We start from the raw sequence: 143,508 nt of genomic DNA, 5'->3' as shown, positions 1-143,508 counted from the left end.
GATAGCTTGACCCCAGGAGGTCAAGGCTGTAGTGAGCTGTGATCACACCAGTACTTCAGCCAAGGTAACAGAGTGAGACCCTGTCTCTATTAAAAAAAATTAATTGGTTAAAATAAATCTGAATATATTAAATACCTATTAATTAGGCAGAGGAGTATAAAAGTTGCAACACAATCTATCCTTCATTTACAAAAAGCTCTTGTCTGGAATGAAATGTGATCCTGCCCACATATGGGCTGACATTCTGTTCTTCTTGTGGTCCCTCTAGTGACGGAGTGTTCTAGCTGCCTCTGCCTTTGAGATGGAACGGGAAGAACCCGTGGGGGGATCCCCTCTTCTTGCAGAAGGCATGGTGACCATATGAGCATCTCTTGCTGCCCCCCCTGACACTCCCATGGCTGTCTGCCTGGCTCTGCACCTCCAGACTCCATGGAAAGCATGCTCGACCTTTGACTTCCCGGTGAGTGACTTGGGGGAGGCCCAGCAGGAGTCCAGGGAGGGGCCCTGTGTCACTCTGGCCGCCCTGTGTCACTCTGGCCGCCCTGTGACTGGGCTGCCTGTTGCCCACAGACCCTCTGCTCCCTCCGTGAGTCCCCTCAGGCCCCTTCCCTCTTTCCTGGGGTGTGAGTGTGGTACCCTTCGTGACACTCTTTCCAATCACCCCGTAGGGCGTGCACCCTGCTTCCTGTAGGAACTCTAACCAGCTCTGTGTAACGATCTTTTACGCAGAGCTTATAAATCTTACCCCTGGCCCTGATGAGTTACAGGAACGTAAGACTTACCGGTGATGAATAACTCCCAGCAGGTGCTGAAATGTCACAAGCTCGCCTCCACCTCCCTCTGAGGCGCTTGACATTCACGTTACTGCTACTGTTGTTTTTCTCCTTTCCTCTGGACTCCTTTCTGTTGCCCGGCACTAACAATCAGAAAACCCGTGTTCTAAAATCATAGAACTGCAAAGGAGAGCAAAGACAAAAAACAAATTGTTTTACGTTAGGGTTGTAACACTACGTAATTTACTACTTCAGAAGGGTGGGATGGGAATTCTGTCAAACGAAATTCGTCTGGTCTATAAATCTGCTATTTCTACTAAGTACTTTGGCTTTCTAAATGTTTAACAAACAGGACTTTGGGGGGCCAGGCGTTCTTCACAATGCTGTTATGGGATATATTAGTTATGGGTTTGGCTACTCAAGAAAGTAGGTCAAAATTTACTTTGTGCAAGAATAATAGACTTTTTTCATGATAAATGAAAAGAAAATTTGGAAGAGACTGTGTTTCCTCACAGACTCTGCCACCTTGGGAATCCTCACGCTACTGAAATATCTAGATGGGGTGATGAATTGTTTTCCATATTTTCATGCATTTTAGAACAATTACTTATTTTTAGTTTTATTCCCACAAATATTACCAATGATATTGAATATTACAGTAAAAAAAAATGAAAAAAGCTACACATCCACAAATTTAATTTTTATTTCTGCGGTTTAGATTCGGTTTCGCATTTTCCCCACTGAAATGGATGCTTGGTAATAAATATTGGTAATAAATAAATATCTGACTTTTCAGGAGCGTAAAACAGCAGCTCTTCTTCCTGGGGATACGGCATGGAAGGCTCTCCTATGAAAGCATCACGTGGGCTTGGCATCTGCAGTTCCAGTGGGGAAACCACGAATGCACGCTGCAGGGAGACCAACTTCAACTTCACAGGAGGAAACATTTCCGATAATTAATTAGCAGAGGTACAAACAGCTTGAAAGGCTGTGCTTTTCCTGCCTCTGAAATTTCTTCAGGAAAGCGTGAGCTGTATACTGCAAATGAAAGGTTTAATTTGGTAACCTCGAGCAGGGACTGAATTAAGTTCCAGTGACATGTCACTGATTTTCATCTATACCAAGGGAACAGAGCAAAGTCCTCAGAAATAACACCACACATCTACAACCATCTGATCTTTGATAAACCTGACAAAAACGAGCAATGGGGAAAGGATTCCCTATTTAATAAATGGTGTTTGAAACACTGGCTAGCCATGTGCAGAAAACAGAAACTGGACCCCTTCCTGACACCTTATACAAAAATCAACTCAAGATGAGTTAGAGACTGAAATGTAAGACCTAAAACCATAAAAACCCTTGAAGAAAACCTAGACAAAACCATTCAGGACATAGGCATTGGCAAAGACTTCATGACGAAGACACCAACAACAATGACAACAAAAGCCAAAATTGACAAATGAGATCTAATTAAAACAAAGAGCTTCTGCACAGAAAAGAAAAAAAAGAGATGAACAGGCAACCTACAGAATGGAAGAAAATTTCTGCAATCTATCCATCTGACAAAGGGCTAATATCCAGAAACTACAAGGAACTTAAATGAACTTATAAGAAAAAAAACAACCCCATCAAAAAGTGGGCAAAGGATATGAACAGACACTTCTCTAAAGAAGACATTAATGTGGCCAACAAACATATGAAAAAAGCTCATCATCACTGGTCATTAGAGAAATGCAAATCAAAACCACAATGAGATACCATCTCATGCCAGTTAGAATGGCAACCATTAAAAAATCAAGAGATAACAGATGCCAGAGAGGATGTGGAGAAATAGTGACACTTTTACACTGTTGGTGGGAGTGTAAATTAGTTCAATCATTATGGAAGACAGTGTGGTGATTCCTCAAGGACCTAGAAATAGAAATTCCACTTGACCCAGCAATCCCATTACTGGGTATACACCCAAAGGATTATAAATCATTCTACTATGAAGACACATGTACATGTATGTTTATTGCAGCACTGTTCACAATGGCAAAGACTTGGAACCAGCCCAAATGCCCGTCAATGGTAGACTGGATAAAGAAAATATGGCACATATACACCATGGAATACTATATAGCTATAAAAAGGGATGAGTTCATGTCCTTTGCAGGGAGATGGATGAAGCTGGAAACCATCATTCTCAGCAAATGAAGACAAGGAACAGGAAACAAACACCACATGTTCTCACTCATAAGTGGTAGTTGAACAATGAGAACACATGGACACAGGGAGGGAAACGTCATACACCATGGCCTGTCAGTGGGTGGAGACCTAGGGGAGGGATAGCATTAAGAGAAATACCTAATATAGATGATAGGTTGATGGATGCAGCAAACCACCATGGCATGTGTATACCTATGTAATAAACCTGTATGTTCTGCACATGTACCCCAGAACTTAAAATATAATAATTTAAAAAAATATATAAAAGTCACAGGATGTTTGTGACAGTATCTGTTACACTGATGTTGACTTCCCATGGTTGACTATGTGGAGACTGCAAGTGAAATTTCTTACTGTTCTTAGTGCCAGGAAAATCTGCACTTCTGGATAAAAACTCAAAGATTTTAGAAAAACATTCAGGTTTTATAGTCTAGAGCTCTAACGCTGGAATCTTTTCCAACTTCAAGGTTTAATGATTTACTTAAATCTAAAAACAGTAGGTTGTGGGTGTATTTAAACAGTGTGCCTAGGTCATATGTTTATATATGAAGATTAAAGTGGTCGTCTAAAGTTTACTAATTAATATAGCCTTCATAGTTTCATGTAGATGTGTCTTCCTGATTCCCAGGATAATTTAAACACTTAAGCAACTGTTAACTTAGTTCTGGATTGGGATTTCTACTTATGCATTTGAAGCTTTAAACATGTATTTCAAATTTGAAATGTGTGCTGGTCATGGCAAGTTGTGACCTAGAGTCTCAGGTCACTGTTTTTTTTTTTTTTTTTTCCATGTGAACATACTGGAATTCAATGAGTGATTAACTGCAAATATCACAATACATCTTCTTAGTGGGCATGATAATCAGATACATTGAGTCCTTGCTGTGACCTAAGAAAGGATTTGTTTATTAAATGTTTACTGTCTCACCCTGTTCACAGCTGGAGTTACTGATTCAGTCTGATGTGAATTCAGCCAAAAGACCCGTCATTATAACCTGCACTTAAGCTCCCTATACAGTATTAGAACTTCCAACTTTTAGGCAAAAGAGATATGCTTCATATTCTTAAAAAACACAATAAATCTCCCTTTCTTTATAATAAATATATAATCAGGTGTTATTTTAAATTGAAAATAGAACTCACTGGGAGTGACTGTGTACACTGGATCACGAATCGCTGAGTGTCTGAAAAGGTCAGTGGACCGTTTTGCTCCCTTCTGTGGCGTGAGCCAACCATGAGGGCCATCAGTGACGCATTGCGTAGGTCACCCAGAGCACGTGGTGCTGAGGCTGGCACAGAGAAGACAGGGCTGCATTTAAACTCAGGCCTCTGCCAAATGTCAGAACTTGGGCAGGGTGCTGAACACTTTAGAGCCAGTTTCCGTTTCTATAATGGGGGTTATAACACACCCTGTAAGGTCCTCCTGTGCGTTGACAAGGCCGGCACATGACACACTAGGGGCAGATTTGGACGGGAACCTTCTTCCTCAGACATTGGAGTCCTCGTGAGCATCAAAAAAATAAGGAGAGCCGGGCGTCTCCAGCTGCAGCAGTGACTCCACAACAGTCTCCTTCTCTTGTTTCATCCAAATCATACATTTAAAACATAGGTGGGGTTATCATGGATGTCATGATAAATATGCCTTTCCTTGTCATGCTATTTTCTCTCCGCAGTTGGTTTGAAGAGCTTTTTTTTGGACTGGATGCTCCTGGAGTGCACATGAGAAACAGCAGCCAATGATTTGTGCATTTCACAGCAGTGTAGTTCTTCACTCACACTCTCACATGTGAAAAAAAAAAGTTTTTTCTAATCAGTTCAGTCTTGACCCTGAGCCATCAGCCCTCCAAAATGGCAGGACATTCCACTCCACCACTGTCGGGGTGCTGCAATTTCACGACTAATCAAAGGCTCCTCGGTTGCTGAAAAGTGGGAGAAATGCCCCTAAAAATCAATCTAGATTGTCACCAGTCACTTCCTAATTTTCCAATTCCACAAATGGTCCCTAAAAGCCCAGAAGGTGTTGTTTCCAGGCGTCTTACAGACCATGGGAACCTGGTAGCATTAGAAACCCTGGGGCCAGCACCCACATCATCTGCACCCTGTCTGTTTCCGTCACCCTCTAGGTGTTGCCACAGAGCAGTGTTGGGACCCACCGCAGTTCTGACTGCTCCTGGCCTGGGATGCTGCCTTGTCTTCCTCCACTGATCTCATGATATTTCTGCTTTCCATCCCACAGAAATCCTTGAAGGAAGCACAAAAGGGGTTGGTAGTTACCTGGTGTGAAGCCAAGTGGAGCCCACAGGAGGAAACAATGTCACAATGAGCTGGTCTGTCAGTGATGTCACTAGTTAGCAAATCGGTTGCCTCTATGGTCAGATGTTTATATTCACTTTATAACTCATTCTGCTCATTGTGTTCAATGCAACATCTATCCTAAAAGATAATCAGGCATTAATCTCTACTTTTCTGTTTACAAATGAGAATTCATAAGCAAATTGAGGTAGCAATTCGATTTTTTTTTAAATTAAAGACAAAACAGAAGACACGTACACATACATCAGTGCAACAGAACAAAGAAGGCAGAAACAGACTGAAATACAGCCAACTGATCTCTGATGAAGGGGCAAAGGCAATTTGAGGGAGAAAGGAGAGTCTTTTTAATAAACGGCACTAAAACAACTGGACATCTACATGCAAAAAATATAAATACATCTATAAACAGACCTTACACCTTTGCAAAAGTCAGTGCAAAGTAGATATTAAACCAATATGTGAAATGCAAAATTTTCAAACTCCTAGAAGGCAACATAAGGAAAAAGTCTACATAACCTTGGATTTGGTGATGTTCAAAGACACGACACCAAAAGCAGAATCCACAGGGAAAAAGCTGGGAAGGAAAACTTCACTGACATGAAAAACTTTTGTTTTGCAAAAGATACTGTTAAGAGAATAAAAAACAAAGCACAGACTGTGAGAAACTATTTGCAAACTATATCTAGGCTATATCCGAAAGGATTCATATCTGAAATATGCAAAGAACTCTTAAAACTCAACAATAAGAAAACAAACAACCCAATTTAAAATGGGCAAAAGCTGAGCAGATATGCAGATGGAAATGAAGCATATGAAAAGATGCTCTGTGTAACATATTCCTAGGAATTGCCAATTAAGACAATAAGATAGACACCATGACACACCTATTAGAATGGCCAAGGTCCACGAGACTGAAGAGGCCAGATGCTGGCGAGGCTGTGGAGCCACAGGAACTCCCGCTCGTTGCCCTGGGAATGCAGAATAGCAGCCACTCTGGAGGACAGTCTGGCAGTTTATTTCAAACCTAAAACAGTCTTATCAAAAGATTTAGCAGTTGTGCTCCTCATTATTTACCCAGTGGAATTGAAGAGTTCTGTCCACACACAAACTTGCACACGAACGTTTATAGAAGCTTCACTCAGGATGACCAGAAACTGGAGGTGACCAATGAGTCCTCCAGTAGGTGAATGGATAAATAAATGCTGGGACCTACAGACAATGGAATACCATTCAGTGAGAAGAGAAATGAGCTCTCTAGTCATGAAAAGGCATACAGGGACCCAGACTGCACATTACTGAGTGAAAGAAGCCAAAAAGGCTACATAACATATAATTCCAATTATGTGACATTTTGGAAAAGGGAAAATTACATAGAAGGTAAAATGATTAGTGGCTGATAGGGGTTAGGAGAGGAAAGGCTGGATGGGCAGAGAGCCCTGGATGTTTAGGGCAGTGAGACCACTGTGTGCGAAGCTGCCACAACAGTGGGTCCATAATAGCGGGCAGATGCCAAGAGCCACTGAATGCAGACCACAAAAAGGTATTCATTACATAAACCATGAACTTTCTTAGTGAAATATATCATGTTTTTTAAAAGTAGACAGTTGTGTTCAATCACTGCCTACTTTCCGAAATGGAGATGGTGGAGTGCCTACCTGGCTGTGAGGACAGAATAGCGTAGAGAGTGGAATAACTGCAATAGGTGTGTGACATTGTTAAACTATTTTACTCTCACTAAGGATCATTGCTTAACTACATTTGGTACTTTTCATGATTGAGCCAGTAGTGCAAACACATCGATATTCCTCTCCTCTATCTCCACTCAGAAGCTGGGACTGAGGCCTCAGCACAGAACCACAATTCCTCTCCTCTGTCTCCACTCAGAAGCTGGGACTGAGGCCTCAGCACAGGACCACGATTCCTCTCCTCTATGTCCACTCAGAAGCTGGGACTGCAGCCTCAGCACAGGACCATGATTCCTCTCCTCTATCTCCACTCAGACGCTGGGACTGTGGCCTCAGCACAGGACCATGATTCCTCTCCTCTATCTCCACTCAGAAGCTGGGACTGGGGGCTCAGCACAGGACCACAATTCCTCTCCTCTATGTCCACTCAGAAGCGGGACTGTGGCCTCAGCACAGGACCACGATTTCTCTCCTCTATCTCCACTCAGAAGCTGGGACTGGGGGCTCAGCACAGGACCACGATTCCTCTCCTCTATCTCCACTCAGAAGCGGGACTGCGGCCTCAGCACAGGACCACGATTCCTCTCCTCTATGTCCACTCAGAAGCTGGGACTGGGGACCTCAGCACAGGACCACGATTCCTCTCCTCTATGTCCACTGACAAGCGGGACTGAGGCCTCAGCACAGAATCACGATTCCTCTCCTCTATGTCCACTCAGAAGCGGGACTGAGGCCTCAGCACAGGACCACGATTCCTCTCCTCTATCTCCACTCAGAAGCTGAGACTGAGGCCTCAGCACAGGACCACGATTCCTCTCCTCTATCTCCACTCAGAAGCTGGGACTGGGGGCTCAGCACAGGACCATGATTCCTCTTCTCTATCTCCACTCAGACGCTGGGACTGGGGACCTCAGCACAGGACCACGATTCCTCTCCTCTATGTCCACTCAGAAGCGGGACTGCGGCCTCAGCACAGGACCACGATTCCTCTCCTCTGTCTCCACTCAGAAGCGGGACTGCGGCCTCAGCACAGGACCACGATTCCTCTCCTCTATCTCCACTCAGAAGCTGGGACTGGGGGCTCAGCACAGGACCACGATTCCTCTCCTCTATGTCCACTCAGACGCTGGGACTGGGGACCTCAGCACAGGACCACGATTCCTTTCCTCTATGTCCACTCAGACTCTGGGACTGGGGACCTCAGCACAGGACCACGATTCCTCTCCTCTATCTCCACTCAGAAGCTGGGACTGGGGGCTCAGCACAGGACCACGATTCCTCTCCTCTATCTCCACTCAGAAGCTGGGACTGGGGGCTCAGCACAGGACCACGATTCCTCTCCTCTATCTCCACTCAGACGCTGGGACTGGGGGCCTCAGCACAGGACCACAGCTCCACTTGTACCTGACTAACCTTTTTCAGCGTCATTAAAATATTTCAGTAGGAGGATTGATTTTAGACTCAACCTTTTTTTCCCCCTGGAAAACAAAAGTTTTATGTAACAAAGAAGGTCTTTACCATCCTCCTCTGAAACGCTGAGGCGTCTGTGATGTCTGCTCTAAGTGCCACCAGGCTCAGCTCCGAAATCTCGCAACGGGAAGATAGAGGCTGTGGATCCTGCTTTTAGGAAGGGGAGAATCGGAGCCCTCGTTCATAAACATGTTCTTCTACAAATTCCACAAGTCTAGTTACTTCGAGTTCATATAAGCCTATTTTAAAGTGCGTTTATTAACTCAGCATGAATTGTCCAAGCGCCTTCTGGATCCTGAGCCGACATCCAGCAATGCTGAGTGTGTGAGTCACCAGCTGTGATGAGCCTCAGGTTATTGCATTTATAAAATGAAGGGGCTTAGGCTTGCTCCAATTTAAAAATAAAACATTTTTAACAGTAAAAAATTTTTCTTGTGACATGAAAATGTACAAGAAAAACTCAAATATTACCAATTATGAATTACCATTTTATAATATAAATTTGTTCATGAGCTCAATTTATATGACTTAGTTATAAAAACAGTAAGAATAGGAGGTGGCCATTATAAAATACGGTTACCATACCTTCCTATTTTATTTTGTTGGTGTGTTATTGATAAATCTTGATGTATACTGAAATGTAATTTCAAAGAATAATAATTTTTAAAAATATCTTGACTTGTAATTTCAGGAGACTTAAAAAAATTCCTGCAATTGCTTTTTAAAGGTTCCAGAGCAGTTTTATATGTCTTGAAGCTAAATAACTACAAAGAGCTAACTCTTCTCACATTCTGTGTTAAATACGTAAGTCAGAAAAGGAACAGACAAAATCATAAAAACACATGCATGAACAAACGGGCCTTGGTTTACATTTAATTGGATCTGCTAATATACATGGGTTATAGTACTATTTTTGGGTATAATTTTAAATGAGTGACTGTTGTCAAAATAAAAATTGTCTACAGTCTCTATTTAGTGGTATATTTGTGCAAATATGTGTGTAGAGATAGTGGGAGAAATTTATTTCATGGCTTACAAGAAATAAATTTCTTTGTTTGATTAATGCTGCATTTTATAATGCACTCGTATGGGCATGGCATTTAATGTATTATTACAACTTTTAAATGCTCAATGGTACAGATGAAATTATTAGTGAAAGTACTAACTTATATTTTCTTAGTGTGTGTTTTGGAGGAGCCAGGAAATAATAAAGCAGCCCTTTTCCTATTTGCCATCTTCTTCCGGAAGGCCAAGCTGTGCTTTTGCAGGTTAGGTCTCTCTGTAATACACACACACACACACACACACACACGCACACGCGCGCACACACACGCACACAAACACGCACACACACGGACACGCACACACACGTGCACGCACACACACACTCGCACACACACATACACACACGCACTCACACACACACAATATAGCATTTAGGGGTTTAAAGGAGGAGAAGAATTTGCCTGAATAACTCTCAGATCTAGTTACCTAAGGGATTAAGCTATACTCGTCAATGGGAAAACAAAATGAAGATACTGGGGACATTTTCCCAGAAGAAGAATATTCCTAATGGGCTAGGCCCTAATCACATGCAATTCCCCAGATGTGGCTGATGTGACCAAGGTTCCAGCATTTGATGGCTGACGGCTGCCTTCTTGGCACTCCTTGTGCTGTGAGGAGCATCCCCTCCCCAGTGCCGGGGCAGTGGTCCTCTTGCCCCTTCTGAGTAAAGGGCCAGCAATTGTCGGTTACAGGAAAAGTAGTGAGACAGGAAGGTGGGCAGCATGAAGTCCCATCCCACCAGCCTCCGGTGTCCAGCACAGAATATGACGAGGAACCTCTGTGAACTGGAATTTTCCGCATCTTGATATATATCTTCTGCTAGATACAATTTGACTTATAAAAATAAAGAAATATGACCTTCTTGCATCTAAATATTTTAGAAGAGTTAATGATTGTAACCTGGGTGTTTTAAATTAGGGGATGCCATTGAATCGATGTTCATCATGAATGTATTGATAATTTTTCAGAAGAACAAGAGGTCTCATCATATTGAATGCAGTGTATCGATTGTAAGATGTATGCTAACTCCAGAAAAAGTAAAGCATTATAAAAGTCTTAGGATGGAAAAATACAGGAGTTAGACTATTTCTAACTAGAATTTGAATGCAACATTTTAGGACTTGAAGCCCTCAACTCATTTTAAAAACTACTGGCTCAGATGACCTCCATGATATGAACCCTCTAAAAGATCATGAATCTAATCAGATGATTTTCTGTGCCTTTGCCTGAGAGTCTATCTGAAAGTGGTGGAGTTTTTACAGAAGAGGAATAACGTGTCTCCAGCTAGGAACCCCTCACAGGCCACCATTCTGGGCGGCGCTTCAGTGTGAAGTTTTGGTCAGCAGAGGGCTCCAGGGGACTGCTGGGGAAGGCCAGGACATGGAGGAGGACCTACAGCCAGGGTTACCAGGGAGAGGGTGGACCCACTTTGCCAAGCACCTGAGGACCAGGCCATATAGGACCCTCTCAAATCACTTCCACACTATGTGGGATAAAGGATAAGAGAAATTAATGTGTGCTCAGCATGTGAGAGCCGATATTCATAGTCAGCCTGAGTGAAGAAATTCATACAGAAGGACGAAGGGCACTTTGTGAGACAATGAACACCGAATTGTCAGATAGAAAACCTCAGTTCTGGAAAATTTCTGAACCCGTCTGCCCGTCCATGAAAGGGTAACAGTGGTACTACCTTCTCTACTTTTCCTTGTAACAGAACTGCCCGTTTCTTTTGTGCCCACAGCTAAGTGTTTAATAGAAATAATGTGACAAATATAAGGTCATTTCTCTTACACAAAAGGTTCAAGAAAACTGAGAAAGATCTAAACATTCCCAAATAGATAATTTTTCAAGGTACAGTATCTTAATTTACATAGAGTGAAATAATCCATTTTGTCTCACACAAAGATTTGGCCAGGCCAGGCGCAGTGGCTCACGCCTGTAATCCCAGCACTTTGGGAGGCTGAGGTGGGTAGATCACAAGGTCAAAAGTTTGAGACCAGCCTGGCCAATATGGCGAAACCCCATCTCTACTAAAAATACAAAAATTAGCTGCGTGTGTCGGCGCACGCCTGTAGTCCCAGCTGCGTGGGAGGCTGAGGCAGGAGAATTGCTTGAACCCGGGAAGCGGAGGTTGCAATGAGCCGAGATTGTGCCACTGCAGTCCAGCCTGGGCAACAGAGAGAGACTCTGTCTAAAAAAAAAAAATTTGGTTACATCCTAAGTGCATTGAAGAGTAGTTGAGCTATTTCTTCAAATAAAAGATTACATCAAAATTAAATCTATACCTTTTGAGAGTTAATTATGAGACACAAACCTGGTGCAATATATTTAAAACAAAGCAGAGATTAATTAATTACTTTCCCGTCACCATTTTCAGAAAACTCAGTAACTTAAGATGCTCAAATTGTCCCAAAAAGTTGAGTTACTATCTTTAAAACGCTCTCTTAAGTTTGGCTATTCTAGCTTTAGTTACAGGGTGGGAAGAGGTCTTCCAAGTTAAAGGTGGTAGACCACATAAGGACCCACTTGTTCCTTTTCGCTCCCAAGAAACCATGATGGTTGTCCATCACGGAGAGAGAGCAGCAGAGACAAAAAGAGATTTGAGGGCCTCCCAGTCTAAGAGAAAGCATCATCTGTGGACCTTCCTGGGGGGGAGGGGCAGGCGTCAGAAAACAGGAGGGTCGATCATTGACAGTCAACCCTCATTATCCTCCCTCACTGCTGCCTGCGCCCCACCCCTCAGGTGACCAGTGCGTAGAACACCAGCAACCAACAAGTGAGCACCTGCCTTCCAGAGACGGGAGGAGTTTTCCTCCAGAGAAAGCAAACGATCCAGACCAAAGACATCACTTACTAGTGTGTGGAAACCCTACTGATTCCCCAAAGCAAAACCTCTAGACGAGCCTTGCTGATGATAACACGCATTCCATTCACCTTCTTCACGTGTTACCATTCGATGTGAACAATGAAGAATCACCGGACATTGAAGGGAAACCAATCCAAATGGGAAAAAGACCAAGAAAAGCCAGCAGGTGGGATGATTGTTGAGAAACTAACATCGTAGCAAAATAAGAAATGAGAGTTTTATGTCATCATTTACTTAGGGTACTGCCTGGGGTTTCCCTGTACAAAGAAGTCACTTTCGTACAGTTTTTTATTGTTGTTTGTTTGTTTTTTTGTGGCGTCTTGCTCTGTTGCCCAGACTGGAGTGCCGTGGTGCAATCTTGGCTCACTGCAAACTCCCGTCTCCTGGGCTCAAGTGATTCTTCTGCCAATTTGTGTATTTTTAGTAGAGGCGGGGTTTCGCCACGTTGGTCACGCTGGTCTTGAACTCCTGACATCAGGTGATCTGCTCACCTTGACCTCCCAAAGTGCTGGGTTTACAGGCATGAGCCACTGTGCCTGGCCCGATACAGTCCAGGTTTCCTATTAGAGGAAACCATAGGAAACTATCATTGAAATAAATCAAATATCAGAGACACATTAAAATATCAGCAATTTCACATGTCCGAGATTATTTTTTAAAAATAAAAAGAGAACAGAATTGATTAAATTTCTAGGCCAGCAACCAAGAAAAAAGCAAGGAATGGAAAATTTTATAATGATACAATAATAGCAAGATCTTACATTTCCATTGAGGTTTAAAGATTACAAAACACATCAATATACATTATCTTGTGTGGTCTTTAAACAACCGTATAATTGTAATTAAGATACCTAAAAATTATAACTCTTGAGAAATCCAGGTCGAAATAAATGAAGCCTAAACACAGTTTTAATTTGGCAAGTAACGGGTAAGAAGAAATCAGAAGCCAGGCTGACTGACCCCACATCCTCTACTTCCATTATTTAAAAGAAGTCAGCTAGGATGAAACCTTGGGAAGGGCCTCAGATAAAGGCAGTGGGAAAAGAGCAGAGTCAAGAATGAGCGATCAACAGAGGTAAGAGAAGGAAGGCCTTGAATATAAACACATACGTCCGCAGAGCGGGGAGTTGTGTGAAGCCGTGTAATTAGAGAACATGATGTTGACAGCAGACTCTTGACCTGGGGGGAAACATGCATGACACTGATTCCAAGTAGGATAAACTTGAAGGGTTCCAGATGTGACGCTGTCAAACCCTCACTTGGAAGCACCATACAGACGTTCTTGGTAAGAACTGAAATCAGTTTATACCCACATAAAAAATCCCTTTAGAGCCGCAGGATGCCTGTGTGACACATGCAGAAACGACTTCTTCATTTTTTCCTGCAGTCCATGGGAAGAGGACAGCTGCAAGAGAGAGAAAGAAAATGTACACAGTGCTGGGTGGAGACGGCACCTGAGGAACAACTGTCATCTTTAGACCCAACAGTTTACAAACATTCGTGTGGTGATTAAAGATAGTCCTAAAAGTGAATCAGCTTCGGTCAGCGAGCATTGCACTGCAACCCCCAGCCAGATGTCCGCGGAGAAGATCAGACATAAAACATCGCTGCTTCTGTTTATGCAGCTCACTGAGGTTTGCAGGGAATCCGGCTCCCTCCTGCATTGAAGCCTTCTATGCAAATGCAGATACTTTCACTAGAGAAGGAGCAATAGACTCATCCAGTCAGAACCTGCCTTGCCTCACTCCCCATGTTGAGGGCTGCAGAGGACTTTCTGTTCTCTGCCCCTACTGCCCCCAGAAGCACTGATTTTACATCGCCACGGCTGATATTGACACCGCATAGAATAAAGGGGAATCACCACCGAGTGTCGTTCTGGTTCAGACTCTGTAGAGCGAGGGTGCTATTCTTCTTGAATATAATGCAGTGGCTCCACATCGCACCAGTGGCTTGGTCAAAAAACACAGCATTTCTAGAGAATTGGTGTTGATTATTTTCAGATATCATAATCTTGGCTCTATTGACACCTCATATTAAACAGATCTCCCTTGCCAAATGCCACAGGATGCAGGCCGACAGACAGGCTCCGAGGCCTCTTGTGAGCCGGAACTGTCATGTAAGCAAAACCGTGAGCCCGAGAACACTGCCCACGTCCAACACAGCGCAGCCACCCTGAAAGCCTCAGCATGTAAACTTTCGTGGCACCACCTTTCTTCTAAAAATGTGTTTAGATTTTACAGACTTTTGCTAGATTTTGTTATGTAAGCTTTATGTACTGAAAGGTCTTAATTAAAGATTTTTAAATGTTGAGTAAAATGTTCACCAGTCTAGTTTGTAATATATATATAACAAACCTGTCATATAATTTATTTTCTTTAAAAACAAGGCCCTTATACAAATTGTCCATGGAACTTTTATTTAGAATTTAAGGTCATCTGGGGCTTAGTGTCATGCAAACAAAATTCTCCCAATTGCTAGGGTCCTCTTGGGGTGCTGCATTCCTGCAAGGCACAATCATGCCAGGCTCTGTCAGCTATTGGAAAAACAGATCCTTCTCCGTCTGGGAGCTCAAATGCCTAGGGTCAGGCCAGATCAAGTTTTCATTACTGAGTCATACATTCCTAAACTCAGTGTATCACAGAAAAACAGACATACCTTTAATGCTAACAATTTAACCTGACAAGGGTCTCAAATATTTCTATTGCAATAAAAGTGGTGAAAAGCCTATCTTGCCAAAGATCTCTGACTCAGAGAAGAAAGTGAAGCTGGGGACGGTGGCTCATATCTGTAATCTCGGCAGGTGGATCACTTGATATCAGGAGTTCGAGAGCAGCCTGAGAAACATGATGAAACCCTGTCTCTACTAAAAATACAAAAAGTAGCTGGGCATGGTGGTGCAGCTATTTGGGAGGCTGAGGCAGAAGAACTGCTTGAATCTGGAAGGTTTAGGTTGCAGTGAGCCAAGATTGAACCACTCACTCCAGCCTGGGCAACAGAGCGAGATTCTGTTTCAAAAAAGAGAAAAGAAAGTGAAGAATCTCAGTGACTGCAGCATTTAGGAACAGAATTTCTTTCAGGGAGGAGCAGGGCTCTCAGTGTCAACAGCGGCAGTAGAAAGAATCACAAAAACATCTTTTTCCGTGCCCTAGGTCTCAGGATATAACTTTTATAAACTTTAATTTCTTTCTAGTAAAATTAAAATAACAATATCTATTTGATGTGCTCCCTTGTATGTTGTATATGAAGAGCCTAGAATGAAAATTGTCCCAAAAAAGGAGTCAGTACTTTCATCCATTCACTCTTGGGTGCTGGATTCCTCAGGGCATAGGCAGGAGGCACAGTTGGAAAGCCACCTGTGGGTGCACAGAGGCTGCTGGAGAGCAGAGTGAGTAAGGAAATAGGACAGGTGTTAAGGAGAACACAGGTGCAGCTGGAGGACAGAGTGCAGGAGGGAACTAGGGCAGGTGCTGAGGGTAACACAGGGCAGTTGGGGGACAGAGTGGAGGAGGGAATAGGACAGAGCTAAAGGGAACACAGGGGCAGCTAGAGATCAGAGCAAAAGAGAGGATAGGACAGGTGCTAAGGAGAACACAGGAGCAGGTGCAGGGCAGAGTCCAAAAGGGAATGGAACAGGTGCTAAGCACAACGCAGGGGCAGCTCGAGAGCAGAGTGTGCAAGGAACCAGGAGATGCTACAGGAGCCCACTGAGATAGGCCCTGAGGGGTCCACTGACCCGTGCTTCACACTAAGAGTTCTTTCTTCTCATGCATTGATTTAAAAGGTCATCGTTAGTGCACGGTTTTCATCCTGCAGTTCAGCCGTTTTAAGTATTCCTAACTAAATCGAGAGCAACTTAAGAACAGATGTCTTCTTGCACATACTTGTTTATAGCAGCAAAATTCACAATTACAAAAATTTGGAACAAGCCTAAGTGCCCATCGACCAATGAGTGGATAAATAAAATGTGATATATATATGCATACACACACTCACACACCGTGAAATACTACTCAGTCACAGAAAGTAAAACAAATGGGATTCGCAGCAACCTGGATGGAGTTGGAGACCATTATTCTAAGTGAAGTAACGCAGAAGTGGAAAAGCAAATACTGTATGTTTTCACTCATAAGTGGGACCTAAGCTCTGAGGGTTCAAAGGCATAAGAAAGATAAAATGGACTTTGGGGCCTTCGTGGGGAAGGTGGGAAGGGAATGAGGGATCAAAGACTCCACACTGGGTATAGTGTGCACTGCTTGTATGATGCACCAAAATCTCAGAAACCATCACTAAAGAACTTATGCATGCAACCAAAAACCACCTGGTCCCCAAAACTGTTGAAATAAAATAAAAATAACAGACACCTTCTTCCTTTGCTAGTCCCCAGGGCCTAGCTCAAGAACTTGCTAAATACTTGTAAAATATAAGAATAAATGGAGCAACTGGGTAAGCACAGCTCCTGCAGAGACTTCCAGCCACTTCAGAAGTGCCGAGGTTCAGAGCAGCGATCCCTGTGCAGGCCCTGGGTACAGCATTTCTGGGGAGGCACTGCCACCTCCAGCCTCCTTGTTTATGATGCACGTTCTAACCGTCACACAGCACAGGCCAGGCTTGTCTTTAAAAACATCAGGGTGAAATAAACCACACATTAATCTAGGTAGAATAAGTGGGAAATTAGAGAACCCACATAATTGAGTTGTATAATGGTAAACTTCTGCTGCATATTTAAAGGAAAATAAACAAGATAATAGATCTTTTTTAAATGTGCAAATTATTCCACTCTTTCTGAACACTCATTGCTTCCCACTGGAGAAGCTGTAACAGAAATTACCAAGTCATCCTGAGAAACAATTTTTCTCCTTTGTTTTTCTATTTTTCCCCCTTTTTTTCTGTGCTGGGCTTTTAATAAAGCTTAACTCGTGATTTACTTATAGAACTCCAGGAAGTGGCCTTAAGAAACTAAGCACAGAATCAAGGCGGCAGACTCTGGTGCCTGGGAAGAATTCTGAGCAGGGGTCTGTACTCCTGATGCAATCAGGCTGATGTCAGGCAGACCACCAGATGGCCGTTGCTCAAGACCACCACTGAGACCACACGCTGACCCACACAGTCAACCTCTGCACACAATTTCTTCATATCCTCTTCCCATAAAATCCCTCTGCCCAGCCTGAGAAACCTGAGATGCTCTTTGCAACACGAGTCCACCATCTTCTCAGATTGTCAGCTTTTGAGTAAACCCACTTTTCTTCCCATCAACCCTAACGCTGCTATTCCTCCCATCTCTTGAGTTTGGTTTTCAAGCAGCAAGCAGCCAAACCTGGGTTCAATTACAATTCATAGCACCAGCATGGCGCCGTGCCCCTCAGGTGGTCTAGCCTGCCTGGTTTCCAGCGGATGGAGAAGTTGGCCTCAGCAGCATGTCAGAGCCTACCCATTCATGCTACTTGGGAGAGCAACAATTTGCTCCAAAGTACCAGCTGGCAATGGCTGTCTGACCCTGTGGCTGGGGCCAGGATTCCAGGAACATCCCAGCAGGTACCAAGAACTCTTTTTCTTGGATATTTTCCCTTCTCACCCCTATGTAGCATCAGCTGCCTGCAACTCTCAGCTGGTACAAGAAAAAGTGGTGTCTGAGAAGGTGATAGGTTTAAGACTGGGTAAGTCAAACTAATGTGCATGCTGGGATTGTCTGTCTCTGACATTTGGGCTTTCCTGCCATTTGGACCTAGTGAAGGTCATTTGTGGTACTAGATTGTGTGAGATAATATTCTGAAAATGACTCTCCTCTCTCACTTTTTGAGAATTAGTTTGGGAGTCCTCCATTTGTTTCAGTTTCCATATATTTTTTAGTTTTTAAAGGTTTAAAAAAAATGGGAAAATTCAAAGGCATAACAGGTTTTTTCTTTTTGCACATGATTTAAAACTAATGGGCAAATTGCAGGGAGAAAAAATTAGAGCTGAAATGATTAACCTGCAACTATAGAGTTAAATAGAGTCTTCTGAAGTTCTCTGTCTCTTCACTTTCTTTTCTGCCTGCTTTGAATATGCTGTTTAGTTATTAAGCTAGTGGTGTTGAGATAAAACTCACTATGGTGCTACGAATTCAAGGTTATTTGGATGTTTAAAATATTTAGCCAGTTCAAACTACAATGCAAACATTTCTATCTGGGCTGGAATGTTTCATTGGCGGTAAGTCTCTTGACTCTAAATTCCTTGGCCAAAGGGGTCATGCTGAGGGTCCCACTGAGGGGCAGGCAGCACATCACCCTCCCCTTAATAACAGAATGAAAGTTTGACTGTCTATACTCCTTCCGCCCCTGCCCCTGCAACTGACTGAATAAAGCCCCTCTTGGCCAAGAGAACTCCAGAAAAACAATCTTAGAAACTTACTTCCCAGCCACAGTGGGGAAAAAGGTCAGACAAGTCTCATTATATCTTCTTCCTTTTATGGTTTCCATACAACTGACCAATATTAATGTTAGAATATCGGTCATAGGACTGACAGAATCAACTCTCTGTGGCAATAAGATACCAAATTGTAAATGGAACTTACAGCCACTACAGGCAAGGATTAAGTCACTGATTTGGTTTGTCTGTGTCCACACTCAACTCTCATCTTAAATTACAGCTCCCATAATCCCCACATGTGGTAGAAAGGACTTGGTGGGAGATCACTGAATCATGGGGGTGGTTTCCCCATGCTGTCCTCATGATAGTGAGTTCTCATGAGATCTGATGGTTTTATAAGCGACCTTGCCTGCTTCGCTCAGCACTTCTGCTTCCAGCTGCCATGTGAAGAAGGACGTGTTTGCTTCCCCTTCTGCCATGATTGTAAGTTTCCTGAGGCATCCCCAGCCCCACGCTGAACTGTGAGTCAATTAAATCTCCTTCCTTTATAAATCCCATTCTCAGGTATGTCTTTATTAGCAGCATGAAAACAGACTGATACAGTCGCCCTAAACTGCCACTATATATTTCTTTTTCTCCAGCAGCTAAACAAGTACCAGTCTTGAGATAAGCATCATTAAAACAATTTGCAGCTCCACCAGATGCTGATTTCCTGATTTCTAGACCCTGTTCCACTAGCCATCACTACAGCTTTGATTGGACAAGAGGCTGATTTCAGTACTTTTCCTGATAAGAACCCACTGCCCATGGACTGGTTCTGATGGGTTTACTGGCATGCCTCTTTGTTCTGAAAACCCCTTTTAGCACATAGAGCCTAATTATAGTACATTCAAATGTGAAATCTCCTCCCCAAAAGTGAGCATGAGTCTATGTTACCTGTATGCTTGTTCAATACATGAGTTACAACCACCTTCATGAATATTCATTGCTCCTCCTAGAACTCATTGGAAACGTATGTTTAGCCAACCTGTCACGGAAATCGCAGGGGCCGCTTACAACTGACAGTGCGTAATGAACTTATTCCTGTTCTTGTTGATATGGGGGCCGTATAGTTTATAGTTAATACATACCCCTGATTTTAAAAAGACTGTGAAGGTTGCTGGAATGTCAGGGAAGCTGTGACTTGCCTCTTCCTGCAACCTTTAAACTGGCATCTCGGAGACTACAGTTGACAGAAAAAAACCAAAAGATAAACCATACTAAAAAAAAAAAAGCACTACCAAAATCTGTCAAGAAGCTAATTTGACCTGAGATACGGTATTGCTGGTTGTCCTGTTTTAGATTAAAATAGATCCCCAAAATAGGAACAAATTGAATCCCTTTAAAATGTTACATGGTAGGCCATTTCCAGGTTTCTGCAGTGTTGAGAAAACGAACTGATACTTCAAGAAATTTACCAGTTGCCAATATGCCAAGACTCTAGTCACCATATTAACTTCTGTTCATGAGTTTGCCTCTAAAAAGACCACTCATCCCATAGATGTGTCCCTACATCCTTTTCAACTGGGAGTTCAGGCCCTCCCAAAGAATAAAACAAAAAAAAAAAAAACTCACAGCCAGGTTAAATGGTTGCATTCCCAAGTTCCCAATCAACAGCCCCACCCCGCAGGAAGTAGCCAGATTGGAATTGATAACCTGTTTTCCATAGAAATGGAATAAAAATTCGGCAGTAGGGAATTTGTAGCAGAAACTGCCACTCTGTCTTGAAGATCTATTCTCTTCTGCTTTTCTTCTTTTTTCACCCATCTTTCCACGCTAGGCTTTTAATAATGTTTAACTCATGTGCTTTGCCTAAAGAACTCCAGGAACTGGCTTTGGAAAACTAAGCTTGGAATCAAGGTTGCCAAACATCCCACCCTGGAAGAATTCTGAGCAGTTAATCTGTATTCCTGTTGCAATCACGTCGATGCCAGCCAGATCACCAGAGAGCCATCACTCAAGACCGTCACTGAGATCAAACATATTGACACACAGTCAATCCCATGTGTAGTTTCCCCATAGTCCCCTCCCATAAAAACCCTGCAGCCAGTCTGAAAAACTCAAGACGGTCTTTGCAACACTGGTCCACAATGTCCTCAGGTTGCCAGCTTTTAAATAAACCTGCTCTTCCTCCCATCAATTCTCATCTCTTGAGTTTGGTTTTTGAGTGGCAAGCAGCCAAACCTGGGCTTAGTCACAAAGAGAAACTGTGATGAGTATGATCTGTATTCCCATTCCTCCATGAACCTGAATGTGCACGACTCTAAGGGAGATTAACATTACAGTTAGATCATTCATTGAGATGTCTCTATCACAAATATTTAAAATTAGAATTAGTTTTTGTTCTGGTTGCTTTTTGTAACAGAAAGGCCACATAATCAAATAATTTGGGAGGATATGCTGTAGCCAAAACCAGCTGTTTGACTTTTTTGGAAGCTTTGCAGAGATGGGGGCAGAGTTGATTTAATCTTTGTTACGGTAGGTATCCATGGAAATTTTTCCCCTGAGAGTGGGCTGAGCTAGTGACTTACTTCTAATAAATACAATGTGACAAAAGTGATTATATTTCTTCCAAGGTGAGGTTACAAGTCTCTGGTTCCATCTTGTGCTCTGTGGTTCTCTCCCTTACCCATTATAATGGAGGCAGCTGTGTGTTGTGAGCTGCCCTCCTGAGTGGCCAGGAGCTGAGAAGGGTCTCTGTGAAGAGCCAGGAGGACGGTCCTCAGGGCCACAGTCTACGTGTGGCTGAATCCTGCCAGCCAGGTGAATGAACCCAAAGGCAGATCCTTCCTCAGTCTTTAGAGGAGGCCACAGTCCTAAAGGACAATATGATTGCAGATTTGCACAAGGCAGAAGGACCCAGCTACATGTCATGCCCAGATTCCTAAAGCACAGAGATGTTTGTTGATTTAATTCAGTAAGTTGAGGATAATTTGTTATGTAGTATTTGATTAAAAAATACATTTCTCCACCCTGAACTTTTAAGAAATGTCCACTGAGGTTCCTAAAGGTAAAGTAACCTGATGTCTCCCACTGACTCACAAATAGAAAAAATAATACGCCATATACAAAAAAACATGGAGATGGACCGAGGAGGCAAACAGCGCAGCATCTGCTGAGCAAAGGCAAGGGGCATGGGGACCTTCGCACTGTTCTCACAACCCTTCAACCTACCTCAACACTTAAAATTACCCATAACACCGATGAAAAAGATCAGTTTAAGAAGGAACAAGTTAAAAATGGCAAAGACGGAGATTAGAAAATATGTATGAACAAACAAAACTAAAAAAAAATGTGAGCTTTTATTTCCTCTTTAGATTTGAGCATGTTACAGAGCATGGAATCATGTGGTCAACTTATCAAAGATACAGGGGTTCAAAACACGGCCATCATCTCATCCAGAGTAACAATGTCTACTGGAAAATAAATCTGGCCAGGCGTGGCGGCTCACGTCTGTAAACCCAACACTTTGGGAGAGGCAGAGGCAGGTGGATTGCTTGAGCCAAGGAGTTTGAGACCAGCCTGGGCAACATGTGAAAGAAAAGAAAGAAAGAAAGGAAACTAATTGACAGAAATAAAGAAAAATCATGCAAGATAAAAGCATTAGGCAGTATTGTTATAAATAAGGTTATCGGTTTTAGTTTGGAAAATCTAAAATAGTCCTTGGGAAATTGTGTATTATCTGGTTCAACTGCTTCTTGTTGGACAGACGATTCTTATGAGCCACAATGTGTTCTCCTTTTTTTTTTTTTTTTGAGATGAAATCTCACTCTGTTGCCCAGGCTGGAGTGCAGTGGCACGATCTCGGCTCACTGCAACCTCCGCCTCCTGGGTTCAAGTGATTCTCCTGCCTCAGCCTCCCAAGTAGCTGGGATACAGGCGTGCCCCACCACACCTGACTAATTTTTGTATTTTTAGTAGAGATAGGGTTTGTTCATGTTAACCAGGCTGGTCTCAAACTCCTGACCTCGTGATCCACCTGCCTCAGCCTCCCAAAATTCTGGGATTACAGGCGTGAGCCACCGCACCCGGTGTGTTCTTCTTTATGCCCATGTCGATAAAATTTCAAAAATAGCATTCCTCTTTGGAATGTTTTGGAAGCATATCACATTGGGAATATTTATTTCTACTGGTGAACAAATTTGTACAACTTGTTAAAGAAATAATTTGCCAATATATACAAAAAGCTTTAAAATATAGCTTTTGATTCAGTATTTTAGAAATTTCTCTGGACACCTTGGGAGCTACAAGAAAACTGAAGCATAAAGATGTTTCTAAGAGTGAAAATTTCACGAGGTCAAGATAGCAAGACCAACATGGTGAAACCCCATCTCTACTAAAAATCCAGAAATGAGCTGGGCATGGTGGTGTGCCCCTGTAGTTCTAGCTACTCTGGAGGCTGAGGCAGGAGGACCACTTGAGGCAGAGGTTGCAGTGAGCCGAGATCGCAGTACTGCACTTCAGCCAGTGATGGAGCAAGACTCTGTCTTAAAAAAAGTGAAAATTTAGAATAATCCATGCAAGAAATGGTTTAGCAAACAGAGGAAAATGCAATATCATACAATAATTAAAATTATGCTTATGGATAATATTTTTAAATAGGAAAAAGCTAAATATTTAAAAATAATATATAAAATGTATTGCACAATATAATCTCAATCACTTTTTAATTTGTAAAAAGACTTGTAGGAAACATCATGTTTTTCTTTATACTATTATATATTTCCAAATCAGCCTAGACGCATGTATATACTAAGAATATACAATAATACATAATACTCCACTGTCTTGTAGGAAAAATGATAATGGCTTATCTGATATTTTCTTTAAGAATTAAGGCAATTAAGAAGAAGCTGTGTTAAAAAGTATTTGGTAAACTGTAGACTATTTGCTAAAGTAAGCACCAGCGAAAAATTGAAAATAGTTTTTGTTGTCATTTTTAAAGAATATGTGTTCGTGCCAAAATTCTAGAGCAATTACATAGTTTGTTTTTTTAAGAGTATTTATAAATGGTCTAGAGAGAGATGTTTTATTTTTATATTCTTAGAGTACAGTACACACGTGAAACAGAATCGAAATAATATCGAGTTAGTTGTTTTGTGGAAAAAATTGTATGTGCATGTGGGCAGGCTTCAAATAACATCTTGATAAGATTTTTACAGCAGAAATGATATTTAAGGTCCTCTAAAATATCAACATCTTCCCTTAGAGCCACTTGTATTCCAGAAGTTTACCAACGAGACTCTTCAGGAGATTTAGCACACAAGATCACCTCCACTCCGCTGTGCGGTGTTGCTTGGGTAGAAAAGGAGAAGGCTGATAGTGCTGGATACGCCAGAATAACAATTCCCAGACTTGGTAACACAACTACTCCTGGCTCCTCGTACGAAACCACAAAGTCAGTGGTTTTCCACCAGGGGCATTTCTGCCTCCCATCTTAGAATGTGCAGCAGTGACCAGAGCTGGGGCATCTGGCAGGTGGAGTGCCATCTGCAATCTCCCAGACACCTCACGGCGCGCAGAAAAGCCCCGCCACAAAGAATCGTTCTGTTCCAAATGCTGGTCGTGCTCAGGTTGAGAAATCCCATATTAAATAAAACTTCAAAGTATCCTTTTTCTTGTTTTCTACTCGTACACACTCCCTAGCTTCAGTCCCCAGATTCTAGGCATCATGTCAATCACATGAGGGGAAAAAGACCAGCTTCTCCATTCCCTTGTTATTTGTGTCATTTCGAAGCACATGTGCTTCAAATCACAAAATAGCAATCTGATTAGAAAATGGGCAAAGGACTTGAACAGACAATTTTCCAAAGAGCTACAAATGGCCAGCAAAGCACATGAAAAGATGCTCAACATCACTGATCATTAGAGGAATGCAGATGAAAACCGCAGTGAGATACAACTTCACACTCAGTATGGCCATTGTCAAAAGAACAGAAAGTGCTCTATGATTCCACTAATATGAGGTATCTCAAGTAGTCAAAATTATAGAAACAGAAAGTAGAGAGGTGATTGCCAAGGGCTTGGGGGTTGGGGGAAGAAAGTGAATTAGTGCTTAATGGGCATAAAGTTTCAGGTCTGCAAAATGAAAATGTTCTGGATATCTGCTGCACAGCAATATAAATATACTGAATAGCGCTGAACTGTTCTCTCCAAAACTTTAAAATGGTAAATTTCATGTTATATGATTGTGACTACCATTAAAAATAAAATAAAAGTTTTTAAAAACACATGTATGCTTGCTGAATTTGGGACATAATTACCCAGACTAGTAGAAGCTTTATGACATCAGATTTAAAAAAAATAGTGAAACTGAGGACCCTCTGGTTTCTGTCCCAGGACTGGCCTCTTCAGTTCCAGGTGGCTACCTACACTGCCGGGTGACAGCGGCTCAGCTAGTCTTTCTGTTCCTCCCCTCCCCTCCCCTCCTTTCCTTCCCCTTTCCTCCCCTTCCCTTCCCTTTACTGTCCTCTCCCTTTCTTTCTCTTCCTTCCTTCCTCCCTCCTTCTCTCTCTCTTTCTTTCTCTTCCTTTCTTTCTTTCTTTCTCCTTCCTTCCTTCCTTCCTTCCTTCCTTCCTTCCTTCCTTCCTTCCTTCCTTTCTTTCTTTCTTTCTTTCTTTCTTTCTTTCTTTCTTTCTTTCTCTCTTTCTCTCTCTTTCTTTCTTTCTTTCTTTCTTTCTTTCTTTCTTTCTTTCTTTCTTTCTTTCTTTCTTTCTTTCTTTCTTTCTTTCTTTCTTTCTTTCTTTCTTTCTTTCGCGATGGAGTCTTACTCTGTCACCAAGGCTGGAGTACAGTGGTGGAATATCAGCTCACTGCAACCTCCACCCCGAATTCAAACCATTCTCCTGCCTCAGCCTCCCAAGTAGCTGGGATTACAGGAGCATGCCACCACACCTGGCTAACTTTTGTATTTTTAGTAGAGATGGGGTTTTATCACGTTGGTCAGGCTGCTCTTGAACTCCTAACCTCGTGATCCACCCGCCTCAGCCTCCCAAAGTGCTGGGATTACAGGTGTGAGCCACTGTGCCCAGCCCACTGCACCTGCTTCTATCGGCCTCCTACCCTCCCAATCCCCATTCCAAACCCGGATCAACCACTGCTACCCTGTCATAAGTAACTGGTAGAGCCAAAGTCACTCCATGAGGGGACAGCTGCGTGCTCTGCCAGGATTCCCAGAGGAAAGTTGGGATGCAGCGTAGCAGCCAGATTCGTAATTGGTGAAGGTATTAGAGAACAAAGCTGGCGAGAATTGGTGGAGTTGTAACTATGATACAGCAAGTTTTCTTGGCCAGAGACTAACACAGAAGAAGAAACACGTATCTAACACCTGCCTTCTGTTTTCACATATGCCTTCCTGCCCTGAGAAGAAACCTGGTGATCTATTATAGAAAGAATGGCCTAAGGCCACCTGGCTGCTGTCAGTGGGTGAGCCAAGTCCTCCCACATCTGAAACCTGCGCTTTCTCTGTGTTTCCACAACAAGGGTCTTTAGCTCTTTGAACACCTTAGCAAACTCCATTTTAACCAAATGGTGCAAGACCAGGGAGGAGGCTTTGATGTTAACACTTTTCCCCACAGAATAAGTCACAGCCCATGTCTGTTCCTTCGTGGTGAAGCTTGGGATTTTCTAGTTCTTGCTCCTGGAAAGTTCTCTGTAAAGATTCTCTTGCTTGTGGAGGCAGCCACAGGTCACGTCAGATTTGCCAGCCAGAGCCAGAGACCGACGTGCCCGTCATCTGGCAGTGCCGTGCAGGGCGCCTCCAGCCTGTTTTCTACCCCGAAATCTGTTAGTCATCCCTGTACTTTCTTCCAGCCCTCTGTGGGCCAGCAGAGGCCTGCAAAGAATGTAAACCCTAACCAGGCATGAGAATGCCGGAGGCTTCCAGAAGCCCCGTCCAGCTGTATCTCACCCGGAGCTTGCGGCAACTATAAATAGGCCACAGAGGCAACGTTCTGCTGATCAAAACTGCAGCTCCTCCCTGGGACACTATTTCCCCTCTGAAAATATCTGGCTCCCAACATTTTCTAGCTTTGGGGGAGGCAGAGAAAGAGACGGTTGTTTTAGAAAATTTTTTTAGCCTTCCAATTTTGCAGGGTCTTGGCCCTTCTGTGGTCTGTATAGGCATTTTCCCATAACCAAAAACATACCATAAACCTGAGGAGAAGGTCGCTTTTTATTTAAAAGGTCACTAAGGCTACAAAAGTATTTCGTTTCTTGCCAGCTCACAACCTGTATTTAACAGATAACAAAACAAATAGAAATTGATTCTTAATCACTGCCCCATGGAAGTTTTGCTTGGCTCTGGGTACACAGGGAAGGGAGAGCTGGGCAAAGACAGAGCCGGTGGTTCCTGGACCCCTAAACTAGGCACGCCGGAGACTACGTCTGCCAAAGTGTCCCGGTCACACCCTGGCAGGAGCACCCTCTTTCCAGGTTAGGGTGCCTGGAAAGGGAGAAACCTGTGCTGTGGACCTGGGCGGATGTGTGACTGCACGTGCTCCGGAGCCTGCACTCTCACTGTTATTCCTGTCTCTGTGACACTGCACATTACAGGCTCCTTCAATAAGTCCAGAGGCTACGTCTAGAACTTTAAAAACCACGCAGAGACAATAACGTAACACCAAACCCAAACCTCAGAATTCCTTTTTAGAAATTTCATGTTCACATCTGTCCACACAGACCATTTGCCTGTATTCCCACACGTGCTGTTTGTGTTCATGTGTGTGACATGTTTTACTGCATTTTGATCGTAGTTTAGAAAAATGTTCTGGCATGGAATTTCAGTTTCTGTTACAAACACGTGAATGTGTTGCTACATGATTGGTATTTTGTGACATGGTGAAAGCCCCATAAAACTGCATACCCCAGCTATACCTTGGCTTTGTCTTGAAACTGCTCTTTGTAACCCTAATGTGACAGGCAGCAGTCCACACCCACACCATCTTGGCCCCTGCGACTTGTAATAAGTAATTAAGGTCTGTGATTTCCACCCTCCCCAGACAATGTGTGAACGAATGCTAATCTTGACTTTTGTGAACCACTTAAGTAATAATCAAAATGTCAAAAAGTCCCCTGGCCCTCGGAGAGTCTGGAGCCCCTCTCCCTCATCTTCGCCCAGAAATCCACTGGAATATCCAGAGCCCTTCACCCTCATCTCCACCCAGGAGGTGATTTACAGAATCCACTAGCCCTCAGAACGTCTGAAGCCCCTCACCCTCACTCCCGAGGTGGTTTTACAGTTATAAAATGTCTTGACACCCTCATTTGGGGGCCACGGGTTGGAGAGACGCGAGTCCTGCTTGGCCGTGGGCAATAAAGACCCTGCAATTAGGCATACTCTTGTCTTGGTGTTGACTTTCTTTGTTCGGGCCAGTACAACATTTTATTTTGAGTGTTGCACAATACCCTAACGTGTGACTGCAAGACTCTCCAATTCACTACGATTGTCGGGTATTTCTATCACTGCAATGAACACATTTTACTACAGTTTTCTCCTCTTCAGATTATTTTCTTGAGATAAATTTTCATATGTCCATATATTTAAGCAAGTAATATTAGAGATAGTTACTGGGTTTTTACTAACTACTGTTTACTCAGAAGGCTTGAAATAATGAGTTGAAATAATGTGAGTTATCCCTCTCAGGAACCATCCTTGTTCCTGAGAGGGATAACTGCCCCTCAGAGGAGCCATCTCTTCACGCATCCTTCCCTCTGACAACTCTGCAGTGGCACCTTTGCCTCGGGTGCAGGGGAAGCCCATCTCTGCTCTCAGGCACCCCCACCCATGCTGGTCTTTCCCACTGTGTCTGCTCCCAAGCTCTTTGCTGCATTCCTTGTGAGGGAAATGGCTCCTGAAGGTGAAGCCAGGATGCTTGGACAATAGTAAATAACCACCTCTGACCTGGATCGAGTAATTTGATGACGCTAAGAATAAATGATGCGGTTTCCGGAGCCTCCTGTTAATCACGGGGAACCTCTCCTGGGCTCAGGCTCAGCCCTCACTGTGGATCCCCAGGAGTCACAGGCCAAGCCAGACACCGGCTCTCCTCCAGCTTCCTGACTCAGCTCTCAGAGGCTGCTCAGAAAGGCATGACCTTCCCCCAAAAGCACCTTCCAAGGTTCCACGACCACCCCTGGTGCTTCCTTCTCTCCGCCACCTCCTGCATCAGAGACGCTTCTCATTCTTTGCTGTGAGAACAGAAGAGTCAGGCGGAAAAGACAAATGCACCAACCTGCTGCCCCTTAAGGGAGAGGCGTCCCTCCCCAGGCAGGCCTGGCCTCACTGACCTTACCGAAGGCCTGTTCCTGGGAAGCCCTGGGCCCCTCAGGGCAGTCCCTCTCCAGCCTCATTCTGGAGGTGGCCAGGGCCCTGCCGCTCCTGACCCCTCTGCAGGCATGGCTGGCATTAGCAAGGATGACGGCCACCCGGAGCCCAGCCAGCTCGCTTCTGTCTTCACTGGTATCCCAGCTGCCGTGGGCCCTGCTGGCTGGGCGCTCTCTCATTTAAAGACTTTTCTTTCTTGGTTCTCATTTCCTCCTGGCTCTCCTTCTTTTGGGTCATCCTATCACCCCATGGCTGCAGACACTCTACCTGCATGTGCCCTCAGCTCTTCTCTGAGCTCCACCTGCATGGATGTCCCGCAGGCACCAGGGACTCAACATCAGAAGAGAACTTCCCTCAAGTCAAATTCTCACTGAGCAGGAAGGCAGCTGCTGCCTCCAATGTCCGGCAGTGCCCACTCCTCTCCTGCCCTCCCCTTCACAGGCAAGCCCCGGGAGCTGTGCTTCCCACCAGCATCTCTCTGGCCCCCAGCCCCACCCTGCCTCTCTTGGTCTGTCCTGGTTCCCCCATCCCTCAGCACTGAAGCAAATCAGATCCCACTTTCCTAGGAGAGTCCCCTAAAGGTCTGGAATGTGGCCCAGGCCTGTCTTTATAGTATTTTGCCCCAAAGAGGAGTGTTTGCTTCTGCCCGGTACTGATCTTTACGTTCTAGAATCAGGTCTTTCTGGGCCACAGAGACAGTGTGACTTGAACCCCGAATCAGAGCACTGAGTTGAGAAAGACTCTGGGGTGATACTTTTGGTCTCAGTTCTCCCTCCACCAGAATTCGAATAGAGGTGAGTGTCCCTCAGGGCCTGCCCCTTTCCAGGCTGTAGTTGTCCCCTTGACAGGACTTACACTGACAAAAGCCATTTCCACCACCCACTGGCTGCTGACCCTATGAAACCCCTCAAGGCTGTTTCCACCCCCACCCACAGGTGACCCTATGAAACCCCACAAGTCTGTTTCCACCCCCAAGAGGTGACCCTATGAAACCCCACAAGGCCATTTCTACCCCCTGCAGGTGAACCCTATGAAACCCCACAAGGCCATTTCTACCCCCTGCAGGTGAACCCTATGAAACCCCACAAGGCTGTTGCCACACCCCGCCCTCAGGTGAACCCTATGAAACCCCGCGCCTCTCGCCACATTTCCTTCTAGGAAAATCACAGCCTCAGCCAGTCAAAACCGCCTGTTCTTATAGATTCAGACCTCCAAGAGTCACCTTAGTTTTCTACTTGTGAAGTCATAAATTTTCAAATGTCCTGTGTGTCTTTATTTTTCTGGCATTTTCTGTGCTGGAAGGGCTTCCCTAGTTCACTGTTGGCCACGTGGCCAGAATGTGGGCCCTCCTCTGGTTCGTTTTCCTTTGTGATTAAGGACTTAAGGCAATTCTCAGACAGTGTAGTGTCCAGTGAAACACAAATCCAGACTCAGGTAAGCGGAGAGTTTACCTGAAGGCATCATTTCGAGAGAGAAGGGGACTTCATGACACAGGGCAAATGCTCTAACCCCAAGACCTTCAAGCATCTCAGGCAGGAAAGCACTTTCGTTTTAGGAGGAGGGAGTAACCAAGCCCAGAACACCTGGGTGAGGCGTGGAGGGGCCCGTGGCACAGTGGACAGTGGGCAGGAGATGGGTCAGCCCACTGGGAAGAGATGGAGGGTGGGGTCCTCGTTTCAGTGCTGGGGGGCAGGGCCTGGCCAGGAAGAGAAGCTGAGTCACAGTTTGGCTAACAAGTATTTTTTTTTTAAAGATAGATTAGCAGGACAAAGCGGTTCAGCTGCACATTTGTGAGACAACGAATGGAAACGCAGAGGGTCTGATTCTGGCCCTGTCGCTGGTGAGTCTTGTCTGTGTCAAGCAGGAAAGGTGGTTCTTTTCAGTGGCCGCTGCAGCACAAAGCTGGAGAAGGGTGGCTCTTTCCCTCTTTTCTCTGGTCACAGGGCGGGGGAATGTCCAGTGTTGGCAGTAGTTACTGAAACAGACTTTTGTCCAGGGTGGATTTCATCTTGTATCCAGAGTTTAATGGTTCTCTATGCTACAATTTTGCTGAGCTCATATTTCAGGGCCCTGCGGCTGAGTACAATGGCATTCATCCAGGATGCGTCTTGGCCCCGACCGTGAGAGTCGCCTGGGCTGGGTTAGGCTGTGCCCACCTTAGAGGTGGGACCAAGGGCCTTTGTCTTCTCTGGTGGAAAGAACCCTTCTCAGGGTCTAAACAGAAACATGGAAGCTTTTGCAAAATCATTATGATCTCCTGGAAACAGAAGCTCAAGGGTTTTAGTCACTTGATTGCTGGTGTTAGGAAGTTTGGGACTGAATACGTACATCATGAACTCAGTCTTCTTGGCTATATATTTTATAGCATTTAAAACTCCTGTATTAAAGAACCCTTCCAATGCTGTTGCAGACGAAAATCCTGGACCAAGTGGACCCCAGCTAAGTACTGCAGCCACTCCTGCAGTAGCCACCCCAACAGAGCCCACCGAAGCAGAGCCCACCAAAGCAGAGCCCACCGAAGCAGAGCCCACCAAAGCAGTGCGTTTAGCCTCCATTTACAGGGCAGTTTAATCATTCTCAACAACAGCTGTGTATACTAATTGGGAAGGTTTTCCAGGTAACTGTGTTTCAGTACTTAAATAGCAGACTGCAAGAGCTGATCTTGCTCCAAGGTCATACATGTCACCTCGTCGGGAGGTGTCTTTTCTGGATCTGCATTATAATTGCGATCTCCTTGGAGGCACCAAGGGAGAAATTCCAGATGGTTCTGCAAAGGTTAGCAAGGATAAAGCAATAGCAAATGAATATCAGGTTATGTTTATTCCTGCTCTTCAAAAAAAATTAATTTCTACTCGAACTCATTTTTAGCTGTATTATTATTACGAACATTGAGAAAATAAAACATGATACCAAGTGTTGGACACAGGAGGTCTCACTGCTCACCCCAGCTGACGTGCTCAGCATTTTAGGTTTGTGATGCTTTCCAGCCTGCTGTACTCAGACTGTACTCAGCTCCTGCCGTACTGCTTATAAGATTGTGTATCCTGAATTTTCTCGAGATCATATATCATAAGCATTTTTCTATGCTGTTATTTCATTATGGTAATCAGCATTTTAATGGCTAAGTGATATTTCAGAGCTTTTCAACATTTCTGAGTAAGATGTCAATATGGCCATAAATATCATGAGATTGAACCAGAACGGAATAAACACAACTCCAGTCTTTATGAAAGAAATGTTACACCTGCATGGCCAATAGCTGCTGGCTTTTCTCTATGTTTCTCATGCTTTGGAATGAATTAGCTCTAGGATAAAGTCAGCATATTATGTGCGTGAGTCCTGAACTTCTGGCCGGTGGGCACAGCTCTCTGCAGCATGCAGGCTTCTTGCTGGCCGAGTAGATCAGCACAGAGATACTGAGCTCACTGTGGCTTTCTCTGTTCTCCAGCCTGGCCCCCTGCATTCCCACAGCTTAAAGTTTATTTTAAACTTTATTCTTTCCCACGTCCTTTGTTTCTTTTAGATAACGTTCATGTAATTATGAAAATAAATTCAGAGCAAAGCTGTCTTTCTGAAGGCCGGAGTGAGCCACAGAGCAGCCGAGGTCTGCAGGGGGTGGTGGTCCTCCTCTGCAAGTGCTTATGCTGTGGGAATAAAGCAACACAATCATTCTAGAATAATTAGGGGAAATCACAAAACACCAAGGGCAAATTAGCCCTGCCAATCTGGTGGTAGTTCCTGAGTTCAGCAAACAAGCACCCAAATGTATCTGCGTCTTGTTACTGCATTGATTTGGTTTTTAACTTCTTTGCAAGAAAACAAGCGACAGGAAGCCGAGATTCCTCAGTAGAGCCTGTGTTCACTGACATGAGCCCTGAGGTAACAGCGAGGACACAAGGCGATAGGCACAACTCCTGCCTTCCAGGCACTCACAGTCCTGAAGAAGACAGAGGAAGAAAAGCCCATTGTCCTGCAAGCTTGTGACGTGGCTGAAGCCGGTCTCCAATGTGTCCAGGGCAGAAAGATACCAGGGAGACTTCAGGAGGGCTGAGACCCAACTGAAGCCCAAATGAGCTTTGGTTTTATTTGTATGATGTCACCTAGTGAGTTTCACCCAATACTTCGTTTGCATAATGCATTTTTGTGCGACTCTTCTAGACCCCAGTTGTGACAAGAGGGCAAGCAACTTCTGGCTAGTGCAACACGGTGACCGCTGCCTCCGTCCGCCTCCTCGACATCGGGCGACTTCTGGCTCGTGCAACACGGTGACTGCTGCCTCCGTCGGCCTCCTCGACATTGGCACAGCACTGCACAAGGCAGGCGGTTTCTCTCTTTAATTCTCTGCGTCGTCGATATCGCCTTGACTGGCACACAGTAGGTATTCAGTAAACATGGTACTCACATTGACTGAATGAATAGATGGTTGTATGGTCATTTAACACAGTAGATTCTTGTACTTGACTTTTAACATACAGTGGTCTTAATACATACACAGTTTCAACATTGAAAACAGGAATTAGAAGGCTTATCTAACTTCCATTTGTCAACCTGCATGTATTCAATAAAAGTGTATTTTAGTGCTTTTGACACAGCCATTGGCAGGCTAAGCTCTGACGACACCTTGACACAGTCTGTCTTTTCAGGGAGTTTGTTGCTGTCTGGTGGGAGATAAACTGGAGGCAGGCACAGAAAATACAGTGCATTAAAGGTAGGGTCAGTTTGAGTGGAGCAGCTTTAAAGCACTAAGCATGTGTCCAGTCTGCAATAAGCATGAAACTAAAGTTAGAACCAGCAAGTATCCAAGAAGTCGCCTGGTGCAGCAACCCCTGAACTCACAGCCCTGTGGGATGCTTGGCAGCTCCTAATCTCATACTCCGTCATGGAACATCTACTGAAGACCCTGCAGGAAAGCGGCCAAGGCCAGAAAGAGCACCATGCCTTGACTTCGGCTGGAATCCCAGCAATCAGCTGCGCTTTTCCATGTCTACTGCACGTGAACCACCGGTGCCAGTTTAAACTGTTATGTGCCAATCACTACACGAATCGCCTTCAGTAATGCTTAGGGAGCACCCACCATGGGCCCAGCACCCCACAAGACCACTTGTATGTGTTACCTTGTTTGATGCCATTTGACAGTTGAGAAACCTGAGATTCAAAGGCAGCAGCCACTCACACAAGGGTGGGAGCTGGCAGCAGCAGAGTGTCAGGGTCCAGCCCCGACACCTGAGCTCCAGCGCTGGCGTTTGACCACCCTGCTAATCCTACTGGATCATGTGACCTAAAATTCATGTGAAAATCTATAAATTACTTCACATACAGGACTCAGCGGATTCTCAAGGGCCCCCGGGGTAAGATGGTTGAGTCATGCCTGGGGACAGCTGACCTCCTCACGTTCTCATGGCTGATCTGAGAGCCCTGGGTTTGGAAGTAGGACACGAACCTGTTTAGAGCTGTGATTCTGTCACTTCCTAGGTGTGTGATGTTGGGAATTAACCAAGTTTCTTCACCAGTAATATCTGCACAGTAACACTGTCCTCATTCCATTGTGAGGGTTAAATGAGAAATGGTTTGCAAAGAACCTGGTAACCAGGAGGCCTGAAGCACACCTGTAATATTTCTATGTGACTTAGAGCATGGAGATTTTTAAATGCTAAAAGTTCATCATTTTAAACTATGTAAAATAATTATATAAAATTTAATTTTTTGTTTTATCATCAGTTTTAACTGAATTCTTGAATCACTTTCTTCTGATTCAAACATGTCACTGTTCCGTGCCCAGTGGGAACGTTTGAGATCAGCCTCTTGGCCACTGCGTTTGTCTGCACTTGAACCTTCGCTGAGAGGAATGCCGGCTTTGCTGTGTGCAGCCACAGGCCGTCGGGGCCTGAGCGAGAAGCACCACCTGGTTGAGGAGCAGGTGCCCTGAGAAAACAGAGACCACTCAGGACTGTTAAGGTTCTGTTTGAAGCCTGCATCAAAGTCTGGGCAGCCTTCCCGGAAACGTCACTCAGTATGTGGGCACAGCCACCTGGGGCCTGTGGGCTCCGCCGGGGACCCGGGCCAACTCCATTGGAAAGGCCCCGCCTCCGGCTACGTCTTCCTCAGTTTCCACCTCTGTCCTTTGCTGACTTAGTCCTTCAAGAACTTGGGTCTGAAGACAGCTTTGTTTTCACTGCTGTGATAGCAAAAACACAGCAGAGCCAAACACAACAGGGGCCGGCCAAGCTCTGTGAGCTCAGTCCTGCGTGCCGGGAAGGCGCCGGGCCCCTCCGGATGCCGGATGCCAAGTGCTGTGGACTCAGGCCTTAAAGGAATATTCAGGCAACACTTCACAAAGGCGCATTTCAAACAGCTGCTTAGACACAAATCTCAGGTGCGATGCTGAACTTCTTGTTGCTTCTACTAACTAGGGTTACAGGACCTGTGTACGTTTTACAGACGTGTTTTGCTTTCGCCTTTTGTTAACCCATCAGTCTCCAGGCCCGTCCTTCTCCTGCCTGCTGTGTGTATGTGACATGCATGGAAAACAGGTCTGTGGGCATGGCTTCTGCTCTCATTTTATTGCTTCTATGATCTTTGATGTGATTGAACCTATGTTTTATTTACATAGTGGCTGACATGGTTTAGTGCTGTGTTCCTGCTCAAATCTCACGTCAAATTGAAATCCCTAGTGTTGGAGGAGGGTCCTGCTGGGGATGACTGAATCGTGGGGGTGGATTCCCCTTGCTGTTCTCGTGACAGACTCACCAGATGTGGTCGTTTGAAAGTACGCAGCGCCTTCCCCCTTGCTCGCGCTCTCTCTCCTGCTTCACCATGTGAAGAAGGTGCCGGCTTCCCCTTGCCTTCTGCCATCTTCTAAGTTCCTGAGGCCTCTCAACCGTGCTTCCTGTACAGCCTATTTCTGCATAAATTACCCAGTTACCCAGTCTCACGTAGTTCTTCACAGCATTGTGAGAATGGGCCAGGACAGTGGCTCTCCAAAGACCAGGGACTGTAGAGGCAAATCGCTCTTCGCAGTTGCATGTCACAGTCACAGCACCTTACATGTGCACGGGGTCCTGGTGTGATGTGGGGGCACGTCCCAGACCCTGCAGGCAGGACCAGACTGCAGCAGACAGCCCTGTCATTCCAGCCAGAACAGAGCCACACACAGCAGACACATTATAGCTCCAGCTGTTGCCAGAAGTGCCTAAAGCACCCACTCTATTTGGTCATTACTGCTATATAAAGAAATTCACTTTTATTGGTATTTTTTTCCTTACTATTCCTTGGATGTTCATGAGTAATTTCACAGTTGAGGCTCTCTGTGAACAGTGTGCAGGACCTTCACATTCCTAGGGAGACAAGAAGGATAAAACTCCAGGCCCAGCGTCAGGCATGCCAGGTGAGCCAGCTTCACACATTTGGGGAATCTGAGTTTCTTCCTGCTCAAATCCGTGCACACGAAAGCCTCTCAAAGCTCCAGCGACATGTGGGAGGTTATCAAGGCTCCGTCTCACTCCCCAGATTTAAATTCTGGGTTTTTGTCTTGCCTGTTGTCAGGCTACCCAACACCTCAGCCTCCGCAGCTGTGACTCCGCCCAACACCTCAGCCTCCGCAGCTGTGACTCCGCCCAGCACCTCAGCCTCCGCCCAGCCTCTCAGCCTCCGCAGCTGTGACTCCGCCCAGCACCTCAGCCTCCGCAGCTCTGACTCCGCCCAGCATCTCAGCCTCCGCAGCTGTGACTCCGCCCAGCACCTCAGCCTCCGCCCAGCCTCTCAGCCTCCGCAGCTGTGACTCCGCCCAGCACCTCAGCCTCCGCAGCTCTGACTCCGCCCAGCACCTCAGCCTCCGCCCAGCCTCTCAGCCTCCGCAGCTGTGACTCCGCCCAGCACCTCAGCCTCCGCAGCTGTGACTCCGCCCAGCCTCTCAGCCTCTGCAGCTGTGACTCCGCCCAGCACCTCAGCCTCCGCAGCTGTGACTCCGCCCAGCACCTCAGCCTCCGCAGCTCTGACTCCGCCCAGCATCTCAGCCTCCGCCCAGCCTCTCAGCCTCCGCAGCTGTGACTCCGCCCAGCACCGCAGCCTCCGCAGCTCTGACTCCGCCCAGCACCTCAGCCTCCGCCCAGCCTCTCAGCCTCCGCAGCTCTGACTCCGCCCAGCACCTCAGCCTCCGCCCAGCCTCTCAGCCTCCGCAGCTGTGACTCCGCCCAGCACCTCAGCCTCCGCAGCTCTGACTCCGCCCAGCACCTCAGCCTCCGCCCAGCCTCTCAGCCTCCGCAGCTGTGACTCCGCCCAGCACCTCAGCCTCCGCAGCTGTGACTCCGCCCAGCCTCTCAGCCTCTGCAGCTGTGACTCCGCCCAGCACCTCAGCCTCCGCAGCTGTGACTCCGCCCAGCACCTCAGCCTCCGCAGCTGTGACTCCGCCCAGCACCTCAGCCTCCGCAGCTCTGACTCCGCCCAGCATCTCAGCCTCCGCCCAGCCTCTCAGCCTCCGCAGCTGTGACTCCGCCCAGCACCGCAGCCTCCGCAGCTCTGACTCCGCCCAGCATCTCAGCCTCCGCAGCTGTGACTCTGCCACACACCAGGTGTGGGCTTTCTTGTGCAGCCTCCTGCCAATGAAGAATCAAGCTCTGCAAAACAGTTGATTTATCCTGAGCTAAAGGTGAGCGGCCAATGGCCCATAACACAGTCCTCAGGAGATCCTGAGAACGTGTGCCCAAGGTGGCTGGGCTGCAGCTTCACTGTATACATTTTGGGGAGATATAAGACGTCAATCCATACATGTAAGACGTACACTGGCGGGACGACCGGAAGCCAAGGCATCCAGGTCATGGGCACATTCAAAGATTTTCTGAAAGATTGACAGTTCATTGAAAGAACTAAGTTATTGTCTAAGGGCCCAGACTCCATAGGAAAGAATGTCTGAGTTAAGATAAGGGTTGTGGGGACCAAGTTCCCATTATGCAGAAGAACCCTCCAGTTAACTGGCTTCAGAGAGAATAGATTATAAATGTTCCTTATCAGAATTTATTCTTTCCTGGATCAGGAAGAGGGCTTGGAAACAGAAGAGGATTCTCTTCAGAATGTAGATTTTCCCCACAAGAGACGGCTTCGAAGGACTATTTCAAGATATGGCAAAGAAACATGTTTGGAGTTGAAACAGTTTGATTTTCTTCTTTATGTGTCATGTGACGTTATGCCAGAGTCAGGTTGAAATGTTATACAGGGTTAAAAAGATGCTCCAATGAGCCTTCATGGTTTGCAGGGTGGACTCCCCAGGCCCCTTAGATAGGAATTTGGGTAACAGAGGAAAAGGTCAGAGTTTAGCCTCACTCTGATGGTGGCAGCTCCCACAACCTGCCTGGGTCTGGGGCGAGGTGGCCATGGGAGTAGTTCTACACGAAAATGCCACAGAACCTTCCGTTTCCACCAAGGGTCAGTAGTTCTTCTTGAATAAATGCTTCCAGCTTGCCATATGCCTTTGGGTCATTTTTACAGTTCTGAAATGGTTGTTTCTGGCAGTTCTGTCAAGCATTTCCATTGCTTTCTGAAGCAGCGATTGGCTGAGCTTCTTACTGTGCCATTTTGGGAATTCCCAGATAGCACAGTGACCCCTCCCCAGCCTAAGACGGATATTTCACTGAAGATTTGCCCTGAGTTAGGAGCATGGAAATCCTCGAATCCCTGCATTTTGCTATTTTAAACTATTCCTTTCTCACTTGTATGTATTCAATCTGGGCAGTGGGTTGTGGAGAGAGGAAATGCTAACTTGTGTCTATTCTGATTGAATTATATTAGATCTGTGCCTTTGTTCTAATGTATGGCATTTTACATACCTGTAATCCCTGACAAATTTGCCTAATCTAAAAATATGATAATCAGGACTTTACTATTGAAACCCAACATGCTAATGAAAATCTAGAGCAGGAGTAGTCCCTGAAGGTCCAAGTATTATTCTAACTTTTATGGTATTTGATATGTTGGGTCTGTGTCCCCACCCAAATCTCACGTCCAGTTGTTATCCCCAGTGTTGGAGGAGGGGCTGGTGGGAGGTGACTGGCTGAGGAGCATGGCTTTCCCTTGCTGTTCTCGTGATAGTGAGTGAGCTCTCATGAGATCTGGTTGTTTAAAAGTGTGTAGCGCCTTCCCTTGTATCTCCTCCTGCTGCTCTGGCCATGTGAGGACATGCATGCTTCCCTTTGCCTTCCACCATGATGGTAAGTTTCCTGAGGCCTCCCCAGCTATGCCTCCTGTACAGCCTGTGGAACTGTGAGCCAGTTAACCCTCTTTTCTTTATAAATTTCCCAGTCTCAGATGTTTCTTTATAGCAGTGCAAGAATGAACTAATACACATTAGAATGGAATCAGTAGCAATACATTTCTCAGATCATGCTCATATTGTAAGCTCCACAAATTTAATATGTAGAATTCAATCAATATCATGTAATTGATTTCATACATAGCATCATTTATTTTATGGCTTATAAAAGCTCAAACCACAGAACTTGACTTTCAAACTGTTCTATGTCAATTTTTACAGAATTTTCTAAAACAGTTCTACTGCCTATAATAGCATTTCTCTTCCATAATGCTAGCTTTAAGGATCTCATGAATCAGACATTTTCATATTTTCTTAAAAGCAGGTGCCTAGCTCTCTTATAGTACTGCTTTTCAAACATCAGTCATTCATGTATAATTTCACATTTTTTCCATACGAGAGAATCACATTCTCTCAATTCATCATTTTCAATAGGAAATCTTGTATCGGTATCTTAAATGAAAAATTGATATGATTAGACATAAATAAAAACTAAAATCTTTATATGTACCTGGGGGCTTACATGTCTCATTCAAAAGGAATAAATACACATGTAAACAAACAAAAAAATTAAATTCTAAGCTCCTCAACCATCTGAAGGAACCCTTTCTTTCAGTAAAATGCATTCCAAAGTTAACCTGGAAAATTAATTCAGGCCATGAGGGGAAGGTGGGGGTCACACATGCTTCATTATGCTCTCCTCCCTTTCAGGATTCAGGAAAGCTGACCAACATTAACATCAACACAGATCTTAAGTCTGATTTAAAAAAAAAAAAAAAAAGAAAAAAGAAAAACCTTTACAATCTATTCTCTCTGAAGCCTGCTGCCCGAAGGCTTCCTCTACATGATAAAACCTTGGTCTCCACAACCCCTTATCTTAACCCAGACATTCCTTTGTACTGATTCTAAGTCTTTAGATAATACCTTCATTCTTTCAATGAATTGCCCCTCAGAAAATCTTTTAATCTACCTGTACTCTGGAAGCCCCTGCTTCCAGTTGTCTCACCCTTCTGGACCAAACCAATGCACATCTCGCACGTATGGATGGATGTCTCATGCCTCCGTAAGATGCATAAGAGCGAGCTGTAGCCTGAGCACCATGGCTGCATGTTCTCAGGATCTCCTGAGGCTGTGTTACAGGCCATTGGTCACTTCTTTGGCTCAGAATAAATCTCTTGAAATATTTTAGAGTTTGACCCTTTTCTTTGATAGAAGAATTGAACATATCTTAATATACCTCTTGGAGTTTACAAAATGAAACTTTAAAGATAGTTTCTGAATGAGAAAAAAATGGAGATTGATAATGAGTTAGTAACAGATGGATATTTGAGTAGATGTCAGTTAGGGTAGGATGAAGATAAATTTGTTTCCATTTCAGAAGAAAATTTAGTGTTTTGGTTTTTATGCTAAGCTCTTCCCCAAATACCATCTCTTATATTTGAAAAATCACAATTACTTCACTATTTTCTCATGTTAATTTCTTAACAAAATTAAGAAAGTAATTATTTTTTCAAGGTACTTTTGTTTCCAAAAGCCTTCAAGAATAATATATTGTTTTTTTTTCTGTGTGTTATTTCATAATGAGCATTACAAAGTTTATTTTTCACCACTCAACCACCAGTTTTGAAAAAAAATTACAAAGTCTCTATTTCAAATGTTATATGTGACTCTATAAAATTGAGAAGGCAGTTCTCTGCCGTTACATATAATTTACAATTTTCACTGTTGTATTCAAAATTCAGCATAATTTCAATGGCAAAGGTATCTCTGTATGCAACAGCAAGGAGATTTTTATTATTGGGAAACAACCTGAATATGTATAAGAAAAACTGTTCACATCCAGATCTGATGTTTCACATATCATGGTATAGATCTTATTTGTGTGCATGGAACTGACTCTTGGAAAATATACATTTTTAATTTATTCATATTACCTCAAATTCAAAACATATGTAGCAGCCAATTGAATTGCTGAAGTTTTGAAATATTTACATGTATGCTTAAATATCCTTGCTGATAGTTTGTATAATCTGCATAAAGTACAATTAAAATTACTATGTTTTATCTTACCCTAACTAACTCTATTTAGGAAACAATGGTTTTGATGTGACAGTTATATATTTTTTCTAAGTCACACAAAAATATCACCACACTAAAATTTGAACAAGTCAATGCAGACTTGCAGTGAGAAAGGAGACCCTTAATCACCTTGGCTTTCTACATTGCATCTCAAAGGGAGAAGTTAGAAGTCAGCCAGAGAAGGGACTGGTTAAGGGTAAGACCCCTCCTGCTAACCACGATCCCATCTATAGACCACAGATATGGTGTGGAGGGATCTCTCCAAAAGGCATTGTTTTCCCTTAAACAGGATCAAAGCACTACCCCATGCCTACTTCATGGGTCAAGACCCTTTCACAGGTAATTTCTAGAGTATTGAGCCTTTAAAAGGACAGGGACTTAGTGAGTGAAGCTCCGCTGTTAGGCAGCTATGCCACCCTGCTCCTGGCCTGATAAATCACCCCTTCCTACCCGGGTCTGTGTTTGAGAGATTTGTCATGTGGCTTTTCCTGCTTTAGCAGAATGAATGTTGCTGAAGAAGTTGGCATTTCTCTTCTGTCTTCCCAGAAATCACTCAAAAGCCACAATGATAATACATTTCTTTTTAAATAGCTGAAAGCCTCATTATCAGCAAAACAAGGAGCAGGTATTAATATAAACCTCAGACTCCACTTGGATTCTAAGGACTGTCAGACCCAGCTGAGGTCACACATGAGCTTTGTGGGAAGAATCAGAAACCAGAGAAACCCTGGTGCTGTGAGGCTGCTGCACGCCGAGGACCAAAGCCACATCCCTTCTGTGGGAAGGAGGGAAACCGGTGGCAGGGTGGATACTGGTTGATACCAAGGATCCGAGATAAGCCATATTTGCATACGGCATTGTCTGTGGCAGAAGGAGAGGGAATCTTTGCATCGTGTAAACTATGTAAGGAATGATCTGGACTTGTCCAAGTTCATAGGAAACTGGAAAACATTGGCATGAGAAACCCAAACTCATTTAATTATTAAGACCATGAAAGGGAATAGAAAATTCCTAAGAAAGACAGAAGAAAGGAAGGAAGGAAGGGAGGGAGGGAGGCAGGAGAAGGCTGTAGAACTAACATCCAAAATTCTTTCCACAAAATAAATTAATGACACAATTAAATATTTTATCAGCCACAAAATTAGTGTAGTCATTGCTACTGTAAAAGGAGACCCCGAATCCAAAATGAAACATTTCAAGAGAGAGAGAATAAGACACCAGAAACAGTAAAGCCTAAACGGATAGAACTCAGAGAGTAAATAGAAGAAAAGCATGCCTGTCTCCAAAAGGGTAAGAAACACAGATGCAAGAGCCACTGCAGGAAGCTCCTCAGAAAGCAGAAAATGAAAACAAAGCAAAGTAAACAAAATTTCAGTAAGGGGTTGGTTGTGAACTGTCTGTCTCCCCCCAAACTCCTACCTGGAATCTACTCTCCAGTGTGACGGTGTTAGGAGAGGGGCGTTGGGGAGGTGACGAGGTCTTGAGGGGAACCCCTGTGGATGGATTAGTCCCTTATGAAAGAGGCTTCAGAGATACCCTCAGCCCTTAGACCATGTGTGGGAACAGCAGGAAGGCACCGCCTGTGACTCAGAACAGGCGCTCCTCAGAAGCCCGTCACGCTGGCACCTTGATCTCGGACCTCCAGTGTCCAGAACTGTGAGAAACGCATATCTGTCGTTTACAAGCCACCTGGTCTGTGGCACTTTGCTGTAGCAGCCTGAACTAAGAATTAAAAATACTGTTTCCAACAGTAAGTCAGATTTTATACTTTCGTTGATCATGTTCATTAAAGTAGAGGAGGAAATATTTTTAAAAGCAATTCTGAGCTGGCACAAAAATTAGAATGCAGAGAGCAAAACGAAGTGAAAGCAGGAATCCTGTAAGATAATGCCCAACCCAGACCGGGTGCAGGTTGCAGCCTGGACTCTGATTTGAGTCTCACTGGATACAGAATCCAGGAGAAAAAGTCAAGGGCTGTGCAAGGTGGAAAAACTAACCAGAGATCCCCAAATAATCTGAGACTTCAAAGGCCATGCACCCTGGCCTTTGTAAGAGTGTAAGAATAAAAAGAAACTCTACCACAGAAGATAAAATGGGAAATGTCTTACATCCGCGCTGGCGTAGGTCAGGCACACAGGCTCGAGGTCCAAAACCCAATTAGATGCCCCAACATGAAGCGGTTCTGGGTTACTTAGACCCCCAAGCAACCAGCGGAAACAGTTTCATCTGGAGATCTGCAGCATTAAGCCCAGACGTAACCATAGTACTCCGGAAATGGATCAGTTTCCTATAAAATGACAACAAAATAAAGAAGCAAGACACCAGGAGAGAGAAACAGCGAGGAAATGCCAGGCTCTCAAGGGCCAGGGAGGACGGGGTTACCAGACATGAACTACAAAATGACTGGGTTTGGTGTGGCTACAGAAATAACTGAAAATATAAGCAAGAACGAGAGACAACAAAGGGATAATATTTGAAAAAGACGCTAGAACTTTTACAAATAAAAGCTGTAGTAACTGACACTTAAAACTCAATGAATATTAAAAAGCAAATCAGACAAACTTGAAGATGAATCAGAAACCTGGAAGATGCGTCTAAACAAATTATCCAGAAAATAGTCCCACGAGGCGAAAAGACAGAAAATATGAGTGTAAAGAATATGATGGTCAAAGTGAGACGGCATCGTAAATGTTTAATCAGTTTAAAAGGAATAAAACAGAGACAGTGGAGAGATGGCGTAGATTCCAGCCAATTCTCACCATCTCCATCCTTTCTTCTTGCCCCAGATTTTCAACACTGCAGCCAGGAAGAGCCTCCCGAAAGAGAAAGCAGATGGCAACACTTCTTGGCTCAAAACCTCAACAGTTTTAGCTCATTGCAGTAACACTCAGAGCCCTCCAGCCGCCTCACATGCCCTCCTGATCCCTCCTCTCTTGCCTCCCTGCCCCTCAGTGTCCCAGGCACAGGGCAGGGGAGGGCTCAGCTAATCCCTGCACTGCAGAGTGGCCCGAGGCTGGGCTCTTGCCGCTTATGATGTCCCCTGAGGCCCCCATTTTACACAGCAAGCCTCCCTGCCACGTCTTCCTCCCCTCCAATTTATGTTTCTCCAGAGCACTTCTCAGATTGTGACGTGCTGTCATCAGACTGCTGTTTGCTGTGTTTCTTTCCTAGAAGCGTTAAGCTCTGCGATGAATGTCATTGTCTCCCTTGCTCACTCCTGTATTCCCAGCACCCGAAACAGGGCTTGATGCACAGTGGATACGAATGGGCTGTCTGCTGAGAGATGTGGATGGATGAGGACAAATTCCAAAACGCAGGGCAGAAGCTGGAGCGTGCCTGGTTCTGGTCCATCAGTGCCCGCCTCCCAGCTTTGGGTTTTGTACCTCCCTACTTCTCCTTATACAAGAAGAAATTTCTGCTACGTTTAGCCCAACATTTTCACGTCTTCTGTTACTTACTGCTATTTGCACTGGCAGAATCTCTGTCACTTCACTGCTATTTGCTCTCACTTCACAAGGGTTACATGTGCCTGGGAGGGGCAGCAGGTCAGAACAGCCCGGAGCAGAAGGTGACCAGGCCAGGACCCTCCCCACACTCAGTGCAGGACTGTGCCCTCATTCCTCACATACATTCACCTCCCAGTGTGCAAACGTGGCATTAGCCTGTAGGATGTGAAGACAGAGCACAATCTCATGCTGTCTGCTATTTTTCCTAACTTGTTCTTATTTCACTAACATGCATTTCTGTTTCCCCAATTTCCCTCTGAGCTACACGGATAACGTTTTATACTGGCTCTTCTAATGGGCAAATCTGGAAGCATTTCAAGTTGCTAGGCCTTCTGTCCTGAGAGCAGAGCTGTTTCCTCAAAAGCCAATGAGCAGCCCACTCCCAGAGCTCGGCCCCTAAAGATGAGGCTTCATCTCCCCCAGTGCAGCCCTCCCAGCCTACAAGGGACAGCAGTGACAGCCCACAGAGCAGGGACCACCAGCAGGTGTTTACGTTCTGAGCTGGAGGCAGCTCTGTTTAGACAGGCCTCTGCGGTGGAGCTGGCTCCCTGTGCACATGCACACTGGGCAGTGGGACTTTAATTGATGATGTCCCAGGGGACAGGTGAGAGTGCTCAGGAGGCATCTCTGTGCTCCAGGTCAGCCGGGCCTCCGCTCCCTCCCCTTCACCTGCTAACTGACTCCTCAGATGCCTGGAGAGTGAGGCAGCCCCTGGCTCAGAGGACAAGGTGTGGCCTTTCCTGTGGAACTTCCAGACAGTTTTGAGCACTGAGAACCTGGAAGCCTGAGGAGAGGCTGGAGGAGTCCATCTGAGCCACTGGCAGGGCAGAGCGTCTGACAGATCTGGGTCAGTGCTGCTGCTGGGCCTCCCCAGCTGTGTGGTCCATCTCCCAGGGCCACCTGTGCAGATGTAAGACAGCAGGGATATGCCGGCCTTGCTGCCAACAGCCCCTCGGGCACGTCTGTAACCAACAAATCTGTTTCCTTCTCCCCTTCATAGGATCCTGGATAGGCCACCTGGTCCCCTGTTGGTTCTTGTGTGGCTTGTCAAACAGATTTTTATTTTTAATAACTGTTTTTATTAATAAATAGTTATAGTTGGTGAATACCATGCAGATTAACTAGCACTAACCCTTTTAGCAGTTTCGGTACATGCTTTCCATTCCTTGTCATATGCACATTTTTACAATGAATCATTGACATATTTGAAACTCTGATTTTTAGCATTCATACCATCTTTCCAAATTATTATTTTTCATTATCTTAATATGTAAATGTTACTGTGTCAAGCATTGCCCATATTTAAATCATCACCACAATACCCGGAGGGACCTCTTAGGCCCCTGTTTTGAAATTGAGGAAGGTGAGCCCAGAGACCCTATGCTGGCTGAAATCACCCAACTGATCCTTGGCACAAGCAGGGTTTACATCCAGACTGCCTGGTCTGCAGCAAACAGTTTTCTATAGTAACTTATAAAAAGTTGTTCTTATCATTTATTGTTACATACAGTTGGCACTAAAATAGGTAACCAATGTGATTTCTAACCAGTCTTACACCTTTCAAAGTTCTACACGTTTTTCAGTTGCTAAACATAAAATGAAACAAGCTTTCTTGAGATTATAGTGAAAGGCTTAAAACTTGTGTGGTTCATCTGCTGAATTCCCTTTAGGGAAGTAATATGAATGTATGCGTAGAGGTAGCAGAGACTCTGCCCTGCTCCACACACTTCTGTAGCGTGTTTTCCCTCAGCCGCCTCCATCTCAGGCTCAGCCAAGAACTCCACGTCTAAATTCATGGGATCTCCACATCTTCCTCCAGATCTGCCTCCATCAGTACAGTCTGTTTTCCATCCTCTTGGGACTTTGGTGCCTACACTTGACGCTATTTCTGATGTCTTTTTTGGCATGGGAACTGCTTCCTCTCTTGGGTCGCTTTCCTTGGCACTGAGAGGCTCTTTCTAGCTCTTCCCCTGCCTTTCAGGCAGACTTTTCTCAAGGTGGGGAGGGGCTACTTCACGCTCACATCAGAGCTTCCCCTCCCCTGTCTTCATATGTTTGACCACAAACAACTTGCACAGCAACAATCCCCAAAACTGCTCCCAAAACTCCTGTTCTTTTTAATAATGGGACCATTTCCCATAAGTCATGAAGGTTCTGAATGGCATCTAGAATGGTGAATTCTTTCCAGAAGGTTTTCAGTTGACTGCCCAGATCCATTAGAGGAATCACAGTCTATGGCAGATATAGCCTAATGAAATATAGTTCTTAAATAATAAGACTAAAAATCATAATAACTCCTTGATCCATGGGCTGCAGAGTGGATGCTGTGTTAGCAAGCATGAAAATGACATTCATCTTCTAGCACATCTTCATCGGCATTGCCAATCAATGAGCAATATTTTGGAAGGATTTTTTTTTCCCGCAAGCAGTAGGTCTCAACATTAGGCTTAAAACATTCAATAAACCATGCCCTTAGCAGGTGTGCTGCTGTCCAGGCTTTGCTGTTCCGTTTACAGAGCACAGGCAGAGTGCAGTTAGCATACTTCTTAAGGTCTCCAGGATTTGGGGAATAGTAAATGGGTATTGACTTCAACCAAAAGTCACCAGCTGCCTTAGCCCCTAGTAAGAGAGTCAGCCTGTCCTTTGATGCTTTGAAGCCAGGCATTGACTTCTCCCCTGAAGCAGTGAAAGTCCTAGATGGCATCTTCTTTCCAATAGAAGGCTGTTTCATCCGCATGGAAATTCTTTTTTACTGCAGTCACCTTCATCAGTGATCTTAGCTGGAACGTTATGGGAATCTTATGGCTGGTTTGAGCTTCTTTCCACTAAAACTTTCTTCACATCAGCAATAAGCCTGTTTTGCTTTCTTAACATTTATGAGTTCCTTGGAGTAGCACATTTAATTTGCATCAAAAACATTTCCTTTGCATTGAAAACTTGTTTAACTGACACAAGAGGCCTAGCTTTTGGCCTACCTCAGCTTTTGACATGCCTTCCTCACTAAGCTTAATCATTTCTAGCTTTTGATTTGAAGTGACAGACATGCAACTCTTTCTTTCATGAACACTTAGAGGACACTGTAAGGTAATTAACTGGCCTAATTTCAATATTGTTGTGTCTTGGAATTGGGAAGTCTGGGAAGGGAAGAGACAGGAGAACAGCCAGTCAGTGGAGCAGTCAGAACACACACATTTAATGTTTAGGTTCTTATGTAGGTGTCTGCCATACCTCTCCCCCAAAATTACACAGTAACATCAAAGATAACTGACCACAGATCACTGAAACAGATATAATAATAATGAAATTAAAGCTATTGAAAAATTACCAAACATGACACAGAGACACAAAATGAACACATGCTGCTGGACAAATGGTACAGAAACACCTGCCGTCTGCAACGTTGCTACAAACCTTGACTTTGTAAAACATGCTGTGTCTGCAGAGTGCAATGAAAACAGCTATGCCTGTGCTTCCAGCTGTGGTCCTCATTTTGCTCACTTTGGAGACTGTAAGAGTTTTCATGTTCATTTGTTCAGTTAATTCTCCTCAAACTTTGTTAAATCCATGTGATAAACGTGTTCTGAGGCTCAGAAGTTCATTAACCATGTGGAACTGAATGTTCTTCCAAAATCCATGCTTTTGTATGTATATCCATCAGGATCTCTTGCTTCTGAAAAATGTAACAAAGAGCACAGTTCTGCCCCAGAGAGTAGCTCACTACAGGTAGCTCTGCAAGTCATCCTCAGAGCATTCTCAGCCTGGTACCTGTGATAACTACAGGGAGCTCTGCAACTCATCCTCAGAGCATTCTCAGCCTGGTACCTGTGATAAGTGCAGGTAGGTCTGCAAGTCATCCTCAGAGCACTCTCAGCCTGGTACCTGTGATAACTGCAGGGAGCTCTGCAAGTCATCCTCAGAGCACTCTCAGCCTGGTACCTGTGATAACTGCAGGGAGCTCTGCAAGTCATCCTCAGAGCACTCTCAGCCTGGTACCTGTGATAACTGCAGGGAGCTCTGCAAGTCATCCTCAGAGCACTCTCAGCCTGGTACCTGTGATAACTGCAGGGAGCTCTGCAAGTCATCCTCAGAGCACTCTCAGCCTGGTACCTGTGATAAGTGCAGGTAGGTCTGCAAGTCATCCTCAGAGCACTCTCTGCCTGGTACCTGTGATAACTGCAGGTAGGTCTGCAAGCCATCCTCAGAGCACTCTCAGCCTGGTACCTGTGATAACTACAGGGAGCTCTGCAAGTCATCCTCAGAGCACTCTCAGCCTGGTTCCTGTGATAAGTGCAGGTAGGTCTGCAAGTCATCCTCAGAGCACTCGCAGCCTGGTTCCTGTGATAACTACAGGGAGCTCTGCAAGTCATCCTCAGAGCACTCTCTGCCTGGTTCCTGTGATAACTGCAGGTACCTCTACAAGTCATCCTCAGAGCACTCTCAGCCTGGTACCTGTGATAACTACAGGGAGCTCTGCAAGTCATCCTCAGAACACTCTCAGCCTGGTACCTGTGATAACTACAGGGAGCTCTGCAAGTCATCCTCAGAGCACTCTCAGCCTGGTACCTGTGATAAGTGCAGGTAGGTCTGCAAGTCATCCTCAGAGCACTCTCAGCCTGGTACCTGTGATAACTGCAGGTAGGTCTGCAAGTCATCCTCAGAGCACTCTCAGCCTGGTACCTGTGATAACTGCAGGGAGCTCTGCAAGTCATCCTCAGAGCACTCTCAGCCTGGTACCTGTGATAACTGCAGGTAGGTCTGCAAGTCATCCTCAGAGCACTCTCAGCCTGGTTCCTGTGATAAGTGCAGGTAGGTCTGCAAGTCATCCTCAGAGCACTCTCAGCCTGGTACCTGTGATAACTGCAGGTAGGTCTGCAAGTCATCCTCAGAGCACTCTCAGCCTGGTACCTGTGATAACTGCAGGTAGGTCTGCAAGTCATCCTCAGAGCACTCTCAGCCTGGTACCTGTGATAACTGCAGGTAGGTCTTCAAGTCATCCTCAGAGCACTCTCAGCCTGGTACCTGTGATAACTACAGGGAGCTCTGCAAGTCATCCTCAGAGCATTCCCTGACTGGTACCTCTAATTATCTTAAGAAGTTTAAATTACATGACATAAATATGAGGGTTTGAATCTTTAAAAGAGGCCAATGTTGTCATATAAAAGTGAAAGCTGTATTTTTCTTTAATAATAAAAGTTTTACTTATAAGTGGATTAAATTATAAGATCAAGTGGTGGTTTCAGCTAGTTTTTAACTAATAGGCTTCATTTTTTGAACAGTTTCAGGTTTACATAAGAACTGAGCTGCAAGCACAGAGTTCCCACATCCTCCATCACCTCAATTTCCCTTATTTTTGATATCTCACGTTAGTGATGGTATATTCGTTAGCAGCTTTATTTCACGGCTGTGGATAGACTGGATTTTCTCTGTAAAATTCATCTATTTTTGTTTTCTAATCAGTAAACGAGTTGTTATCGCCATTGTAGAAGACCCTGCAGTCATTCCATTTCGGATGACTCTGACTGCAGGGAGGTTGTGAGTGTGAAGGCTGCTTTTACAAGGGACAGCCTTCTGTTGTGTGAGGCTGTTCCCTACGGAATGTGAGAATTATTTAGTCAGTTTCTAATTTAGCCAAAAAAAAAAAAAAAAGTCCAGGTTACCTTTTCATGGAAATTGGTATGTACCCCGTAGGAATGAAGCTGCCTGGATGGTTCGTGCTGCCCCAGGGAAGAATTAGGGGCACTTAGAAAGCACTGAGTCTCGGCCTCCTTCCTCCCGACGCCCCTGGGAATCCCAGCAAGTGGGTGCTTCACAGAGGAGGCTGGGGTGGGAGGGGGTTAGAGGATGGGGGGACGGGGGGCGGTGAGGCAGCGTGAATCTCCCCGTTTGCACAGCGGGGGCAGAACGGGCCTGGGACCGAGCACTCCAGATCCCGTGGTCTGCCCACAACGCCAGGCCAAACGGAGCGGGAATCTGACCCAAGACCAGGGTTCGCGTTTCAGACTTCTGGGGAGAGTGACCGCCCGGCGGGATCGCTGGCGCAGCGGGTGTAAAGGCGCCCCGTGTCCAGGCCCAGCCCCGCGGCCCTTCCGGGAACCCGCGGAGCCGCGGCGCGGCACATCCGGGAACCCGCGGAGCCACCACGCGGCACATCCGGGAACCCGCGGAGCGACCCCGCGGCCCTTCCGGGAATCCGCGGGGCCACCGCGCGGCACATCCGGGAACCCGCGGGGCCACCGCGCGGCACATCCGGGAACCCGCGGGGCCACCGCGCGGCACATCCGGAAACCCGCGGGGCCACCGCGCGCCACATCCGGGAACCCGCGGAGCGACCCCGCGGCCCTTCCGGGAACCCGCGGGGCCACCGCGCGGCCACCGCGCGGCACATCCGGGAACCCGCGGAGCCACCGCGCGGCCCGCGCTCGCTGCTCCCGCCGACGACTTTCCCGTCTCACCACCTGGTGTTTGCAGGGACTGTCGGCGACGTCGGAAAACCCGCGTGGCCTCGTGTTAACTTTCTCGGAAGCAGGAAAGACCAGATTTAAACCAGCGAAGACGTCAGCGGAGGGAAGCGGTTTGGTGGTAACAGAAACGTGGGGAGCAGCTGTTAAAGTTCAATCGCCGTCTCTGTGGACGTTGGCGGCTCTGCCTGTCCCGCTTGGCGCGGTCTTTGGAGCCCTGAGCAGCTCCCTGCACCTTCGGCTGATCCGGTGACCACATCGGCAGCCACTGAGGACACGGAAATGGAAGGGAGTGGGGGGAAGGCACCTTCTGCGCTCTGTGACAAGAGGCCCAATTAGAGACTTAGCGCCTCTGGTTGTTTTTTTCTCAAGCATTTTTAGTCTAATTTGAAACTCTCGGCCGGGCGCGGTGACTCAAGCCTGTAATCCCAGCACTTTGGGAGGCCGGGGCGGGTGGATCACAAGGTCAAGAGATCGAGACCATCCTGCTCAACATGGTGAAACCCCGTCTCTACTAAAAATACAAAAATCAGCTGGGTATGGTGGCACGTGCCTGTAATCCCAGCCACTCAGGAGGCTGAGGCAGGAGAATTGCCTGAACCCAGGAGGCGGAGGTTGCGGTGAGCCGAGATCGCGCCACTGCACTCCAGCCTGGGAAACAAGAGTGAAACTCCGTCTCAAAAAACAAAAACAAAGAAACAAACAAACAAAGAAACTCTCGATAAACTTCTGAACTGTAGGTAATACTGAAGACACATATATGAGTATTTTGGATTCTGAGACTATCTTTTTTTTTTTTATTAACAAAAGTGGACTGTTAGTGATGTTTAAAATGTAGGGCAAACATCTTAGGATATACAAATAGTGTTTGGAGAATTTTGTGTTAAACATAGAATATTTCTACAGATTCAGAAGAATGTGTCTTAAGCTCTAGACTTTCAAGACTTTGCAACCCTTTTCAAACTGTTTAATTTTCCTATGTTTGCCTCTCTTTTTTTCTCTATTGAGGATGATATGGTTTCTCTCTGTGTCCAGTGAGCATAGCACCCAGTAGGAGGTTCTGTGGCCCCTGCTTGATCCCTCCCCTCTCAAGCAGTGTCTGTTGTTTCCATCTTCATGTCCATGATCCACTGTTTATATCTTACTTGTGGGGGAGAACATGCAGTAGGTGGTTTTCTGTTCCTGCATTGGTTCACTTAGGATAATGTCCTCCAGTTATATCCATGTTGCCGCAAAGGAGGTAATTTCATTCTTTTTTATGGACACGTAGTATTCCATGGTGTATGTGCACCACATTCCTTTATGTGATCCACCACTAGTGGACACCTAGGTTGATTCCATGTCTTTGCTAGTGCTGGGATGAACATATGAGTGCATGTTCTGAAATGTCTTCAAACTGCTTCCCACCATGGCAGAACTAATTTACATTCCTACCCGACAGTGTACAAGTGTTCCTTTGTCTCCACAGCCTCACCAGCATTTTCTACCTTTTGACTTTTTAGTAATAGCCATTCTGATTGGTGTGAGATGATCTCTCATTGTGGTTTTGATTTGCACCTCTCTGATGATTAGTGATTTGAGCATTTTTTATGATTGTTGGCCACCTGTATGTCTTCCTTTGAGAAGTGTCTGCTCATGTCTTTTGCCCACCTTTTAGCGGAATTATTTACTTTTTGCTTGTTGAATTGTTTAATTTCCTTATAGATTCTGGATATTAGACTTTCATCAGATGCATAGTTTGCAAATATTTTCTCCCATTCTGTTGGCTGTCTGTGTACTCTGTTGGTAGGTTGTTTTGCTGCACAGAAGTTCTTTAGTTTAATTAGGTCCTACTCGTCAATTTTTGTTTTGGTTTCAATTGCCTTTGAGGAGTTAGTCATAATTTTTTTCCCAAGGCTCACGTCCAAAATGCTATTTCCTAGGCTTTCTTCTAAGATTCTTATAGTTGGAGGTCTTACATTTAAATCTTTAATCCATCTTCAGTTACTTTTTGTATATAGTAAAAAGGATAGGTCCAGTTTCAATGCGCTGTATATGGCAAGCCAGTTTATCCCAGCATTGTCTATTGAATAGGGAGTCCTTTCCCAATTGCTTGTTTTTGTTGACTTTGCAAAAGTTACATGATTGTAGGTATGCACTTCATTTCCCAGTTCTCTTTTCTGTTCCATGGGTCTTTGTGTCTGTGTTTGTGCCAGCACCATGCGGTCTTGATTACTGTAGCCTTGTAGTATAGTTTGAAGTTGGGTAATGTGATCCTTCTGGCTCCGTTCTTTAGTTTAGGATTTCTTTGGCTATTCAGACTCTTTTTTTGTTCTACATAAATTTTAGAATAGTGTTTTCTAATTCTGTGAAAAATGACATTGAAAGTTTGATAGAAGAGATTGGAACTCAAGATGGCGCTGTGAGAACAACCCAGGATTGGAGATCGCGTTGAATCCGCAAACGGTGAGTCAGTGCTGCATTTCCAGACTGATCTTTGTTGCCCACAGAACGGGGAAACTCCCAAGTATAAAAAGACACGGGACGCCAGGCAGTAGGTCTGCCTGGCAAAGCCGGCAGCCGGGGCGGCGGCGGCCGGCCCTACCCATTAATCCCCACAGGGCGCGCTTGTCCGGGTGCCTTGTTGAACCGGCAACCTGAGACTTGAGAGGGCTGGACTTGAGACTGAACGAGACTTGCACAGTAGCCCAGCCCAGGGGATTGCAGGGACAGATCGTTTGGGATACCCAGTGGGACGAACAAAACCGCGATTTCAAACTATCCCGAGCAGACGGTCCGAGACGCTCTGTCTGGGAGGGGCGTCCACCACTACCGAGGCAACCCGCCCCAACTGAGATACACGCCCTCTGCTGACGCAGCCAGCCGTTGCCGAGGCAACCCGCCCCAACTGAGATACACGCCCACTGCTGACGCAGCTAGCCGTTGCCAAGGCAACCCGTCCCTACTGAGATACACGCCCACTGCTGACGCAGCCTGCCGTTGCTGAGGCAACACACTACAACGAAGAGACTCCACCGCAGGGCGTGGTGGAGACCACAGCAGAGCCTGCAGGAACAGGGCGAATCACACAACAGCAGGGCGGAGCCTGGCAACCAAACAGTGGCTAGTCTGCCTTCTAGCTGGGCAGGACACCTCATTGAACATCCAAAAATAAAGCCCAAACCCCTCAACACAGAGCATTTGAGAAAAAAAAAAGGGGGTTTTTAATGAGCTCTGTTGCAGCAGAATCAAACATAGTAGCCTAACAGCCCTGAAGGAACAACAGAGCGCACAGCTCAGCAATTAAACCCCTATAAAGTACAAACTGTCTCCTCAAGCAGCTCCCTGACCCCTCTATATCCAAAAGACTGACATTAGGCAGGCATCATCCTGGGACAAAGATAGCAGAAAAAGAAACTGGTAGCATCCCTCGCTGTGCCACAGCTGCTAGAGGTGCACCCCAGACAAGCAAGGTCTGGAGCGGACCTCAGCAGTCGTACAGCGAAGGGGCTAGACTGGTAGAAGGAAAACCAAGCAACAGAAATACTTCATCATCAACATTCTGGGTGTCCACTCAGAGACCCAATCGAAAAATCAGCAACTACGCAGACGACCAGCGGACAAATCCACAAAGATGGGAAGAAACCAGCGCAAAAAGGAGGAAAACACCCAAAACCAGAACACCTCGCCTCCTAGAGAGGACCAAAACTCCTCACCAGCAAGGGAACAAAGCTGGACGGAGAATGTCTGTGACGAAATGACGGAATTAGACTTCAGAAGATGGATAATGAGAAACTTTGGTGAGCTAAAAGATCATGTATTAAATCAATGCAAAGAAACTAAGAACCTTGAAAAAAGATTTGAAAAAAGATTCGAGGAAATGATAACAAGAATGGATAACTTAGAGAGGAATATGAATGAATTAAAGGAGCTGAAAAACACAATACGAGAACTTCGCGAAGCAAACACAAGTTTCAATAGCCGAATTGACCAAGCAGAAGAAAGAATATCTGAAGTCGAAGACCAACTCAATGAAATAAAACGAGAAACCAAGATCAGAGAAAAAAGCGCAAAAAGGAATGAACAAAATCTCCAAGAAATGTGGGACTATGTGAAAAGACCTAACCTACGTTTGATAGGTGTACCAGAAGGGGACGAAGAGAATGAATCCAAGCTGGAAAATACTCTTCAGGACATCATCCAGGAAAATTTCCCCCACCTAGCAAGACAGGCCAACACTCAATTGCAGGAAATACAGAGAACACCACAAAGATATTCCGCAAGAAGAGCAACCCCAAGGCACATAATCGTCAGATTCAACAGGGTTGAAATAAAGGAGAGAATACTAAGGGCAGCCAGAGAGAAAGGTCGGGTCACCCACAAAGGGAAGCCCATCAGACTCACAGCAGATCTCTCGGCAGAAACACTACAAGCCAGAAGAGAGTGGGGGCCAATATTCAACATTCTTAAAGAAAAGAACTTTCAACCCAGAATTTCATATCCAGCCAAACTGAGCTTCAGAAGTGAAGGAAAAATAAAATCCTTTGCGAACAAGCAAGTACTCAGAGATTTTGTCACCACCAGGCCTGCTTTACAAGAGCTCCTAAAAGAGGCACTACACATAGAAAGGATCAACCAGTACCAGCCATTCCAAAATCACACTGAATCCTAAAGAGCTTCAACAAAATGAAGAATCTACAACAACTAACAGGCAAAACAGCCACTTAGCATCAAAATGGCAGTATCAAATTCACACATAACAATATTAACCCTAATTGTAAATGGACTAAATGCACCAATCAAAAGACACAGACTGGCAAATTGGATAAAAATCCAAAACCCATCAGTGTGCTGTATCCAGGAAACCCATCTCACATGCAAGGATACACAAAGGCTCAAAATAAAGGGATGGAGGAAGATTTACCAAGCTAATGGAAAGCAAAAAAAAAGCAGGAGTTGCAATCCTCATCTCTGATAAAATAGACTTTAAAGCAACAAAGATCAAAAGAGACAAAGAAGGCCATTACATAATGGTAAAAGGATCAATACAACAAGAAGAGCTAATGATCCTAAACATATATGGACCCAATGCAGGAGCACCCAGATACATAAGGCAAGTTCTTAATGACTTACAAAAGGACTTCGACTCCCATACAATAATAGTGGGAGACTTTAACACTCCACTGTCAATACTAGACAGATCAACCAGACAGAAAATCAACAAGGATATCCAGGGCTTGAACTCAGACCTGGAGCAAGCAAACCTGGTGGACATTTACAGAACTCTCCACCCCAAATCCACAGAATACACATTCTTCTCAGCACCACATCACACCTACTCTAAAATTGACCACATAATTGGAAGTAAAGCACTGCTCAACAAATGCAAAACAACTGAAATCATAACAAACAGCCTCTCAGACCATAGTGCAATCAAGTTAGAACTCAGAATTCAGAAACCGACCCAGAACCGCACAGCTTCATGGAAACTGAACAACTGGCTCTTGAATGTTGACTGGGTAAACAACGAAATGAAGGCAGAAATAAAGAAGTTCTTCGAAACCAATGAGAATGAAGACACAACGTGCCAGAACCTCTGGGACACATTTAAAGCAGTCTCTCGAGGAAAGTATATAGCAATAAGTGCCCATATGAGGAGAATGGAGAGATCCAAAATTGACACCCTATCGTCAAAATTGAAAGAGCTAGAGGAGCAAGATCAAAAAAACTCAAAACCCAGCAGAAGACAAGAAATAACTAAGATCAGAGCTGAGCTGAAGGAGATTGAGACACGAAAAACCCTTCAAAAAATCAATAAATCCAAGAGCTGGTTTTTTGAAAAGATCAACAAAATAGACAGACCACTAGCCAGATTGATTAAAAATAAAAGAGAGAACAACCAAATAGATGCAATAAAAAATGATAAAGGGGAAATCACCACAGATTCCACAGAAATTCAAACCATCATCAGAGAATATTACAAACAACTCTATGCGCATAAACTAGTAAACCTGGAAGAAATGGATAAATTCCTGGACTCCTGTGTCCTCCCAAGCCTAAACCAGGAGGAAGCTGAAACTATGAATAGACCAATAACAAGGTCTGAAGTTGAGGCAGCAATTAACAGCCTACCACACAAAAAAAGCCCAGGTCCAGACAGGTTCACAGCCGAATTCTACCAGACACACAAGGAGGAGCTGGTACCATTCCTTCTAAAACTATTTTAAACAATCCAAAAAGAGGGAATCCTTCCCAAATCATTTTATGAGACCAACATCATCCTGATACCAAATCCCGGCAGAGACCCAATGAGAAAAGAAAACTTCAGGCCAATATCCATGATGAACATAGATGCAGAAATCTTCAATAAAATATTGGCAAGCCGATTGCAACAGCAAATCAAAAAACTTATTCATCATGATCAAGTAGGATTCATCCCAGGGATGCAAGGATGGTTCAACATACACAAGTCTATCAACGTAATTCATCACATAAACAGAACCAAAAACAAAACCCACATGATTATCTCAATCGACGCAGAGAAGGCATTTGACAAAATTCAACAGCCCTTTATGCTAAAAACCCTCAATAAACTCGGTATCGATGGAACGTATCTCAAAGTAATAAAAGCTATTTATGACAAACCAACAGCCAATATCATACTGAATGGGCAAAAACTGGAAGCATTCCCTTTAAAATCTGGCACTAGACAAGGATGCCCTCTCTCACCACTCCTATTCAATATATTACTGGAAGTTCTAGCCAGAGCAATCAGGCAAGAAAAAGAAATAAAGGGTATTCAAATAGGAAAGGTGGAAGCCAAATTGTCTCTATTTGCAGATGACATGATAGTATACCTAGAAGACCCCATCGCCTCAGCCCAAAAACTCCTGAAACGGATAAGCAACTTCAGCAAAGTCTCAGGATATAAAATCAATGGGCACCTGGCAAATATTTATCTGCTTCTCATTACTCTAATTTTGCCTTTTGAGGAATTTTATGTAAATGGATTTATGTAGTCTTTAGTGTCTGACTTCTGACATGAAGCAAAATGCTGTAAAGATGCGCCATATTGTTGATGTATTAGGGTCCATTCCTTATTGCTGAGTCGTGTTCTATGGTGCAGGTAGAGCAGATTCTTTCCATCCGCTAAACAGACGATGAAGATTTGGATTTCCTCAAGTCTGGAGTCATTATGAATAAAGCTCTTATGAACATCCTGGAATACTTTATGTGGACATGTATTGTTATTTCTCCTGGACAAATACCCAAGTATGAAATCTCTGGGCTAGAAGTTAAACTGCCATGTTGCTTTCCAAAGTAACCACACAGTTCTGCATTTCTAGCCACAGGGCATGGGAGTTTCCAGGCTGCATACCCTCATTCACACGGAATATCATCCGTTGTTTTCATTTTAGCCATTTAGAGATTGTATGGCAACACCTCACTCTCAGTTTCTATTTGCTTTCCTTCGTTGTTAAAGAGATTGAACATCATTTCCTGTTCCTACTTGGTATCCATATATTTTCATTGATGAAATCAATGAAACCTTTGGTCCGTTTTCTATTGTGGTGTTTATCATCTTAGTGATTTGTAAAGTTCTCATCTGCATTTAAAGATGGATATGTAATCGATGTACATGTTTTTTATATGCATGTGATAATCTGATGCATTTGTACAATCAAATCAGGGGCATTGGGATATTCAGCACCTTGAATATTTATCTTTTCATTACACTAGGAACATCCACATTATTCTCTTTTCGCTGTTTTGAGATGTGTAATTGACTAATGTTAACTGTAGTCACCCGAATGATCATCAGACACCTGGTCTTATTTTTTCCAAGTGTGCATTTGTACCCATTAATCAACATCTCATCTACTTTTTAGATTTATCTTTGTGGTTTACAGCAGTTTTATATGATGTGCACATGTTCATTCTACATGTAGTTCATAGTAATTCTTAACTCTGCAGTTCGATGTCTGTACAGTTTTGGACTATGCCCAGGCATTCTGTCTTTACGTCCAGCATCTGCTGATTTTCTCTCCACTTTTTGACGAGAACCTTCATGCCTCACTTTCTACACCTTCTTTCCTTATCCCATAAAGTCTCTTTTGGTCTTTCTAGTGTTTTCAGTTCTTTGAGCTTTCAGGCTGGACGTGTTTCCAATCTGCCTTCAGGTCGATGATTCTTTTTTCTGGTACGTCTAAATGACTGTTAAATCCATTGTCTTCTTAGTTTATTTTTCTTTTCAGCCTCACGTTTTTCATGTAATTCTCTCTTATGGTGTCAAATTTCTGCTGAAATTCTCTACTTTTTCTTTTAATTCCTTGAATATATAAAGCAGTTTCTTTACAATAAGTACATTGTAAATGAGTAAATTTATTGTATTTTTTATAAGCTTAAAAGTTTAAATTTTTTAAGTTTAAAAGCATGGAAGGAAATAGCATATAGTGCTTAAGGACACAAATATATGTAGTCAAAATGTAAAGAAATATGTGGAATTCAAAACAGCAAACTCAGGGTGTGTTCCCTTTGAGTCAGGAGACAGTGGTGATTGGAAAGGGATTAGAAAGAAGGAAATAATCATGTTTTACTTCTTTCCGGGTGAAGATAACATGGGACTTCATTCTCATTTTCCATGTCTTAAGAAGGTATAATAAATAAAGGCAAATGCATGGGTGTGCATATGACGTAAGGCAGTGAAGAGTGAATAGGAGGACAAACGGTGCCATGTGCACCTGCTCCCCTCGGGAGGGTTCGCTGGGGGAGGCAGGGCTGAAGCAAGGAGTCTACATGGGAATTGGGGCTGAGCGGGCAGCTCACTTCAGGACGGGCAGGGGGGAGTTGGGGCTGAGCGGGCAGCTCACTTCGGGGCGGGCAGGGGGGAGTTGGGGCTGAGTGGGCAGCTCACTTCGGGGTGGGCATGGGGGGAGCAAAAATGTTGGGTCAGCGAGTGTCTGAAAGGCAACAGAATCTATGGTGAATTTGATAGAGGGCATGAGATAGAAGAATGAATGATGGCTCTGAAGTCACCCTGAGGACCGAGGACATCCAGGGATGGAATTTCCATTTCCTGAAGAGGAACACTGCGGGGCGGGGGAGCAGGCTAAGTGGGGACAAAGAAGAGCTTGGATTTGAGCCTATGAGGCCTGCGGTGTTGTTCCTTGTCCAGATGGAACTGCGAGGTGCACAGCTGGAGAGGGGGGTCTGGAGCTCAGGGATCCCAAATGGAGGGGGATTTTACCCTGCATATGAGATATAGGACCTCTGCCTACCTTACAAAAAGTAAGAAAACAAAATTGAAATATCCACTTAGTAAACATTTTAAAATTTTATTTAGAGACCAGTCAACCATGTCACCGTAAGTATCTACTGTTGGAAATGAACAAACGTAGCCCCATAAGGAAGAAAAGTTGGTATGTCATATTTTTAAATACATGGTGGTCAGACTTCTTGTACTCATCTTTCTATGATAAATGCATTTGTACAGTTTTTGAAGGTATAAAGATGATTTCTAAGGATTCATATTCTAGTTAACACAACTCTAAACATTACTGAATACCTCCTGTAAGCTGATTTCTTTTTCGCTAGTCACTTTGCAAATAGAAATGTATGAATTGGCATTCATGGCGCTACCCTCAAAATTCTTAAATTAAAATACAGCTACCATGTACATAGCCAGGTCAAATGCTTCATGATATTTGAAAATGTTCACAAAAGAACTATGACCACATAAATTGTAGGACAGTCTATGACACAACATATGTGATAAAGTTAGTACAAAGTATTTAAAGATATGTAGGGCAACTCTTTTTATATAGGAAAACAAAATATTTTAGATACTGAATGGAAATTTTATAGAAGTTTTTTTGTAAATTTGTATTAAACATTGCTTAACTAGTAAATCCTGCCAATGTAGAAATAATTTTTTTTGTAATTCTCAAAGAAGAAAATGGTATAAGCTTTAATTCATGGTTACATAGTTGGCTGGAAAAATGCCAGTTTGACCTCGAAGCTTTCCTTCCCACCAGTCAAACTGCGAATCTGTTTTTGATATTACTGTGATTCTGTCTCCAGCTTGAAAATTCAAATCCCCAGGCTGCTGTCCTTCAAATGAATACAGTGCTGTCACTTCTATGAGTGGATTTAAATTGCCTGAAACAAGAAAAAAGTATTCACATATTTATGTTCATTAGGGAAAAACTGGGAGTATCTGCTGGTAAGATAAAAATTAACCACTTAGTGCTTGGCATGCTGGTGTCTTGGAGGCTGGCAGAACCCACAGCACACAGTCTGCAATTTGCATCACATTATTAGACTTATTTTGTCTGCACATTATTGTATACCTAACTATGGATTTAGCACATGCTTCTGGTTAAAATTGTCAGAATTTTGAATAATCTATGAGATAATACAACTTATGTTTTTTTTTTCCATTTTAATAGAGTAGTCATTGCTGTGGTCTAAATATGTGTCCCCCTGAGATTCAAGTGTTGAAATCCTCAACCCCAAGGTGATGTTGTTAGAAGTGGGGTCTCTGGAGGTGATTAGGTTTCCCCTCATGAATGGGATCAGTGTCCTTACAGACAGAGCCCAAAGGGACCTTCTTGCACCTTCCTCCTTGTGAGGGTGCAGCAAGATGGCACCATCTGTGAAGCAGAAACAGCCCTTGCCAGACACCTCGTCTTCTGGCACCTTGATCTTGGAATCAATCTCCAGAAGTGTGAGAAATAAAATTCCGTTGTCTATGAGCCACCCAGGCTGTGGCATTTTGTTACAGCAGCTGGAAGGGGCTAAGACAGTTGTACAGCCTCGTGGATGACAGATGCTGGACAAAGGCTGGTATGTGAGCTCATGGTCAAACCCTAGGAGACTGGACTTGAAAACCCGGCTCTGTACTCACTGGGCTTGAGAACTGCAGCCCAGCCGTGGTCTGCTGTTTCATCAGCAGACACTTCTCCCTGGGCTTTGTGGCTGTTCACATTTCCATGCTTAACTGATCTATTATCTCAGTATCAGAGATGAAATTGGAATTAGCACAGGTAGAAGCATTTCTACATGTTTCACAAATATTTCAATGCAATGTGTATAACCAAGTATTGTAGAAGGAAGAAAATACTTTGAGAATTGAGCAGTTAACATGAATAAAGGACATTAAATATTATAAACCATATAACATCATAAAGATACAATGAAACAGTTTTTAAGCACTCAGCTCTAGGGAGTCTGATGCTTCTGTGTTTCATAGAATTCTGTGCATAAATTGGGCAATTAGATGTTCAGACACATAGAAAACCTCAATAACCAGATTCTACAGCCAGGTCCTATTTGAACCCCTAATACAACAACAATAATTATAATGTGAACTTGGTCCATCAGTAAGAAATAAAAATAGCCAACACTTTAAACTACACTTACTAAAACCTGAATTTGTAGCTCACACAAGATGGTGCTACAGTTCTTTCTTTAAAGTATGTACCATCTAGTGGAGTTCTACTTAATCATGAATGATACAATTAAATTAGAGATAATACTGGTATAAATACTGCTTTTTTCTATAATACAAAGAATTTCTGTATATTTTATTTTTATAATATGTAAATATATTAAAAATATTTTAAATTAAATAAAAATATAAATAAAATATTTAGTATAAATAAAATATTTTAATAAAATAGTATAAATAAAATATTTTAATAAAATATTTAAAAATTAATAAAATTAAATATTTTATTAAAATATTTTATTGTATTATTTTATATTAAATAATATAGGAATATTATATACAATATACATAATATATTAAAATATTATTTAATATTTTAATATTTATTTACTTTTAGTTTATCAATCTTAAGAAATAAGGTTAAAAGAATGTCACCAAAATAAAATTTTGACATAGTCTAGAAACAGTAGAAGCAAGTTAAACTGAGCACGCGGTTAAGCTGCACACACGTAGGAGCAGTTGCTGCCGCGCTGTTAACGGAGCTGTGCTGGACGAGGGTCCGCAGGTGCCCAGGCCTCGCTTCCCTGTATCAGATCAGGGTGCAAGCTGACGCTGAAGAAAACCCGTCCTGGGAATCTCCTGTTCACGATTCTGTGCGGTACATCCACATCTAAAGCTGCATCCTGATTAACCACACCAGTGGACACCCTCCAGGAACTCTTCTCCCTCGTCTCCCAGACATGTTAGATAGTAGGAAGAAGCGAATTAGAAGAGTGCTTGTGAACATCAGGGAACGTTCTGGGGGCCGTAGCCATCTTAGCTACCATGTATTTATCCTCTTGCAATCTCATTTATAAAATCAAAAACACATAGTAAGGACAATGACAGTGATAACGGCGGCGATCGATGTGCATCTGGGAAGAGCCGCCACTGCGTGTTCTCAGGCACCGCGGCCAGCAGTCACAGGGGGGCACTCATGGTGGGCAGCGCTCACTGCAATGAGCCAGCTACTCCTACCCCACGCCACAGAAGTTGAAAGTGAGCCTTAAAGATGTCAAGTGATTTGTCCAAAGTCAGGATCCAATGAAGTGTGTCTCCAGGTTGTCCAAGACCCTCAGCAACCTCGTCAATGTTAAATTGTGCTCAACAGACCAAAGTGACATTTATCAGAGCATTTACTTTTATGAGGCAAACGTTCTGGAAGGATGAGTGTGCCACTGGCATCGCTGGGTTATCCTGTCTACACAAATAACATTGCTGCTATGGCTCTGGGGAATCCCTGATAACTGAATTGGTTCTAAGCAGTTTCAGGAACATATTTTATGATGAATAATTAGAGAAATAAATATGAACTAAGAAAAGAAAGAAGGAGAGATAACAGACCTGGTTAGTCCCTGCCCTCACATTCAGGTATTGCCTAATTTTCTCTGAAGTGCAGATTCCTGATGAAATGAGGACAAAGCAGAGTGGGAGACGAGGGTAGGGGCAACGCAGCTAAAAGGCAAGGGTGCCGCTGAAGGTCTGAGGGCCGCGATCTGACATTTCTCCTTTCCTGAGGCTAAGAAGTGAATTGACTCTGTTCCTTGTGCTGAATGCCTCACCCGGTTCCTCCCCCAATTCACCATCAGTGCCTCTGCCTCCTGGGAGGAGTACAGGAGAGTCATGTTGGAGAAACTCCATCCACCTGAAAACCACAGGAGTGAAGCTGGCAGAGCCAGCAGCCTATCTGCTTTCTGAGGTAACAGTTCACCAGCCTGTGAGTGCTGCACCCTGTTAATTTTTTTCTTTGAAAAACTCCAAATGACTTAAAGTTCCTCTTTAATGTAAATATTAGAGATAATTTTCACAATGAGAAGTTTAATACCCACAAAAGATTCCACGAAAAAAAGGTAAGCCAAGTGATGATTCCTTACGCGAAGAAGGCCCTTCCTGGTTACCAGGAAGCAAACCCCACTGAGTTACTAAAAAGCTGGATGTTCACAGATGCCTTTCCTTCTACACACCATATGTCTTTAAGCTTTATACTCGTGGACTTAAAAAATCTGAAGGATCTTTGAGGGAATTGGCCATTTCCTTTATAATCAGGTTTAGTTCAAGTAGGGGTTATTTTTCCCAAACAGGAAGCAGAGTGAGATTACAGTCAGCACTGGTGATTGGCAGCTGCCCTGAGGCCCATGATTAGGAAGGCTGCCTTGTGGATGTCCCTGTTTGACTTCCAGTCCACTTTCTCATGGAGCCTGCATAAGGCAGCCCCCGTGCAGTCAGCATACCTGGCCTGATCCGTTTCAGGAGAAAAGCCGCAGCCTTCGGAAGGTCACAACCAAGGAGCACAGCCTTTGCTAAGGACCTTCTGAGGCACAAGGCAGCCCCTACAACAAAGTGTTATCCAGCCTACACTGTGTGAAGTGCCCAGGTTGAGGAACCCTGTCCCTGACAGGTATGGGATGGGAAAGAGGAAGGGAAGAATGCATACGTAGGAGGGTCCAGGCTTGTGATTACAAAATCATTCCTTCCAGAGTCCCTACAGGGAAGATCGGAAAATTGCACTGTACATTTGCAAGGCATGAGAGGCCCAAGAACTACGCAGCTGGAACTTCCAGAGGGCAAAGCCAAAGATGGTGGGAGGACAGGACAGGTGATGCTGCGGATGGTCATGCCTGACAACCGTCTGTGGGGCTGAGACAGATTCAGGAGCTCGCTCGTGGAGGACTGAATGACCTGCTCCATCAGGGTTTTGATTTCAGGCTCAGGCCCTGGGGCCATGTAACTGTGACTTTCTGTGCAATGATGGTAAGCAGACATGAGGAAATCCTTGCTAACAGGTAAATGCCTTCACAACTGCTTCTTAAAAAATACAGTGATGTAAAATAAGTTTTACTTAAAAATTGGACGTAAATCTCCCGCTTTTTTCTTCAAGAGCCTCTTTGGAGAATGTGCTAGAGGAATATTAACTCACTTGTAACTGAGTAACAATGTACCTTGTCGTATCGTCAAATACAAACACAGAATCAACCAAAGAACAGCCACGGATCACACGACTGGAAAATGAAAGTTCAGGATTCAGACCGGAACCTCTGTCTCCACAGCCCACTTAGAGTTTAGTTCCATGTCATGAAACAGTTTTCCTTGGTGCCATTTATGAGAAGTTTCTGACGAAAGGAACTCTTGTTCCCAGTGTCCCATGACCACGACATTCCTTGGGGGATCGTGGCCTCAGTTTTTTGCAGCCAGCTTCCCTCAGCTCTGTCTCTCTGTCAGGATGCCCTTCCTTCCCAAGCACGTAGCCAGTCAGCTCACCTTGTCAAGTTTAGGAAGTTTGTGTATCAACTAGATAAACAAATCTAAGTCTAATCTTGAGTCTTCAAAAGTAAGATAAAAATCTAGATGTTTTTTCGCTGTCTTGGTGTAAACATTTATACTGTAATCACTTTTGCGTCTAAAGGACGTGCATCCAAAGGACAAAGCTTTGATTTCCCTTTAACATGGCCTCTAACACGGCTGTGAACCACAAAGGGTAAAACACGTTTTTAAAACCTCTCAGAGCTTTGTCTGTATACTAAGACACAGCACAACACCTTCTGTGGGTGAGCCCCAGGCCATCACACCTGCTCTCCATACAGGACTCTGAGAGCAGACGCTCAGCCTCCTCGGAGAAGAACCCGCTGGGAAAAACCAGAGGGGACCCCCAGGAGGAGAAGCCAGGGAGAAAAGAAAGGTCACCCACCCTAAATCCATCAGGAAAATGGACCTCTTCAGGGGATGCTGCTTAAGAGACCTTTACGACATACTTTTATCTGTATGATATAGATTTTAAAACTATGCTTGAGTACCTAATTTTTTGGTATTTTATTAACATGAAATGTTTAATTCTCTGACTGTTATATATCCAGCAGCATATAGCTTTGCGACTCCAGTGACAGAAGTATTCAATGTGGAAAAATAAACGGACTACTTTTTGACTATTTAATTTTGCCCTCAATTTGTATCCTACTCACATTTGCAAATAATTGCTCAATTCCTTCCAGGAAAGTTTCTGAAGAATATTTAAAGATGATAGGTGGAAGGACCATTTTTTCTATGGTAAATCTTAACAAGTTTTATAAAGTATTTCCCAATAATAACAAAACATTTGAGCTTAAAAAATAAAAGAAAAAAATTCTTAGAAATATAAAATGTATGGGGCTAAAATGCAAAGAAAATGCAATTAGGATCAAATCATAATTCAAAGCTCACGTGCTCTTCAGACGATACCATGGCTCCCTGGCTCCGCCACACTGTCCTGAGCACACGCTTCCTACCCAGCTTCCTATCACCCTCACTATCTGAAAGGCAGGTAAGAGGACTGAGCACAGCATTTTCTAAATAAAGTACTTCTCAAAAGAATGTAAATATCCTATAAAGAAAAGGGCTGGACATTTCTCACCGATTTTCATAACCAACAGATTGGTTAGGAAGTTTGTGATCACAAGATGAATATGAGTCATTTATAACATAGAAGGTTATTGATTTACCAACTCTGTCGTGATAGCTGGGAAGTTCGGGATAGAGCTTATATTCATTTCTGTTACCTGCAAAAAAAATAGAGGGGAATGGTGATTCTGAAAACGTATTAGTCTATATTATATAAAATACACAAAATTGCCAAATCCTGCCCTTGTCGAGCAAGTATTTTAAATCACTAAGTTGACAGGATCATCATCATGTGATTGTGCTTTCAGTCCGAAGATATGCCTGAATAAGCCCAGGGGATATAGTAAGTATGAGGTAGATGATAAATGCCTGATATCTGTATGACACAGAAGGACACACAGTGTTCTCATTATAAATTCAGATGAAAAATTCTATTAGGTCCTTCTTCAATTGCATTGAAGGCGAAGAAACAGAAACCACTGACTGATGGAATGATTTACTGTGCATAAGAGCCATTCACTAACTGCCTGCACATCCACACCCACGTTTCACTAACTGCACATCCACATCCACACCCACGTTTCACTAACTGCACATCCACGTTTCACTAACTGCCTGCACATCCACATCCACGTTTCACTAACTGCCTGCACATCCACATCCACGTTTCACATTGGATTCCTGTTCTGATGCTTTAGGGCAGTGTAGTGCAGTGATAGGTGGGATGATCTGGGGCTTGCTTTTCTTCTTCAAGTGTACAAATAATGATTCTAACAGTATAGAAAATGAAGAGCATACTCTGCACATCATGTTCTCAGCTGGACTGCTTTAAATAGAACTTTCCAGGAGCTGGAGATCTGGGGTCTCTTAAGTGACCTGTGCCCACACACCCTTTTGCAGCCTCTGCATACCCCTAAAGACAGGCATATACCAGTTCAAAGGCCATTGGCCTAAGAAACTTATGAAAAGAAGAATTTAGAAATAAACATTGGTGGGACAGGAAAAAGGATACAAGTATTTCGTGAGAATCTATTTTAAAAACTGATTAGAAATATTTTTGGGCAAGTGACCAGCTATAAGATAAGCAAAGTACATGCAAATTAAGATTTCCTTAACTGTGAAAATAGGCACCAAGTAGAAATAGAAAAGTGCATCCCATTCGCCATAGCAAACCAAAATAGCAAAGTACTTGGGAACAAATTTAACACAAAAGGCACAGAAACCATGAAATCTTATTGAAAGACAAAATCTCAACAAATGGAGAGCATGAAATAAAATTATTATCTCTCAAATGAATAAATGTATACATGTAATGTTACTGTAATTAGCACTGAAAAATTATGGAATGAATACAAGTACATAATACTATTTCAACTAGAATGGTATATTGGGGAGGAGGGAAAATTGGGAAAACAATCTCAAATTATATGAAGACTAAGTATCCAGTAAATGCAAAGATAAAAATATCACAGGAAGATCTAGGAAACTATGAATACACTCTTGTATAGGAGGTGGGAAGAGCTTAACCATATCTATAAAAATAAATTATAGACACATTTTTAGATAAAACTTAAAACTTTCATATAGTAAAATTATGAAAAACAAGATCAAAAGAAAAATGATAAATGTTCAAATATGCTGCAACCCAAATGACCAACAAAATCTGTAATATCTAAACATTTCCATAAATTGAGACAGCAACAAATATTCCAACAGGAAAACATAGACCGATGAAATGAAGAGACTTTTCAGATAAAATTAAATCCAAAACATCAGCAATTATATGAAGAGATGTTTAAATTCACTAATAGGAATAAATACAATCTGATGAACAAGGAGATGTGACGAGCCTTGACTCCAAAATCTTCTAGATGCTTCTACATTAATTGCAGTGAGGAAGGTCTATGCTGAAGAATGTCATAATGGATGTTATAATTGAAAATGTACATAGTGGGGAATGTAAGTGGTGGGGAAGGTACACGGTGGGGAGTGCATGTAGTGAGGAGTGAACATGGTGGGAAATGTGTATAGTGGGAATGTCTGTGGTGGGAAGCCTGCATAGTGAGGACTTGGTGGGACTGTTATGGGGAGTGTATATATCGTGGGGAGCATATATGGTTAGGATCGCACATGGTGGGTAGTATACATGGTACAGAATATGGTGGGTGTATATGTGGTGGAGAATGCACATGTGGAGAGTATACATGTAAGACATGCGCATGGGGGGGTGGTACCACGTTGGGGAATGCGTATGGTGGGTAGTATACATGATGGGGAATGCATAGGGTGGAAAATGCATATGGTGCATAGAGGGAAATGTGCACGGTAGGAAATGCCTAGGGTGGGAAGCCCATGTAATGGGAACTACTATGGTGGGAATGTTATGGGGCAGTGTATATATGGCTAGGATTGCACGTGCTGGGCAGTATACACGGTGGGGAACGCCTGTAGTGGGGAACGCATATGGTGGTGAGTGTTATGGTGGGAAATGGTTGATGAGACTCTTAGTAAAAACTTTTGAAAAGTAATCTGCTAAATATGTTAAAACTTTAAAAATATATTCTTTGACCTATAATATCCACTCCTGTCAACTATCTCAAAAAAAAACAAAACTGCCAGTGTATATAAATATTAATTTGAAAGTGTATCAATTGTGGCACTGTTTGGCATGGAAAAAATCTGAAATAAAGTTAATATCCATCAATAGGAGAGTGACTGAGTAAACTTGTACATCTGTGACATGGAATATTAAATAATTATTAAAAAGAAATAATTAGAGCTATACCAGTTGACTTAGGGATTTATATGTGGAATTGTTGAGCCAAACAAAATAACAAATAACATATTAAATATAAGAAGATACAGTAAAGCACATATAAGATGATAGCATATTTATGAGACAAAATAAAATATTCTGTCCATGTTTACGTGTATGTTCATACATGCTGTGTGTAGGACTACACCAGGATGGAGAGGAAGCATAAAAGTTCACACTTTATGTCATGAACACGGGTTTCTTGAAATCAGGATAGAAGAGGGTATCTTGTAAATTAAAATATAGGTGAAATGGGAAAAACACTGCATCACAGACCATCCATATGAACATAGGTGCATGTATGTAACATTATATGTGTGTGTATCTATCTTAAGGACCTTAAGAAAAGGTCAGATTTAAAATAAAAGGTTAAAAGTCCACACTAGTTTTAAACTTTTGGTTTGCTAAATTAAAAACTGATGTTCATAGCTTGAGAGCTACGGCACGTGAGAAGTGACGGTGTCCTGCGGACGCCGTGGCCTAGACGCGAAGGGTGGGACGCAAACAGTGAAGGGCGAAGGAGTGTTCACGGTGTGTCGGGTGAGGCTGGGTCTGCAGCCATGTAACCAGGCTGCCCTGTGCACCAGCAGGGACACCGCTGTGTCTGTGCGAAGTGGGGAGGGCACCGCCCGTCTCCCCAGGAAAGGGTTTGGGGAAGACATGAGTCACACAAGTCCCTGTGGGAAAGACCCAGAAGCGGGCATAGGCAAGAACCCTGTGTTTAGAAAGCTCGCTCAGCCGGGCGCAGTGGCTCACGCCTATAATCCCAGCACTTTGGGAGGCCAAGGCAGGTGGATCATGAGGTCAAGAGATCGAAACCATCCTGGTCAACATGCTGAAACCACGTCTCTACTAAAAATGCAAAAAATTAGCTGGGTATGGTGGCACGTGCCTGTAATCCCAGCTACTTGGGAGGCTGAGGCAGGAGAATTGCCTGAACCCAGGAGGCGGAGGTTGCGGTGAGCCGAGATCCTGCCATTGCACTCCAGCCTGGGTAACAAGAGCGAAACTCAGTCTCAAAAAAAAAAAAAAAGAAAAAGAAAAAGAAAAAGCTCGCTCAAAGGGGTATACGGCAGTAACAACCTTTGCAGCTTTTCAACTGTTAACTGAAAGGAATTCCTTCAGGTAAAGTCATTTTTAAATCCACACTGACAACGACTTGAGGCTAAGAGGACTGGGATTTTTATACATGAGAGGATATTATATATGCATATGCAGGTATCCATTCTCAGTGAGGACATTTTATATTAAAACATACATATGGGTCAAATTTTATATAATCACTCAGATCTAAAATAAATATAAATTCAGTGTTCACATCTCATTAGTCACTGGAAATATGAATCTCAGTAAATCAATCATCTGAACGTGAATCAGCAGTGGACCACCCCTCATCCCAAAAGAACAGGGGACAGACGCAGGTGAGGGGGCAGGTGGGGAATGAAGAACAAGCCTGGTTCCTGAGCATCTTCCTGGGAGGGTGAACTTAGACCAGGCAAAGGCACCGCCAAGAATCATGTGAGGAACTTGGGCTCAACACTGGAGAAAACAAATACAGCAAAGTAAGGAGGAGGCAGAGGATGCACGTCCTGCCTTCTTGCAGAGCTTCACCATTGACTCCCACAAAACTCATCGCACTCCTTCTTCCACTGAGAGCAGTTATGTTCCTACACGTAACCTCTCTCCTCCTGTTCCGCAAGTTCTCCAGAGGCAAGTTCTAAGTCAAAGTCACCTTTGTGCACCCAAAGTCATAGCACAATGACTCTTGTATGACCGTCAATCACCACACGCAAGTCCCCTACTTCAGTATACTCCTCTGTACTGGTAACCTCTATATACGAGGAGCAGAAACACAAGAGTGATTCACACGAATGAATGACAGAAAGAAAAAGACCAAAACCTGGTGCTGTATAAATTTCATCTAGTTTGAAAACCGTCTTATGAAATCCTGAGCTCCAAAGAATATATGTCAAAACTGATATTCGGAGTTATAAATAGGCTTATCTTGTTCTCATTTCAAATCAGGAGGACAATGGATTTTGGAGGAAATGGCAAAGAAAATAAATAAAAAAAACCTTTAAAGATAAATATCTTTGTAGATTTAGGAAAGTATCATGAATAGGAACAGAAGCGTTCACAAATTACAGCAATGAGAATTTGTCTTATGCATTTAGAAGAGGCTAAGCACTTACTTTACTCTCTTAAATTCCTTAGTTCTTCTATTTGTCTCTAAAGTTTAACGATGCACCTTGATTTCTTAACACTAACATTTAATAATTACTTAATTACAATTGTATTTGAATTGCAACAAAAAATTTACTTTGCGAGCCAGAGTTCAGCTGGGCCGGTGCAGATGACTGCTGTGGTCTTGACGATGGCTTTGGAGGTAATTCTTTTGCCTGGGAGAAACAAAAAATAAATACACATAATTTTTCACATGCACCCTCCAGACTCCATGTAATTCAACTGGATGACAAGACTTGGATGTGGACAGGGTGTGCTCTTCTCATGCCTGAAGCTAACCGCCCCCCCGGCACCTCTGACCAACTGTGCAAGGTCTGAGTGAGCTGCAGGGACGGTGTCATAGTAACTGGCTCAGCAAGTGACTGGCAGAGGCAGTGGCAGACAAACTCCAGGGCTTCATTTTCGTTCTATGAAACAGGCATCAAACCAACTCAGAAAGGTGCTGTGGAACCTGATGAACAAGGTATGCAAATCCCTTGGTGCCTCAAGACCTAATGTACAAAGGTGTCAGTATCCACAACTATTATTCATATTCATATTCATATTATTATTATTATTGAGACAAGGTGTTGCTCTGTTGACCAGGCTGAGTGCAGTGGCATGATCTTGGCTCAGTGCAGCCTCATGGGCTCAAGCGATCCTCCTGCCTCAGCCTCCTGAGTAGCTGAGATTTTTGGCATGCGCCACCACTCCCAGCTAATGTTTTTATGGTAGAGACTGGGTTTCCCTATGTTGACCAGGCTGATCTCAAGTGATCCACCTGCCTCAGCCTCCCAAATATTATTTGTATGATTGATACAGCAAAGTTTCATTCTTGGAGAAATACAATCACAGAAGACGAATTATGTTTTTCCCCGAAATTTGTGTGAGGAAATGTCAAGGTAGCATGACATTTTCACAAGAACTTTAAGTAAGTGAACTATGAAGGAGGCTTAGTCGGTTCTTAGGAACCTGATATCAAGGACAGAATTTTCCACAGAAAGAGATTTCTGAGAATACGGAGTGAAACGTAAAACCAAACAGTACAGAAGACTTCCTCTGCTGCCTTGCCGCTTTTCTCAAATTGGTTCGTTGTCCTTCATTTTCATACTTTTCAGTAAAGGAATCAAGAATTTCATAAAGATCTTCGGCTTGAGCAGGCCGTGGTGTGTCTCCAAATAAAATTTCAGATGCTCGGATATCTTGACAATAAAATCTAATAGGAAAGACAAAATTAAAAGCATTTTTAATCTACACAAATCTTTTCTAGAGTTAAGCACAGCATGTGCACACATACATGGTGAGTGTATATAATCATTCATATATAGCAGTTCACACAGACTACTTCTTAAACACTAACTGGAAGCAATATCCCATGTTCAGGTCTTAAATTAACCCCAAAGTGCACCTCTACAGGTCACTACCATAAATATCCTTATATGTACCCTTTATTAATATAAAGCATATCCACTACCATAAATATCCTTATATATACCCTTTATTAATATAAAGCATATCCACTACCATAAATATCCTTATATGTACCCTTTATTAATATAAAGCATATCCACATTATCATATGAATACTTACACTTGCACATATATAATACACACATATTCATATATAAACACGTAAAAATATACACACAAGCACAAACACTGTTACAGGTTTTTACTTTTTAAGTTTCTTTAAAAATCGTGCCTATAACTGTGGCTTTGTAATTTCCTTAAAATATTTATCGAGATTAAATAAACATTTGCCTTACATGCCTAGAGGCCCTGCAGTTCATTAAGCAACATATTTGTTTTAGTTTGTCCAGGGTTCACTTGAACTTCGGTGGGAAGGCCTGCCAACGGCCTAGAACCAGCAGTTTCTAAAAGCATTCTTCTGTTACACTTTTCTCAAATTAATAAAACCAGGAATTAATACTTCACTTTTGATTTTCTAAGATGAATAGTTCTGCAAACCTTGCTTTTCCCCGTCCTTCCTATTTCCTACCCCTTGTGGTTTATATTTAGCTTTATCAAATAGTGCTGCTGAATTCCTGAGTGACTCGTGGGGTAAACACTGGAAGCTTTGTCTCTGATAGTGGGGGGTCTGTCTGCCGCACGTGGGGAATGTGAACAGCCAGCAGCAGCGGTGTGGCCTGATCAGGCTGGCAATTAGTGGAACTTCTGCAGGTTCCGGAAGAAGTCCCATTGTCGGACTTAGCTATCTCTGTCACATATTTTAGTGGCAATTTGTAAGAGCCACTTAATTTGCATCTTTGGGAAAATTAGCCGGATGCCAGTTTAAAGTAGAATTTTCCCTTTACCGCCTAGGATACTTCCAGATTCTATTTTTTAAAAATCAAACTGTGTTTTAAACTGGTCTCTATTCGATATGGAGAAAAGACAAAGGTGACACACAGCGCGGAACACTGACTGAGCCAGGAGTGCCGTCCAGAGACCTCTGAAAATCACTGAAATCGGTGCTTCCAACTGAGAGCATGAGTAACTTCTGCTTGTGTTTCTTAATCTTAAAATGCAAAGTGGGAAAACAGTATTTACAACTGAATATACATGGTGATTACATCATATATGGCAAAACAAACAAATTATGCGGAGGAAAATGTTGGAAGGCAGTAAAGGAAAATGTGAATTGTGTTGGTCTTTTAAGGGATAGAATGTTTTTATTTGTTTTATTTTTTGTGTGTCTTCTGCATTTTCTAGAGCATAGATTATTTTTATATTTGATTTTTAAATGTAAGATATACACTTAAAATCACATTGTAAAAAGAATATATAAATGTACCCTGCAAATTATATTCACTTTTGAAGTATTATTTTCTCATCACACTTTACATTAAAATCGCTTTAACTTGAACTGACTTTCTATTAGTTTCTTTCCTTTCGATCAAACAGCTCCCTTCTAAAGACACGCCTGCAAAGAGTCCTCTGGACTTGCAGTAGGTGAAGACAGCGGCTGAGCTTCTCAGGGCCACGTTTCCTTCCAGGTTCCTGCAAAGCACAAGATTTTGCATCACAAAGCGGTGGGCAGCTCTGAGCCTGAAGACAACCATTTCAATAGCAGCTCTGAGCCTGAAGTCCATTTCAATAGCAGGCTTCCAGCGCAAACTGATTACCTCCTTCGGTGCCTTCTTCAGCCGTTTCTATGTTTTACTTACTGTAGGCCTAAATTAGATGTTATAACATGGTCTAGAGGAAAAGCAGGCCGGGGGAAGAACATATATAAAGGTATCACAGAAGGCCATGAGGGTATAGAACTGTGTTGCAAAAGAATACAGTGCAGAATGTGTAAATATATTTTTAAAAATTTGCAAATCTGATATTTTCCAACTGGATCTTCCTCTCTTAAAACTGGAAAATACATCTCAAGAGTGCTAAAGAATTTGGAGTCTTTTTGCATTGCTTATTTTCATGGAACTCACAAACATTTTTAGCTAATTTTACTGTATAACTTCTATAAATAGTGTGGATATTGCACAATTAATCCAAGACTAGCACTTCATTAATAGAGAAGAAAAATACACTTTAAGTACTATAAACGTGGCTCAAAGAAACATCCATTTCCAATTTTTATAATTTACTTTGAAAAATAGCTTTTTCTTTCCAATTGAAGCTGAACTTTATCACAAAATCTGACTTGCCTTTGGCTCCCTCAAAGCTTAAGGTGGATTTTATGTTCAAGTCTGACAGACACAATGGCCTATATCTCTAAAACATTTCATTCTTCTTGTGTGTTCTGGTTTCAGATTTTCTAGCTTATCTCACTGGCTGTGTTTTGTGAATTTCCTGTTTGTGATGACCTTGAATCTTCTGGGCAGCATAAATCTGGGGATGCAAAAATCTGCTCATTTTAACTCAAGTTTCCTATTAATGTAAAATAAAATATGCAGTTGTTAAATCTTTACTGTCTAACATCTATTCAAAGAACTCACCTTCCCAAGGGCCCGACAGCCACAGTCAAGTTCCCGCCGAGGGTTAGATTTCCGCCTTTCGCAAAAGCTTCTACAGCACGGTCATAATTCAGAATTATCACCAAGTCTGATACCTAAAACGTAGAAACCCACTGATGTAAAAATAGTCAAGATGAAATATCATTTAAAATTTATCTTGACTAAAACTCAACTATACCATATGCAAGGTAGCAAAATATCAGTATAGACAGCAAAGAATGTCAAACAAGAGTCCTACTTTTATTTTGAGCTGATGAATCATAAAGCGTACATTGCCACAGGTAATTACAGCAGACTGCAGTGAGCATTTACTGTGTGCCAAGTGTATACTGTGAGCTTTACCGTAATTACAGCAGACTGCAGCGAGCATTTACTGTGTGCCACGTGTATACTGTGAGCTTTACCGTAATTACGGCAGACTGCAGTGTATTTACTGTGTGCCAAGTGTATACTGTGAGCTTTACTGTAATTATGGCAGACTGAAGCGAGCATTTACTGTGTGCCATGTGTATACTGTGAACTTTACCTGCATCATGTCCTTTAATCTTCCAAACAAGCTGGCCATGTAGGCGGTGATTCTAAGGTTTAGTGGGGTTACCTAAACTGTCAGTGCTAACAAATCAAAGGTTGGAGGAAGGGATCCAGCATGCTCTCTGATCTCATGAAACTAAACACTTCATAAAAGCCAAGCCCAAAGAGCACAGCAGCAGAGTCTATGGGGCTGAAGGCCCTGGGAGGCTTTCTGCAGGCCCCTCCTGGCAAGGGGTGTCCCCCTGCTAGGAAGCTGAACGTGGGCCACTTCACTGTAGGTCACAGAAGCTCAACATATCAGAAAGCAAAGTAGTTTTCTACTTCCACGACTTAATTTTTCTTTTTCTTTTTATTTTGAGATGGAGTTTTGCTCTTTTTGCCCAGGCTGGAGTGCAGTGCTGTGATCCCAGCTCACTGCAACCTCCGCCTCCCAGTTTCAAGTGATTCTCCCACTTCAGCCTCCCGAGTAGATGGGATTGAAGGCACCCACCACCACGCCTGGCTAATTTTTGTATTTTTAGTAGAGATGGGTTTCACTATGTTGGCCAGGCTGGTCTCGAACTCCTGATCCCAGGAGATCCACCAGCCTTAGCCTCCCAAAGTGCTGGATTACAGGTGTGAGCCACTGTGCCCGACTGACTTAATTTTTCTCTAAATAAAAGCAGAAACTACAATGAGACTCAACGGAATGCTCAAGGCATGTCAACATGGAGAAAGGATTTGTTTCTCTAATTCATCACTGTAGTGGGGAAGCCCAAGGTTAGAACTAAAAAATAACACGGCCCATCAAATGAGAGGCAGCATGGGCCAGGGCAGCCCCGGGTGTGGAGAACCAGCATCCACCTCAGCTTCTCTTCTCAATAGCTGTGCACCTTGGGGTATTTTAACCAGCCTTGGGGTCTGTGTGTTTAAAATTTGCTTACTGGGACCTACACCTCATGGAACTATTGGGAGAGTCAGATACACGTGTCGAGGGCACCTGGGAAGTTGAAAGAGTGCCAGCACGGCGCTAAGCGTTTGGGCTCAGAATTAAAAATATTTAGGTGTGAACTCCACTACTCTCTTTTGTTCAACAGTTCCAGATCCCTGCGGGACGTCTGTCTTGCTCCTTCTTGTAAGCTGTGGAAATAAACCAAGGGCCATTGCTGCTCACAGGCTCCCAGGCTGTCTGCGGAGCTCTTGACCTGGTTCTCAGATTAATTGGCAGTATCACCAAAAAACACAGGATTATCTAGTTCTTATTTCGCAAGAACTAAAGAGAGATCAGAAAAAAAAATCAAAAGATGTTTTTTTTTTTTCCTTTAGCTGCCTCTCATAGCTGTGCCTATCATGATGTGTTAACTGTATCACGATGTGCCAGGCAGAAGGAGAACATCACAACCAGTGTAGCTACAAGGTCATGGGAGAAAATTTGTTTTCTGAGTGTGTACGTGTCACGCATTATGAAAGACAAATTTGTTACATAAAAATACATATAAGATACGGGTTATACACTCATCGGCGAAAATGCTTAACTTTGCATAAGAAAAGCTTAATAGTTCTGTGCCATTCAGCACCACAATCTCAGAAGTTGTCCATACGTAAAACAAAAGGAACGCTTGGCAAGAGTCAAGTTGAAGCATCCTGTGTGGGTCAGCGAGCTGGTAGATTCAGTTTGTCCTACAGATCTTGAGTGTATTTTATATCATAAAATGATTCAAATTAAACATTATTAAGGAACATACATGTATCAGGAACTCTCTTAGGGCCTTTCAAGTATAGTCTCATTTGGTAGTAATAGGATTTTTCTGTCACTCATATGAAAATGTCAACTTCAGAGCATTAATATGATTAAAAAATGTCAGTAACTATATAATGAGGCAGGTTTTAAACATGAGTCTGCCTGAGTGTGTGCCACTATTATTACACCTATTTTCCAGATAAAGATATTGCAGCCATCAGCAGCTCAATAATTTGCCAAGGTTGCATGGCATGCAAAAGAGATTAAGTCAGGAGTTCGAGACCAGCCTGACCAACATGGTGAAACACCATCTCTACTAAAAATACAAAATTAGCCAGCATGGTGGTGCGTGCCTGTAATCCCAGCTACTTGGGAGCTGAGGCAGGAGAATCACTTGAACCCAGGAGGCAGAGGTTGCGATAAGCCGAGATCACGCCATTGCACTCCAGCCTAAGCAACAAGAGCAAAACTCTGTGTCAAAAAAAACACCAAAACGGTGTATCGGTCTATCAAATGCTATTTAAAGTCTTCCATGTCATTTACAGGATGTTGCGATTATGTTTTACTTGCACTTGTTTTAGACTAATGGGCCCTATGGCTAAAAGTCCAACCTTTTCAAAGAATTACCATGGAAACTCTCAATTTTGGTATTTATTATACTGAAATTTAATACAGAGTTCATGACTGAGTCGCTCATCATTTTTGAAATAAATATTCAAGGCATGCCCCCGAGATGCTCACAGCATGCCCCAGCCTCACAAGGAGCCAGAGGGTGGTGAGAAGGGTGGTGACTCAGCACAGCCAGCAGTTTAGTGGCAGGATCTGCTGAGAGAAAAAGGCCTTTCTAGAAGGAGGGCCCGGGGACTGGGTGGGGGTGGGGAGAGGGGAAAGGAGAGGAGACTGGGTGGGAGTGGGGAGAGAGGGGAAGGAGGGGAGACTGGGTGGGGTACAGAGAGGGGAAAGGAGAGGAGACTGAGTGGGAGTGGGGAGAGGGGGGAAGGAGGGGAGACTGGGTGGGAGTGGGGAGAGAGGAGGGAAGGAGGGGAGACTGGGTGGGGTACAGAGAGGGGAAAGGAGAGGAGACTGGGTGGGAGTGGGGAGAGAGGGGGGAAGGAGGGGAGACCAGGTGGGGTACAGAGAGGGGAAAGGAGAGGAGACTGGGTGGGAGTGGGGAGAGAGGGGAAGGAGGGGAGACTGGGTGGGGTACAGAGAGGGGAAAGGAGAGGAGACTGGGTGGGAGTGGGGAGAGAGGGGGGAAGGAGGGGAGACCAGGTGGGGTACAGAGAGGGGAAAGGAGAGGAGACTGGGTGGGAGTGGGGAGAGAGGAGGGAAGGAGGGGAGACTGGGTGGGGTACGGAGAGGGGAAAGGAGAGGAGACTGGGTGGGAGTGGGGAGAGAGGGGGGAAGGATGGGAGACTGGGTGGGGTACAGAGAGGGGAAAGGAGAGGAGACTGGGTGGGAGTGGGGAGAGAGGGGGGAAGGAGAGGAGACTGGGTGGGGTTGGAGAGAGGGGAAGGAGAGGAGACTGGGTGGGAGTGGGGAGAGAGGGGGGAAGGAGGGGAGACCAGGTGGGGTACAGAGAGGGGAAAGGAGAGGAGACTGAGTGGGGGTGGGGAGAGGGGGGAAGGAGGGGAGACTGGGTGGGGTACAGAGAGGGGAAAGGAGAGGAGACTGGGTGGGAGTGGGGAGAGAGGAGGGAAGGAGGGGAGACTGGGTGGGGGTGGGGAGAGGGGAAAGGAGAGGAGACTGGGTGGGGGTGGGGAGAGAGGGGGGAAGGAGGGGAGACTGGGTGGGGGTGGGGTGAGGGGGGGAAGGAGGGGAGGCTGGGTGGGGTTGGGGAGACGGGGGGGAAGGAGGGGAGACTGGGTGGGGTTGGGGAGAGGGGAAGGAGAGGAGACTGGGTGGGGGTGGGGAGAGAGGGGGGAAGGAGAGGAGACTGGATGGGGGTGGGGAGACGGGGGGGAAGGAGGGGAGACTGGGTGGGGTTGGGGAGAGGGGAAGGAGAGGAGACTGGGTGGGGGTGGGGAGAGAGGGGGGAAGGAGGGGAGACTGGATGGGGGTGGGGAGAGAGCAGGGAAGGAGGGGAGACTGGGTGGGGGTGGGGTGAGGGGGGAAGGAGGGGAGACTGGGTGAGGGTGGGGAGAGGGGAAGGAGAGAGGGGAGAAGGAAGGGGAGAAAGCCACAATCCCTGATGAAAACGCACTTTCCACCAGAGGGCAATATTTTGGAAAGCTATGATTTGGTTGCATATAGTACAAAAATGCCGTCATGATAAGCAAAACTAAAATGTATTCCTTTTATACTAGAGATTTATACAGCAGTGAGTAAAGAAGATTAAATAAAGATGAGAGAAGAGTTAGAAGTACTTCCTCCTAAAAAGGCTGAGGGAATTTAAAACCATGACAACAGAGCACATTTACACAGGGTAGCTCAGGAAGAAATTGAAATTTGAGAAGAAAATGAGTTGAGCGTACCCGGAGGTTTGATTTCCAGTCCCTTAAAAATAAAACAACGGATTGGAGATGAGCATCGGCCCTGAGAGGATGGCCGAGAAGGAGACCTCCTGGCGGGCAATGTCCACTCCGTCCCACAGATGCCAGAATCAGGAGCAACATTACACACTCGAGTAACGTGAAGCTCTTCTTTACTTAAAGAACTGGAAGGCATTTGAATATCCTATGTTACAAACTGGATTTCGCCACAAATGATGATGCACTGCCCACGTTATTTCAATGCCCAGTGAAGGAGGATGGTGGCTTTGCCATGAGCAGTCCATAAACTGCCAAGGACAGTTGGCCAGGGGATGAGATGTGCCTGTTATACAGATGTGCATGAGGCAGAAGCAGATAAAATGGTGAATGAGAGAAATCCCACTCCTGGTGAAAGAAAAGGAAAGAAAATGGGAACCATCAGATAGCTTCATTTAGACATTCATCAAGAAAATAAAGGAAGCAATTTTCCTAGGTGTCACTGGTAACAGAACACTAGGAAACCTCTGTTTTCACAGGTGGCACCTGGGAGTCTTCAGTGGCTATGGCAGTTGTGTGGATATACACAATCCACTTACTTACCTCAATTCCTATTTCAAATCCCCCACCAAGGCCAGCTATCCCAATGGCTGAGGGTGCAGACCATGCTAATAAAAACAGACAGACAGAAAAGTTACCCCAACATTAACACACCTCCACATGTAAATACAGGAAGGAAAAATGCTAAACTCTAAAGACTGTTTCTATTTAAAATAGTGAGATTCGGTATTTCCCACTATTTTACAGTGTTCTTCAAAAAGAACATGTAATTTTTAAACAGTTAAAAATATTTGAAAAGGATTAGATATTCATTCTGAGTCTCACCGCGTCACTAGCCCACCTCCTCTAATCTCTCTCTACCAACATGCTTAATACCAAACCAACCACTGGTTCTCTAACCATTAACCATACATAAGCACTTGGTATCCTCAACTGTCAATATTTTGATAAAGCAACTTAGCTGTAGCTCTAGTCTTCAGCCAGAATTTTGTCATAGATTTAAGTGATCAGAAGGATTCAATAGTTTATGATCTAACAGTAACATGATTGTTGTTTCCATTGTAAATTTCTGAAGGCAAAACGGTTTTAACACCTCTAATGCTTAAGCACAACAAATTCAAGGTTATTAAAATTCTAACGAGATAAATCACATTTAGAAACTAAGTACAGTAATTCCGTTTGCCATGATATGGCACATTTTAGGATTACTATATGCTTATTTTTCTTGATATAGAAACAGTTAAACAAGTCTAGAAAAATGTATTTTCCTTCTGGTGGGGGGACAGTCTGGCCAAATCACTTTCTGAAAACTTGCTGCCATGCATGCTAGATAATGGAACATCGCTGGAACTTCCAGCACTATCCTATCCAGGCTTAGAGAAGTTTGGGTTACAGAAATTCGTGTCTGATAAACCCTAAGTTATTTTTCATTCCCTATGTCAGGAACTGTCCCTGTGTTAAGATGCCTGGTCTTGGCCAGGATCCTGGGGGAACGTGTTGTGCCTTATTTGGACAGTTTTAAAATTACTCTCAGCAGAGTCAGCAGCTGCAGCTCAGGACGAAGGAAGAGAATTGCAGGTTTTGAAACCAGTAGGAAGGTCGGCTGGGCTCTGAGAGGAGCCCAGGGCTTGGTGTTGACTGTCCCTCCCTCTGGTCAGGAAGTTATCCGGTCAATGGAACAGCTGGGGACCTGAGACACTGGGGACTTTCTCGTAGACTTTGAGTCCCATCTGACAATGGGACCCCTTGAAATGAGCCTCTATTTCGTTCGGTTTTACTGCCGAGAAGTCTGCTCATGGAAATTTGGATAATGCTTGAAAAAAGATAATTGTGTTCTTCCTATTTTCAAAGCTACACACAGCTATGAAAATGGACCCCCATATTAAGGAAGAGATTCTTGTTGACTGTGGGGCAACCTTGGTAAGAAATGGTGAATCCTGGCCGGGCACAGTGGCTCACGCTTATAATCCCAGCACTTTGGGAGGCCGAGGCGGGTGGATCACGAGGTCAGGAGATCGAGACCATCCTAGTCAACAAGGTGAAACCCCCTCTCTACTAAAAATACAAAAAATTAGCTGGGCATGGTGGCGCGTGCCTGTAATCCCAACTACTCGGGAGGCTGAGGCAGGAGAATTGCCTGAACCCAGGAGGTGGAGGTTGCGGTGAGCCGAGATCGCGCCATTGCACTCCAGCCTGGGTAACAACAGTGAAATTCTGTCTCAAAAAAAAAAAAAAAAAAAAGAAAAAAGAAATGGCGAATCCTGGTGACTGATATTTAAAGGCTGTGTTTCACAAACATGTATATTCTATATTTATTCTAAGTGTCCCATGCTCTCTCAAAATATAATAAAGTTATCTATGCTTAAAAAACTGCTACTGGTAGAAAAATGTGTCCACTGAACAGCAAGTGTTAAACTGGTATAAAAAGCATTTTTTTGGTTTTGACACACCTATGTCCACTTTAAATATTACTATAAATGTTGGTACTTGGGATTCATAACAAATATTTTGATTTCATCTCTAAAGAATCAAGTAGTAGATTTCACCCCAGAAAGTAAAACTAGATTATCCTGGCTCTTGATACAATTCTGCCTTGGGGAAAATTCTTCAAATGTCACGGTTTCTATAAACCACCACAGAAACAAAGAAGTTCACACGTGGCCCCTTATTTTCATATCAATTTCCATAAAAAAAAAAAAAAAAGAAAGCAGCCATACCATGAAGTTGAGGGATAAGAATTCATATTAAACAAAAGAAATGCATATACTGCCGTGTTTAAATATTTGCTCCGTGGAAGAATTACAAAACGCATGCAAAACAAAATCGGGTCCACTGCCCAGACTTGTCTAATATTCTGAGGACAGAGAGGGACAGAAGGGCCGGTTCCCGCCCTTGTTCCCGACACCGAACCCGCGCTCGGTCAAGAAGCCCCCATTAGGTAAGTTTCTGCTGCTGTGCAGGGAACCTGCCCCACTCGCTCTGCAACGTGTTCATCCTGGAAGCAGACGGAAGAAAGAACGAGGATTCTCCACTCCCGTGAACAGATAGATGCCCACTTACCTCCGTCCGGAAGGCGCGCCAGCACGATCCCACTGCCTCCTCGGGCGGTCACCAGGAACCCGGCTTTGATCACAGACAGAATCGCAAGGCCTTTCGCCTTCGCAATTACGTGAGCTGTTAACGTGGAAAACAGTGGGAAGGTCAGCATTTTTATCTGGGTGCCGGGATAGACGGGCGTGTTACCCCGAGTCAGCGCGCAGGGGCTCTCCCTAGGAGTTCAGGGCACACAGGGGCAATGAACAAAGGTCACTCACTGAACAGCCGGGCACAAGCCTCTCTATTCCCACGCATGTTTCTGTGTTTGCTATTTCTGCGGCGCTAAACACAACATCTTAAATAGCCCCAAATCCTGCAAAGTATTTGCCCTGCTAATAGACATCAATAAAATATCTTTCAAATATCAAATTTATTAGACAAATTATTTGATAAATAAATTAGATAAATTAGATATTTGAAAGAGATTTTACTGTTATCTATTAGCAGGGCAAATATTTTGGCAATTTCAATTAATTTAGAATATAGTATACAATGTAAAAGATAAAAGTTACTATTTTCAAAGAAATTAAGATCCATACAGTATTAAGGAAAAACTTTAAAAATTACCAAAAAGCCACATGAATTAGAACTTTGATCTTAAAGCCATCTAACTAAATTAACCTTGTATAAATATATACATTTGGATTCAAAAACAGAAAAAAACTTTTTCAATGTTGAAACATTTTTAACATTATAAAATGATCTGTTAGAGCATTCAAGTACCACTTAACTCCTAGTATACTTATAATATGTTCAATTTAAAAATATTGGCTTAGTCACATTTCAGAGACGTTCATTACGTAAATGAGGGTTATTACTATATGTATCCACTGAATGTAGTGCCACACTACTCTGTGAACCTACAACACAATAATACCTCTTTCAAACTAACGAGGGGAGCCTAGCATATGACTTTAAGCTAGTTTAGTTTATTATTATTTGTATCAAATATTCTGCCAAGAAAGTGAAGCCAGACATGGTGCTCTGGCACACAGAGCAAAGGCTTTGCAGATGCCCCGGGAGAACACTAAAATTCTCAGGTAATTATGCCACCATTTCAAGATTTACATTAAGAACAGACCCTTGGAAGTAACGGATCCAAGACCATGAAGTCCGCAGGCAGAACATGTGCGGAGCTGTTCTTAGAAAGTTATGGAGAACAAGGTTGCATCCTGGATGGCTGGCTCCTAAGTGTACTTTCCTTTTCTATTTTAAAAGGTTAGAACTACACTGTAACAAGACTGAAAGCTGTATTATACATCGTGCAGGTTTATATTTACAGCCACCTGTTGGCAGAATGTCTTCCTCACATTCTGTTTTCAACATTGTAGAGTTGCTATTGCTCCTATTGAGAATTAGATATTAGCAAAAGCAGGTTTTAAAATGAATATATTCCACATGTCAATTATATTTGTATAGATTTCCACTCAGATTCAGGGAGCTGAAATACTAATAATCCCTAAATAATCTGCCAGTTCGCTTTTGATTTATAACATAGAATGTCACGATTATAGATTTAATTGCTAAACTAAGCTTCACTTAACTCAGAACCCTAGCATTAGAGGAGGCCAGACACACCACTGGGAGGTCTAAAGACCTAGGTGTCTTGCTTTTTTTTTTTTTTTTAAGGTGGAGAGTTCTATAAATGTTTATTTGTTCTGGTGGAGAGTTCTATAAATGTTTATTTGTTCTGGATCTGAGTTCAAGTCTTGGATATCCTTATTAATTTTCTGTCTCATCGATCTATCTAATATTGATGTTGAAGTGTCCCACTATTACTGTGTGGGAGTCTAGGAAGTCTAAGGTGTCCAGGTGTCTTGTTTAAGTGCTTTGTAGATGCAGCTGATTATCCTGTGATGCAGCATCTCTGTTTTAATGTAGACTCCCAGGTGAGAGAAGTGAGCCTGTATCTCTGCTGGCTGTGGCACTCTCCTCACTGCCACACCCACACCTCGGGCAATCTCTTACTCACGCTACCACGCAAACAGAATGTCATTTTCCGAGCTTCACCCACTGAGAGTGACTCCTTTAGAGTACGGATACTGAAAATCTTACTTTGTCTTGTTGAGTTTTCTTTCAGCTGTAAAGCAGCGCTTCTGAAACTCCTGTGTGTGTGCCTCGCTGGGGCCGTGTGAGCAATGCAGACAGATCTGTGACGTCTGAGCACATTGCTCAGGAGCTCCCAGGGTCTGCCAAGGTGCAGGTTCAGACTGCACCTGGAGTGGCAAGGCTCTACCAAGCACTGTTTTCTCCAGACCGGAGAAGTCACTGGGCCAGTGCAACAATGATTAACGTCATGATTCACATTATTAAAACAGTAACAAATTTTTAAAACATTATTTAAAGCTCTATTAAATAACTTCAGATATCTGGCTTAGAAAAATTAAACTTAGCTCTTTAATTCAGGACTCAGAGTCATGCACTGTGATTAACTAAGCGGGAGGCTGGTCTGTAACACTGTCCAGACCGACTGGGATGAGACAAGTATGCCGTGAACACCCTCTGGAAATAACTAGAAGTGGTGATGAACAGGCCATGGTTTTCAAAGACGCCACCCGGACCAGAGCTTATGTGGTCACTAGTCAGAGAATGACTAGTCATAAGAATTACACAAAAAAACCACATGTCAAACACGCATTCCTCGACACACTACACTAAAAGTCTGATTCCGCAGGTTTGCAGTGCAGTTTAAGAATTCTGTTTCTATGGCCTAGGGGTACCGATGCACATCTGTGTTGGGAATCACTGATTAATGTCTTCTTAAACCACTCGAGAATGTAAATGTCTCATGTGCAAGGAGAAAACACAAAATTAAAATTTATGTATGAGATTAGCTGGTGAGTTTGCGAGGTTAGCTTGCAGAGTTCTTAGCACGCGATGCAAAGGACAGGCGAGGCTGCAGAGAGCTGAAGTGGAGCAGGAACATGTGGTGCTCAGGGCGCTGGAACCCCGGGGTGGGAAGCAGGAGGAAAAGCCTATGTAAAAGGGAGACACAGGGAGGAAAGAGGTCTGGCTGGTTTGCCTGATCTGCAGCTGGCCGTGTCCAGACCCCTTGCACCTGGAGTAACAAGGCTCTGTGAGGACTATTTCCTCATGATGGGAGAAGTGGCAGGAATGCAACAGTAATTAACATCATTATTATATCACTATTAAGATTATGATATCAATAACAAAGTTTCCAAACAGAGCTGAGTCATGTGCTGTGATTATGAGGGAGGCTGGTCTGTAACATTGCCAAAGTGACTTGGCATTTGGATCTCCTTTGCATGAAATGAGTTGTGCTGTGAACACCCCTGGAAGGAACCGGAAGTGGTGATGAAGAGGTCGTGGTTTCCAGAGCAACCCTGGGTCAGCCAAGAGAAAGATGCTGGTGGAACCACCTGTTTCCAGAGCATCCCTGGGTCAGCCATGAGAAAGACACTGGTGGAACCACCTGTTTCCAGAGCATCCCTGGATCAGCCAAGAGAAAGATGCTGGTGGAACCACCTGTTTCCAGAGCATCCCTGGATCAGCCATGAGAAAGACACTGGTGGAACCACCTGTTTCCAGAGCATCCCTGGATCAGCCATGAGAAAGACATTGGTGGAACCACCTGTTTCCAGAGCATCCCTGGATCAGCCAAGAGAAAGATGCTGGTGGAACCACCTGTTTCCAGAGCAACCCTGGGTCAGCCAAGAGAAAGATGCTGGTGAAACCACCTGTTTCCAGAGCATCCCTGGATCAGCCATGAGAAAGACGCTGGTGGAACCACCTGTTTCCAGAGCATCCCTGGATCAGCCATGAGAAAGACACTGGTGGAACCACCTGTTTCCAGAGCATCCCTGGATCAGCCATGAGAAAGACGCTGGTGAAACCACCTGTTGGCACTGATGGAGGCTTCTGCCTGAAATGGAGTGTCGAAGAAGGCAAAAAACAACTTAGGAAAAAAACATTTAGACACAAACAGCACTCATCCTATTTACCTACCAGGAATGATCTTATCAGGTCCATTTCTGGAAGTTATTTCTGTGAATTCTCTTAATATTTTGGCAGCCTTTTTCGCTTCTGATTTCAAATTGGAAGGTATAGGGTTATTCACTGAAAGATGAGAAAAAGGTATTTTAATGAAAAACTCTACTAAATAGAAGTGAGACATTTATTGTCATTTCATTTTTCTCATATACAGCTGTCAGAGGTGTTCAAACCAGAGGGACTCCATCTTGAATGGGAGCTGGGCGAAACAAGGCTGAGACCCACGGGACTGCACTCCCAGGAGTCACAGGCTGAGATGCGAGGTCCACACAAGATACAGGTCAGGAAGACGTTGCTGATAAAACAGCATCTGGCGAAGGAGCCGGCGGCCAAACCCACCGAAATCAGCGTGGCAAGGGGGTCGTCCTCACTGCTCATTTAACATTAATTCTAAGGCGTTAGCTTGCTAACAGACACTCCCACCAGTGCCATGACGGCTTACGAATGCCACGGCAACGTCAGGAAGTTACCCTGTATAGTCTGAAAAGGGGGGGAACCCTAAGTTCCGGGAATTGCCCATCCCTTTTCCAGAAAACTCACGAATAATCCACCCCTTGTTTAGCATGTAATTGACAAACAGCTCTAAGTGTCCTTACTCAAGCAGCCCAGGCCGCGCTCCGCCTACGGAGCACCCTTCTTCCTTCCTTTACTTTCCTGCTGATAAACTTGCGTTCACTTCACGCTATGGACTCGCCCCAAGTTCTTTCCAGCGTGAGTGAGGTCCAAGAACTCCCTCCTGGGGTCTGGATCGGGACCCACTTTCGGCAACTCAGTGAAGCATCAACACAGCATGGCCTACAAAAAAATGAACTGTGAACCCCCACTGACGATATCATCCCTCTTTCTTCAAATGAATCAGATCCATGTTGAGAGTGGGAAACTCTAAACTCTCAGAATCTCACAAGTTATAAAATCCTGGGACCCTAAAGGACCTTAAACAAAACCTGGCCAAACCTCCCCATGATGCATCCTCTTCCTGCAATCAACACACTTTAATACTAATTTAAAATAACAATTAAAATTTTAAAGTAAATATATTTTGTAACCATAATATGTAGTATAAGATTTAATATATTTTGTTATTCTTGTCAGAAATGTTGGAACGGCTGCCTGTAGACTTTCCTATTAGCAAAACTCCAGGAGACGCAGGCATTGAATCTACAGGTAATGACACCTGCACTTCAATGACACGACATTTTCACGTGGCCTGGACATTCACACACTCGTTGGAGGGTTTGGCATAACGAGCTCACACAATCCTTCCAGCTCTGAAGTGCATCAGAGAAGGGACCAGGGATCAGCAGAGCAAAGAATCTGAGTGACGTCGGTGCAGGCCCAGGAGAGCCCTGAGGCTGAGGAGCTCTTGTCTCAGGGTCTACAGTTAAGACGCACATGGTAACTGCGGGACCTCAGGACCTGGAAGGTGGAAGGCGTTCGTTTCCACTGTTTCGCCTTGGTCGTTGGCAGAATGTAGATAAAGTATCCTAAAGGAAGCTTGCTTTTGTCAAGGGAAATTAAATCTCAGGACCCCAAAATCACAAGCCAAGGGAAGAGTCCAGCTGGGAACTCTGCCAGGCAAACCTGCCTCCCATTTTATTCCTCAATAAGATGGCTGCAAAGGTATGAAGCCACACACCTCCTCACAATTTGCCCACAAGGAAGTCCCTTGTGGACAAAAGGAAAACAGAACTCAGACTCACCCCTCTGTTCACGGAGACAAATGCATATCTGAGTGTTCCCTTTGCCCTGTGGTTTCACTAAACCAGACTAAGGCATAAGTGACATTCCTGTACATCGTACTCAGGGAAAGGCTAATCAGAAACTCAGAAGAATGCAGCTGCTTGTTCCGCCTTTCTGGACGAAACCAATCTTACAGGTATTGATTGATGTCTCAGGTCTCCCTTAAATGTGTAAATCCAAACTATACCCAGACCGCCTTGAGCACGTTGTCAGGACCTCCTAAGGCTGTGTCATGGGCCGTCCTTAACCTTGACAAAATAAACTCTTAAAATTGACTGAGACCCATGTCATCTCTCAAGTGTAAACTCATGGTTTACACTTTCAACAGATCAAATGATCAAAGAGCATAGGGGAAAAAAATCCCCTTCTTTTATTTAGCCAAATATAAATATTTCTAATAAAATGTGATATATTTTGGTGCCTGGTATGTTTGAAAGATGTAATTTATTTTAAAAGTGAAAACTGGCTGGGCATGCGCAGCACTTTGGGAGGCCAAGGGAGTAAGATCACTTGAGGCCAGGAGTTTGAGACCAGCCTGGGCAACATAGTGAGACTCCTTCTCTCCCAATAAAAAGATTAAAAGAATCAGCCAGGCATGGTGCTGTGCACCTTAAGTCCTTGCTACCCAGGAGGCTGAGGCAGGGGGATTGCTTGAACTTGGGAGTTCAAGGCTGCAGTGAGTTATGACTGGACCCTCCACTCCAGCCTAGGTAACAGGGCGAGGCCCTGTCTCAAAATAAAATAAAATTTTATAAAGTGAAAACTGATTTAGGGTCATTTTGGAGTTCTAATTTCTTTAAAAGATGTCATTATCAGTTCTTTGTGGCTCAACGCAGGAGTATTAGCAAGATCCAAACCAGGAAAAAAAATCCATCCCAAGAATCATCAATGGTAGAGGAAGATATTTCCAGATACATTATACAAGAAATATTAAGAGTGCATGACCCATGTGTGCAGCTCTTCCCCTTTTAAAAACAAGTGGCGTCACAACATCAGTGTAGTTTCACCCTTTGCATCATTTTACTCAATGTTATTTCGGAATAGTTAAAATACTGGCTCTGGGTGTAGACCCTTCAGATGAACTTCATGAGATACAATTTACAAAATGAAATCTACCTGCATTACAGGCATAGCTCAGTGGGCATGGACAGAGAGAGGTACAGACCACGCCTGACCACTCCATCCATGCCTTCTGCAGTGGCCACTCCTATGCCCAGTCCCTGCCACAGGTTGGCGCCAATCTGATGATTTCTGTCCCTGTGCATGAATTTTGTCTGTGTCGGAACTTCACATAAAGTCATCAGTGTGTGTTCTTTTCTGTCTAGCTGATTTTACGCACCACAAAAATACTGAGACTCATACACATTGCTGCATAGATCAAAAGCTCTTCCTTTTTGACTGCCAACTGGTATTCTAATGTGTGGACATAGCAAACTTTGTCCTTCTGGTCACTGTTGATGGACAATTGGGTTGCTTCCAGCTTTTGACTATTACAAATAAGACTGCTATAAAAATATTCCTTTTGTGAAAAAATGTTTTATTTCTCTTTTGTAATTACGTAAGATAGGAATTGCCAGTTCATGTGGTAAATGTGTATTTAACGATGTAAGGAGCCACCAAAGAGTCCTCTAAAGTGATTGTACATCTTAGGGGTCCACCAGAAGTTTATAAGGGTTCTGGTTATTCCATATGCTCCCAAAACTTGCAATGTCCAGTTTTTAAAATTTTAGTTATTTTAGTGTGTATAAAGTGGCCTGTCATTGTGGATTTAATTTAATTTCTCAGATGACTAATGTTGTTGAACACTTTTCTCTGTACTTATGTCTATACCTTGAAAAGTGTCCATTAAAATCTTTTGTCTGTGTCCTTTGCCCACTTTCTAATGGAGTTGTTTTTTGTTTGTTAATTTAAGTTTCTTATAGATTCTGGATATTAGGCCTTTGTTGGTATTTTCTTCTGTTCTGTAGGTTGTGTTTTCTCTGTTGATAGTTTCTTTTGCTGTTCAGAAGCTCTTTAGTTTTAGTAGGTCCCATTTGTCAATTCTTGTTTCTGTTGTAACTGCTTTTGGCATCTTTATCATAAAATCTTTGTCAGTGATTATGTCTACAATGGAATTTCGTAGGTTATCTTCCAGAGTTTTTATGGTTTTAGGTTTTACATTGTTAAAGCAGGCTAAATATGACACAAGAAGGACTCCATTCTTCTATATTTGAGCCCCTGTAGATGAACTGCAACCTAACTTAATATGTAGATAAAATTGAGAACCTAATTTACGAGTAAGCATCTGTAACAGTAGCTCAGTCTTGGCCAATTCCAGAGTGTTCAAACTGTTCAAATAAGGCGAATGATGAGCTGTAACTCATCCAGTTGTTTCTGTACTTCATTTCTGATTTCTGTACATCACTTCCTTTTTTTTTTTTTTTTTTTTGTCTATAAATTTGTTCTGACCACGAGGTATCCCTGGAATCTCTGATTCTGCTGTGATTCTGGGAGCTCCTTGATTCACAAAGCATCTGTTGCTCAACTAAACTCTTTAAAATTTAATTTGGCTGAAGTTTTTCTCTTAACAACATTCAAGTCTTTAATCCATCTTGAATTGATTTTTTGTGTATGGTGTAGGGAAGGGGTCCTGTTTCAGTCTTCTGCATATGGCTAGCCAGTTATTCTATCGCCATTTATTGAATAAGGAGTTCTTACCCCATTGCTTATATTTGTTGACTTTGTCAAAGATCAGACTATTGTAAGTGTGTGGCATTATTTCTGGGCTCTCTATTCTGTTCATTGGTCTATGTGTCTGTTTTTGTATCACTACCATGCTGTTTTCATTACTGTAGCTTTGTAGTACAGTTTGAAGTCAGGTAGCCTGACGCCTCCAGCTTTGTCCTTTTTGCTTAGGATTGCCTTGGCTATTTGGGGTCTTTCTTGGTTCCATATGAATCTTAAAATCATTTTGTTTTCTAATTTTGTGAACAGTGTCATTGGTAGTGTAATAGAAACAGTATTGAATCTATAAGTTGCTTTATGCAGTATGGCAATTTTAATAATATTGATTCTTCCTATCCATGAGCATGGAATGTTTTTCCACGTTTGTATCATCTCTGATTTCTTTCAGCAGTGTTTTGTAATTCTTGTTGTAGAGATCTTTTACTTCCTTAGCTGTATTCCTAGGTATTTTATTCTTTTTGTGTAAAATAGGTGTTTTAAATAGTATACTCTTTTGACTGAATCTTCCTCTAGCTGTGAGCTATGTTTTCCTGTTTTTACTTCTTTCTAGTAAAAGAGCATTGTAGATACTACCTGTTGAGTGCCTAGATTTCACTGTCTCCCTTAAAAGTGTTGACCTTTGTGTTAGCAGGCAGTGAGTAACCTGCAGATCAGCCTGATCATTTGTTGGCTTACTGTTGTGTTCTGTTTGTGTGTCTAGAGTAGCAGAACTATTTTACCCATCAAGGTGTGTCCCTTCTGGTCTGTCTCCTGGGTGCCTGGTTGTTGAATAGGCCCTCTCCATTGCGGCTCTTTGGAACAGCTGTCCCCAGCCTGGTGCAAGCACTGAGAATAGTTCACCTCAAAGCTTCAAGGCAGCTGTTCTTGCCCTGTTTTGCAAGTTTCACCCTACACAGATAGCACTTAACATTCAGCTGAAGGCTCAAGGAGATCCCTTTGCAGATTTCTGGAGCTCTTTCCCTTAGTGGTCCCACATTGCTAGGAACATGCTCTGCAAATTCCAGTTACCCTGGGCTCTTCAGACTCAACTTTTGCCTCTTCTTTTCAGCAGGAGCCTGAGCTCTGGGTGCCTCCTCCTTGTCCTGCAGTTTAGGAAGTGCTCCAGGCAGAAAATGGTCACTAATGGAGTTAACCCCGTTTCCCTTATCTCATGATTCTCAGACATGTTTAACATATGCAAACATTGCTCCACACACAGCTGCCCGGTTTCCTGGCTGTGAGTAACAGGAGCCATGTCGCTGCCATGGCCAGTAGCTCTCTGGGCGTTTTCCATTTGTTTTTTATGATGAGCAATGCTGACTTCATTTCTATCTGTCAAATGTTTCTCATGCACATTGTCCATTTACAGGGGGGGTTCTCTCTCTTTCTTATTGATTTATATATTAATGAAATTAATCATTTTTCTGGAATATGAGTTAATAATATTGACTCCCTGTCACTTGTCTTTTGAATCTGCTGCTTTTTTTTCTACTTGTTTTTTCTTAATGAAATCAAATCTGTCTTCTATCTTACAAGAGTCTTTTAACAAAACACAGCAATTTTCAAGTTCAAATGGGAAAATAAGCAAGAAGAGCTAGGAAAAAATACATAAAAGCAGAACAATGAGAGAGCCCAGCCTTGTCAGAACCTGTGACACATTACAAAGCCTCAAAGATTAATACATAATAGCAGATGTAAAATCAATTTACAAAAAAGAAAATTCAGAAATTGACCCAAATATATTTACAAATTTAGTATATAATAAAAGTGACACCTCGAGTCTATGTTGAAATGATGTACTGCATACTAGATAATGGTTGTTTGAGGAGAAAAACAAAAATCCATTCACAGCTTTGTGTTACAGAAAGATAAACTCCAAATTCATTGAAGATTTAGAATGTCAAATATCAAATTATGAAAGAATCAGCAATTATAGAACTTTGCTTTTCAGTTTCATAGTGGAAAAGACCCGACTATGGCAACATTTCTATATTTTTACATAATCAGAAATTATTTGTACAATGTGCAAGTACATTGTAAAATAAATGAAAAAGTACAGCTATGCAAATATGAAGGACAAAACACATCCAAAACATTATACCCATCAATACCGCTGTGTGTATTTTGATGTATGCTTCGATTGATTCCTATGGCTAAACATGTAGACTGTTTCCACTTTTAGCTTTTATAGGCGTTACTGTCAGGTAGTAATTATCTTGGGAGAGAATCTTTTTTTTTTTAAGATGGAATCTCGCTCTGTCGCCAGGCTGGAGTGCATTGGTGCAATCTCGGTTCACTGCAGCCTCCGCCTCCCTGGTGCAAGCGATTCTCCTACCTCAGCCTCCCATGTAGCTGGGACTACAGACGCACGCCACCGTGCCCAGTTAATTTTTGTATTTTTAGTAGAGACGAGGTTTCACCATGTTGGCCAGGATGGTCTCTATCTCTTGACCTCATGATCCACCTGCCTTGGTCTCCCAAAGTGCTGGGATTACAGGCATGAGCCACTGCACCCAGAGAGGAGAGAATCTTAAGAGTTGGAATTAGTAAGAAAAAAAAATGCAAACATTTTAAGGTTTTTACTATATTATCAAAAGGGTTTAAAAAATTGCTCATGTTTAGACCCACTGGCTGTTACAATAAAATGTAATTCCCACCGTTCCTAGGGAGGCTCAAAGAGGCGGCACAGGCTCATCAGAAGGAAAAGCCGGGATGCTGCAATTTGATGCAAAATTAGTTGAACATTAGAGAATGTTTCTTCTGCTCACATTTCCTGTTTCGTGTACTTTCTGTTCTTGTTTTTTTCCTGTTTTTTTTTTTTTTTTTTTTTTTCTGTTCTCATACTCCCTTTGTCTATAATTTTAATCATGTTGCGAGTCTATAGCTTGGCTGGCTGGTTTTAAATTTTACTGTAGTCTCAGTATTTGTCTTTACACGTGTAACAGCACTCTCTGAGCTTTCCGCTGTTTTCATCTGTTATCTATTATCATGAATACAGGCCACCATTTAAAAAATTATACAGCTATTACTGTACTCACCTCAAACTTATAATGGCATAGGATATGAGGTAGAAACCTAATGTCTGCAGAATATACAGCACAATTTATTGAATCACTAAAGAAAAATAATACTCCTTTAAAAATATATGACAGAGATGACATGGTAGTTAAATCATCCTTCTGGGATAAGTTGTTATCCATATTAAATGAAATATAGGATATAATATTACATTACATACCAAAAAATTCTATTAAAAGACTAAATATTAAAGACAAAATTTAATTTTTTTAGAATAAAATATGGATAATGTCTTTATGATTTGGGGACGGAACGAATTCCATACACAACGCACTGCAATAAAGGGAAACCACAGAAATACATAAAATACTTTAAAAAATAAGAATACATAGCCACAGACGGGAGACATTTGTCATACATATACATTACAGAGATTTCGGATATAGAATATACAAAGGTTTTCTAAACAATAAAAAACAACACAATAGAAAACTGGTTGAAATGTATAGTTAATTCACAGAAGAAATCTCCAGGGCTACTATGCAGATGAAAAATTTATCACATTGACTGGGAATGAGGGAAGTACAAAAAAGCCTACAATGAGTTACCATTTCACGTATTTTTTTTTATTAAAAAAGCTGCCAATCAGTGTATGGAAGGGTGTGGCACAAAGGGAGTTCTCACACCCCGTGATGGGAGCCAATCAGCATAGCTGCCTTCGAGGACTCGTTGGCTGCACTGAGCACAGTAGAGGTGTCATTTACCCCGGGACACCGCGCAGGGAGATGCTCACTAAGACAGCTATAGAGGTGTGCAGTGCCTACGAGGCTGTTTTACCCCGGGACACCGCGCAGGGAGATGCTCACTAAGACTGCCATAGAGGTGTGCAGTGCCTACAAGGCTGTTTTACCCCGGGACACCGCTCAGGGAGATGCTAAGACAGCTATAGGGGTGTGCAGTGCCTACGAGGCTGTTTTACCCCGGGACACCGCGCAGGGAGATGCTCACTAAGACAGCTATAGGGGTGTGCAGTGCCTACGAGGCTGTCATTTACCCCGGGACACTGCGCAGGGAGATGCTCACTAAGACACCTATGGAGGTGTCATTTACCCTGGGACACCGCGCAGGGAGATGCTCACTAAGACACCTATAGAGGTGTCATTTACCCTGGGACACCGCGCAGGGAGATGCTCACTAAGACACCTATAGAGGTGTCATTTACCCTGGGACACTGCGCAGGGAGATGCTCACTAAGACACCTATAGAGGTGTCATTTACCCTGGGATACCGCGCAGGGAGATGCTCACTAAGACACCTATAGAGGTGTGCAGTGCCTACAAGGCTGTCATTTACCCCCGGACACCGCGCAGGGAGATGCTCACTAAGATACCTATAGAGGTGTAATTTACCCTGGGATACCGCGCAGGGAGATGCTCACTAAGACTGCCATAGAGGTGTGCAGTGCCTACGAGGCTGTCATTTACCCTGGGATACCGCGCAGGGAGATGCTCACTAAGACAGTCATAGAGGTGTGCAGTGCCTACGAGGCTGTCATTTACCCTGGGATACCGCGCAGGGAGATGCTCACTAAGACAGTCATAGAGGTGTGCAGTGCCTACGAGGCTGTCATTTACCCCGGTACACCGCGCAGGGAGATGCTCACAGGTGTGCTCACTAAGACACCTATAGAGGTGTGCAGGGCCTACGAGTCTGTCATTTACCCTGGGACACCGCGCAGGGAGATGCTCACAGGTGTGCTCACTAAGACATCTATAGAGGTGTACAGTGCCGACGAGGCTGCCATTTACCAGGGACACTGTGCAGGGAGATGCTCACAGCTGTGCTCACTAAGACATCTACAGAGGTGTGCAGTGCCTACAAGTCTGTCATTTACCCTGGGACACCTCACAGGGAGATGCTCATAGGTGTGCTCACTAAGACACCTATAGAGGTGTGCAGGGCCAAGAGGCTGCCGTTTACCCTGGGACACCTTGCAGGGAGATGCTCACAGGTGTGCTCACTAAGACATGTGTAGTGGGTTGAATAGTGGCTCCATGAAAGATGGGCACCTGGACTCTCTGAATGTGACCAATTTTGGAAAAAGGGCTTTTGCAAGTGCAATTAAGAATCTCAAGACCAGATGATCCTCAATTACCTGAATGGGTCCTAAATCCAATAATGAGTGTCCTTACAAGAGACAGAAGACAGAGAGGCAGAGGTGGGAGTGAGGCAGCCATAAGCAATGGAACAATTGGAGCCACCAGAGCAAGTGTCAAGGACACTTGACTGGCTCCCTCTAGAAGCCCTGAGGGAGGGTCCTTCCTCGCTGTCCCTCGGGGCCTCTAGAGGAGCCAGCCTGGAAACTCCTTGCCTGCAGACTTCTGGCCTCCGTGACTATGTGAGAACAAATTTCTGTTGTAAGCAAAGCCGTTGGAGGTAGTTGTGATGGCAGCCGAGGAAACCGATGTAACATGTATAAGAATGTTTTCAATAGCAAAGTAATAAATTCACAAAACTGAATAAGCGAAACTTTCCTTAAGAGGAGGATGGACGTAGTTTGGGATAGTATTAAATAAGTTAGAGCTTTTTAAATAAGCTAGAGCTACATGCCTCAAGATAGAAAACTATAAATCATATTCAAGGGAAGAACGAGCTGCACAGAGAAGCATGGAGGACGATGCATTCACGTGACCGACATACACGCTTATGTCTAAAAGAATAAGGATGTTTGATCTGACGGTAAACACAGGTCGGCGAAAGACCAGAATCAGGGAGAGGAACACAGGAGGCCTGAGGAGACGCGTGCTCTTCCCTTAGGCCATGCAGGTCATGGGTGTACATTACACTATTCCCCAGTCCCTTGTGTGTCAGAAATATATTACATAAAAATCATTGCATAATCTGAGTATGGTATAATTAAAATATTTAAATATTAGTGGAAACATGACTACAGGTATAAAATGTATATTATGAATAATTACTCCACAAACTCATTTCAAAGCTTACTTCTCGGCGCCAACAATATGACTTGAAAAGGGTATGTGAAAGTAAAAAATGCACTTATTTTACACAAACGTGTGATCGCAGAAGCCCCCACCCCTCACTCCAGACACGCACAGGAACGAAATTTGAAAGACAAGGACTTGATGAGAGATGTTCCCTATGTTGCATGTCACGTAACATTGACAATTCTGGAATTTGAATTTTTAGGACCTCATAAGTTACTCATATTCTCAACAATCACGTACTTGTTTAAAATGAAAGGATTCCATTTTGATGATAGCCTTAAGACACAGAAAGCCTGATTTTCTTTTTACTTGCTTTGGTGAATACAGACAGAGACAAACAGAAAATTCTCAGAAGCACATAATTCTTATATCGGGAAGGAATCTTAAGACATCTGTTCAAAATGATGTCAACTTATCGGTATTCTTCTATTTTTTTATTACTAATGCTTTGATGATAAAGTTTACATTTAAAGGGTCTTATAAAACATATAAATGAGGAAAATTCCAAGTGAATATTGGGGCCATTAAAGTACATTTTACGGAGGTAGATTTTAGCCATGATTTGAGTAATGAAAATTCTTTCTTTTTTTTGTTTTTGTTTTTGAGATGGAGTCGGGCTCTGTTGCCCAGGCACGAGTGCAATGGCATGATCTTGGCTCACTGCAACCTCCGCCTCCTGGGTTCAAGCGATTCTCCTGCCTCGGCCTCCCAAAGGCTGGGACTACAGACATGCATCACCCTGCCTAGCTAATTGTTTTTGTATTTTTGGCGGAGATTGGGTTTTACCGCGTTGGCCAGGCTGGTCTTGAACTCCTGACCTGAAGTGATCTGCTTGCCTTGGCCTCCCAAAGTGCTGAGATTACAGACGTGAGCCACTGTACCTGGCCCCAAAATCAAAAAATCTTTCTTTGGAATTCTACAAGCGATCAAGAATAAGATACGTGGTCAGGGACATTGGCTGATACCAATTTGTCTGCTTATGAGGTAAATGCGTTGACTGTAAATCTGATGGAATGACGGGATGAGCTGCAGGGCTCTGCACAGGGAGGGCTCTGCAGCGGCTGTGGCGCTGGGACAGCGGCCGTCTGCCCACAAGTGCCTCCCGTGCCATCACTTGAAGCTGATGCATCGTTTCTACACTGAGGCAGTAAGGCGTGTGTTTTCTCCTCCCTCTTTCCTCATCACTTGCTGGATAAAGAGGACTTTGATGGCAGAGCCATGGCGGGAACGACAGCAGATCTCGGGGTCACCACCTGCAGGAGACTCTCCACCGCCAAACAACCACATTTGGCTGTGATGTGATGAAAGACTAACTCTCAGTGTGTTAAGAAATGGAGATTCGAGGACCTACTTGTTATTGTGGCTAACTTTACCCTGATTACTACATAAAAATCATTCGGATTTCTCTATGTGTTTGCTTAACAAGATAAAAAAGTATTTGAAATGTTGATTTTTGAACTTAGGGCTAGATTTGACTTATTTTTAATATGCATTTTAATCACTTAGGTGGAAAAATGAATAAAATACTTATCAAATGTAATTATATTGTATATTAACATATTTATATTTTTGATTGCATATTATTAATAATGTTACTTGCAAGCCCTCTAAAAGCGAAACAGTAATGCTGCCTTTCCAAATAAACATTAAAATGGATAAGGAGATGTGTTATCCTGCTGTACCAAGCGCTCCTATCGGCATGCACACCTTAGAACCATTTAAGGCTACAGGATTCCATCCTGCCCCTCCCTCATTAGGACCCCAGCCCCACTGACTCCTCTGTCTACACCTTCCTTCCTGTTCAGCTGGGGTAGCTGTGGCAGTCCAGGTCCAAGCAAGATGTTACAAAGAGGGAGGTGCGATGTGAGAGCGATTAACTATGACAAAAGATGTAACGCAACTGTGTGGCGTCCTGGGCTGTGAGAGTTCTCAGGAAGGAGGGCGTGGGACAGATTCAGCCCTCACTGGAAAAAGTGTGGTTCAGCCCAGAGATCAACAGAGATGCCCACGGCTGGACACGTCAGGGGTGCCGGTGAGCAGAGGCCACTCTGGAGAGAGGGGTCCGCAGCTGGTGGTGTGGACATGCAGTGGGAGCCCGGCTGGACACGTCAGGGGTGCCGGTGAGCAGAGGCCACTCTGGAGAGAGGGGTCTGCAGCTGGTGGTGTGGATATGCAGTGGGAGCCCGGCTGGACACGTCAGGGGTGCCGGTGAGCAGAGGCCACTCTGGAGAGAGGGGTCCGCAGCTGGTGGTGTGGACATGCAGTGGGAGCCCGGCTGGACACGTCAGGGGTGCCGGTGAGCAGAGGCCACTCTGGAGAGAGGGGGTCCGCAGCTGGTGGGCATGCAGTGGGAGCCTGGATGCTAGCCAGAATAGGGGCCCTTTGGGGCTGGGGGGAGGGTCTGATTTCTGAGCAGTGGGCTTGGAAAGGATTTCCCTAGGCCAGGTTGGAGGGGCCTCACCCTCTGCCCGAGGCTGGGGGTCTCCACTGGATGTCCCTCTCTCCCTAAAGACCCCTCCAGGACCCCCTCCTGAGGAAGCTCATGTCCTGCCCACTGCAAAGTGGTCACACTTCAAGGAATGCTGCTTACCCCAGAACATAAACTGGGTGGGGTGGGGCAGGCCTCTGGGAGCCGAGAGGCAGGAAGTTGGGAGCTGACAGTCGGGTTGGCCAGACCTGGACAGGTGGCTCACCTGTGGCCTCTAGAGTAAAAATGGCTTTTATATTTGTTAATGGTTGGAAAAAATCAAGTCAAAAGGAGAATAATATTTTGTGTAAAAACGCATTTTCAAAGACGAAATAGATGAAATCGCATTAGAGAGCAGCAGTAACAGCTGGACATTTGTGCTATATTTTGAGGATAAGAAACACTAACTGTACCTCAGTAAGTGAAATGTTGTACCCTCGACATACACAATTCCATTCTTCTCACCAGTAGACTTGCATTGCGAAAACATAATTATTATACTTTCAGTTTTTCCAATGAAAAATGCATGGAAATTCGTTCTCTCTTGCTACGGAAGTGCTTCTATATCTTTAATTTCACTTCTTGGCCTACGTGGCCTAACATACATACTATCTGGTTCTTTACAGAAAAAGGTTTGCCGACCTCTGACCTGTGGAATACAAATCATTCCTCAAGACCAACTTTAAACGTTACCTTCTACAGCAACCATTCCACACAGCCCTTCAAATACATGAACCTTGCGGGGCAGGGTGCCACTGTCACACCATTTGAATGGGATTGCAGCCACTGTTCACTTATAGGGCAAAGGCCCCCTGGACTCCGTTTGCCTCAGGGGCTCTCCTTTCCTCCTGGCAGCCGAGCATCCCACCAGGCTGCACGAAAACCACCTGAGAAGGACCTGGGAACAAACCCCTCACATCCTGCGTAAGTGGTCTGGGAAAGGCACCTTTTGTTCCTTTTTAAAAAAAAACATGCCGACACAGCATAACACCGACAAATGCTGACTTGATTATGCCTCTGGGAAGAGCCAATGGGGCCTGCTCCTTCCTGGCCTCCACTGGGGTCCTCTGTCTTCCCTAAGGTTCCGCCTCTGCTACTGACACTCAGACCTCAGATGCTGCCCAGGTTCTGTGGCTTCAAGCACCATTTATATTTGGTAACTTCCTAAGTTTTATCTATTCTTTAACTGTCCTTTAAATTCCAGACTTGCAATATCAACTGTAGCATTTCAAATGCAACATATTCAAATACTAGAACTCAAAATACCCACCTGCCTATCCCCCTGGGCTGGAGCCTTCCTCTCTAGGTAGATTCCATTGAGAGGCAGTGCTCACACCTGGGCCAGCTGTGATTTCTTAATTTCTCACATGCCCATAACCAATCCATCAGCAAACACTATGAGAACATAAACCTTCAAAACAGACTCAGAATCTAACTATGTTACGCCCCTCCCTGCTACCAGCCCCGCCCAGGAATACTACTTCTTGCTGGGCCTTGTGGCAGCCTCCTGGTTGTTAGATCCCAGCATTGGCCTGTATGGCCAGTTCTCCAAGGAAAGGCTGTGTCCAATGAACTTCTCAGACAGTATTACTGCACTGCTTAGACCTTTCCAGGTTTCCCATCACATGGAGACAGTCTGCACCATGGCAGACACACAAATGTGTGTATATCTCTCACTAGAATGTCAGCTCCATGAGGGTGAGCACATTGACTATTAATTGTAATATCCCAATTTTTTTTTTTTAAGACAGAGTCTCGCTCTGTCACCCAGGCAGGAGTGCAGTGGCATGATATTGGCTCACTGCAACCTTCACCTCCTGAATTCACGCAATTCCCTGCCTCAGCCTCCTGAGTAGCTGGAATTATAGACACCTGCCACCACGTCTGGCTAATTATTGCATTTTTAGCAGAGATGAGGCTCCATCATCTTAGCCAGGCTGGTTTTGAACTCCTGACCTCATGATCCACCTGCCTCTGCCTCCCAAAGTGTTGGGATTACAGGCGTGAGCCACTGCACCTGGCCGTGCCCAGTTAATATTGGTGGAATGAATAAAGCATTTTGTATGGCTTTCAGGATTAAAGGTGAAACCCTGTGAGGGATCCCTATGTAGACTCATTTGTATAGAAAATCCAGTGGATTTAGAAGACAATGTACTCAGTAACAGCAGTTTCTCAGCTTCGTAGACTGTGCAACATTTTCCAGACCTTGAGGGAGATGTTAGAGGGCAGCAAGGTGCAAGTGCCCCAAACAGCCTTTCTCCAGGACAATAGCAACAACAAACAAAGTCAAGCCGGAGCGGAGTACCAGGAGACCAGGGAGCTTACCCCAAGCAGAGGCTCCAAGAAGCCTCATAGACAACTCCACTGCCAGGAGTGCCCAGGAGAGGAATGGAGAGGGAGGCGAGAGCTCACGCCACAGTTTCCTCAGCAGAGAAGGTGTGGGTCAGCCAGTGAGTCCACCGGCGGAAGGAAGGTGCTACTGGCCTGTAAGAGAGCTGGACTCTTGGAATCTCATGTCCAATTCTGTGGCGTAATCAGCAGTGTTTCCTCTGCTATGCCATAAGACATACAGAGCATGACCTGATCAGAATGCTGATGGCCCGTTTTATCATATTGCCGAGGTTATGAAGATGCAGGTCATTACTAATGAAGCCTCTTACACCTCACATCATGGTTAGCATCTGAACTCTCATAAATGTCTTAAGTCCCTTGAATCACGCAAAATCTCTATAAATATTTAAGATTTTTTCCTAAAAAAAGGGTGGCTGCCAAACCTCAAGCTAAGAAACTTTCAGATAAAGTTTTCTTTAAAAAAAAAAAAAGTTTAAATGTTTGAAATTTTTATGGTAAAACATTTTTTAAACTAGAAGGGTTTATAAAATACAGGAAAGACAAATCAGCATAAGATCTGGAAATAATCTTAGGTATTGATCATAGGTCTATAAACTCAGGGCTAGGGTCACTGGAGTCACACAGGGACATTAGAACCCTACTTGGAGTAACTTGCCACCTGAGGAGAGAAAGTCGACTACTATTTCCAATCTAAACCTTCACCAAGGGTCAGGAATGAAAGCAAGAAGACCCAAGAGCCTCTCTCCAGCACTGTCATTACCAGAGCTCAGATTCCCAAACTTTTGCTTCCCTTATATTATTTTCTTCAAAGGACTCTATTATGAAAGGAATTGGTTTTCTAAGTTTTTATTAAATACGTATTCATCAAATTATTGAATATTACACTTTATGTGAAATGGAAGTTAATTCACTAAAATTCCATCTAAGATCAAAGGAACTGGAATGCTCCTAAAGATATACTTAGAATAAATTGAAGAAATCTTAGCCAAAAGAAAGTATATCTATCTAATCATTGAAAAGGCTTTCAAATGTTGCCTTAAGCTACTTTTATTAACAAAATTGTATTTTGAACCCCACTGCTTGACAACTATGGCCTTTGTTTCCTAAGTCAATTCTTACCTTTCTGCAGCCTTGGTTTAACTACTTCCTTTGTTTTAAGGAGACAAAGCCTGTCAGCTCTCAAAATAAAAACCTGTCTCTCTGGTCAGAACATTAACTCCCTGAGTCAAACTTTAAACCAGACTCCCATTGGAACACCAAGTGCCAGCCTAAGCTTGTTTCCAGTCCCCCAACCCCAGGCTGTGGCTGGGGAACGGAGAGGACAGAGGTTTCTCTGCTCCCTCGGGAGACAGGAAAGCCCTTTATTTATTCCTGCTATCCCTCTTCTCCAACTGAAGAGTGTGATCTTTGTACAGAGCAGGTCCGCACATGCCACACTGGTCTGACCTTTCTAGTGAAAAAAAAAAACGGGCTCTTCCCAAAGAAAATTTTTTAAAAACTTCATGTGCTTAGGTGTCAAAGCGCAGAGAATTAGGTCTTATCATGACACCACGCACTGGCAAATAAGCCAGCGCACAAGGCCTTGCGATGCCCTCAGCAAAGTCAGCGCAGCTTTCCCTTCGACTGCATCAACTTCCTAGGATTCTGTGGATGTGTCAGATCCTTATTTCTGAGGAATGAGAAATCTCCTGAGAATAAAGATTTCCTAAACAGAACAAAAGTATCAAATCACTCTTGATCAGCAAGCATCATTTTAAACTTTTTTTTTTTAATTTCCAAAAGATGAGGGGTAGCATTTACTAGTTTGACAGAAATTTTGCTTTAATAGAACATTAGTGAACCACATAACCATTCTCCTTAAACACGATAGAGAGCATGGAGGTTATCACTTTGATCATTTTAACCTCCAACATAGTAATTTGCAAACATCAGTTCCTAGACAAGTATTTCAATAACAGGTCGGCCCACGGGAGTAAATAGCACCTTAGCCTCGAGACCTGTTACTTCTCTGTGTGTGTGTACAGATTTTCTAAGTCATTACTAATTCAGATATTCCCTACATCTCAATAAAAACACCTGGGAGAACAAGAAATCAGGACAGGCATCTCCCGTAAGCAGAAGAGAAACCGGGCACCTTGCGGGGCAGCCTCGTGTCACTTTCCAACTCCGCGGGGGAATGGGATCGAATGAAGTGAAAAGGACACACTTCGGCCAACAGCGTAAATCCCATTTCCTAACGGGGGTCAACCGATTCAGGGCAGTTTCACACTTCCCTCAATAAGGAAAAACTATCTGAGGTCCCGCGCTCGCCCCGCCGCCCCGCGGCCCCAGCGCCAGGTTCGGGGCCTGGCCCTTCTCTTCCAGGCCCCGGGGGCGGAGGCGGGCAGACTCGAACTTCGCCGGCGCCCTAGCCAAGGCTTCCTCCAGCGCCTGCCGCGGGTTCCACGCGCATTCCAAGCGCGCGCGTCCGACCCAAGCTGCAGAGACGCCTCCGTGGAACCGAAGGATGGTCGCTGACACCTGGCCGGTCAAATATTAGGAAGTCATAAAAAACACGACCATCGCCAACATTGCAACTTCGCAACAGCTTTTCTAAAAATGGAAAAGACTGTGGCTAAACTTCAATCAGATTCGCTGTGGTCAAGAGAGTCCTGGAAAGTTTCTATCGCAGCTTTGGGCGGTTTGCGGTTACCAGGCGCGCGACCCTGAAACCCAAGGCTCCACCGGTTCTCCGTCCTCCTCCCGCCGCCGCCCCGTTCCGCACCGCTCCTCAGAGTGGGGGGCGGCCGGACAGGTGGCCCCCCGGTACTCACTGGTGCCCGCCGGCCGCGGCGCCCGGTCCCGAGGCTGCCCAGGAAGAGGAAGGCGCACGGCCCCGCCCCACGGACGCGGAGGCCCCAGCGAGCGCGCACCTGCGGCAGGTGAGGGAGGAGGCGGCGCAGGACACCTGCCGCTTACGTTTCGCTGGACAAATCCCACGCGCCCGCCGGGCGGCGCTGGGGCCTGAGCCCTTGGGGTCTTCGGAACCGCTCAGTCTTTCTGATCGAAAAGCCGAGGGGCCAGCGGCCGCTCCGGCGTTGGGGGCGGGGGTCTCGGGAGACGCCCAGGCCCAAGGCCGCCCTGGTCCCGCGTGGACCGCGCAGGGCTCAAGGTAGGTTTCCCGGCCGGGCCCGCCCAGCCCCTCAGCGAGCTCGGACGGCACGCCCCACAGCCAGCCACGTGCGCGGGACTCGCGCTGTGCCCCAACCCAGGTGGGGTACCCCCGGAGCCGCGAGGTCTGAGCCCGCACTGCAGGTGACCCACCGCCCAGCCCCAGCAGAAGACCCGCGGCCCCGCCCCTGCAGGTGACCCGCGGCCCCTCCTCCTCCAGGCGGCCCAGCCCGTCCCTGCAGGTGACCCACCGCCCAGCCCAGGGTGACCCGCGGACCCGCCCCGGGGCCCCACCTCCTTTAGGTGACTCCCCCCTCGTGGCCCCTCCTCCTCCAGGTGACCCCTGGCCCGGTCCTTGCAGGCGACGGACCCTCCACCTCTAGGGGACTTGGGGACCTGTCCCAGCAGGTGACTCACGGCACCGCCCCTGGACAGGACCCGTGGCCCCGCCCTACTCGGCCCCGCCTGCCCTCGTGCGACGCAGGACCGCCCCAGACGATTGCGCAGGCGCGGCTCCCACGCGCGCTGCCCTGGTGGCGTTAGTGCGGGAATGCGCAGGCGCGCGGGGCGAGAGGCTGGCAGTACGCATGCGCCGCGTCGGCGTGCGTCACGAAGCGGTTTCTTGGCGCCACTACGCGCGGGAAGATGGCGGAGCCGGCAGCCAAGTCCGTGCTGTTTGTGTGTCTGGGTAAGACGGCGCCGACTTATTCATGTTCTGACGTCCCATCTAGGGTTTGGTCCGGCTTATGCTCTGTGGGGTGTGCCGCCGAGCTAGGTACAGTGATGGGGAGGAGGCCAGGGACTGGGGGGCCTTGGGTGTTCCAGGAGTGTCCCGCAGCGCCTCTGTTCCCCATTCGCCCGGTGCCCCTGCCCAGCCTGCCCTCTAAACCTGGGTCCCCTTGCGCCTGCCATATAGCCGAGGCTCTTGGCATCTGCAGCCACAGCCCCTCCAAGCCGAGGTTCTTTCTTCTGCATCTACTAGAATTCCTCTCGTTTCCCTCCAGTGGGCCAGGTAGGCCTGGAGATTGTCGGACTGATGTGGTCTCTTAGGGGCCTCCTGAGTTCTATGACAACATTGTTTTGCTTGCAGGTTTCCTTAGCCCATGCTTAGATATGGACCTGAGCTAAAGAGAGATGAAGTATAGTTTCGGGTCAAGCCGAGGAGACCTGGAGGTTCCTATGTAACGTTGGCTCATGAAAAATGAAAGTGTATTTTATTAATGACTCTTCAGGAACATTCCAGCTTCAATTATTTTCACTCCTAGAATTTCAACACTTAGCTTACCTTCAAATAGAATTTACTTTCCTTTTGGTTTTCAGGGATCTTCCTTTGGTGAAGCACTACAAGGTTGTATTCCTCAGTTCCTCCACCCTGAGAGGAAGGCCTAAATTGTCTATAGTCCAGTTTCTTAAAACTTGCTGTGAGTTTGCATTTCCTGCAGAGTGAAGTTTCAGTTTATTTTTGCAGACTCTCCGTTGTATCTCCTGTACCTTTTCCTGCTCACACCCTCTGGACACTGTCTTCCAGAACCTTTTGTGGCTCCCCAACCCTTTACCTGCTTACTGAGCCTTCATTGCCGGGTGCCCATTATGCATTTTGCCTGGGAAGTCTTTTTATTTTATGAAGTCAAACCCAAACATTTCCTCCTTTGCTTTCCCAGACCATGAGTTGCTTCTTGTGATTCCTTAGTGACATCATTGTACAAATTTTACTATAGTTATTTGATAGTCTGTTGAAGTCTCAGCTAAGTTTAATTTTCTTGAGGGCAATAACTGTGGCTTATTTTTCATTTTATTTCCAGCTTTAGGACAATATAGGATAAACGCTGACTAGGTTTTGTAGAAGTTACTTTCTGTGAAAGAAGAGTTAGAAGGCTCACCGTGTTTCACGTTGGTGGGGGTATCACTTGATTTTAAGACTCACTGAAGGATGAGTGATGAAATCAGGTTTATTAAACAGTAGTTTGGTTTAGGGTGGTTACCAAATAATAGTTTATTCCCTTGTATATTAAACAGTAGTTTGGTTAAGGGTGGTTACCAAATAATAGTCTATTCCCTTGTATATTAAACAGTAGTTTGGTTAAGGGTGGTTACCAAATAATAGTCCATTCCCTTGTATATTTTTGGTTGATATTGTCGATTATTCTGGTATAATGCATCACGATTGCTGTTAATGGGGAAGTGTATCCTTGCATATACAGTAGTCCCACTTTAGCTTTAGGGGATACATTCCAGGATTCCCCAGTGGATCCTGAAACCGCGGGTAGTACCAAGCCCAGCTGCCATCAGTTGGAACAGGTGTGTGGCCGTCAGCTGGAACATGTGTTTGCTCATTTCTTCCACCCACAAATGTGATGTCCTTTCCACCTTAACTGAGCAGTTACAACTGTGGTTGCAGCTTTTGCAGTTGGAGGTGAGACAGCAAAACTATCAGAAATTTCTTTTTCCTTGTTTACATTTTCATGGATAGAAGATTTGTTCATACCATAGATCTTAGTAACCTCAGCATACGATTTTTTTTTTTCTTTCCATAAGAAGTCAAAAACTTTCACCTTTTTACTTAAAGGTAGTGCTTATGGCTTCTCTTTGCCATGTCTGAATTACTAGTGTTACTACTCTTATGCTTTGTGGCCATTATTAAGTAAAGTAAGGGTGACTTGAACCCATTGTGATAGCATCACAATGGATCTGATAACCAAGAGGGCAGTAGGTGGATAGACAGCATGGATACGCTGGACAAAGGCATGATTCACTTCTGGGGCAGGACGGAATGGGATGGCATGAGAATTTATCCTGCTACTCAGAACAGCGCATGATTTAAAACTTAGGAATTACTTGTTTATGTAATTCTTCATTTAATATTTCCCAACTGAAGCTGATCATGGGGTAACCGTGTAAAGTGAAACCTTGGAAAAGAGGGGGCTTCTGTACTTCAATACAATTCCGTTATTACCATTGTTTCGTTGGAACACATACTATATGTCATGTGCTCCTCTAAGTGGTGGGGATAAATGGAGTGGGGAACACAACAGACACAAGTCCCAGCCTCTCTGGAGCTCACGTTCTCTCAGTTACCAGCAAGCATTAATTGGTGCGCTCAATTGGCTGGTATGAAGCATTAAGAAGAATAGAGTAGAAAGGGGAAATGGAGTGGAGTGCAGTTTTGAGTCGGATGGTCAGGGAAGGCCCCACCTGACAGATGACCTTTAAGTAAAGACTTGAAGGAGGTGAGGAAGCAAGCCTAGGATATTTTGGAGAAGCATCCTGAGCCCAGAGGAAATTGGTTAATATTGGTAAAGGTTTTGAAGGGAGAATACTGGCCATGGTCATGAACCACAGGAGAGCTGCTGTGGCTGGGCCAGTGGCCGGATACCTTTTGTCAGCCAGGTACTCCTCATCTGTACCTGAAGATTTAGCAGATAATTTGAGTGACTGTTTTCTCAGTGCTTCCACTGTAGATGTGTAGGGAGAAATTAATTCCTTATATACCCTGGTCCTTTAGGGCAGGAGTCTGCAAACACTTTGTGTAAAGAACTGGAGTGTAAATATTTTAGATTTCCTTCAAAGGCCATACCACAAAGTTGTAGCACAAAGCAGCCATGCATACGATGAACCCAGCTGTGTTCTAGTGGACCTTCATTTGTGGGCATCAGCGTTGGATGGAACGCCATATAATTTTCACATGTCACAAGATAGTCTACCTTTGGATTTTTTCCAACTACTCGGCAATGTAAAATTCTTACTTTTCTGTGGGCTGTGCACAAAGGTGGTGGACCATGGGCCAATTTTCAGATCCCTGTTTTAGGTCCAGATCTTGGGAGGCCATGTGAAGACTTGGGCTTCCTCTCAATAAGCATTGGAGAGTTTTGAGCAGAGGTGGGAAATGATCAAATTTAAGTTTCAAAAGAAGTGTTTGAGCTGTGGTTTTGAGATTAAACTGGAGGTGGCGAATGCCCTTATTCGTTTGTTGTGTGGTGAGTAGTTGCGTTCTGAGGGGATTTGAGTGGTGACTGCCATTTTACGTGGTAGAGGATAGTAAGAATTGTATGCTTTTGAAATGTAAAAATTTTATTCCTTCAAAGCATTTATTTGGACCCTTTTAAGACTGAAGTGTAGACAAACAGAGGTTTTTCATTGGTGAAGCTAATGATGGAAAAGAACTGAGGTCCTGATTACAGCACAGTTACTAAGAGTGCTTTATATTTTTGTAAGAAATAGACTCACTAGTGAAGATGATGCAGTAGCCATGACCCAGCCAGCATGGTTGATGGAGATAGCGAGTGCTGATTGCTGGGTCTCACCCCCTGCTGGGTGCTGGGTCTCTTACAGGTATAGTAAGCACAGCCCCACCCTCCCAGAGGATAACTGTTGCCTTTTATGAGTCTCCATCCTTGAAATGAAGATGCTGAGGAAGGGTATATAATAGGCTGCCTAATTTGGAAAAGACAAGCTTGAGACTACAGATTGAAACATTTTTCTACAGGCATTTGAAGATGGAATGTTCATTTTTTAGAACTTCTTCCATAGGTGAAACCTGGAGTGCTTGTAGTGTTTCACTGATGACCAGGGTGCTCCATTTTTTCATAACACAATTTGGTAGCATCAGCTTTCGAAATCAACAGGGCAAGCTACGACTGGCCTTTAGAACAGTAGATAATGCAAGTTTTCATATTGTTGTTGGAGAAGGAAGCTGCTATTTTACAGTTAATGATAATTATTTGTAAAGTTGTGGGGCTAATCTTTATTTTTAGATTCTGAGATATTAGGCATCTATTATTACTTATACTGTTCCAAAATAATAATAATTGTCTTAATTTGGAATACAGTGTATGCTGTTAAAAATTTTCCTAGGGTATATGGTGACAGGTAAAATAGTTACACACCCATGGGAAGCCTTTCAGTAATTAAAATGGTGCCGATGACAATACCCGTTTAGAAACGGAACAGAATTTAGAATGTGGAAAGGAAAAACTTCACAACACAAATTAGCATAAAGAGAACATTCAAGGCTGATTGGGTGTTTTTCCCTTTACGGTTTGTAGGTAAGATTTTTCACTGCTGTGGAAACCCGTCTCTGGAGAAAAAGTCCATAAGATGCTTAGGTCTTGCAGTGTAGACACTGAAGGCTGTGGTAAGGCAGTGAGCTGGTTTTCTGAACTAGGGAATTAGGTATGTTTTATAACCCTAGAAGAATCTAATCATACATGTTTAGCATAAACATGTAAACAGAAGACCCTAATAGTAATAAAGAGTAAACTCCTATTTAGTGCTGTCTATTCTCACAGTTCCTCTTTTTTGTATCTGTTTCTTTAATAATGTTTGGACTTAGTATGGTGCTTTGGCATGAAAGAGACTGGAAGGCCTCAGCAGCCCCAGAAGCAAGGTCTTAGAAACCATTGTTCACCTTCCCCAAGGTGTATCATAGGAGCTAGAACTCCTCTCCCTGAAAGCTAGCCATAGAACCTAGAAAGTTCACTTTCTCCCTCCCGCCTTCTCTTGAAGAAACCATTGCAGTGGGGTCCTGCTTCATTCCTGGGGTAGGAAACGCTGTGGCCCTGCTGGGTTTCCCTGCTCAGTTTACTCTGGTGGATGATTTCCTTTTGTCCAGTCCCATTTCTACGTGGCTGTTTATTGGTCATCGAAGCATAAAAACAGTTTCCCTGGGTCTTTTGGGTCTTCATTTCTGAAGGCTCCATGTCACATAAAAATTGATTAAATAAATTTCTTAGCTTTTCTCTTGTTAACCTGTCCTTTGTTACAGGAGTGTCTTCCCTGACCCTTATGATAGGTGAGGAAAGCTGTCACACCTTTCCACTCTGACACAGTCTTGTATTTGCTCCTTCACAGGAGCCTCTTAGAACGTCTTTCCAATTCAGTCATGTGCTCTTCTAGTGTTTCCTTAGCCCTGCCAGTCATTTTGGTAAGTTGTAGGAAGGGTCTGTGTTTTAAACAACACTCTGTCTTCAGGCTAGGGCATAGTGCTTAGCACATAAAGAGTGGGCATGTAAAATGTGTTTGAATAAGTCATGTTACCCCTTTCTGTTTGTAGGACTTTCTTTTTCTCTTCATAGTGGCTGCACAAAGTCCAAATCTTGGCCCAGTGTTTTCAGGCTCCCGTATACCAGCCCATCAGTTTCCCGACACTTGCTCTCTGTACCTGAAGCATCGCAGCCTTACCTTTTTAGTGCCACAATCCCCTGAGTTAAATGGCTTTCCCTTCCTCTGTCCGTTAAGATCCTGATCATCCTTTAAATATATCATATTTTTGCTTTGTAGCATCGTTCCTTTTCTGTGCTGCTCTAGTACATTGCTTATCAGCATTCATTTTTCTACTTTTTTGATAGCCAACTGTGTATCTCCTATAAGTACATTGCTTGCATAAGGTCTATCTATTTCAAGATGAAGTCTTACGTCTTTTTCCTCTGGGTAGTCAGGAATTTGGCCCTTGCCTTGGATTCTGGGAGGTAACCTCTAAAGGTCTTAGAGTTTTCTAGGAGTGATGGGAGTGTCTTAGTTATTCAAAGTGGCTGCCATTATTTATGCTGATGAGATGACTCAGGTGGGGGCTGTGAGCCACCTGTGGGAGGGGAGGGAGCCTGCAGATTGAGTTCTGCTGAATGGCCAGTGATTCAGCTCATTGTGCCTCCCTCCAAAAACCCCCAGTAAAACTGCAGAACACCAAGGCTCTGAGGAGCTTCCTGGGTTGGCAGTGCTCTTTGAATATCACCCCATGTTGATGACAGCAGGTAAGGTGTCCCACAGAACAGTGGAGCTACCTGTTAGGAAACCTCCCAGAATGTGCCCTGTGGGTCACTTGCTTTGGTTGGTTTTAATTTTTTATTGTTGTTGTTGCTGTTATTGTAATGAAATTGTAACGGTAAATGTTCTGTGGAATAATGGTAGGGAATTATCAAACCTGAGAGAGTCTTTGGGAACCTGGATGTCTCCCTGCTGGTCTGAAGAAAGGGTGGCCCTGCTGTCAGACGTGGTCTGGAGAGTGGTGTCCCTGACCTTGGCTGCTGATGCCTGGATCTGTGTCCTCTGGCCTCAGGGCTTTTTGCATGTGATCGCTCAGTAAATGTTGGTGTTGAATTGCTGTTTATGCTTAAATGTATGTTGTATATTGTTTTCTGAAACAATATTCATCCTTATGTGTGATGTACTTGAAAATACATACAGTTGACCCTTGAACAACAGGGGTTTGAACTTGGAGGGATTGATTCGAGGGATATTTTTAATCGGGCATGGATGGAAAATACCATATTCTCTGAAGGAGAAACCCATCTATATAGAGGGCTGACTTCCTATACTTGGGCTCCAGATGAAACAGGAGTCAGCTGTGGGACCTGTGTATGCACATTTTGGTATAGTGGGTAGGGGTGGGAGGGTGTCCTGAACCAGCTCCCTGCGTCTAGTGAGGGACATAACACTGTATTTTAATTTTATTTTGTTATTTCATTTAAAAATAAGCCAGTTACAACACACTTTATTTTTATGGCTCACTCCTGGATCATTTAAACAATAATTTTGGTTAAAATTGTTTTTTGATGTCATCTCTACCTGGCTGGTTGGTGTCACATCACTGAACTTGGGCCTGATGGGCTGTTCTCCAGCAGGGTATGCCCTCCTGGGTGGACAAAGGTGTCAAAGGAGTGTCGGCCTTTGTTTTTCCTGAGGGCTAGCATGGCCCCTGCGTGTCAGGTGTGTGAAGAGGGGGAGCTGGCGTGTCCCCTTCCATCCAACCTAACCCTCTGTCACCCCTTCTTTTTTTTAAAGGTAACATTTGTCGATCACCCATTGCAGAAGCAGTTTTCAGGAAACTTGTAACTGATCAAAACATCTCAGAGAATGTAAGTATCATTCATTGTCTTAAAGAGACCAGCCTTAACTCCTGGGCAGGAAATTGCCAAAAAAAATTCCATGTTTCTTCCCCTGCAGTGGAGGGTAGACAGCGCGGCGACTTCCGGGTATGAGATAGGGAACCCCCCTGACTACCGAGGGCAGAACTGCATGAAGAGGCACGGCATTCCCATGAGCCACGTTGCCCGGCAGGTACCGTCCTTGGACTTGAAGTTGTGTGTTTTGTGTTTCAGTGGGTCATTGACAGTGGTGCTGTTTCTGACTGGAACGTGGGCCGGTCCCCAGACCCAAGAGCTGTGAGCTGCCTAAGAAATCATGGCATTCACACAGCCCATAAAGCAAGACAGGTAGACAAGCTCTTGTTCAATTTCTAATATGTAGAGTCCAGTAACTTGAGAAGTAGTGAAAAAGATTAACCAGACTTATCTAGTAATGAATGTGTTTATTTAGGGTGAGTTTAACCAGTTACAGTGTCCATTTTGTCTCACTTCTGGTTGCACAGTATTGAAAGACTTGCATGATTTTGGAATTTACTTATTAAATCATACATGAAAGCCAGGTAATTTATAATTAGAGACCCTGACTGTGAGCTGGGGCTAAGCAGTGCTCTGCGTTCTGTTCGTTCCTGCATAATTTTTATTAAACATTTAGGCCATAGTAATTATACTGCCTGTATTACGAGTTTGTTGCTAGAATTAAGTTATATACAAAAGCATTTTTACAGCTGTGAAGTGCCTTGGTAACATAGGGTAATACCAACAACATTATGGACACATAATTACACTCAAGCTTGCAGTCTAATAAAGTCACAACCAAATTCTGCAATTTCAGATGAAGATGACCTTGTATGTATATTATAAATTAGAAGCTAAAGTTGATTTTCTAAGAGTTCTTTATTTAAATGAAGCCCTCTAGGACTGACCTGTTCTGAAATGGAATTCTCATTGGTCAGGTGATTAAACATTTTTATACAATTTGTCCATCCTAATCTCTTCAGGCTTTTGCTTACCTTGCCTGTTTCTGCTGACCATTGTTGAAAATAGATTTATTTGAAGCAGTCTTTCAGAATTATGAGTGCTCGTACTTGCAACTTTTATGTTTTTAAAGTCAGATTTTTTTTTATACACTAAGCTTATAATAAGAGTGGATGCAAATAAAGTATTTTAAATACATATTAGAAACTTTTTAAAGAACAGTTTTAATTTCCAGTTTTGGAATCAGTGTTTGCATGTGTTTTTTGCTTTTCCTGTTCCTTTTAAGAAAATTTTAAGGTATGTTTTATGAGTCAGTATCACGTCAGAGCTTTCATGTTTACAAGTTCTTTTCCTTTACCAATGTCGCAATTTATGTGATAACTATCGTACATTTCTTAAAATCTCAATTTTCTCAGTGCCTTAATGAAATATTTTTAGGGTGCCTATTTCGTTTTAACTCTTACAGTTAGTCTTTTAGAGTACATGAGCTTTATGCCCAGGTAGTTCAAAGGAGACTTTTTTTTTACTTTATTATGCATTATTTTCTCTTTTCAGTAAACTGCATTGATTTGTGTACACAGATTGTGAGTACAACCCTGAGGTTCCATAGCAGCCCTCTCCCTACTCCTTCAGAAGTCCCCACAAAAAAATTTGTTCTACTTTTTAATTTCACAGAAATGGAATTATAGTACATACTGTTGCCCGTCAGCTTTTTTTTTTTCTTGTGAGAATCTCTCTGTTGTTGATTGTGCCAATATGATTGTCGTTGCTGAATACTGTATCATTTCTCAGTTGGTCCATTCTACTCTTAGTGGGGGTCTGGGTGGTTTCTAGTTTGGGGCTACTGCAGATGGTGCTGCTGTGGGTCACGGTGCACACCTGCATGTGGTTCTGTCACAGTGCACACCTGCGCGCGGTTCTGTCACGGTGCACCCCTGCGCGCAGTTCTGTCACGGTGCACCCCTGCGCGCGGTTCTGTCACGGTGCACCCCTGCGCGCGGTTCTGTCACGGTGCACCCCTGCGCGCGGTTCTGTCACGGTGCACACCTGCGCGCGGTTCTGTCACGGTACACCCCTGCGCGCGGTTCTGTCACGGTGCACCCCTGCGTGCGGTTCTGTCACAGTGCACCCCTGCGCGCGGTTCTGTCACGGTGCACCCCTGCGTACGGTTCTGTTGGAGTCATGCCCAGCAGACACAGTGTAGCCGGGTGCACAGTCTCATAAAATACACTGGGGATGTTCCCTCTTTTTCTCTAAAAAGATTGTTGAAGATTGATAGTGTTTCTGCTTATCATTTGAAATTCATCTAATGGGTTTTTGTTGTCTGTTACTTTCTCTGGCAGTCTTTCAGTTTTTCCTTTCGGTATTTAGCTTTCAGTAGTTTCGGTGTGGAAGGCCAGATATGATCCTGAAGTTGTGGCTTGATGTTTTTCATCAATGTTGAAAATCCCTGGCTGTTATCTTTTCATATTGTACTTTTCTTTCTCCTTTCTCCTGAGATTCACCTAACGTGTATAGTGAACATACATTTCTTATGCTGTTTTATTTTTTATCCTTTTTACTCTTCTTCAGTCTGATACTTTCTGCTGACCTGTTTTCTGATTCATGAGTCTTTCTGCTGTTTTCAAACAGTTTAAAGATTGTCTGTTACTTACTTAATTCTTTAAGTTTTTTTTGTAGATTCTAGTTTTCTGGAGAAATCGTATGTCATGCTCCATGTTTTCTTGAACATACTGTCATAGCTGCTTTAAATACAGTGGCAAATCTCATTACGGACCGTTCATGGGTCTGCTTGCCTTTTCTGTTTTTTTCTCTTTGTTTTGTTGTTTATCTTCGTCTGTTTGCGCTGCTCTAACAGTACCTGAGACAATAATTTCCAGCAGGGATTTATTTCTTAGAGTTGGGTTGTGAAGTCCAGAGTCAAGGGGCTCAAGGGGCTTGTGAGGTCCTTCTTGCTGCATCGTCCTGTGGTGGAAGGTGGAGTCCAGAGAGTGCCCCAGAGAGAGCAAGAGCAAGAGCTAGAAAAGGAGAGAGAGAGGATCCATCACTGGCAAGAGCCCACTCCCAAGATAGTGGCGTTAATCTTAAAGGTCCTGCCTCTTACTGTTGTTGCACTGGGGGTGAAGTTTCCAACACAGAACTTTGGGGGACACATCCAAACCATAACATCAAGAGTTAAAGAGTTCTGCTACTGAACCGTTTGAGATGCCTGTTCTGAGGCCTCGTCAGTGCCCAGTTTTAGCGGGAAGAGAAGTGGCAAGTGGCAGGAGTCTGCAGATTGGGGCCTGTACCTTTTTTGTAAAGAGTGTTTATTGGAACACAGCCAGACTTACTAATTCACGTATAGTGTGTAGCCACACTATGCTTTGATGCTAGAGCAGCAGAGCTCGAGAGGCTGTGTGTCCCACAAAGCCTGATTGTCACTGATGGTTTTGGTGGGGGCTTTGGTGATTTATATGGGGTTTCTAGTTGTTTTTCGTAGTAGGAATGATTTGCCACAAGCTGTTTCATTTACAGTTGCAAGTAGAAATCCACTACTGTGCATTTGTTACATTAATTATAGCTGTTTCTTTTCTTTCTCAATTATTGTAACATCTAAAAATCATGTAACAGTCACTAAGTATTTTTTTTTAAACTTAAATTAGTGCAGAATTTAGAATAAGTTTAGTATTAAATCCTAGAGCATTTCTCACATAACTAATTTGGAGAAATAACATAACACTGTCCAGGCATGGTGGGTCACACTTACAATCCTAATAACACTTTGGGAGGCTCAACATTGCTTGAGCCTGGGAGGTCAAGACCAGCGGGGACTCCATAGTGAGACCATCTCTACGAAAAAAAAGGTAAAAAATTAGCTGGGTGCTGTAACATGTGCCTGTAGTCTCAGCTATTTGGGAGGCCAAGGTAGGAAGATGGCTTGAACTCAAGAGATTGAGGCTGCAGTGAGCCGTGATCTTGCCACCACCCTCCAGTCTTGGTGACAGAGTGAGACCTTTTCTCTAAAAACAAAAAAGAGAAAAAAGTCAGTATTACACTCATTGTAGATTTTGAAATAAGTGAGTGTCATGGGAATGTTGACAAAATACAGTCCATTCTGTGATTGGAAGTGCATACTAAATCCAAAGCTTCTCATTGTTTAAAAGAACAAGTTTATTAGGAAAGTTACACTTTCCACCTTTGTTCCGCAGTAGATATGTTTATGTTCTTTCTTATTCTGCCATTATTTATAGTAGTCGAAATTCACAAAACAAGTTTTTCATTTATATTTTAAGTAGGCATATTTATAGATTATGTCAGAAAACAGTGATAAGCTTTCAGATTACAATCAGTAGAAATACTGAGTGGCATTCTCTTCTGCATCAGGTTTAAATTATGGATCTTCGATCAGAATAAGGATTATCCGTTATTTCTCCTTTGTCTCTTAGTGAGCACCTCTGACCACCCTACTTAATACTTTCCTCCTCCCTGCCCCAAAGCTGTGTGTATCCCCTCTCTGCTTTCCTTCCTCGAGGGCATCTGTGCCTCCTGCCTCTTGCCTGCAGGAAGGGCAGTGCCACAGGACAGGCTCTGTCTGCTTGGCCTGGTGTTTGTCACTGGGGCCCAGGATGCTCAGTGCTTGTGCAAGAAAAATAGAGTAATGAAGGGGTTAAATATGTGACATTTCAGTAGTGACTGTATTATACATTGTTACTAAAGGATTGAAGCTGATGTATAAACATTGTGTCTACACATTATACTATTATATGATTCTTTTCTGGAACTTTATAATACAAAATATCTTTGCAGTACAATTTTGAGAACTAGGTTGACTCTATTTTAACTTAAAAGTGCCCTCAAATTTATTTAATTAGATAGTGAGTAACAAGCTCAAATACAGTTTTTCATTTTTTTCTTTTAGTACTGCTTTGCGTCCTCTAGGCTTGAATGGTATAAATATAAACACTGTATTTTGACTTCTTTATTCAATTTTAGATTACCAAAGAAGATTTTGCCACATTTGATTATATACTATGTATGGATGAAAGCAATCTGAGGTAATCCTGTTTCTGAGAATATTTCTGTTCAACTCTCAATTCATAGGCCAAGTAATTTCTTATCGAAATTTACTTTTTCTATTATTTTAAAGTTTTGAATAGTCAGTGATGGTCTCTATTTATTTAGAACAGCAAAAAACTTAGTAATCTAAAATTGTCTCATAGTATTTACAAGGAGATACACCTTAGAAAAGGAAAGTCCAATTATTAATAGCATGATTTGATTGGAGAACTAGCTTGGCTGTGATAGTTTTGTATCAGGCACATTGCTCTGCATGAGAACGAGTTTGTTATGTCTCCTAGTTCACACAACTAATGCGTGGATGTGGGATTCAAGCCTAGGTGCAGTGAAGCAGGACCCTGCCATATGCACCTGCCCGAGTCCCCTGCTTATGGCGCCATGAGGAACTAATCAGGATTTACTGTAACCCCAAGATTCTAACTTGCCATCACCACTTATTCATAAATACTAGATGTTTTTGATGAAGATAAACTATGTTTTTAATTACTTTTGTACAAATGAACACATAGGGATGCAACAGTCTTTATTTTTTTATTAATTAGGACTTCTATTAAAATGCATGCATTTTTTAGTTTTTATTTTTCAGTCCTTACTCTGTTCTCATTGTTTTCCCTGACACCATAGCTTATAGGTATCGTTAAAAAAAAATCCTTGTTAGAAGACTCCATGTGCCTTGACTGGTGCTGAGCACCATGCTTCTTTGTGTGGGGCAAGCAGAGCTCCTGCAGCCTCACGTTTGCATGTGCCGTTCTCTCCCTGGAAGCTCCTCCTTGCTGCTTGGGCCATTTGGCTCCTATTTGCCCCTCATGGGTCAACTGAAATTGATTTCTTTATAGAGGTATTCCGCTACCCTGTCAGTAGGCCAGATTGTGCATTAGACTTAGGCCTGCCCTCAGTTCTCGTCCTGCTCCTACTCCTGAGCTGTAAAAGCTCATGCACCGGAGCGCTTGGCTGTTCCGTTCCCACGTAAAGCACAGGCCTGACTCATCGACTCATCTGTCGCAGGTGCTCAGTGGTAATTGCTTAGTTAAGTTTGCCTTTTTCTTTTGTAGCAATGTGAAAGCTAAAGGCGGAAGTCTAGAGTGAAGCTGAGTTTTCAGCTTGGGCAGAGGCTTGAGGAATAAAAGAAGGAAGAGTAATTAAGGAGTGGGTCATGCTGCAGGAAGTGCTGGGTCAAGACACCTGAAGATGGAATTGGTAGCCCTTTGTTTTGGGGCTGGCTCATGTGGTGTTTTAGGTTCCTTTCTATCACCTTTGCTTTCTCGCTGAAACTTGGTTGATTGTCTCAAAAGTATTTTGTGGGAGAAAATAGAATTACTGTATATTTTGTGTAACAGAATCAGTGAGAATAAGCTGCTGTTGCAAGCTCTCCTGCCTTGAGAGAGGGCGGTGGCATACAGCTGTAGAAAGGGCCGCACAGGCCTGCTGTGTGTTCTGCTTCGTTTCAGATCAGGCCGCTCTGTCTTGATTTTCATACGGATGTTTCCTAAGACCCTAACAGATGTCCCTGTTTAACTTGAAACCACAGATTAGAAAACTAAGTTCATGTTTCAATTTTACAGAGATTTGAATAGAAAAAGTAATCAAGTTAAAACCTGCAAAGCTAAAATCGAACTACTTGGGAGCTATGATCCACAAAAACAACTTATTATTGAAGATCCTTATTATGTAAGTACAGTTTATGTTTTAGAGTTAGTATGAAGACCCAACACGTCTGTATTCTGCCATATTACGTAACAGATTAGATTGTCTTAAGGATGTTTTTGTTATTCAGGTTTTGCCATTTTCTTCTCTTTCCTGTCCATTTAGGGGAATGACTCTGACTTTGAGGCGGTGTACCAGCAGTGTGTCAGGTGCTGCAGAGCGTTCTTGGAGAAGGACCACTGAGGCAGGTTCGTGCCCTGCTGCAGCCAGCCTGACTAGACCCCACCCTGAGGCCCTGCGTTTCCCAGTCAGTGTGTAATAATCTTCCAGAGCCCAAAGCCCCAGCTCTTTGTTCAGTTGACTTACTGTTTCTTACCTTAAAAAATAATTGTAGGTGGAAATCAGCTGTGATTGGCAGAGGAATAAATAAAACCCTTTGATTTAGACAGTTGATGGGTATGTAAAGCATTCTTAGACGAGTGCGACATCTCACTTTGCCCCAATTACAAAAATCATTGCCCTCACTTGAAGGTCCAGGTCAACACCTAAGCCCATTGAGACCTAGATCATGGAGTCTACCTCCTCAGTAGGTTTGTGTGGATGGCCTGATGGAGGGCAGGTGCCCTCTGCTCCCCTGCGCTACCTCTCTCTTCCCCAGGGCCTTTTATGTATTCACAGTAGCCCCTCCGTGGGAGCTCACAGTATAGATTAGAAGTGTTTTAATTTATACACACCCGTAGTGCATACTCGTATATTGAAAAGAGAGAGAAGACAGAAGGATTTATGGAATCAGTCATTAGCACCTTTAATACTTCTTGATTTTGTCGAGTTTACTTCATGAGGAGGTCAGCTCATTAGCTCCCATCTGAACCACTTTGCCTCTGAAAAGGACACTTGTATGCTAGTCTATCCGTGGTCACTTGAGGAATGTGACTTTTATATGTACATGTAACTCAGATGTCCAATATAAATTGGCTTATTTTTAAAAATAATTTTAAAAATTGGGAAAAGTTTTATTTGGCATGCATAAATATTGATTGTTAAATATTCTTCATCAGCATTTAATAAATGTATAGGCAGATACAGGTAATTTCTGTGTATTTTGAGTTAATGTCAAAACTATATGAATATTTCAAAATAAACAGGGGAGTTATAAAAATACAGCTAGAGATATGAATCTGATGTCTGCCTGATTTTTATTGACAAGGAAGCATTTGAAAACATTATATTTTCCTTTTTACATGATCTGTGATGTGTGCATATTTATCTTCAGGATGAGGATAAATGATGAAAATAAGCACATTGCTGCCCTATATGATAAAATCTGGTTTCTGAAAGAAGTTTGAGGTCCTGCAGCTAGAAAGCCCCCTTGCCCAACACCATCCTCTAACCCACGTCGCCCCACGCTGCGCCCTCCTGTGCAGTACGCACAGCCATCTCCAGGACTGGACCTCAGTATCGTGAGGGTCCCATGCAGTGCTGGGGAGAGGAGACACGTTTGATTCCTCACTCACTAGTGCCTGGAGGATGAACTGCTGCCAGATGAAAGTGAGTAGTTTCCCCATGGTGCCGGGGGAAGTGCCAGGCTGTCTTTACAGGGAGAAGGTTCGAAAACCCAGCGAGTCTTGCTCTTTTTGGAATTACTCAGACATGCAGAAAACTTAGGGGTTTATGAATAGATTGGACATTTGAATATGATAGCCTTAAAACAAGAAGTTGGCAAGAAAAGGTCAAGTAATTAGCTGTAATTAGAAAACAGGATTAAATAACATCACTTCAGAAGTTATACCCTGTTCTCTTCATTCAGTAATTGCTTTTAATAACCTCAAAGTCAAAATTTCTTACTCTTCTATTCTTTTATGTTTGTAAATAAAATCCTACAGTTTTTCTTAAATGTTTATCTATATAAAATACAGATCCTCAAACAAATCCTAGGACTCTTGACTTCTTGATGGCTGTTGCCAGACAATACTATCTGCCGACAAGGGCAGTGAACAGAGAAGCCCCTTGCTTTGCTGAATTCAGCTTTTTACACTGGATCTGGTTAGATTTGTCTAAAGTAAGTCTACATGTAACATTTTGAGACTGCTTAGAAGACTGAAGCCTCCTCTTAGTGTAGCATTTTCATGATTACAAAATCCCTTGGGAAATAATGGATACAATCTTATTTGGCATATTTCCCAGCAAATCAGGGCCTATCTTAAGAAATTATGTCACCAATATATAGTAGCCTCTACGTTAAAAAAATGCTAATTATCCGTTACAGAAATTCTCAGGCTTCAAGTTTCATTTATTTATGGCTTTTATATTCTGTGACCTTTTGCCAGTGTAATGATCTCTCAGTAGATCTGTAAAACATGAATTCCCAACAATGAACTCATTAGAGAGGTAGAGAGTCACTTTGAAGACTATTCATTATAACAAACACTTCATTTATTACTTGTGTTTATTTACAGTATTTACATATTGCACAATAGCTGGAATACTATTTTACATTTATTATACAAAGAACCAACAGAATTAAGCTGGATATGTCCATAGACTTACACTCCACTGTCTCTAAAACATGACGGAAATTTTAATTTTTTATGCCATTCCAAATAATACTCTGGGAATTGTGAAAGTAATACGGAATATCAAATCATACCATATGCTATATGAAAATATACTTTAAGATTCTGCTTAATGTTTCTAAAGGAATCTTTTTTGCAATTTCACCCAATCAAGAAAATGAAATATTCTCTGCATTTGTTTTATAGCACTATACACCAAATGTGGAGCATTCCTTTTGTGTTTTTAAAAAATAAGAGTGGCAGATATCACTGTCAAGTACGCTGATTTATCGAATATATATCTGCAAACACTGTCAACAGCATACAAAACTCAAAGGACTTATGGAAGAGTCTGTCTGCAAAAATAAATCTCTTGTCCATGAGGGGATGTAGAAAGACAGTTCTGTTCCCCTGTTGGTTTCCAAGGCACTTCTCATGGCTCCTGGTGTGCGGCTCCTGCACAGCTGTGCTCAGTGCTGAAAACAAGTACATTCCGTTTGATAGGACTCTGCACACTTCTTACCATGAATTACAGAAGACCTGGCACTTCAGTTAGGGGACACCGGGTTTACAAACACAGGCCGTCTAAGAGTGCATCTGTGTTTCTCTGTGTTCCAAAAAGCGCAGTCTTGTATTTTGAAAAATAACCCTTTTCTGCAGTTAACTGCGTGGCTGCGATGTTAAAGCAATCAGAAGCCTCAGTAGTCCAGGCCACAGGGATTTATCAGTTAACTGCGTGGCTGCGATGTTAAAGCAATCAGAAGCCTCAGTAGTCCAGGCCACAGGGATTTATCAGTTAACTGCGTGGCTGCGATGTTAAAGCAATCAGAAGCCTCAGCAGTCCAGGCCACAGGGGTTTATCAGTTAACTGCGTGGCTGCAATGTTAAAGCAATCAGAAGCCTCAGTAGTCCAGGCCACAGGGGTTTACCTGGTAGTGCTGCAGCCTCAGTGTTCACAGGATAATCAAGATTAGACATTTGTTTCTAGCATTCTGTGCTGAAATGTCGAAACCATTGGTATTTATTTTTAAAAGAATGATACACTTCAAGGTTCCTAAGATTAGGCTGCATCTGGGAGCATACACTCCGTACTCACTACTCAAAACTCCAATTCTTGAGAGCTCAGGCTTCTCATTACTGACCTGCAAGTCTGGACAGTAAAGTGTGTCTGTGACTTAGGGAGGGCAGCTGGGACACTGTTCTCTTTGGCCTGAAGGGGTCTATTAATGAGCTTCAGAAACTGGCAAATGGATTTGCTCTGAGATGAGGAGGGCAAAGCCTTTCCTGCTGAAGACCTGCTTTTCTCAGCTGTGGGCCTTGCTTTAAGAAGACAAGGTCATGGCTTGCGGTCTTGCCCTGCCGTCCTCGTGTGTCAGGACAGAAAGAAGCGCGTGTGGCCGGTTGTCAACCAGTGGAACCGGAACTGGGGACCACAGGGCCCTCCCGATGCCACCTCGTCGCAGGAGCGTGGGCACCCTGGGACGCCTGCCCTGCCCTCTGCTGTCTCACTGAGGCCTGCCAAGCTCAGCAAAACTCCGCACTGTATCTACACTGTGGTGACCAGGTAACAATTTCTTTGCCGTTTAAACCTTTTGGAATTTGAAGAAATCAATCTTTAGAAACAGAGAGATTAAGAAATTAGAGTTAACAGGGTATCAGTATTTTGAACTTGACCCATGCCTTGGCCAAAATGAACCTAGCTAACAGCCGGGACACCTGTGGCTGTTGCGCAGATGGCCTTTTGGGAACAAGAGCTTGTGAGCCTGGGCCTGGGCCTGTCACCTTTACCTGCGTCTCGCTGTCAGTCAGGCTTTGTTATGGTTGTCCAGGGATCGGGAGAGTGACATAAAGGGTGCTGGGGGCTCTCAAGGGGGTTCTGCCACAGTTTTCCTGTGGGGCATCACTGTGGCGTTTGGCAAAGCATGACATGCCCACACAGAGACCCACGCAGGAGCCCGTGTCCCACGGCATTGACCACGTCCTTCGGTGCAGCAGCCAGTGGAGGGGGGCAGGGGCTGGCTGATGGGCACGTGGACGGAGTAGCTCTTCTATCAGCTGAGACCGTGGGGAATTGGCTCTCCTCACTTGTAAGTAAATGGAAAATTTCCAAGGACGTCCCTGGCTCATCTCTGGGAGCAGTGTGATTTAATTATAAAGAAATAAGTAAAAAATTAACATTCTCATCTCTGGCATATCACCTGGGGTGCCAGGAATATACATCTATTCACTGATTTATACAGAAAAAAAACCTTGCGACACAGGAGGAGGAGGAGAAGCTTGAGAGGACTGGAAGGGCAGGGCATGGGGGCGTGACCACAGCACTTCTCAGTTTAGACTGGCATCGAAACCATGCCTTCACCACTGCCAAAGAAAAAGCACAGCCTGTGCAAAGCGCAGTCTCAACCGCCATTGCCCGCGGGCCTCCGCTGCCCAGTGCCATTCCTCTCACTAGCAGCAGTGGCTTCTGCTAAGAAACAGAGTGGAGGACGCATAGGCAGGACCCGCTGTGCCTCCTGCTGGGGCAGGGGTCACGCACCCAACCCTTCTGCTGCTGCCGCCTAAATATTCGTAAGTGCTGCCTCTCCTTAGAGATTACATCTGTATAGGAAAGAGCACTCCCCTACCCTATTCCATTTTACATGAGACATACTAGAAAAACCACTAGAAAAACTCCCTTTTCACGAATGTGCTGGACAGCCATCAGTGGGCAGGAGGCCTGTATTAGTTGTGCTGGTGTAGCCAGATCTGGCAGTGCCTGCACGTAAGAGACATGCGGGACGTATAAAATTGGTGAAATTACAGTTTCATCCTGCTGTCTAAAGTGACTGAATTCTGTGGCACTTACGTCAGGAAAATAAAACCTTATCTTCAAAACATCCGCTGATGGGTCTTATATGTTGCCTATCAGCCCTCGAGGGGCCCAGGTGCAAAGTGTAGTTAATAAACATGGTATGCGTTTACATTTTTACTTATTAGAGGCTATGTAAAAAAAAGTGTTGATAGAAACCTTTAGAGAGATAGCTGTTCTTATGAGCTTACTGTCATAATGATAGATTCCAACTCACACATTGAGCAGATGTGACAGAATTCGCATGGATAGTGTCGGTCACTTCACTGATGAGTGAATGAATGCCGGCCTTGAAGTGAGTAGACAGTTTGAGTGTGCTCCTGGCTTATGCACTCAGTCACATGTTGAAACTGGCTGCCTTGCCGTGTTTCAGAGCAGGACCTGCCTGGTGCCTGTGTGTCCTGGTGTCGTGCAGTGAACAGTTAGCAGCTGCCTGGGCACTGCAGACAAGCCAGTAGGGCAGCTTTCAGCACTGTGAGACAGTAAGAGTGCTGTGCCAACTCTATGTAGAAGGCAGCTACCTCAGCCAAAGAACGCGTGTTCCTAAACTCCCATGAATTTTTCATGTCCCAAGCGGGATTCCCATCTTTGGTGTGTGCTCCAGTGCATGCCCAAGCTTACCTTATCCTCCATGCACACTGGACTGACAGCCAGCCGGGTAAGAAGCCTGGCACATCTTTTATAGTCTAGTGAAAATAAATCACAGACCCTTGTCAGTAATTTAAAACAAAAATAGCATCTTTTGCAAGTATATCAGCTACTAAAGCCATTTATTTCTTTAAATATCTGAATTCCCTGGAAGCAATACAGAATCTGTAGTCTGCAGGCATGGGTTCTAAGTTGTTGACTTAATAATTTATGGTGCTTCAGTGGCAGAAGTCAGATGATGTCAGTGGGGCTGTGGAGGGAGGAGGGACAGACACGAAGAGGGCACGGCTGAGCCGGCCCATCGCTCCTCTCAGAAATAACTTCATGTTGTTTTCTACGTGACAGCCCTTCCATACCCTGGTGCCACTTCTAGGTTATATGCAGACTGAGTCCCAGCTTGAGTTGACCATGACACAAAGCCTTCTGCCTGTAACTAAAGAAAGTGGCTCAAAAGGCAGCGAGCAGAGGCTGGACTGGACGGCGAATGGAAGCAATGTGCCTGTTTCTAACTGCAGACGGATACTCCTTGGTATGTACACAGCCTCCCATTCCATTACCCTGCTCACGCTGCCTGTAGAAACAAGGTGCAATGATCCTGGCGATAAGGGAATTTGGATGACCTATGCAAAGCTGTAATTGTTAGTAAATTTTTACAGTTTATTTCTCAAGAACAGCAAAACCTACTTAAAAATGGGAGAATTTATACCCAACTGAAAATCTGAATTGAATGGGCAGGTTGACATAAATGCATAGAACATGTTAGATAAGTAGCTGGCTCTACTTCCAAAAATATGCCTCCTAAATATTTGTGGCACACATTGCTAGGGGTCTTCCAGAGGGAAAAGCGCGCTGTAACGGCGGCGCTGGGCCGTCTGAACCCAGCGTCTGCCTTTCCCTTTCAGCAGCACCATGCTTTTCAGAACGTGGTTTTGCTAAACAGACTGCCTGTCATGGGTGCACTGGATTGTGTGATTCCAATGGCAGATCTAATCAATGAATTGTGAAAACTTCCACTTGCGGCACGTCCAGGGAACGCAGTTGACTGCACATCCAGCTCAACCCACGTTTTCAGCAATGTCTGGCAAACTTCAATGTGCAGACCAATCGCCTGGGGATCTTGCTAAAACGCAGATTTTGTTCAACAAGTGTAGATGGGACTTAGTTCTGCATTGCCAGCGAACTCCCTATGAGACCACACTTTGAGAAGGCACTAAAGTTCTTCAGGTCTGACATTCCAGGAGCCCAAGGATTTTCTTTCTAGAGCCTAGCAAAGCACAGAAGTGGCCCGATTTCAGCTCTCCAGCTCTTTGAGGGCTAAGAAGAGGCAGAAAGCAACAAAGTAGCCACTGGTCTCCAAAGGCACAGATCTACCAGCCTCTTCCCTCTCCATGGCCTAGGATGAGCTGTGACCAGGAGCTTAGGATCACACAGCTCAGTTGCTGTGAGCAAAAGGAAATATCAAGTAGGGGTACAGCGCGATGCGCTGGAGAAAGGTCTGCAGAGCTAACCCTGAGATCTATGTCTTAGCTTTACTGCTATCTGACAGCACAAAAGCACTTCCTCATTTATAAATGAAAAGATGGGACTGAATGACTCAGAGGTCACTTGGAAATTTGGAATCTATGATCCTATTACTGTAAGAAAATATTTAACATAAAATATATGCACAGTAAAACGATACAAATGACGAGATTTTCTAGCTCCAAGAGCCAGATAAATGATTCCCGACAGAAGGTGACTGCATTCCAAAAGAAGAAAACGGGAGAGGACTGGCGTACTGGGTCCACGTGGAAGGGTGAGGCCCAGCAGCGAGAATACAGAAACGAAACCCTTCAGGAAGTGTGTGCTGCTGGCCTTGGCATGAGGGTGGTGTCATCAGTGGCATGGTCAGAGGCCGAGGCTGCGTTCATGCATCTCCGTGCTGGTGGTGTGAGTGCTAAATGTGTGTGTGCCTCAGCCTTGTCCAAAAAGTGCTGGTGTTGCCACTTCAGTGGGCTAAGGCTCACTGGCATGCACCTGGCACTCAGAAGAAGTCCTATGAATGATGGTTATTTGAGGTAATTTCGCTGCCTAAACAAAGAAAAACACTTTGTGTACATTGGCTTTCTGTTTGTTTGTTTTTGGAGGGGAAGGCAGGACGGCAAGTGTGGTCTGCTGCCTGGCCCGGCTGGAGAGCCCTGGCGGTGACTAGCAGTATTCCTAGTGTCTGCGTGACTTTTCTGTTAGCCTTAATGAATAAAAGTGGGAGTCCAAATCAAGAAATAATAGGTTAGGGTCCTGTCACTGTAGCTAATGAGACTATAGCAAAGAGAACAAGGAGCTACTTTTGGGGAAAATAAAATGTTTTGTTATGAATCAGTAGCCAGAAGCAGGTTAGGAAGACTGAGAAGAAATAGGAGAGAAAGCTGTCGCGGAGAGCTGGACTGACAAGGGCAGCTCTGTGCTTCTGAGTGATGGAGCCAGCCAGAGAAATAGTTTTGAAATCACAATGAAATTTGTGGGTGATGAGGTTGTAAATACTGATGGGAAGAAAAAGTCTCTGGTCAGAGCTCTGGTCCAGGTCAATCTTATTCTTGGAGTCATTTTAGCAACTCATTCTTAACATCTGTTTGCCACAGTAGAGCACGCACAAACATGAGCACTGGACGAGAACTGACAGACAGAAGGAGGAGAAGGGGAGTTCAGCCCATCCCCAGAGCCTATTATTCCAGGGACTATAAATAATTTCCAGTTTGGCATTAGCTGATTCACTGATGCAGAAGTTAGTTATCTTCTGCAATGGTCTGGCCATCTCTGCCCCTAACTCCATAGTGAGGAAGGAATAGGCAAATTTGAGCTAAGAAGGCGAAGGCCTGTGAGGAAATGGAAGGAGCTGGGAACCGCAGTCTGCACTGTGCTTGCATTTTATGAAAATCCGGTGCTGTTACTTACATGCAGGAATGGTGCAGTCTCTGGTGTTGTGATAAAGTCTATGGAAGTGTTTGCTGCACTTTGGACTAAAATAAAGACGACCTGGAACACGGAAGAAGAAACAGATCATGAAGACTCAGATGCCAAGGAGCTCTGGGAAAACGAGGACGGAGGAGAAAACTCACCTGTAAGGTGTTTTAGAAACTTGTCCTTCAAACTCAGATCTCGAGGAACAATTTCTGTTTCGGGGAAAAGAAAGTATTATATTGCCCGAAGGAAGCATTTTTTGACAATGTGATCTTAAGTGAATGTTGAAAATTAATGGAAACTCCACATTAGCCAAGTTGCTTTGCACAAAAAAAAAAGAAAGAAAGAAAGATTGGGGCCCTGGATTGCAACACATGACCGTGAAGAAGACTCAGCATCACAGTAACTACTCTTGAAGCCAGGTCTGCTCTCTCCCTGTAGGATGCCGGCAACCACACGTTATAGAGTTAAGAAAACTTTTTTTTTTTTTCTTTTAAACATTTAACTTCTAGTCACATTTAGATACTTTAATTTTGAGGACCTTGGGAATCAAATCCCACAACATTTCAAAATTTTGAGAGAAAACTTGACCCTTCAAACAAAAAATGGGTTCTAGAACATTACTTTTCTAGATAAATATTTCGGTGTAAATTAGTGGAAATATTCATTAACCTGGTTTATAAGGTAAGAATACCAGAGAGACTCTGCCAAGCAAACTTCTACCACCAGGGTTCTCGGCACACAGCGGGTGGGGAAAACCCTGGAGTCCTCTTTGAGTCCAGCTTTTGTTTCTGCGTCTTTACACGGTCTCCATCTTCACTCCCCTGTTCCGGGCTCCTGGCTGAGCTCCGAGGGGGTGTGGAGCCAGGCCCTCGCAAGGGAGGCGTCCACATCCACGTCTTACACTCGCAAGGCATCTCCCTAGTGAGTCTTCATTCACTCCTAACTTCACGCAGCCGGGATAAAACTGACCTTCTCATGTTTGACCTGATTGTGTCACAAAAGCATTAGAAGCTTTCATGCTTTCCTGGGAAATTCCCCGTGGGCCACCACTCTGGGCAGGGCCGTGAAGGAGCCTAGATGCCTCCTTCTCGGGAACGCTTTGCTGGAAATGCTTCCATTTCCGAAGTGACGGGTGACAGTTGTGTGCGGAAATCAGCAGCCCGCGCCGCGCGTCGCGCTCCACGCGCCAGGAGGAGACCGGGGGCTTCTCCGCCAGGCCTCAGGCGCGGACCTATTGCTGCTATTTTCTTTTTCTTTAAAAAAAAAAAAATCCTGCTGTTCAATAGTCAAAATTGATTTCTCGTTTAGAAACGTGTGTCTCAAAGATAATTCCGTTTCCCCGCAACCTCGGCCCCGGGCGCGCTCGGCCGCACTCACCCACTCGCTGCTCGGGCGCAGGCCCCAGCCCCGCCGCCTCCGAGCGGCCCAGGGCGCAGTCCCGCCCGAGGAGCTGCAGGCCCTTGAGCTCCGCCGCGTGGTGCCTCCGCAGCTCCTGGACGATCTCCGCCACCAGCCGCAGCAGCGCGCGCCCGTCCGCCGGCTCCCGGGGCTCCGCGCCCCCCCGGCCGCGCCCCGCCGCCCCCAGGACCAGGAGCAGCCCCAGGAGGAGCGGGCGCCCGGGTCCGCGCATCGTGCGCTCGGGGCCGCGGGGTGGGAGGCTCCGACGCGCGCCAGGAGCTGGGCTCGCTGCGGGAGAAGGGGCGCAGGGGGCCGGGGAGAAAGTCAGCGGGGGAGGGGGGAGCGCGGGGCGGGGCGGGGAGGAAGCGGGAGGAGCCGCGGGCGCTGGACCCGGCCCCGCGCACCCCGAGGAGGGCGCCCGGCGAGGCGGCAGGTGAGGACCCGCGGTTGCCCCGACGACCCCGTCCGAGGTCCCGCCCACGGGGAGCGGCCGCAGCTGGGGTCGAACGAAGCCCCCGGAACCCGCCCCTCGCCCCTCCTAACTTTCACCCAAAAGGCCGCGTCCGCCGAGCAAGCTGTGCCCGGCGCGAGTGCAACTTTCTCTCCCCTTCGGAAGCCGCCGGCGCGGGGCAGCGCCCCGGCCCGAGGGACCTCGCAGGGGACGCGCCTCCGCGCCCACCTCTCTCCAAGAACGCGGCGCCGCGCGCCGGGCCGGGAGGCCGCGCTCAAGTTCCCAGCGTCGCCTTTGTGCGGTGGTCGCGGCGGGCGCCGAGTCCCCGAAGCCCGCGGAGGAGACCCTCGCTCCGACCCCGGCAGCGCCGCGCTCTGGAAGCCCCTCTGCCCCCGCCTCCCGGCCGCGCCCCCGCCTGCCCCGCGCCGCCCCGGGGCCACCTGCGCGCCGGGGCCGGGCTGGTCACCTGGAGCCGCCGGTGTCTTCGCCGTCTGTGCGCGTCTGTCCCCGCGCCCCGAGCTGCGCCACTACTCCATGCCCGGCGGCGGGCGGAGCGCATGGGACGCGGGGACTCGGGGACTGGCCGCTCCGAGCGCTGCACCCGCGACCGCCTTGGGTGCGCCGGTGCCGACTCCCGCCTCGGACCTCGGGGCGCTTCTTATCCCGGCGCCCGCCGACGTCAGGCGGGTCCCCGAGGGCTCCGAGCCGGCCTTTAATTAGAAGCCGCCGGACTGTCCGTGCCCCCATGCGGATCTCCGTCACCCCCGCCCCCGCCCCCTCCCCCTCCTCCCGCCCGCATCTCCCGCGCGTCTCCCCCGCGCCGCGTCTCCCGCGCCCCTTCCCTCCCCACCTTCCCCGTCTCGCGTCTCCTCCTCTTCCCCCCTCGTCTCCTCCCCCCGCCCCTCCCCCAGGCTGTTTCCCTCCGTTCCTGTCACTTGTGACAGGATGAGAAGAAACGCCTTTACCAGGAACTCGGTTCTGTTTTTGTCTAAATGTAGATCTTGGGCTATTAAAATGGGAGCTGCCTGATTGCTTCTACATTTAATAAGTCGATTAGAGTCTATCCGCTTTGGAGGGGTCCGATCCGCCGGCGGTCCTGGGGTCCGCTCTCATGACCCTCCCAGGGGTCCTCCCCGCCCGAGCGCAGGTCCCCAAGTTCGGGTCCCACTCCCGAGGTGTGGCATCCTGGAGGTGGGAGCGGGGCGGCGAGGACTCCCCCGGCCCCGAGGTGCGCGGAAGACCGCCCAGGATGGGCATAGCCGGCACCCCCTCCCCAGGCCCCCCGCGAGAGTACTAGCGGAGGCCGCTCCCCGGCCGGGACCGCGCCGCCTGCGCGCTGCTCGGCGCTGGACCTTCGGCCGGCGGCGGGTACCTCGCGCCCTGGAGGGAAGTGCCCGCAGGACGGAAGGTGCCTCCCGGGCTGGTCTTTGAGAAAGTTTGGCTCTTTGGATGAAGCCAGGCACGTCCGTGAAAGTTCAGCAATTTGCGTCGATTGTTTTATTCTTGTAAAATGTATGGTCAATGCGTTGCGCACTTTCCCATCCGATTGGTGGTTTCTGGGCAGGAGCTGGACGTCTTCCAAGCCAGCGATCTGGGTGGGAAAGGTGTTCTGAGTGCAGTCCAGAGAGGCGGAGCGGGCGAGGATTGAACCTGCAGCGTGGTCCGGGCGTCGCGGGGCGCCCGCAGCAGGAGCTGGCGGAGCAGGTGCGCGTGGGGAGGCGGGAGGAGGCTCCGCGCCCCGGTCCCCGCTGCTCGGCGAGGCCCGTCCGCGCCCGTCTCTGCATTGGCATCGAGTCCTTCCTGTCTCCCTGCACCGGCTCCGCTTCCTCAGGAGGGGAACGTGTCCCGCAGAGCCGGGCGGGGAGGCCGCGGGGAGACGGAAGGTGGGAAAACGGACCCCCAGGACGACGCCCCACGCCCTCGGGACGTTTGTCTCCGCTCTTTAAAAACAGATGGTTTGATTTCACAGCGAGGCTTTTCTTCTTTTTCTTTTTGCAGGCAACATGACTGAAATGTGAACGTCTCTGCTAAAATACACTCAGGAAAAAGTACAATGTATGTCAAACAGATCTTAGGCACATACCAGGAGGCATTTTTCCTTCTCCCTCTCCCCTTCCCACGTGCGTTCCTCCGGCGAGAGCTACACCTGGCGATGGGGCCGTGGGGCCGGCCCTCCCCTGCCCTGCTCTGGTCCTGCGCGCGGGGCCCACCTCGCAGCCGGTGGAAACCGCAGCTTCCAGAAAAATAGAAGCATGTGAAGATTCTACTGTTGTAAAATAGCTTGGTGTAAGACAGTTTTTCAAAAACTCTTTGTATGGAAAAAGAAGAAAACATGACATTTTCACATATTATTTTTAATTTATGTAGACTTTTTTAGGATAGTGTTTTATAAAATCAAAAGCTAAATTTCTTCTATAAAATACCAGCAGGATCTATCCTCCCCCCAACAGACACACACAAATTCTACCTGCCAAGGAAGACCTGGTAGTAATTAATATTATCTCTCTTCTTTTGCAGTTTGTAATGGGACAAATGGATTCCTTGAATGTGCCTTTTCTCCCATGCAAGTGTGGGCCAAGCCTCCCGCCCCGCTCAGGAGAGGCTTGGTGGGTCATCAAAGGCATCAAAGCTGACGGTCTTTGGATGAAGGAGACCTTACTATTAAGAATCAGACAATTTATGTGTTCATTTATATTTACCAAGTTCTGTGCTAAAATTATCTAAGTGCTGCTCATTTTATATTATAGAAACCATTTCTACAGGCTTTAACAAACTTAGAGTGTACCTGATTGGTTAATCTTTACTGAACTTTCAAGTTAATGGTATTGTCAAGATGAGCCCTTGGAGTTCTCCAGTCACCAGAAAGACGTGTGCTGTCACCTCTTGTTATACTCCCGGGACAGTGGGGCCTGTGGAACCCGCAGATAGGGAAAGTTGCCGACCCTCTGCGTGGGTTTCACATCCTCCAGCTGCTGTGTTTTCGACCCACGTTTGAAAAATATCTGTAAGTGGACCCTTTGAAACCCCTGCTATTCAAAAGTCGGCTGTACCGTGTCAATACAATCTGGTCTGCTAAATCCGTTGGCTGTGCTGGTTAATGCCAGGGAAGCACCCCAGCTCTTTACTGTCACAAACACACGAAGCTGCTTTTGACAAATGGCTCAGTCACTCCTCTACTTTCTGTATAAAATGAGGTAGTTGGTCTAGTTGGTCACCAAACTCTAAAACTACATCATACTAAGATTATTACCAAAAAAAAGTCTTGACCAGACGCAGTGTTCCCTGCAAAAAGCTGAAGATACCTCACATGAAGTCATCACTATGAGTTTCATCATCTATTTTCAGGAATCGTTTACTTCCTTCCTTTAGGACGTGAACAACATTCTGCTGTCAAGGGTCCAGGAAGCCAAAAAGAAAAGAGACAAAATTAGTAGCAAACTATATTCTAGGATTACTGGAAAATTTTTTTCTACATTTGATTTAGTTTGGTGATCTTTTTGAGAAAACTAAGTTGGATCGTAAGAAGAAAACCGAGCAGAAGAACAAAGTCTGTATTTAATCTGCTCTAACAGTACTATATATGGGTCATGAGATGGGTGAGTTGTTTTTTTTTTTTTTTCAATTCATAAACAGGTTAAAGTACTGATGTTTTGACTGCAGTCTTTTTTTTCTTCACCCAGAAGGTACATATTTAATTTTAGGTAAATATTAACTGCCTTCAAAGACTTTTAAAATAGGCATATACTCTATGCTTTAAAAGGAGTTGTTATATTCCTTCAATTGTTATGTCAATCATTTCACAACCTAAGTTTGTATTGTAAAAACAAAAAATTACCTTTCATAAAGAACAGCATCATATGGTATAAAGAAATATTGCTTACTGTTTAATTTTTACCAATTCTGTTTTCTTAAACTATCAAAATGCTATTAGTATGCTGGGGATGTGCTAGAAAGTGTTTAAAGCATTTAGAAAGACAAGCTTTCTAACAGGATTAATTTTCCTAGCATAAACGTAATAAACATAGACGCTCAGAAGTGATAATGTATGCATGAGATCTGCCTCTTATTCTAGATCAATAAAGTTCAGCGTTCCACGTGATGCTTCTCCCCTTCTGGGGAGGAAGGAGACTATTCCAGAAACATGGTCATCTACCCCCTTCCCATTCTTTGACACCACTTCTGCATCTACAGATGCACACTGCTATGCATGTTCAGGAGAGAAATTAGGTGAAAGTTTTATTTGAAGGGTTGGGATGAGATAGCATGACTGATAAATTTTTAAAATTTTTTATTGTTTCATGGCCAAGATAAAGAGGACTTTTCATGCGGAAAGGCTTGAAGGAAGTATGGACTTTACCTCCTCCTTCAAACTGGATTTTAGGTATAAAATCTAGAAGAACTGTGATGCTTCTTTGCCATTTGGAGGCACCGATCTGGCATCTTTTGATGGAAGCAGTGAGAATAAATTTGAATGAACATACCCATCATCAACATATTAAAAAAAAGACCCTCCTATTTGGTATAAAGGCTACATCAACAGTCAAACTGACCCATGACAATATGTCAACAAAATATAGTCATAACAACACCAGTATATCTACATTCCATCTGTTTGCTGCTCAAATATCCTGATCAGAAGTGACACACACAATGGTCTGGGGTCATCGCAGAAACATCCAAAGTATCACAAGGGCACCACCTACCAAAGTGGATTTTTGTTTGATTCTAGGAAAGGTAACCACGGGACAGGGGTGCCTCCTGGACAGAGGGAACTGTGCCTGCAAACTCCTGACCAGGAGGCCCCAGCGCTTCTTGGATCTGCTGGGAAGACTGGGCCGCAGGAAGGGGATGGGAGGAGCAGATGGAAGGCACCTCCCCTGAACTCCGCTTTCTTTCAAGAATGCAGCATGGCGGAGTGCAAAGGAGGTGGGCACCAAAGCCACAGAAATGGGCTCAAGCTGATTCCTGCCCACGTCTGTATGAACTTGGGCAAGACAGCTTCTTTGAGCCCAGTTTCTTCACGTCTAAAATGACAGGACTATGTAGAACCTCGGAGGTTTTATACATGTTAAGTAAGATCAGATAAAATACGTTAACTTTTTAGTAAGTTTAAATTTTTTTAACCGACCAATTACTGGTATTACTGCCTTTCAAAGTGTCTGCTGTCACCATGCTGTCTTTTTTTCTATATTTTGTCCCTTACAATATGGCATGAAGGAGAACGTTATCCAATCCTGGAGAATGTCTGGGGCATCAGAATTTTTTGACTTATTCACAGCTGCATAGAAAATCTATAGTTAGAAGTGGACTGAAATATCCGGAATTAGTAAGTTTCCATGTGACCAGCACTCAGAACAGGGGGTGAAGGCTCAGTCCGGCGGACTTGGATTCAGACCTGGGGTGAGCTGCTGCTGCTGTCTGAGGCATGGTCCCTGTGCTGTTAGGAAGGTGTGGAAGTGTGTCTGGCTGAGATCTACTACGCTATGAATTCATAAGAACAGTCTGTGTTTTGCTCACCTGACCCTTCCTTAAAACCATGGGGACATTTCAAGGCTGGTTTCTCTGGTATTTTTGCCACTGTCATAATGCAGTGCGTTAGATGCTTGAAACAGTGCCTTAGTCCACCTGCTCTCCCAGAACAAAGTACTTTATACAGGTAGCTTATAAACAGCAGAAACGTACTCCTTACATTTCTGGAGGCTGGACGTCCAATATCAAGGCAGATTGGATATTTGATAAAGGCCCCCCTTCCTTCTAGATGGCACCTTCTCACTGTGTCCTCACATGGGAGGGGCAAGGGAGCTCTCTGGGGTCCCTTTTATAAGGACACCAGTCCCATCCATGAGGCTCTGCCCTCATGACCTCTTCACCTCCCAAGGCCCCACCTCCTGACCCCATCACTCTTGGGATTAGGTTTCAACCCAGGCACTTTAGGGAGGCACAGACATTGAGCCACAGCAGATACACAGCAGGACCTAGGCAGGCCAGTTCTGGTCCCGGGAGAAATCCGAGGCAGGGCCGCCCAACCTTTCAGCTTCCCTGGGCCACACTGGAAGAAGAAAAGTTGTCTTGGGCCACATGTCAAATAACACTAACAATAGCTAATAAGCTAAAAAAAAAAAAGTCACTAAAAAAATACCGTAATGTTTTAAGAAAGTTTATGAATTCCTGTTGGGCCGAACTCCATGCTGTGCCCCACAGGTTGGACGTGCTTGGAAATAGGCGTCAAGTAGAAACAGCATCTCCAGGCAGCCAGGGAGGGTTTCTGCTGAGAAGCTCTCACGCACTCACATGTCCCAGGAGCATCGCTTGAGTCCTCAGGTGCTCAGGAGACAGGGGAGAACTTCTCTCTGCAAGAAACCTGCATTGTTTGGTGACCAACGTGTCCGTGTGTCGGGTGCTCCTGGAGACTGGGCAGAGTGTAGGGTGTGGGGCTGACCCAGCACCTTGGCTCCTTAACTTATGCCCTTCCCTGCCCTCTTCATCCGTAAACCTTGAGGCTTGAGGCTGATTTACAGATGAAGAGGGCAGGGAAGGGCATAAGTTAACGAGCCAAGGTGCTGGGTCAAGGCGTGCTTGGAATGTGTGAGGGGCCTTCTGGGGGACAGTGTAGGGGGTAAGAGGAGAAGAGGCCGAGCTAAATGCTGCTCGCCGCACTCAACTTCATCCTACAGGCTGTGGAGAATGATCCACAAGCCCTGAGCAGGGCAGTGCCTCAGATCTGCGAAGAAGAGATAGGTATGGAGGTAGATATGGATGATGCACCAAAAGAGTGTGGGGTGGTGGACAGGCAGACCAGGGCCGCCCCCTCCACTGACCCTCCCTCGTGGACAGGAAGACCAGGGCCGCCCCCTCTGCTCACTCTCCCTCATGGACAGACAGACCTGGGCCGCCCCCTCCGCCCACCCTCCCTCGTGGACAGACAGACCAGGGCCGCCCCCTCCGCCCACCCTCCCTTGTGGACAGACAGACCAGGGCCGCCCCCTCCGCCCACCCTCCCTCATGGACAGACAGACCAGCAAAGGGGTTTTCTGTCCCTCCCTCCTCCCATCAGATGCGGTAGCTAAGCAGAGATGGGAAGTGCCCGGTGTTTGGCACGGTGCCAGGTGCTGTGGGTGTGGCAGCTTCTCCTGCAGGGCTTCTTGCTTCGGAGGATAAACAGCAGCAAACAGGTAACAATCTGAAATAGTAGGAAGTTATAAAAACAGAGCATGGAAGAAAGAGGGAAGAAGGAAGGGAGAAAAATGCTGACAGGTGAGAGGGTGAGGTGGAGAGGACCTCCATCTGATAAGGTGGCTGCAGAAGGCGTCTCTGAGGATGTTATTTGAACTGAAACTTCATCCTGGGCGCAGTCACGTCAGCCGTGATGCAGAGGACAAAAGGAGAAGGCTCAGAACTGCGGCACGGAGAGGAGGATGGAGATTACAGTCTTGGCTTCCTAAGAAAATCATCTTTTCTAGAAATCACCTGTTTACTCCTGCCATGGCATTCCCAGTGGTGAACATTTCTGTAAGAGCATCTAAAAGCACCTCTGGAAACGTAGCCTTGAGCTGGGAGCCAAGTGTACCCTCAAGTCAATTCTCTCCTCCATTGAGCGAAGACTGAGCACGTGCCGGGCACAGCCAGAGCTAGTTTTAGGCGGAGCAGATGCACCCACTGCTGTGGGCAAAGTAAGCTCCCCTGACTTGGTTTATTGAAGATGTAACTTCAGCTCACATGGAAAAAGAAGCAGACAATTTATACAGATAGTTGCAAAAACAAAGCTTTAAATATGAGCATAACACCCTCTTCCACTTTGTCTGGGAGCCCAGAATGACAGCTCTTAATCCAGAGCTTTTTTTGCCACACGTGTGAACGGGGGCACCTCAGAGGTGACGCCGTGCTGACAGCCCAGGGTGACCCCCTCACAATGTACAAGCATTGGGCACCTCGGAGGTGACCTGTCCTGGTCACAGGCGGTCTCTCCTTACTATGCACAGGCTGGGGGACCCAGGTGTGTGCAAGGTGCAGTGTTTGTGCCATGGGGCAGACCTGCAGGTCCATCCAGCTCCCTACTCCTGTCCTCAGAAACTCACGGGGCACAGTGGCACTGGGGCCGGAAGCCACTTGTGTGCTGTGATGTGAACCTCAGGGTGACTCCAAACCTGACTTTGCTCCCTGTTCTGTTAGGCTTCTGTCAATAAGCGTTTGAACAATTCCTCGTAGATGTCTTTGGATATTGTTATGTCTGTACCTCCTCTTTTGGCAAAGAGTTCCATAATTTACTCATTATATAAATTACTTTCTTTAATTTGCCCTCTGTAAATCAGACAAGTTTAAACATGACTCAGAGGTTCTCTCTTTGTCCTTACGTGCTGGGGTCTGACACCTTCAAGGTGAAGGAGGAGACTTGTTTTCTCTCAAAATGAATGCACGTACTCTTTTATTTTTAATTGTGACAAAACATGTGTAACATAAAACTACCATTTTAACCACTTTCAAAGTACAGCCTGTGGCGTTAGGTAAATTCACAATTTTATACGAGCATCATCACCACCATCCAACTGCAGATTCATCATCCCAACCACAGTCTCTGCACCCGTTAAACACTTACTTAGCATTTCTCTCTTCCCCAAGACTCTGGCAAAAGGATTTTACTTTGTTTCCGTGGATTAAGTTGGCATGTAATAATTGCACATGTTTAGGGCACAGTGTGATATGTTGGTGCATGTGGACAATGTGTGATAATCAAATCAGTCTAATTAGCATATCCATTACCTCAAACACTCGAGAGCCTTCGAAGTCCTCTCTTCTGGCTGCTTGACTCTACACTGTAAAGTACTCACCCTGTGAGAAGACCAGCACTTCTTCCTCCTAGTTGCCGCATTCTTCACATTAACCAAGCTCCCGCTGCCAGCACCCCGCTACCCACCCTTTCCAAGAGCCACTGTCGTATTCACCAGGTCTGTGAGCTCTTCTGCAGCTTCTGTGTATAAGTGAGACCACGCAGTGTTTTCTTCCTGTGTATGGCTTCTTTCACTTGCACGATGTCCTCCAGGTTCATGCATGTTGTCGCGAATGGCAGGCTTTTCTCCTTTTCCAGGCTGAGTAGTATTCCCATGTGTAGTTAACCACATTTCCACTACACTCACCTGCTGGGCCTCAGCTTGGTTTGAGTCCACACCGTGGCTATTGTGAATGGTGCTGCAGTAGACATGGGGTGCACACAGCCCTTCCACAGCGTGCCTTCCCTTCCCTTTGCTAAATACTCAGCAGGAAGATCGTTGGATCATGTGGACGTTCTGTTTTCAGTGTTAGCTTTTTCGTGGCTGTGCCAGTTCACACTCCCACCAGGCATATGTAAGAAAGGCTTTGAATCAGAGGAAAGCAGCCAGGGCAGCTGATTTTGAATCTGACTGACACTCACAGCCAGTCCCTTAGGCTGTGGCCTTTCAGTTTCCTCATGAGCAGAGTGGGGCTGCTGTCCCTTTCTTTTTAGTGTGTAGGTCTTTTTAAAGGATTGAATAAAGTAGTAAATATAAATGTTCTCCATCAACTCAGCAGCTGCTGTGTTATTTTTTTCCACGCTGTTCATTATTTAGTTGCCTTTGACCAAACACCCTCCTGGTTTTCCTTTCAGAATCCTGTTTCAGGGACTGTGTTTACATGGTAACGTTTTGTGGTTTTTGGTGAAGTTGCAATCACAGCATCGTTCAGACTGTCACAATGATGTGCCCTCCTCATTCTCACATAGGAATCTGGGCCACATTTAGCTGTCATGTCTGCCTTCACAATATCTGGGGCCCATTAGTACTGACCCCCAGGTCCTCTGCTGAATGATCAAAAATCGATCAAATGCATCAGATATAGTAATGACGGAGGCCACGCCTGTCGCACGTCAGCACGGCAAGGTCAGGCAGCGGCAAATGAGGCCACATCATGTCCCACTTGGAACCCAGTGTCAATGTGCAGACACCAGGAGATCTTCGGGCCACTGCACATCTTCTGAAAGCCTCTGAGAAGGATCCCAGGGCATGGTAACTGCCATGTGAGTGTGGTAACTCGTTCATAGGTTGGCCTCCGTCGTTACTCATCCTTGCCTTGCTGACGTGGGACAGGCGTGGCCTTCTTTGTCACTAGCCTTCCTTGCCTTGCTGATGTGGGAAAGGCGTGGCCTCCTTTGTCACTAGCCTTCGTTGCCTTGCTGACGTGGGACAGGCGTGGCCTCCTTTGTCACTAGCCTTCCTTGCCTTGCTGACGTGGGACAGGTGTGGCCTCCGTCATTACCCATCCTTGCCTTGCTGACGTGGGACAGGCGTGGCCTCCTTTGTCACTAGCCTTCCTTGCCTTGCTGACATGGGACAGACTTCCCCACACGTTGCCTGACTGTGCTTCACAGACAGTGTCCTTTTAACAAATCAAGGTCTCCTGGCAACCCTGCATCCAGTGAGTCCGTTGGCGCCATTTGTCCACAGCATCTGCTCACTTCGTGCCTCTGTGTCACATTTTGGGAATTCTTGCAATATTTCAAACATTTTCACTTTTATGATATGTTTTATAGTGATCTATGCTGCTACTATTGTAATTGTTTTGGGGCACCATGAACTATGCCCATATAGGATCGAAAACTTAACCGATACATGTTGTGTGTGTTCTGACTGCTCCGGTGGACAACGATTTCCTTGTCTCTGTTTCCTCCCTTCAGGCCTCCCTATTCCCTCAGACACAGACCTATTAAGATTACGTCATTTTTCATTTTTCTTTTTCTTTCTTTCATTTTTTTGACTGAGTCTTGCTCTGTCATCCAAGATGGAGTACAGTGGCACAGTCTCTGCTCACTGCAACCTGTGCTTTCCGGATTCAAGAGATTCTCCTGCTTCAGCTTCCCAAGTCACTGGGATTACAGGCATGTGCCACCCTGCCCAGGTAATTTTTGTATTTTTCACAGAGACAGGGTTTCACTATGTTGGCCAGGCTGGTCTCGAACTCCTGACCTCATGATCCACTTGCCTATGCCTCTCAAAGTGCTGGGATTGCGGGGATGAGCCACCGAGCCCGGTCTAAGATTAGGCCAGTTGGTAACCCTGCAATGACTTCTAACTGTTCCAGTGGAAGGAAGAGTCTCATGTGTGTCACTTTAAACAGAAAGCTAGAAATGATCGAGCTTAGTGAGGAAGGCAGGTCAAAAGCCGAGCTTCTCACGCCAGTTAGCTAAGTGTTGAATGTGCAGGGTAAGTTCTCGAAGCAGATTGAGAATGCTGCCGTAGCAGGAAGAACCCTGAACAAAGTGTGAGCAGGGTGAGGAGGGAAGAGACCTTTAATGGGCTATGGAGTCCCACTGGGCTTAAAGCAGCTTCTTTCCCTTTTTATAGGCTTACAGCTCTGAAGGAGAAACTGAGGGGAAAAGGTGTCATTGTCCGTCGGCTGGACAGTTGACCTCACAGCCTTTGGCCTCATTCATTGGCCAGTTCATGTGCAGTGCCCGTGGGAATGTTCGGGCGGGGCTTACAGAGATAAGACAAAGGCAGTATCCTCACTTGGCAGAGGCGTTCCCAGGAGGAGGTC

At 44.6% G+C, this 143,508-nt stretch overlaps 3 protein-coding genes and 2 long non-coding RNA genes across 21 annotated transcripts; 2 read left to right on the top strand and 3 right to left on the bottom strand.

Annotated features, from left to right (window-relative positions):
• The first annotated feature begins 35,191 nt into the window (after positions 1-35,191).
• LOC128929675 (uncharacterized) lies at positions 35,192-38,546 on the top strand. The gene is made up of 2 exons (XR_008476515.2): positions 35,192-35,461; positions 35,699-38,546. It is a non-coding gene; the product is annotated as an uncharacterized LOC128929675 (long non-coding RNA).
• Positions 38,547-46,110: 7,564 nt separating this feature from the next.
• Positions 46,111-51,121, bottom strand: LOC118147186 (uncharacterized). The gene is made up of 3 exons (XR_008476514.2): positions 50,631-51,121; positions 48,385-48,643; positions 46,111-48,107 (listed from the first exon to the last, which is right to left on the bottom strand). It is a non-coding gene; the product is annotated as an uncharacterized LOC118147186 (long non-coding RNA).
• Positions 51,122-60,725: 9,604 nt separating this feature from the next.
• Positions 60,726-107,047, bottom strand: SH3YL1 (SH3 and SYLF domain containing 1). Of its 9 annotated transcripts, none has more exons than XM_035273368.3 (11): positions 106,254-107,047; positions 88,749-88,947; positions 88,108-88,218; positions 84,106-84,219; positions 81,589-81,653; positions 76,249-76,361; positions 75,179-75,307; positions 73,355-73,523; positions 72,405-72,483; positions 67,371-67,427; positions 60,726-61,568 (listed from the first exon to the last, which is right to left on the bottom strand). In XM_035273368.3, coding segments are annotated over exons 2-11 (1,029 nt in total). In that variant the 5' UTR covers positions 88,750-88,947; positions 106,254-107,047; the 3' UTR covers positions 60,726-61,377. The 9 variants fall into 9 exon arrangements, with proteins under 9 accessions (XP_035129259.3, XP_035129260.3, XP_078204660.1 ...); XM_035273369.3 differs by having other exon boundaries at positions 106,885-107,047; XM_078348534.1 differs by having other exon boundaries at positions 106,353-106,421.
• Positions 107,048-107,220: 173 nt separating this feature from the next.
• On the top strand, positions 107,221-122,304 carry ACP1 (acid phosphatase 1). 5 transcript variants are annotated; one of them, XR_613980.5, is made up of 6 exons: positions 107,221-107,278; positions 114,367-114,440; positions 114,529-114,797; positions 119,400-119,461; positions 121,046-121,151; positions 121,293-122,304. XR_613980.5 is itself a non-coding variant. In XM_008981226.5 (6 exons), exons 1-6 carry the CDS (start codon positions 107,236-107,238, stop codon positions 121,368-121,370), a joined length of 477 nt encoding a protein of 158 aa, XP_008979474.1. In that variant the 5' UTR covers positions 107,221-107,235; the 3' UTR covers positions 121,371-122,304. The 5 variants fall into 5 exon arrangements, 3 of the variants coding, with proteins under 3 accessions (XP_008979474.1, XP_002758111.2, XP_078204668.1); XM_008981226.5 differs by having other exon boundaries at positions 114,684-114,797; XM_002758065.7 differs by having other exon boundaries at positions 114,529-114,642.
• A 1,234-nt stretch (positions 122,305-123,538) lies between these two features.
• On the bottom strand, positions 123,539-132,826 carry ALKAL2 (ALK and LTK ligand 2). 5 transcript variants are annotated; one of them, XM_054245267.2, is made up of 6 exons: positions 132,405-132,598; positions 131,493-131,801; positions 130,271-130,324; positions 130,107-130,187; positions 127,149-127,213; positions 123,539-125,292 (listed from the first exon to the last, which is right to left on the bottom strand). In XM_054245267.2, the coding sequence occupies exons 2-6, from the start codon at positions 131,743-131,745 to the stop codon at positions 125,263-125,265; spliced, it is 483 nt and encodes a 160-aa protein (XP_054101242.1). In that variant the 5' UTR covers positions 131,746-131,801; positions 132,405-132,598; the 3' UTR covers positions 123,539-125,262. The 5 variants fall into 5 exon arrangements, 4 of the variants coding, with proteins under 4 accessions (XP_054101242.1, XP_078204666.1, XP_035129268.1 ...); XM_078348540.1 differs by having other exon boundaries at positions 132,431-132,598; XM_035273377.3 differs by having other exon boundaries at positions 123,539-125,268; positions 132,431-132,598.
• Between the last annotated feature and the right edge of the window lie 10,682 nt (positions 132,827-143,508).

The sequence above is a fragment of the Callithrix jacchus genome, chromosome 14 (assembly GCF_049354715.1).
Source record: "Callithrix jacchus isolate 240 chromosome 14, calJac240_pri, whole genome shotgun sequence".
Classification (NCBI taxonomy): Eukaryota; Metazoa; Chordata; class Mammalia; order Primates; family Cebidae; genus Callithrix; species Callithrix jacchus.
The sequence above is the reverse complement of the archived record's forward strand: the minus strand, read 5'-3'. Positions and strand labels throughout refer to the sequence as shown.

Excerpts from the sequence above, each read along its gene's own strand:
- SH3YL1 (XM_035273368.3), bottom strand. Across the intron at positions 67,428-72,404 it reads GCTGAACTCTGGCTCGCAAA|GTAACAGAAATGAATATAAG; the intron begins GTAAATTTTTTG and ends TTTTTTTTGCAG. Across the intron at positions 61,569-67,370 it reads CAGCTATCACGACAGAGTTG|GCAATTTAAATCCACTCATA; the intron begins GTAAATCAATAA and ends TTCTTGTTTCAG.
- ACP1 (XM_008981226.5), top strand. The coding sequence starts at position 107,236 with ATGGCGGAGCCGGCAGCCAAGTCCGTGCTGTTTGTGTGTCTGG. Across the intron at positions 114,798-119,399 it reads CAGCCCATAAAGCAAGACAG|ATTACCAAAGAAGATTTTGC; the intron begins GTAGACAAGCTC and ends ATTCAATTTTAG. Across the intron at positions 119,462-121,045 it reads ATGGATGAAAGCAATCTGAG|AGATTTGAATAGAAAAAGTA; the intron begins GTAATCCTGTTT and ends TCAATTTTACAG.
- ALKAL2 (XM_054245267.2), bottom strand. The coding sequence starts at position 131,745 with ATGCGCGGACCCGGGCGCCCGCTCCTCCTGGGGCTGCTCCTGGTCCTG. Across the intron at positions 130,325-131,492 it reads TGCGCCCGAGCAGCGAGTGG|AAATTGTTCCTCGAGATCTG; the intron begins GTGAGTGCGGCC and ends TCCCCGAAACAG. Across the intron at positions 125,293-127,148 it reads CAGTGTGCATGGAGGATAAG|ATTGATTTCTTCAAATTCCA; the intron begins GTAAGCTTGGGC and ends CTGTTTCTAAAG.